The 142,372-nt window shown below is 38.7% G+C and overlaps 12 protein-coding genes across 15 annotated transcripts in view; 5 read left to right on the forward strand and 7 right to left on the reverse strand.

Annotated features, from left to right (window-relative positions):
• LOC146478842 (neuropeptide FF receptor 2-like) overlaps positions 1–20,875 on the forward strand; it is a 32,885-nt gene extending 12,010 nt beyond the window's left edge. Inside the window, exons 1-2 of one of the 2 annotated variants that reach the window (XM_085111590.1) lie at positions 15,452–15,617; positions 19,003–20,875. In XM_085111590.1, the coding sequence (XP_084967716.1) occupies positions 19,058–20,158 (1,101 nt within the window). In that variant the 5' untranslated portion in view covers positions 15,452–15,617; positions 19,003–19,057 and the 3' untranslated portion in view covers positions 20,159–20,875. Of the gene's footprint in view, positions 1–15,451; positions 15,618–19,002 lie in introns of those variants that run through there. The other variant, XM_085111591.1, reaches the window with a different exon arrangement.
• A 15,184-nt stretch (positions 20,876–36,059) lies between these two features.
• Positions 36,060–39,899, forward strand: LOC146478844 (uncharacterized). The gene is made up of 3 exons (XM_085111549.1): positions 36,060–36,485; positions 38,399–38,706; positions 39,447–39,899. The coding sequence occupies exons 1-3, from the start codon at positions 36,281–36,283 to the stop codon at positions 39,897–39,899; spliced, it is 966 nt and encodes a 321-aa protein (XP_084967675.1). The 5' UTR covers positions 36,060–36,280.
• Positions 39,900–41,784: 1,885 nt separating this feature from the next.
• On the forward strand, positions 41,785–62,664 carry LOC146478845 (uncharacterized). Its single transcript, XM_085111570.1, has 26 exons — positions 41,785–41,807; positions 42,738–42,806; positions 44,515–44,600; positions 45,313–45,404; positions 45,960–46,059; positions 46,601–47,029; positions 47,700–47,795; positions 48,935–48,994; positions 50,465–50,545; positions 51,123–51,191; positions 51,299–51,349; positions 51,771–51,812; positions 51,923–52,057; positions 52,721–52,784; positions 53,870–53,921; positions 55,412–55,508; positions 56,191–56,271; positions 57,363–57,404; positions 58,041–58,149; positions 58,246–58,287; positions 58,747–58,840; positions 59,162–59,210; positions 59,323–59,420; positions 60,035–60,219; positions 60,685–60,746; positions 61,644–62,664. The coding sequence occupies exons 2-26, from the start codon at positions 42,749–42,751 to the stop codon at positions 61,788–61,790; spliced, it is 2,421 nt and encodes an 806-aa protein (XP_084967696.1). The 5' UTR covers positions 41,785–41,807; positions 42,738–42,748; the 3' UTR covers positions 61,791–62,664.
• A 1,064-nt stretch (positions 62,665–63,728) lies between these two features.
• Positions 63,729–65,227, forward strand: LOC146478846 (indolethylamine N-methyltransferase-like). The gene has a single exon (XM_085111521.1). It carries the CDS (start codon positions 63,824–63,826, stop codon positions 64,631–64,633), a length of 810 nt encoding a protein of 269 aa, XP_084967647.1. The 5' UTR covers positions 63,729–63,823; the 3' UTR covers positions 64,634–65,227.
• A 958-nt stretch (positions 65,228–66,185) lies between these two features.
• On the forward strand, positions 66,186–79,584 carry LOC146478847 (ATP-binding cassette sub-family C member 4-like). Of its 2 annotated transcripts, none has more exons than XM_085111571.1 (8): positions 66,186–66,252; positions 67,942–68,602; positions 71,140–71,373; positions 72,028–72,170; positions 73,481–74,904; positions 75,803–76,373; positions 77,181–77,317; positions 78,039–79,584. In XM_085111571.1, the coding sequence occupies exons 2-8, from the start codon at positions 68,063–68,065 to the stop codon at positions 78,944–78,946; spliced, it is 3,957 nt and encodes a 1,318-aa protein (XP_084967697.1). In that variant the 5' UTR covers positions 66,186–66,252; positions 67,942–68,062; the 3' UTR covers positions 78,947–79,584. The 2 variants fall into 2 exon arrangements, with proteins under 2 accessions (XP_084967697.1, XP_084967698.1); XM_085111572.1 differs by lacking the exon at positions 66,186–66,252 and adding an exon at positions 66,881–66,993.
• A 248-nt stretch (positions 79,585–79,832) lies between these two features.
• LOC146478848 (uncharacterized) lies at positions 79,833–83,009 on the reverse strand. Its single transcript, XM_085111593.1, has 3 exons — positions 82,671–83,009; positions 81,216–81,529; positions 79,833–80,259 (listed from the first exon to the last, which is right to left on the reverse strand). Exons 1-3 carry the CDS (start codon positions 82,864–82,866, stop codon positions 79,873–79,875), a joined length of 897 nt encoding a protein of 298 aa, XP_084967719.1. The 5' UTR covers positions 82,867–83,009; the 3' UTR covers positions 79,833–79,872.
• A 982-nt stretch (positions 83,010–83,991) lies between these two features.
• Positions 83,992–86,163, reverse strand: LOC146478849 (uncharacterized). Of its 2 annotated transcripts, none has more exons than XM_085111523.1 (3): positions 85,908–86,163; positions 85,024–85,178; positions 83,992–84,422 (listed from the first exon to the last, which is right to left on the reverse strand). In XM_085111523.1, the coding sequence occupies exons 1-3, from the start codon at positions 86,029–86,031 to the stop codon at positions 84,006–84,008; spliced, it is 696 nt and encodes a 231-aa protein (XP_084967649.1). In that variant the 5' UTR covers positions 86,032–86,163; the 3' UTR covers positions 83,992–84,005. The 2 variants fall into 2 exon arrangements, with proteins under 2 accessions (XP_084967649.1, XP_084967648.1); XM_085111522.1 differs by having other exon boundaries at positions 85,905–86,163.
• An 8,510-nt stretch (positions 86,164–94,673) lies between these two features.
• On the reverse strand, positions 94,674–96,162 carry LOC146478850 (QRFP-like peptide receptor). Its single transcript, XM_085111524.1, has one exon. It carries the CDS (start codon positions 95,929–95,931, stop codon positions 94,813–94,815), a length of 1,119 nt encoding a protein of 372 aa, XP_084967650.1. The 5' UTR covers positions 95,932–96,162; the 3' UTR covers positions 94,674–94,812.
• A 6,674-nt stretch (positions 96,163–102,836) lies between these two features.
• Positions 102,837–118,432, reverse strand: LOC146478851 (neuropeptide FF receptor 1-like). Its single transcript, XM_085111651.1, has 2 exons — positions 118,369–118,432; positions 102,837–104,010 (listed from the first exon to the last, which is right to left on the reverse strand). The coding sequence occupies exon 2, from the start codon at positions 103,953–103,955 to the stop codon at positions 102,837–102,839; it is 1,119 nt and encodes a 372-aa protein (XP_084967777.1). The 5' UTR covers positions 103,956–104,010; positions 118,369–118,432.
• Positions 114,638–118,451, reverse strand: LOC146478852 (neuropeptide FF receptor 2-like). Its single transcript, XM_085111588.1, has 2 exons — positions 118,369–118,451; positions 114,638–116,504 (listed from the first exon to the last, which is right to left on the reverse strand). The coding sequence occupies exon 2, from the start codon at positions 116,448–116,450 to the stop codon at positions 115,332–115,334; it is 1,119 nt and encodes a 372-aa protein (XP_084967714.1). The 5' UTR covers positions 116,451–116,504; positions 118,369–118,451; the 3' UTR covers positions 114,638–115,331.
• Positions 118,452–135,144: 16,693 nt separating this feature from the next.
• On the reverse strand, positions 135,145–137,945 carry LOC146478853 (uncharacterized). The gene is made up of 3 exons (XM_085111525.1): positions 137,240–137,945; positions 136,166–136,479; positions 135,145–135,608 (listed from the first exon to the last, which is right to left on the reverse strand). Exons 1-3 carry the CDS (start codon positions 137,433–137,435, stop codon positions 135,216–135,218), a joined length of 903 nt encoding a protein of 300 aa, XP_084967651.1. The 5' UTR covers positions 137,436–137,945; the 3' UTR covers positions 135,145–135,215.
• A 1,622-nt stretch (positions 137,946–139,567) lies between these two features.
• On the reverse strand, positions 139,568–140,688 carry LOC146478854 (neuropeptide FF receptor 1-like). Its single transcript, XM_085111652.1, has one exon. It carries the CDS (start codon positions 140,666–140,668, stop codon positions 139,568–139,570), a length of 1,101 nt encoding a protein of 366 aa, XP_084967778.1. The 5' UTR covers positions 140,669–140,688.
• Between the last annotated feature and the right edge of the window lie 1,684 nt (positions 140,689–142,372).

Below are 142,372 nucleotides of genomic sequence, written 5' to 3' on the forward strand. Positions count from 1 at the left end.
ATTGGTTAAGAGGTATTAAAACCTATAGGTTGTCATGGCATTTAACCCGGGTTAGCGCTAACCATGCTTCGAGCAACTGGGCCCAGATTACGAATCATGGTCAGCCAGCGCTTCCCAAGCTCCCAGCCATTTTACATGACGATTAAAACGACTGAAATGTAATTTTGACTACAAAACTGTTTCGATTTTATCGATTGTCGTTCACATACACCGTATTCACAAATGGCGGACACGCACGGAAAAGACTGGTACTAGGCATCAAAACGAGGCGTTGTAGGATAAGCAAAAAAAGAAATTTTCGAGCGAATGCAAACTTCCAGACAGAGTAATCTGAGTAATCAGCGGATAAGGGTCGATAAGTGCTGAGTTCCTTAATAGTGAGGTTTTCTGATCACTTAGTCCAAACGAGTTCAAGTCCTAGTGTTTATTATTTATTGGATGGCTTCTTGTAGTAATCGCAAATGCAAACTAGACACTCACGAGAACAAACTGTGTTAGATTTTTTTGTTTTAAACTTCCGAGCGCAATGTCTACAGAGAATACAAAAGGTTGTTGGAAAGATCTTCATTCTAGCAGGGACCACAAAGGTTTCTTCGGTGTATTATTTGGAAAGGGAAATAAAACAGGTCTCGAAGGAAAGAAAATTAATTTACAAAAGGACGCAGTTCCAACAGGGTTGCGTGGTGATTACTGAACTCGGAAAAAAGTTACAAAAACCGACTCCTACTATTGTGAACAGCTCTAATGCCCCAAAAACGAAAACAAAAGGAGGTGGAGAGAAGCTACTGGAAGAGTAGTTTAAAGGAAACAATATTTGAGGCAAGACTTAAATGTTTCGGTAAATGTTAGGCGCTTTTCCCCCGAAACAAAAAATATCACGCATCGCAAGATTGACCAAGATTAATACAAGTCATTGAAAATGTGGCAGTTGCCAAAGTCAAGGGGAACTACTAAAAGAAAGGTTTCAAACTTAAGTAAACGATCCTGCGAGGAAATTTAGGAATGACGCTTTTAAGTGAGGTATCTTGTAACTGCATTAGTTTGGGAACCCAGTCTAAAGCGAAAGACAATCATATAATTCGGACAAATTACCTATGCAAATCTTTAATGATTTCAACCGAAATGACGGTTAAACTTAATTAGTATTTCTTAGCCACAATGCGGTGTTCTCTAGTCCATGTTTCACGAAATACACGTACAGTTTCTCATTCAGGCAAAAAATTTTCCTGCTGAGCTTGTGCTGTTATTTATAAACAGTTGGATTTTGATGACTTGATTGATTTAGAAACTTATGAATTTTTGAGGGACTGCACTCTCTGCTTGTTGTTTACAGTACGGCTACAATATACTGGTTCACCTGTTCCTTCTTTTTAAATTATTTTTCCTGCCGTTTCTCTCTTCACCCTTCATGTCTTTTTGCTGTCGTTTTCGCTTTCTTCTTTCTTGGTATTATAGCGGTTTAGCCAAATAGCTGTGGTCTCTCTTGCGCTAAGAAATGCATCCTTTTGTAGCTTCATTTGTTTCCTTCAAGACCTATCTTACCTTCGGATTCCGAAAGACATACCAAGCAAACGTAACCTTTGTGGTATCTGTATCGCTAGTTCGTACTTTCTCTGTCCATTACGCTCGAAGTTAGAATCCTTCGGAAACAAAAACTCTAACCAGTTTGTTTCCGTGATTGTCTACTTTGCATTTGGGATTGCTACAAGAAACAAACCAAGAAAAACTAGACCTCTCTCGTTCGGAATAAAACCAGCGATCTGAAAAACTTGCTGTTAGGAGTTTATCCGCTTTTAAAAAATAGTCAGCACTTTTAAGAAGTGCGTATTCTTCCGAATCTCAAATGAGCCGTTTCCACTTTGATTGATGAGACCTGTCAACCTTTGCGTGTCAAACCTTGTCCAATAAAAAAGGCTTTTTCGTGCAAGAGCCAATCAGAATTATTCCACGTGATTTTTGTCCGCGTATAAGCGTCAACATTGAAAAGCCTTTCTTGCTCTTTTTCTCGCACTATTTGAACAATGAACATAAACAAGTTTCACGCTTACTACAAAATAACAAGCGGGAAAGCCTATATAATAAAAACCATATTGAACTGGCCAGTTCGGTCCATATTGGGAAAATATTGGTCTCGCCCTTTTTTTGCATATATTTATTCTGTCTAGTCAATGACAGACGGCTTCCCTCACTTTCTTAACTGTTTATAGGTTATATTATAACGACTGTAAAGCGAGAAGATTATTTGCATTTCTACTCAAGTTAACAATTAGATTATGAGCTCGAGATGTCTATCGCGTGATAGTTGATGAGGGCGAAGCTCTCACTAGTCGCGGTCAATACCATCCATCTCTACTAGTCGTTCAATACCATCCATAATCGCATCATGAAGTTACTAATTACAGAACAGGAATACTCTGACTGATTGTCTGACCACTAAACAGGAACGTGCCTTAAACTTCCTGAGCGACAGGTTTTGCAATTAGAGAGACTAGTCAAACAAAAATTGAAACCCGCAAGGCGCAGGTGTACACTTTATTTGTCAGTAAGAGAGGCATGACTTTGCACGTTTCTTAGCCATTAGCGAGCTGTTATCTACGGATAAAGAATATACTGTACTTTGGTTGGTTTGAAGCTCACAAGAAAACAACATTCTCCGTTTTAGAAAAGGTACGTTTTGAGACTAATCCACAACAGAGTTTAAAAAACCGAATTGCGGTTTTCTCATAAACAACCGAAATGTTTGAAATATGCTTAGTTAAAATTCAAGACTACTCTACAAAAAAAATCCTCATTTGTTTAAGGCTTTTACTTCTTCTCCAAATATCATATTTTTTTGTTATTCTTGTTATAATTTTGTACTTGTATGAGAATAGGCCTGTAAGCAAGGGAACAAAGGGTTGGGAGAATAATTTGGCGTGCGTTTGCTCTCGTTTACGTATTGAGAATCTCATCTGAAATTTTTTATCCAAATTTGATACTCAGAATTTCTTTATAAGAGAACATCATTGTTAGGTTTAATATATGTGTTTAGCAAAACGATAACAGATAGTCCGTTACTATTATGACGGGCTCTACCAAAAACTAAACCTTAGTTTAGTCTAAACAGCCTGTCTTTAAGCCTGTCTAATCTTTAAACAGCCTGAGGAAATTTATATGAGCCTATTTCTTTCCTTTAGTCGAATCATTTTTCGTGTCATGAAAGGAAATCTTTTTTTCATTATTTTATCCTAGCAGGGGCCCTTTGAGACTTTTAACACAAAAAACGGTGGGTTATTAACTTCTATGGTTAAAATTTTGCATAAAACAAGATGATTCCTGAGAAAAATATCTTACGATGAAAGAAGCAATATTCATGGGAGAATTTTTGAGTATGTTTACCATAAGCGGGTGGTTAGCTAACTGTAAAGATTATACTTTATTTTGACTGGTGGTTTGAAGACGAAATGCCAAGTCTGTTCAGATCGGCCAAGACTGAATCGAAAACGAAAACACATTCAACAACTATTCGCGGAAGGCGAAGTAAATATTGGTTAATCTTCCACGAGACGAATATTCACCAATATTTACTTCGCCTTCGGCGAATAATTGCTAATTAGTATGATTACTCAAGTGATTATTACAGAAAAAAAAGAACCGTCCGAAAAATGTGGATTTTGATTGTTTGTTTCAAAATGACACGCGTCAATGAACAGAGACACGTAGTCTGCCGATCACAAGCTCAATCGAAATCTCATGCTCAATCAATAAACTGCACATGCCTCAAGCAGTATTCTTTAACTGCTGTTTCATTGAGACGAACCATTGACTTCTTTGAATGCATGAATGTTGGGTTTCTTCGACCCGTTTACCAAGATAGATGGAGATGAACCAGGATGTTTGGTGTAAAACTCGAGCCGGGTGTTAGCAATAGCACTTTATCGCACATTTTCTTGTTGGGATCCATGGCTTCGCCGGTTAACGGACGTTTATAAATTGCCCTCGGAGATATGCTGCTTCAGGCAGGAATTAAGTCCATTATTGGCTTCACTAAACAAGTACACGGTTGTCGCAGATGAAATTTTTTTGTTTTGAGTCGGTGACTATTGGTGGTGGTCGAGAGTCGCTCGAACCGAGGTTACTTTACCCTTGGAGAGACTCGATTCATGTTTGTGTGGTTTTCGTTTTAATTTGCGGTTCGATTTTTGTTCAGCGGTTTGGCTGGGAAAAACGAGATACCCCCTCTCTCTAATATTTATTTATTTATTTATATTTATTTTTGAAGTGTCTGGGAAGTTTTCCTCTCTAGTTTGGATTTTTTTTCTCCTCTCCATAACTTAAAGAGTATAAAAGCTATGACAACAAGACTTACTCACTGCACCTTGTATAAAACTCCCCTTAAGTCGCCTAAAATCGCCTTAAGTCGCCTAAAATCGCATTAAGTCGCTAAAAATCGCCCTTAGTCGCTTAAAATTGCTTCCATTTTACAGCGTGTTTTGCTTAAGTCGCCTTAAATAGCCGTAAATCGCTCAAAGTTACGGCGTCTTAAAAGGTCCCCGAGTAGGCCTTGTAATTTTGTTTCCATTAGTAGAGATCACCTTCCGTGTCTGATTCCCATTCGCGTAGTGGGTCCTAATCGGAATATTTTACATACCAAAGGAAAAGGACATTTCTTAAATACAGATAACGATAAGAACAATGTCCCATAGAAGTTTTATAAGAAGACATACACGGTAACACCGGCGAAATCATAATGTGCTTTGGAGCACTGAACAGCTGATGGCCCGCTAAATTTATAGTGATGCAAACATAAAATAAATGTCTTCCTAAGATACTTTGCTGTTTCGAAATGAATCTCAAACTAATTAATAATTCATCAAGAGAAAACAAAGAAAATCACTACTATGACCGTGGTTTGGATATGTGTTCCTAATTACCATAAAACTTTGCCAACTTTAGCCTTGAATTTCTCCGAGAATTATTAAGAGTGCCTGGCTGTAACTTTCGAGAATCGCTGGCCAAGCTTGAAAAATCGAAACTCCTGATAATTTCCCTGAAGTTTACTTTTGGGGAACTATCTTCGAAAATATTATTTGAATGTTCTGGAAATTTATAGTTTTCGAGAATTTTGGAGAAAACGAAATTACTGGTTTTACCTCATTAATTATGCAAAAATCTCATTCAAAATTTGCCAAGTTCAATACGCTTGTGTTGAAACAGTACGCAACGCTAGAAAACGAAGTCGGTTTTGAGTAAGAGCATTACTCACCTACTTTCTACCAATGGGACCTATGTAAACTTTTGTAGAACTTTGGAGGGTCTTATTGCTCTTTGAAAAATTGACATTTTGAGGACTTCGCGATGAGGTGAAAATTGAGTAAGTTTGAAGGTTTAAAATGCATCTTGGTATGTCAGATATCGACTCCAGAGGAACATTGCGATGAAGCTTGGGTCTTCGTTTTTAATAATACGAAATAAAAAATCTGGGCAATCAATGCACGCGCTGACGAAAACCAAAGGTAGTGAGGCTTCGTTAACAAATTTGCATAATTCGCAACTGTTGACAAAATGCTTAATTGTGGCGACTCGGTGAAAACATTGACCCAGGCTATCTTCAAATGGTCATTTTATCTCATATTGTATTTGCTTGTTTCTCTTTCTTGTTTAATACCGTGGTAGAAAAGATCTGGACAAAAAAAAGTGTGTGATCGGAAAAGAAAATATTCGCCAAATGGTGGTGGGAAATTTGCGTAATGCAAATCTCCCAATAAATCTTTCTGCAAAGGAATCTGATTGGGAAGGTTTCGTTAAGAGTCTATTATAAAAGGAGTCAAAGCAACGTTTAAAAATCCGATTTCAACAAATAATTGTCGAATCTTAACCTTTAAATTTATATACGTGCCAAACTGATGCTCGCTATTGCGTTACCTGCGTCACGTCAATAGCTGTCGATATTGCCCACAAACTAACTTGTGCTGCAAAATTGCCATTTACAACAACTAGGAAAAAGACCTTTATTTGCTGGCATAAAAGCGGTTTTGCAAAAAATTAAACGTTCACATGACTCTGGAATCACGTTTAAAAAATACACACAGACATAGAGTCGGTCAAAGTGTAATCAAATCAAGTTTGTTTACTGGAATGCTTTTTCAAACAGCTTGTCCAACCTTTTTCGGTGGCCTTCCAAATAATAATCATCCAGAAGCGGGTCAGTTAAAAAAAAACTATCGTTCGTGCTGTTTGATACTGTACGTTCGCAAGGGACTGAAAAAACAATGTCAGTCGGCACGCCATATTTTAACGTAATTACTGGTATGAAATAACGCACATGTACGGATACACGCTTGAAAACCTGTGTGCCAGTTTCCGTTTAACAAAATAATACTAATTTCTTCCTACAGTCCACATTGGCTGTAGGGCATGCATTTATCTTCGTCGAATGTCAACAACAGAAGCACGGCTATCTCAGTGACACTGTATACACGCAATGTCTACTGCGTACATCACTGGTAGCCCAAGCTCTATGAGCGTTCAAGAGCCTTTGTATTGTCACGTTGTAATTCGAGTGTCACGATGAGTGTTACACAATGGCGTAAATTATAAGGATTTGTATGGGAACTTACGAGTGTTTTGGGTTCGAAAATAAAGGGCATAAATGGAACAAAAATGGCTTACCTTGTCTCTTGATGTCTTGCTAGTGTTTGTGTGCCATGTTATGGCCATTTCAGTACGATTCCAGTGGGTTTTCAAAGGTTTGCTGAACATTTTCCTCAATCTTTATCCTGCTCTATATGTCCCCAAAAGGTTGGTCACTTCAGTAGCAATAGCATTCTTTGAAATGATTGCAACGTTAACAAGGAAGACAGTATAAAAGACTGAAGAGTCGCGGACAAAGGACAGCGGACCGCTGACTGGGTATAGGTGGACTATGGACTACGGACTGGGTTTAAAGGAGAACTGAAGTATGACAATCATATACCATCACATTTCTTTCATATACCACACGTTTGACATTCAAATCCTAGCAGTATGCAGGATGTTTGTCCCATGAACCTAGTTTAATGGCCTTCGCTCCCACGAGTCTCCTGTAGCTCAGTGGTAGAGCATCCGAACTAGTAATCGGAAGGTCTTAGGTTCGACTCCTGATAGGAGCACTCGGATTTCTTTTTTTCCGAGTATGCCTGCGTCACTTTCTAGAATAATCATCATTCTCATTCATTCACCAGGCTGGAAATATACCATCACATTTCTTTCATATACCACACGTTCGACATTCAAATCCTAGCAGTATGCAGGATGTTTGTCCCATGAACCTAGTTTAATGGCCTTAGCTCCCACGAGTCTCCTGTAGCTCAGTGGTAGAGCATCCGAACTAGTAATCGGAAGGTCTTAGGTTCGACTCCTGATAGGAGCACTCGGATTTATTTTTTCCGAGTATGCCTGCGTCACTTTCTAGAATAATCATCATTCTCATATCTTTCTTGTATTCCGGCATTTTCGTTAAGTTTAAGATGTATAAAATCAAGTTTCGGTAGTTATTTTTGTCCCTTTATTGTTGTTTTTGAGAAACAAAACAAGGACTGGGAATAAAATAGTGAGGATCGACAGTGCAAACATAAAATCTTGCTTTATCTCAGCGAAACAGCTGGATTTTTAATACGCGCTGAAGAGAGTCCGGCATTTTAGTTTTTTAGCATTCATCTCAGGGTTCGATATGATGAAAACTTGCTCTTGCAGTGCAGATTAAATGCACAAAAGGATGTTTGATGATCATTGAACGTGATAAACCAATGAGGCCACGTGCACAATCGTGTAGATGTCGTACATAGACATTTATGACTCATTTATGCAGTAGACATTGCTGAGATACCCGTGTTTCTGTTGTTGACATTCGACAAAGATAAATGTATGCCCTACAGCCAATGTGCACTGTAGGGCATGCAGTCAGTCCGTAGTCCGTAGTCCATAGTCCCCCTACGTTAGTACCCCTTTAATACCCAGTCCGTCGTCCACAGTTCTTCGTGTCTATACCGACCACGTTTTTAACGTTGCAATTTATTTCAAAGAATACTATTGCTACCGAGGAGACCAAGATTTTGGGGGAATATATATATAGTAGGATACCGTATAGAGAGAGGAAAATTTTCAGCGAACCTAAAACCCACTGGAATCGTACTGAAATGACCAAAATATGGCACACAATACCTGGCAAGATATCAAGGAGACAAGGTAAGCCATTTTTGTTCAATTCATGCCCTTTACTTTTGGACTCCAAAACACGTTCGTAAATTCCAATACAAACCCTTATAATTTACGCCATTATGTAACACTCATCGTGACATGACAATACAAAGGTCAAACAAAGGCCATAGACCTTGTGATGTATGCAGTAGACATTGCGCATATACAGTGTCACTGAGATACCCGTGTTTCTGTTGTTGACATTCGTCAAAGATAAATACATGCCCTACAGCCAGTGTGAACTATAGCTATAAACTGAGTTATTATTTTGTCAAACGGAAACACACAGGTTTTGAAGGTCTCAGATATTTCATACCAGTAATTACGTTAAAATATGGCGTGCCGGCTGACATTGTTTTTCAGTCGCTTGCGAAAGTACAGTATCAAACAGCATGAACGATAGTTTTTTTTAACTGACCCGCTTCTGGGTGATTATTATTTGGAAGGCCACTGAAAAAGGTTGGACAAGCTGTTTGAAAAAGCATTCCAGTAAACAAACTTGATTTAATTAATAATATTCACTTTGACCGACTCTATGTCTAACTTTCACACTCATTTGACAAGCGTGTATTTTTTAAAGGTGGTTACAGTGTCATGCGAACGTTTATATTTTAGCAAAACCGCTTATATGCCGGTAAATAAAGCCAGGTGAATTTTTTTTTCTAGTTGTTGTAAATGGCAATTTTGCAGCACAAGTTAGTTTGTGGGCAATATCGACAGCTATTGACGTGACGCAGGTAACGCAATAGCGAGCATCAGTTTGGCACTATTATTTAAAAGTTAAGATTCGACAATTATTTGTTGATATCGGATTATTAAACGTCGTTTTGACTTCTTTTATATGGAGGGTTTCGCTCAAATAGACTCTTAACGAAACCTTCCCAATCAGATTCCTTTGCAGAAAGATTTATTGGGAGATTTGCATTATGCAAATTTCCCACCACAATTTGGCGAATATTTTCTTTTCCGATCACACACTTTTTTTTTTGTCCAGACCTTTTCTACCACGTTATTAAACAAGAAAGAGAAACAGGCAAATGCAATATGAGATAAAATGACCATTTGAAGATAGCTTGGGTAAATGTTTTCACCGAGTCGCCGCAACAAAGCATTTTCTCAACAGTTGCGAATTATGCAAATTTGTTAACGAAGCCTCACTACCTTTGGTTTTCGTCAGCGCGTGCATTGATTGCCCAGATTTTTTATTTCGTATTATTAAAAACGAAGACCCAAGCTCCATCGCAATGTTCCTCTCGAGTCGATATCTGACATACCAAGATGCATTTTAAACCTTCAAACTTACTCAATTTTCACCTCATCGCGAAGTCCTCAAAATGTCAATTTTTCAAAGAGCAATAAGACCCTCCAAAGTTCTACAAAAGTTTACATAGGTCCCATTGGTAGAAAGTAGGTGAGTAATGCTCTTACTCAAAACCGACTTCGTTTTCTAGCGTTGCGTACTGTTTCAACACAAGCGTATTGAACTTGGCTAATTTTGAATGAGATTTTTGCATAATTAATGAGGTAAAACCAGTAATTTCGTTCTCTCCAAAATTCTCGAAAACTATAAATTTCCAGAACATTCAAATAATATTTTCGAAGATAGTTCCCCAAAAGTAAACTTCAGGGAAATTATCAGGAGTTTCGATTTTTCAAGCTTGGCCAGCGATTCTCGAAAGTTACAGTCAGGCACTCTTAATCATTTGAGAAGCCATACCAAATACTCGGAAGTGTGTTTCATTAGATATCCAAACACCTCGAAGTCATTAAAAAAAAACTCGGCTGCGCCTCGATCGTTTTTTTAACCTACTTCTCAATGTTTGGATATCTGTGGAAACACACCTTCTCGTGTCTGATATACATGTATGACGTAAACATAAGCTAATAGAATTGGAAGTATTCTTAGATCATACTGATTACATTTTGCAACACTGAGAAAGACAAAAAGACAATGTAACGATCGCGCATAGCACAATGACTGATATTTCACTGCCGGTAAGCCAATTAAAAATCTGGAATTGCATTTTCCACTGTCGAATCCAGGCTTTGTTATTTCACTGATATTATATTACTAACACCCTGTGGTTTAATTACACCTTACTTGAAGACAGTTTTCCAGTGACAGAATGTCTGAATTTTAATTGTAATACTTTAAAATTGTTATTTTTTTTTTAAATAAAGTTGCTTCAATTGTGTAAAATACCTAATAGTTTTACTAAGCATAATTTCACCTCACTTTTGAGGCCTCCATTTGAAGTAATATTAATTGCATTATACTTAGTTGAAAAATCACTTACTTGCTTACTAGGCTTCCTACTTACCGCCTTACTGACTGACTGACTGACTGACTGACTGACTGACTGACTGACTGACTGACTGACTGTGTCTGACTGACTGTCTTGCTGACTGGCCACTATCCGACTGACTGACTGACTATCTGATTGTCGACTGTCTGACTGATTGACTGACTGACTGACTGACTGACGCACTGATTGGCTGACTACTTGACTAACTGAGTGACTTAGTATCTCACTGACTGACTGACCGTCTGTCTGTTTGTCTGACTGACTGACAGACTGACTGATTTACTCACTTGCTTCATCGTCCTCGGTTGGGTGCCATTTTCTTCAGTGCGTTCTAACCATACATTATTGTTACTTTTTCGGTTACTTACAGGTTCTTTAAGAAGAAAGGAAAGAAAAGTCACCTTTATCACAATAAACAATTCCACCAAAATCAATTCCTGTGATGACGCGCGGTGCTCAGAAGCCGTTTCTGTTTTGTTCACAACAGCAATGGCTGTAATCACCTTTGGCGGTTTGATTGGCAACCTTTTGGTGTTTATTACTGTGAAAAGAAATCCAAACCTTAGAACAAGCACCAACTACTACTACGTCAATATGGCGGTTTCTGATTTTGTTGCAAGTCTCACAGCCTGGCCGCTGTACCTCACTGATGAGATAATCACAAGCAAAGGAAGTCTTATTGATAGTCCTTTGGCCACACCTGGATGCAAAGTAGGAGTGTATGTCAGATTAGTGTCCGGTATAGTATCCATTCTAAGCTTGGTGTTGATCGCTGTCGAGAGATTCATCGCTACGGTGTATCCCTTAAGGTATTCCTGGAGGCTAATTTGCTCAATTTTGACACTAATTAAAAGCATTGTTTCTGAGCCAGTATTTAAGATACAGTCATCATTTTAATACCACTAATTCATCAATTCATATAGATTCCAAAAAAATATTTTTTAAAAATAAATATTTAATGGAATGTCTGGAATTTTAAGAATTTAAGGGTGCTGTCATTCACAAGAAATTTTCTGAAATCAATCAAATGCAAACGGGAATTTATTATTTTCATGTAAAATTTGGGACACGATTAAAATGCACAAAAACACATATTTTCACCGCAGTGCGCATTGTAGTTTTGTTTTGAACTGTTTTAAGAGCGAAATTTCACAAAGTTTACCTTCATGGAAAGTAAGGTCCACTCACTCGCGTTGTAAGGCACTCTCTGTTGCGCACTGCGGTGTAAAGTTTCCTTTTCTCATGCAGTTTAAAACTGCCAAGTTTCAAACATCTACGCCATATCGTCTTGAAGAAAACATAATAAATATTCCCTAATCTCACACATCGTAAGCCTTATCGGCCATAAATTGCCCAAAATTGCTCACGTTCGATGGATTTCGGTTCATTTCAATGGCGGCCATGATTTCAGTATCCACAATTGTTATTTCCAGCGGTAAAACGCAAAATAAGGCCCCCAAATATGGCTGAAAGGCCCATACATAGCATCTATTTTTCCCGCGAAACCAATCAGCGTTTAGCTTATCTCCTTCACCTAGCAACGACACCTCGGCCGTCTCCTCTCAGCGTGTGTTGACACGTTCGATTTTTGATGCGATGCTTGGAAAACAATCAAGTTCACGGTTCATCGAGAAATGTATTACAGATTTTTTTTTATTGTAAAGAGAGGTTTATTTATCGCAAAAAGAGATTTATTTATGGCAGTGAGCAATCCGAAAGGCTGGTCGAAAAGCCTTCACGATGCCCAACGCTCTGGAAGTGGTTCGAGAACGCGTTTCTAAGAACAATTTGAATCATTACTTCGTCGTCGGCATTTCTCTCCTGTTCTCTCCTGGCTTCAAGATTCAAGGGACTATCTTCTCCTAATGTTTGTAGAACGAATCTAGCGCGCGATAGATCTAGCGATCGGCGAAACCGCATAATTTTACCGTCGCTTTTCGTGCATGACATGAGGGGAAGAAATATCGAAATACGACAGCTCGCAGTCCAGATAATCGTTCCTTGGATTTCGCGCGACCCTTATCTGTTCGGCGCTCCAGCAAACCTGAAGGGGAAATATTGGAATAGCCTGTGCTGTTAGGTAGTTGACTATAAGAGATGAAAAGAGGAAATAGCGTTTATTCGTAAGATAATCGCGCTAAGAAGGGAATTGCGGTATTACTTCAAACAATATTAATGATGCAACAGACCAAAAAAAAAAATGCTGAGAAGTTCAAATTACAGGTTTTGCGGAAATTTCGCGTCAAGAGCATCCGAGTTGATCGCAAAAGATGATGTCTTTAGTGAAGACAATAACTTTATTTCATCCACATAGAACTGACAGAACTCCAGAACAGTCTCATCTTTCACGTAAAAGAGAGCACTATTGACAGATTTGTCAACATCATGCTCTTTGGGGAATTGTACACGAAGACGACGCAAGGATTTTCGCAGTAGGCAGTCCGTGTTTTCCCCGCGAAAGACCCCGTAGAAACCAAACTTCTCTTGCTTATTACTCGCGAACGCTTCAGTCCTAATCTCTGAAATTTGGTGGATAGGTCTCATTTTAAGTAATCTCACATATGTTAAAAAAAGGTCATGATCCGAAAGATTCGATTTAGCCTCCAGGAATACCTTAAAAGCCACACTGCTGTCAAGCAAGATAAGGATAATTCTGATGTTTGCAGTATGGTTCATAGCCTTTGGGTATTTGGTACCAATGTTTTACTTTCACAAAGTTGAAGACGTTGGGGAAGAAACATTCTGCAGATCTACATGGGACGACACTTTGGCGCTTGCAATCTACCACATAGTTGCGCTCATCATGCTAACTATTGCACCGTTAATTACTATAGTCATCCTGTATTCTCGCATCATGCGCGCTTTAAGACAACGACCCAACCCAGAATGCAGTGCAGGGAGCAGCATTGCTGAACAAAAGCGCGGTAGCAGAGCCAAAACATCATGAGAATTTTCAAATCGATCGTTATCGCTTATTGTATATGCCTGATTCCTTTTATGGTTTACTTGATTTTAAAGATGACTTTCTCTGAACTTTTTACCAAAGATAAGTTTAAATGGATTTTTGGGTTTTCATATTTTGTTTCCGTCCCTTGGCACAGCAATCAACCCAGTTATTCTGTTTTCATTTAGTTCTAATTTCCGTCTCACTTTGCAAGCCTTCTGTTCATCTTCATGCCCTCTTGAAAAATTTCGATCGTGTTGCAAATGGAAATATCGGTCAGTTTTGTCCCTCAACAACAGCGTGGAATTACCAGTACTATCGAGACACAGAGAGAACGCTTGGAAAGAAAAAGACAGTGCAAAGAACAAGGACTTGAGTAAAACTTATCCTTAAAATTGGTACATTCCGTTTAAAGGGGCACTGCCACGGAGATTTGGCTGAACTTTGGTACAAACTACGCAAATATTTGACTAAGAGCCTATTTTCTAGCACGAAATTGCTCTTAGTTAGAGCACATGAGAAAAATACTGAGTGATTTCACTGAGGAAGAATACACCATTATAAGTTTTTTTGTGTGATTTCTTTAAAAAACACAGCAAGAACTTGAAAAATTCCGCCAATTTTTTCAAGTTGCACCCATTTGCATCCAAACCATCCGCAGACAAAGATAATTTATACTAGTTTCTGTGCTCTAATAGGGTTATTGTTAACAAAACTGAACAATTATTTTAACAATCCACCGATACAAATATATTGTCTGGCTATTCAAAGGGACACTGAAAACAGGTCACAATAAAAAGTGTTCAGGGTATTTAACTAGTTTGATGGCTCGCTGTCACGATTAGCATCACGCAAATCACAGAGCTAAAACAATCCACTCATCTAAAGTTAACGTTGTTTTGTTCTCAACGACAAATCTCGAAGGCAAGTATATAATATTTAATTTCAGTTCCTTTATAATACAACGTCATTGTTTCAAATTTTGAAAGTAACAAATTTTAGAAACCGATCCACCGTGGGACTCGGTCTGCATGATAAATTTTGCCGACATATTTTAAGCGCCCGTTATAACAGTTTATGACGCACTATACAAGCTTCCTGTCAAATCTCACCAAATTAACTATTATACTCTTGCTATCTACTTAAAAAAAAATATTTCAAAAGATGAATGGCTCATCTTCAACACACCTAAAAGCTTTCTTCAAAAGTTAAGACTTTTGAATAGTCAGCACTTTTAAGAAATGCGTATTCTTCCAAATCTCAAATGAGCTAACTTTTCATTTTTCCAACTTTTCCACTTCGATTGATGAGACCTATCAATTTTTGCGTGTCAAACCTTGACCAATAAAAAGTGGCCTTTTCGTGCACGAGCCAATCAGAATTATTCCACGTGGTTTTTGTTTGCGCGTAGGCGTCAACATTGAAAAGGCTTTCTTGGACTTTTTCTCGTACACTTGAACAATGAACATAAACAAGTTTCACGCGTAATAGGAAATAACAAGCGGGAAAGCCGATATAATAAAAACCTTACTGAACTGGCCAGTTCCGAGTTCCGTCCATATTGGGAAAATATTGGTCTCGTCCTTTTTTTGCATATATTTATTCTATCTAGTCAATGACAGACGGCTTACCTCACTTTCTTAACTGCTTGACTGTAAGGTTATATTATAAAGCGACAAGATTATTTGCATTTCTACTTAACAATTAGATTATTCGCTCTCGATTTCTATCGCGTGATAGTTGATGAGGGCGAAACCCGAATCAACTATCACGCGATAGAAATCGAGAGCGAATAATCTAATTGGTTTAGTATAAATCTACTAGTCGTTCAATACCATCCATAATCGCATCATGAAGTTACTAATTATAGAACAGGAATACTCTGACTGATTGTCTGACCACTAAACAGGAACGTGTCTTTTATTAAACTTCCTGAGCGACAGGTTTTGCAATTAGAGAGACTAGTCAAACAAAAATTGAAACATGCAAGGCGCAGGTGTACACTTTATTTGTCAGTAAGAGAGGCCTGATTTTTCCCGTTTCTTAGCCAAAAGCGAGCTGTTATCTACGGATAAAGAATATACTGTACTTTGGCTGGTTTGAAACTTACAAGAAAACAACATTCTCCATTTCGATCCATTTTAGAAAAGGTACGTTTTGAGACTAATCCATGCACAACCGAGTTTAAATAACGAATTGTGGTTATCTCATAACAACCGAAATGTTTGAAATATACTTAGTTAAAATTCAAGGCTACTGTACAAAAAAAAATATCCTCCTTTTTTGTTATTATCGTTGTTGTTTTGCACTTGTATGAGAATAGGCCTGTAATTATAAGCAAGGAAACAAACGGTTGGGGGAGAATAATGTGGTGTGCATTTAAAATTTTTTTATCCAAATTTGATACTCAGAATTTCTTTATAAGAGAACATCATTGTTACGTTTAATATATGTGTTTAGCAAAGGGACTTCTGGCCCCAGTTGTTCAGAGAGCGGATAACTCTATCCAGTGGATAAGTCGCTATCCAGCGAATAAAATATATTGGTTGGAGTACATTTTATCCGCTGAATAGCGATTTATCCATTGGATAGAGTTATCCGCTCTTTGAACAACCGGCCCCAGATAGTCAACTATTTTGACGGGCTCTACCAAAAACTAAACCTTTACGTTAATATCGACTGACCGCAAGAAAAAGCTCATTTAAACAGCATGAGGAAATTTATATCACCCAGTGAGCTCATTTTTTTCCTTTAGTCAAATCATTTTTCGTGCCACGAACAGAAAAACCTTTATTGCGATCTTTTTTTTTTTGTTGTTGTTGTTGTTATTATTTTATCCTAGCAGGGGCCCTTTTTTTAATTCATGTAGGTATTGAGACTTTTTATATAAAAACGCTGAGTTATGTAACTTATATGGTTGAAATTTTGCATAAACATCATGATTCCTGAGGAAAATTTCTTACAATGCAAGAAGCAATATTCATGTGTGAATTTTGTGAGTATGTTTACCGTTTAGCGGGTGGTTAGCCAATTGTAAATATTATACTTTACTTTGACTGGTGGTTTGAAGACGAAATGTCAAGTCGGTTCAGATCGGCCAAGACTGAATCGAAAACGAAAAAACATGAATTGATGTTCATTTCCGGTTGAAATCAAAAGGAAACGGGAATCATACCGTTGCCGGAAAAAAAGTGCAGGCGACTTTGTCCTTTATAGGTGTTTACAAAGGTTCCTTCAAAGGAAATAGGTCGGTCAGTATCTAGGAAGTATTTTACGACCAGCCCTTTGAAAGTCACTAACTTCGTTTCCGTTCCTTTTGTTACATTAACCTTGGAGAGGTTCGATTCATGTTTGTGTGTGTTTTCGTTTTAATTTGCGGTTCGATTTTTGTCACCGGTTTGGTACCAGCTCTCGGAAATCGGTTGACAAGCTCTGGAGAAACGAGACATTCCCTCCCCCCTCTCTTTTATTCATTTATTTCTTTTTATTTTTTAAGTGTTAGGAAGTTTTCCTCTCCATTTTGGAATATTTTTCTCCTCTCCATCTGTCTTAGCAAGTATAAAAGCTATGACAACAATACTTAATCACCACACCTTGTATAAAATTCCCCTTAAGTCGCCTAAAATCGCCATAAGGCGCCTTAAATCGCCCTAAGTCGCTCAAAGTTACGGCAGAGTAGGCCTTGTAGTTTTGTTTCCATTAGTAGGGACACCTTCAGTGTCCGATTCCCATTCGCCTAGTGGGTACTATTTGAAACAATTTACATGAGAAAGGGAAAGGACATTACTTAAATACCGGGATGGAGAACGATGAGGAAAATGTGCCATAGACGTTTTATAGGAAGGCATACACGGCAACACTGGCGAAATCATAATGTACTTTGAAGCACTGAACAGCTGACGGCGCACTAAATATATAGTGATGCCAAGATGAAATAAATGTCTTCCTTAAGCCAACGACACACCTGGCAATTTTCGCCGATGGCCGCGATCGGCGTATAAATTCGCCAAGTGTGTCGCCGGCTTAAGATACTTTGTTGTTTCAAAATGAATCTCAAACTCATTAATAATTCATCAAGAGAAAACAAAGAAAGTCACTACTGTAACCGTGGTTTGGATATGTGTTCCTTATTACCATAAAACTTTTCCAACTTTAGCCTTGAACAGTTTCTCCGAGAATTATTAATCAATTGAGAAGCCGTATCAAACACTCGAAAGGGTCTCGAAAGTGTGTTTCATTAGATATCCAAACACCTCAAGGTCGCGCCTCATTTTTTCATACTATGATTTTTTCGTCCGACTTCTCAGTGTTTTGATATCTGATGAAACACACCCTCTCGTGTTGATATGCATGTATTACGTAAACATAAGCTAAAAGAAATAGAAGTATTGCCAGTTCATACTGATTTCATTTTGCATCACTGAGAAAGACAAGAAGACAATGTACGTAACGATCGCTGTTACTAGAGCATCGGGGACAATGACTGAATATTTCATAGCCGGTAAGCCAATTAAAAATCTGGAATTGCTTTATCCACTGCCGAATCCAGGTTTTGATATTTCACTGGTATTATTATATTACATCCTTTTTTAACACCTTACTTGAAAACAGCTTTCCAGTGACAGAGTGGTCCAATTTTAATTGCCGAAAACTTTAAATTTGCCACTCAGGCATTTCCTAAAATATAATACCTAAAAGTACCTAAAAAAATACCTAAACGTTTTACTAAGCACTCTTACCTCACTTTTGGGCCTTCATTTGAAGTATATTAAAACAACACTTTGTTGCTCGCTAAGCTTCGTATTTAGCTCCTTACTGACTGACGGACTGACTAGCCACTATCTAACTGACTGAGTGAGTAAGCATCTACATGACTGACTGACTGACTGACTGACTAACTGTCTGTCTGTCTGTCTAACTATCGGCTGACTGACTGACTAGCTGTCTGTCTGACTGACTGTCTTACTGACTGGCCACTATCTAACTGACTCAGACTCAGTGTCTGTCTCTGGTTATCTGATCTATCGGCTGCCTGACTGACTGGACGTCTGTCTGACCGACTGACTGACTTAATGACTGACCACTATCTGACTGACTGAGTGACTAAGTATCTAACTGACTGACTGACTCACTGACTGTCTGACTGACTGACAATCCGACTGACTGACTGACTGACGGACTGATTGGTTGACTACTTGACTGACTGAGTGACTTAGCATCTCACTGACTGACTGTCTGACTGTCGACTATTTGCATGACTGTGTGTCTGACTGTCTATCTGACTTACTATCCGTCTGACTGACTAACTGAGTGACTAAGTATCTCACTGACTGACTAGCCGGGGGTCTTACTATCTGACTGACTGACTTATTGACTGACTAACTGAGTGACTTAAGTGTCTCACTGACTGACCGTCTGTCTGACTATCTGTTTGACTAACTGATTTACTCACTTGCTTCATCGTCCTCGTTTAGGTGCCATTTTCTTCAGTGTGTTCTAACCATGCATTACTGTTACTTTTTCGGTTTCTTACAGGTTTAAATAGCTAGTTTCTCCAAGAAGAAAAGAAAGAAAAGTCACCTTTATCACAATGAACAATTCCACCCAAATCAATTCCGGTGATGACGCGCGGTGCTCAGAAGCCGTTTCTGTTTTCTTCACAACAGCAATGGCTGTAATCACCTTTGGCGGTTTGATTGGCAACCTTTTGGTGTTTATTACTGTGTACAGAAATCAAAATCTTAGAACCAGCACCAACTTCTACTACGTCAATATGGCGGTTTCTGATTTTCTTGCAAGTCTCACGGCCTGGCCGCTGTACCTCACAAATGAAATAATCACAAGCAAAGGAAGCCTAATTCAAGGTCCTCTGGCCACACCTGGATGCAAAGTAGGACAGTATGTCAGATTAGTGTCCTGTACAGTATCCATTCTAAGCCTGGTGTTAATCGCTGTCGACAGATTCATCGCTACAGTGTATCCCTTAAAAGCAACACTACTGTCAAGCAAGATAAGAATAAGTCTAATGTTTGCAGTATGGTTCATAGCCCTGGGCTATTGTGTACCAATGTTTTACTTTTATAAAGTTGAAGAAGTTGGGGAGGAAACATTCTGCAGATTTGCATGGGACGACACTTTGGCGCTTGCAATCTACCAAACAGCTGGCCTTATCATGCTAACTATTGCACCGTTAATTACTATAGTCATCTTGTATTCTCGTATCATGCGCGCTATAAGACAACGGCCCAACCCAGAATGCAGTGCAGGGAGCAGTACTGCTGAACAAAAGAGACGCCAGCAGAGCCAAAACATCATGAGAATTTTCAAATCGATCGTTGTCGCTTATTGTGTGTGCCTCGCTCCTTTAATGGTTTATATAATTTTAAAGTTGACTTTCCCTGAACTTTTTACCAAAGATAAGTGTAAGTGGATTCTTGGGTTTTCATATTTTGTGTTTCCGTCCCTTGGCACAGCAATCAGCCCAGTTGTTCTGTTTTCATTTAGTTCTAATTTCCGTCTCACTTTGCAAGCCTTCTGTTCATCTTCATGCCCTCTTGAAAAATTTCGATCGTGTTGCAAACTGAAAAATAGTTCAGTTTCGTCCCTCAACAAAAGCGTGAGCTTACCAGTACTATTGAGATACAAAGAGAACGCTTGGAAAGAAGAAGACAGTGGAAAAACAAGGACTTGAGTAAAACTTATCCTTAAAATTGGTACAGTCCGCTTAAGAACTGACTACTCCGGCCGGCTGGTTTTGGCAAATGAAAAGATATCGGATAATTTATTTACTCAACTGAACTTTAAAAAAAGGGAAAAGCATGAGTCGTTTTGAGCTTGGAAAAAATTCCATCCAGGGTCCTTTTAATATTGTAGACTATCAAACTGACAAAGCAAAACAACGTTAGGCTCACAGGCAAATGAGTAACTACAAGCTGGGCCCTTTTGTTTGAAAGCCGATTATTGCGGACCTATGATTAAAAGTTAACCGAGGTTTTCATTTCGTTCGTTAAAAATGTCTTAGATAGCAAATGTTAAGTTTAAGGCAAGAAAAAGGCTAAGTCAAAATTGACGGACAAAAATCTTTTCGAAAAACCTATATTGGTTAGTAATTAAACGCAAATTAAAGTTCAGGTTAATCCAGGATTAGCTTGATCGGACTGTGAACAACTGCTGGGCTCTGAAGTTTAAAGGACGAGGTTGCAAGCCTAACTTAATTTTAACTAGCTGTTTTGTTTAAGAGAATGAATAGAGAAATGCGAGAATTGTAACATAGGCCGGTTTTACATGTATAAATAGATTTAACTGGATTTTCAATTTTATAAAAGAGAAAGTGTTTTGTTTTTCACTGTCGGAAAACATTATTATGAATTTTCGGGCGGCGTATCGCTGTAAATAAAAGCATTTTGTAATTGAGAATGATTGTCTTCATTATTATGCTAGTAAATAATAGTAAAATAATAATAAAAATAATTAGTGCGAACACGAAGCAACCAACATAAAAGATTCAACTAGGCTTCCCTATTTTTGTTGCAAATATTTACGTTCGTTACCACGCAGTTACCTCATATTTCCCTCGATCAATAAAAAACAAGAGAGGATGAAATCTGTTTGGAGAAAATGGAGGGCCTACACTTGAACAAGCTGATTTGTCAGGCAAAAACAAGAATAGAAATCCGAATGTATGAAATGCATCGGCTTTTTGACTTAAAAAGACAAAAGAAAGCAAAACATCTTTGAGCCAAGGCGTTCACTTTCTCGACCCGCGGGATAGAACTATCTTTTTTGTCACTTTTTCTTTTAAGGAAGCGCGTAAACCCGCACACTATGTAGTTTGTTAACACACCTTATGTTTTTCGCGTAAGATCTTCGAACAACGTGACCGTTTGAATGAGTGTGAACGGTAAGGGGTTTGCAGTGAAGGAAACGTTTGTGAGCCGCAAACAGGTGTTCATATTGGAGCTAGTGGAGCAACAATTCAGCTTTTAGTTTCGTTTCCAGTTTTATTTAGTCGTAGTTATTGAAAAGATTTTAAACCTATTTCAGAAGAAAAGACCTAGATTACAAAACCACTAAGCCAACAAGGTCGGCTACAAAATTGACTTTCTTTTAACAAGCGGAAAGGCACAATCAACCTTCGTAAGTCTTTTGTTTGGAATTAACAAATTACAGTCAGTATCTACACCGCGGTCGGCGACGTAAGAGTAAACAGTGTATTAACCGAGGAAAGAGCGAAGTGAGAAAGCTTGATGACTGTGAACTTCTTTGTTATCGGCAACGACAGCTAGCAAACAATTTGTTTGTTGGACCGTCGGCTTTGTTGTTCGGTAGTTTGCCAGCCAGAGTATAAATAAGTTTCGAGTTCAAATGGATTCAGTTTGAGAGGCGCACTCACGGTAACAAGTTCATCAGACGATTACAGTTGAAATGGAGTGTAATCAGTTTAAATCAGTTGTTGTCCTTGTGGACTCTCTTGTACGTTCTGCTAATGTTAGAAGGTCACGTGTGTAACATATCAGCATGCATGTGCTAATTAGCACCTATTATATGTTATATTTTGTATACGCATATTTAAGTAGGCTAACACGTTTATGTAAATGCAGAAAGCACACGCGGCCTGTGTGCAGGAGTCGGATGAAATAAAGTCTTCGACAACATATTACATGGTGGCAGCGTTTTACAAGAATAATCCTTAAAGTCAAGTCGAGAGAGGTCAACACAAGCGAATGATGACAGCAGCAACGTCTTTCGCATCGCCGCAGATGGACTGGGACGCCCCTGACCCAATAACTGCATTCGCAAGATTCAAACAAAAATGCCAGCTTATGTTTTCAAGCGTTCTCAAAGACACCGACGACGAAGAAAAAGTGAGCTACATCCTACTCTGGTCGGGAGAAAAAGGCTTGGATATATACAACAGCTGGGCATTCACAAAGGAAGAAGACAGGAAAAAGCCGGACGTCATTTTCGAACGGTTCGAAAATCAATTGGAGCCAAAAACGAGTCATCGAATTCATAGATACACGCTGCAAGGAATACGACAAGAGCAAGGCGAGCCAGTGGATGATTTTATTTCAAGATTAAAAAATCTAGCAGCGAAGTGCCAATTTCGCGACAACGCCGAAATTGAAGATAGAGTCCTAGATCAGCTTATTTGGGGATCAAGAAATCCTGATGTTCAAAAGTCTTTCATAAGTCGAGACAAATCACTAACCCTTGCGGCCGCTATTGAGATTGCAAGGAGCCACGAAGCAACAAGTAAACACATGAAGACACTAGCAGGAAGCAGCAGAAACTTTCAAGAGGACAGGAGTGTTAATGCCATTCGTAGGGAACAAGAAAGGGAGTTCTGTAACAACTGTGGAAACAACACCCGAGGAACAAATGTCCAGCCTACGGTACATCATGTCGAAAATGTGGCAAAGCTAATCATTGGCAATCTGTTTGCCGATCCGGCAAACGGAAACAACTTAACCATGGAACGAAGTCGGTCTTCAAAAAAGTTATCCACGCGATTGAGGATGAGGACGATGACGACGACGATGAAATTCTGACAATCAGTACCATCGAGGTGAACGCCATAGAAGACACGCAACACTCGATACACGACACACGCGACGAAGCTTTTGCAACACTTGAGATAGCTCAGCCAGAAAAGAAGCGGAAAATTAATCTCCAGTGTAAAGTAGATACGGACGCACAGAGCAATGTTTTACCCGTAAGGCTACTGCGCATAACCGCCCCAGAAAAGTTTGACGACGAAGGAAATCCCAAACCAGAAGCACTGGAAAAGAACGAAGCCGTTCTTTCAGCATACGGGGGGTCTATAATCAAGCAGCTTGGTACTATAAACATCCCTTGCAAGTACAAAGAGAAGAAGATAAACTGCATTTTTTACGTCACAGATACTCCAGGGCCAGCTATTCTCGGTCTAAAAGCGTGCACGGCACTGAAACTAATCTCATTACACTGCTCACTCAAAACAAATCAACTAGACCAGGCTGCTCCGACTAACAGCTTCGAGGCCCCAGGTCAAAACTCAGGTACTCGGAAGAAAAGCCCGAATTACATCGAAAGCCAAGTGCCACTCAAAGAGCGGCCACCAATCAGAAATAAGCAAGAACTGATGGAGATGTACCCAGAATGCTTCAATGGTACTGTTGGATGTTTTGACGACTATACATATCACATTACATTGGATCCCAAAATACCCCCAGTGGTTCATGCACCTCGCAAAGTGCCCATAGAGCTGAAAGACAAATTACAAGCCGAACTATGTGAGATGGAAAGCCAAAATATCATTGCAAGAGTAACACAACCCACAGACTGGGTTAACTCCCTTGTTATCAGAGAAAAAGAAAATGGACGACTCCGTTTATGCCTCGATCCTAAGGACCTGAATAAGGCGATCAAAAGAGAACATCATCCCATACCCACCCTAGAGGAAATCACACCCAAATTAGCAGGAGCAAAGCTTTTTAGTAAGCTCGACGCTCGCAATGGCTATTGGAATGTCAAACTAGACGAAGAATCCTCGTATCTAACAACTTTTAATACACCTTTGGTCGATACCGATTCCTTAGAATGCCGTTTGGTCTACGAATGAGTCAAGATATTTTTCAATTCAAGATTGACGAGACATATCGGGACTGCCAGGGAGCCATTGGTATTGCCGATGACGTTACAGTCTATGGAAAGAATGACAAAGAGCATGATTTACATCTACACGAAACCATGGAACGCACCAGGAAAGCTGGCATCAAGCTCAATGACGAGAAATGTGTTATCAAGACAAAGGAGTGCAATTTCTTTGGAATGCTTTATACACCGGACGGTGTTAAGCCCAGCCCAGACAAAGTCAGAGCCATAGAAAATCTAGAACCACCCAAAGACAAGAAGGAGCTTCACACCTTCCTGGGGATGGCAACCTACATGAGCTCATTCATCCCCAACCTAGCTGACCAAACTGCCCCCTTAAGAAATCTCTTGAAAGAGAACGTTGACTTTGTGTGGAATTCATCACATTCGAAAGCCTTTGAGAAGGTGAAATTATCGATATGTACCACAACGACCTTGGCGTATTATGACAGAAATGAACCAGTTGTCCTCCACGTTGACGCATCAATCAAGGGCTTAGGCGCAGCTCTGCTCCAAAACAACAAGCCAATAGCTTTTGCATCGAAAGCACTTACCCCTGCAGAGACCAGATATGCCAATATTGAACGAGAGCTATTAGCAGTAGTCTATGGCTGCGAAAAGTTTCATTCGTACCTCTACGGAAGATCGTTTGTGGTTAAAACAGATCATCGCCCCTTAGAACAGATCTACAAAAAGAACCTGATGCAAGCACCTCCACGTCTTCAAAGAATGCTGTTGCGTCTGCAATCTTACGACTGCGTTATTAAATATCTTCCAGGAAGAGAAATGGTCACAGCTGACGCCCTGTCACGCCTGTCGCCGCTGGATGAATTTGAAGTACCAGACATGAATGTGAAAGTTCACCACCTAATCAGAATCACTCCAGCCAAAATGGAAGAGTTCAAAATGGAAACTGCAAAAGATGAAACCTTGCAGCTGCTATCCCATCAGGTTACACAAGGTTGGGCCGACAGTGTGAAGAAAATTGATCCGGCACTAAAACCATACTGGCCCCTACGAGATGACATATCGATAGAAGATGGGCTGTTACTTCTTGGAAGCCGTGTCATAGTGCCTGAATCCTTGAGAGGCAACATCTTGCAGCAAATTCACGGAGGGCACCTTGGTATGGAAAAGTGCAAGCTACGAGCCAAATCCTGTGTTTCAGTGGCCGAGCATATACAAGGAAATAGAACATCTCGCAAACTCTTGTCACGTTTGCCAGAAATACCACAATTCCCAACAAAAGGAGCCGATGATACCATCAGAAATTCCTTCAAGACCGTGGCAAACAGTGAGCGCAGATCTGTTCTGTGTACAACAGTCGTGGTTCCTCATAATTGTCGACTACTATTCCAAGTTCCCGTTTGTCAAGAAACTTCACAGCCTTACAACCAGAGCCGTTGTGAATGAGATGAAAGTGATATTTGCAGAAAATGGAATTCCAAAATCTCTCCAATGCGACAATGGTCCGCAGTTTACATCCAACGAGTTCCAACAAATGGCCAGCCAATATGGTTTTGAAATTGTGACGTCATCCCCTTATTACCCACGTGGCCATGGGTTCGTCGAACGCCAAGTCCAGACAGTTAAGAAGATGATTCTAAAATGCAGAGAGACCAAAGAAGACATAGATTTGGCCCTGTTGGCTCTACGAACAACGCCCCTCAGTTCCAGTATACCATCACCGGCTGAACTACTGAATAGCCGAGTATTCAAATCCACACTTCCTGGTAAGATCCAGCCATCAAAGAATCAAGAAGAAGTTAGAGATTGGCTCAAAGTGAGACAAGACAATCAGAGCTACTACTACAACAGGCATACTAGGGATCTCCCTGAACTACACAGGGACCAAGCCATCTTTGCACAAGATCCAGTGAGAAAAACGTGGAGCCCTGCTAGAGTCATAGATCAAGGAAATACACCCCGCTCATATATTGTACAAACTAGAGCTGGTGCCCAACTACGAAGAAATAGGATCCATCTTAGACCAAAAAATGCTTCCAACAACCTGGCAACCAACTTGTCTAGCTACATTCCCCAAGGAAGTATGACTACACAATCTTCAAGCGACAATCCACGAGAGTCCACCTCAGCAGATAATACAGCAAACAACCCGTCGAGAAGCAACGCACGACCCTCAAGCGCCAATCCACAATGTTCCACCTTAGCAGAAACCGAGGGAGGTCCAAGAAAATCTCGCTCGGGACGTGAAGTCCGGGCACCAGAAAGACTTAACCTCTGACTCTTATTTTAGTAGATATTATTAGTATGATGTATGATCTCTAGACAGTGAACCCTTTTCGAATGAATGTTTTTGTTTTGTTTGTTTTCGTTTCAATTAACATAGCTTTTTAAAAGAAGGGGATGTAACATATCAGCATGCATGTGCTAATTAGCACCTGTTATATGTTATATTTTGTATACGCATATTTAAGTAGGCTAACACGTTTATGTAAATGCAGAAAGCACACGCGGCCTGTGTGCAGGAGTCGGATGAAATAAAGTCTTCGACAACATATTACAACGTGTGCTGTTGCGTAACCTCTCTGTCCGTGCACCAGTCTCCAGCAGATCGCTTACTGACTTCTCAATCTGTAGTATCCTGGAGCTAGAAAATGACGTCACGCAGTCTTCACCTAGCTCCAGTAATTTACCCTCTAGTTAGTTTATGAAAATCTTTCTTATAAAACCTTGAAGCTGAAAATATGAACGTTGCAGCTGAGAATGAAAAAAGTTTATAAGAGCATACTAAAAACATTCCCGGGCTGAGATTTACTGAAAACGACTTTATTTTGTCCACTTGCTCTTAAGTAAATGTATTAAAATGTATAGTCTAATTGACCCAAACTACAAGAGTACACATCGCGTAGAGTAACATACATAGTTTAATTATCTTATTATTAGTTTCAATAAATACTTCATCCGCTATTTAGGCCAAGTCCACATTATAATCGTAAATTGTTTACCTTTTTTGCGAACGGCCGTTAAAAAACGATCACGAAATCAAATTGGAAGATTTAATTTTATTACCATTTTGTTCAGTTCTTAATAATCTGGCATCTACATTGTGTATTGTGTATTAAGTAGTGTTTCTTGTACAATTTTTAAACATTGCATGGAGTTTGGTTGCAGGCAATTTTGACGCGATCCTTTGCTTGTACGTTTGCCTATATACGCATTGCGGGCCTATCGGGTGTTAAAGCAGATCTTAGCAAGGGCTATAGTAATCCAAAGAGAAAATTGGGGGTAACCACGCATTTTTTAGAGATAATTTAGCAATAATTATTCTAAAAAGCAGAAAAATAAAAAGCAATTTATGGCGTTTCTTTTCCAAATTGAAGCTTTATTACTCTGAAAAATGCATGGTTACCCTTAATTTTCTTTTTGGATACCAAAACCACTTGCTGAGTTCTGCTTTCTCCGCACAGTTTTAAGCCGCGCAAAAATATCCCTGTATTAATCTAAGAAACCACACCACACTTTTTAAGGTGTTTTAAGGTGAGCGTGATCTAGGACGCTGAAACAGTCAGTAGAGCACGAAGTGCGGCAATGCTCAAAATTTTGTAAGGGTTTAAAAATGTGAGAGGTCCTGTCACTGAAAATGTGCTCACGTATACGTGTGGAAAAATGCCGGGTGGTTTCGCCGACATAGCAGGCATTGCAGCCCCCACACAAAAACTTACAAACCACACCCGCACGAAGCCCACGAGGGACAGGATCCTTCACACTGAACGGGTTACCGATTTTAAAGGATGAGAAAACTAACTTAATATCAAATGAATGTTGTTACAATAACGCCAGTTTAACGAAATGGCGAACCGTTTTCTGCGTGATAATAGAAAAAGGACCAATGAAAGGTAATTTAAAGTAAAGGGTGCGTGTAGTGTCAGAGACGGAAACCGGGAGATTACCGCCATGACGAGTAAATGCGAGGTAACGATTAATAGTGTTTTGAACCAGATGGACTGGAAAAAGATTCTTCTGAAGGATTTTTGTAAGTTTCGTGATGTCCTCATGAAAGCCCAACCAAGTGTTGTTGATCTTATAGGCCTTATATATCTCTATATTAGTAGGTACCACCCATAGAAAACCCGATTATCACGAGATGCGCAGAACGTATGCGCAGTGACAATAGTAGGCACCGACCTTAATTTAGTCTAATGAATTGATTTTTTTTTACGTTTCTCTTGTAGAACGCCACAGTGACACCAGCCCACCATTATCGCCTTACTCCGACTGCGCAAGTCCTTCGTCTAACTACAAAGAAACCAGCCCATTGTTAACTCCTTATTCCGAAATCTCAAGTTCCGGCAGCGATACCGATCAAGTATCGATTCATTCCGAGCAGGCACCGAAGATGAGGCGGCAGCGCACGACCTTCTTGCGGAATGAAGTGTTGGTGTTGGAACAAGCGTTTGGACGGCGACCATATTTCATTGGTGATGACGACGAGAAACTGGGACAGAGACTTGGGACCCCGGCCAAAAGTGTAAAGGTGAGTTGACACTGAATAATGTTGAATAAAGTTTGAAAGTTTACGAGTGGAAAATGTAAAGAGCAATGTGAAAAAATTTGGCGCGTTAATTATAAAACGGAACGGAAAGGTCTGAAGAGTCGCATTTAGTTTCGATTATTTTTGCCGGATTCACTAATAGATATATCTTGCAAACCAACGACCGACCCGTGATCGCTTGATCAATTGAACATAGTTGAAACACTGTTTTAATTCGCAATAGATTCAGTTTACACCAGTGAACGCTTCAAGCGAATTCCCTTTGAGTTAGGAAAATTTTTTTGAAGGAATTTTCAGTTTTTCTTAGGTAAGAGAGGTATTGAATTATAGGCAACATAAACTAGTGTTTTTTTGTTTTTTTTTAAGGAAAAAATGTTTGTGAAAGAATAGAGCGTATGCTTGAAAACAAAGTTATGTAAAGTTAATAACGCTCAATTGGACGGCTTTCGTGATTCTTGTTACTTGTTTCATGATTGTATTTTAGAAAAAACGTAGGTTTTCGTCATAATCGTTGCTTCATATATACGGATCAGAGAAATGATTAATTTTATAACTGCGCTGAGCAAGATTGGTTTAACAACCATTGGGGTTGGTTTTAATTTCTTTCATGCTACATTCTGGTTTGATTGTTGTTCCAACAAGGAATCACTGTGCAGACTATTGAGATAACTGGGTTCAAATATAAATCCTTATAAGTAAAGGTTTAGATAACTCGGTGTCGTCATGACGCCATTGTCAAGTTCTGAGTAGTTGAAATAAAATCAATATTAATTTATTTTTATATTTTATTTCAATTACTCCGAAGTTGATAATGGCGTCATGACGACACCGAAACGTCGTTCGTTTGTAACGTTTATTTTCACTCTCAAATCTAAATAAATAAATTATTACATCGTGCAGTAAAGTTTGTTGATAAATTGGGAACCTAAGGCATTCTGTATTCTTTTACTTTACAAATTGAGTCGCTTTTGTTCGATATATGTTTTATATTTTAACTCAATGATTGTAGACTGTTAAGATTTTTGGCTGAATATTGATACTGCATTGAAGCATTTAATTCATATTATTCAAGCTTTTTAATTACGCAATTAAAGATACTTTTTCTTCTTTTTCTAGTATTGGTTTCAAAACCGACGAGCCAAGTCACGAAAACTAGAACGGAAGATGACGTCCATCCGTCAGACCACACCGTCAAACCAGTTTGAGCTTCCTGAAAACAGAATAACGTATCCGAGAAGACTGTCGGTTTGTGAACCGACCCCCTCAATCAGACCATTGGAAGCAAGCTGAATGCACCACTTATCCACTGGTGAAAGAAAGCATTCAGATTGAAGATCAACGATGCAAGAGACCGATCAAGCCAGCCAGCCATCCCTTGCAGTCCAGTCAAACCAGTTTAGAGGCAATAGGACCTCTGCGTTACCTCTGTTCCACCCGGATTAGTTTAAGATCAGACCTGCTGAGCCCGCAAGATTTCTGCACAACTGTGTTAAACGCAGATTCCAGCCTTACTGAGTCAAAACCGGGGGAGAAAAAGGCTCGATATTTGTTAATGTAATGTTTAGTGTATTATAGTACAGAGAACTATCCGCGTGTAAATAAATGTTCAAACGATTGAACATGAAGTGATGAAACAGTTGGCAGTCACGAAACGTGTGTTAACAGTTGTAAGTACTAGGTTTCTTCAAAATTTAATAGTTCATATGGAACCGAAATAGGAATTCGCGTGTTGCATTTGATTGTTAATTTTTAAATAAAAGTAATTAATCAATCAATCAGTCAATCAATAAACTTTATTTATCCTGAGACGCCCGAGTAACCAAACTTAATACACAAAGCTTTCAAGGCGGCAAGGGAATTGTCCAAAGTTTTGATCACAAATTAAATTTGCTCCTCACTGAAATTAAATTGATGCAAATCGAGAAAGATATAAAAAAAAATTTCATGTTTCATTTCTCTACCCTTAATTAAACTAGTATTTTCTCAGTCTGGTGCGGCAAGAACAATCTAATCATTCTGGTTTTGTGAAATACAAGATACAAAAATACTGTAGTTTCCTAGATCGTTCGTAAAGCCCCGCGGTAGCCATTATCTATTTCAAAGAGACCTCATTTTCATCTCGTTTAATTTTCCTACTTACAAGTGCGGACGGATAGTTTATGGCAAGATAATATCAGAAGACTTCATTATGAGAAACGTCTAGTCTTTCTGATAAAGAACCTAACGGAATGCCGGATTCATAGCTCGATCGTGCGTTACGCGCACTAAAGCCTTTTGCAAGCACTTTTTTTAGATTCAAGGTTAATCGATCTCAGCTGTGAGCTGGTAAGATCTTACAATTATGTCACAGGGTAACCCAACCAGAAAAAAATCCAGATCAGGGGCCAGTCAGTGTTCAAAGCTCGATTAAGCTAATCCTGGGTTAACGTGAACTTTGACTCGAGTTCAACTGCTAATCAATAAAAGATTCTTCCAAAAGATTTAATTAAGTCCCTTAACTTGACCTAGATTCTCGTTACCATTAACTTAGAATTACCTTTTGAAAAACGTTTGTTAAGATCGAAATAAGACCCTCGGTTAACTTTTAATCGAGGATTAGCCGTTAACAGGCTTTCGAACAACCGGGCCCAGTACAATAAGGATAGGCAGATAATGAGTTATGACTAGATATGCGACTGAACTGAGTTGTTCAACGTTTAAAATGGAACTATTATGCCGATAGGAAATCATAACTTGAAGAACTGACGGGAGTCAAATTCCCATTCAGTCGTTCTCCATTTCGTGAATACCAGGACTAAGTTAAAAAAAAAAAACTCAAGCGACACTTCATTTTGACCCATTTTGTAGTTTATTCAGGTTTAATCAAGCAACAGTTATACGCCGTTTGTTCGACCCAGATTCCGCATTTGAACCTACGGATCAACTAATTTTCACGGGATCAGGGATAACGATTTATAAAGATTTTGGAATCAGAGATCAAAATTTAAGGCCAAAATGTGGGATCAGTCGGGAAAAAATATACCTCGTTACGACCCTGTTATAACAACATTGAAAATTTCCTGACCCTCGCTCTACCACTTGATCCATATCTCAGATAAGTACAAAATCTAATCATAAGTATACAAAATCTGTGTCCATATGTTCTATGGTGGAAGGCGACTCGTCTGAAAAGTTCAGTTCTCTAACATCTGACGATATCGATTGCCAAGCCTTCTTCGTGAAGGCCTTGGTTCCTTTGCCATTCACAAGCGGTGAGAAGAGATTCCAGGTGTCGGCACCTCGGTACACGATAGAGTTTTTCATATAGTACCTATTAGAAAAAAAAATGGCGAAATTATTCGCATTTCTTAGATTGTGTGTGGTTCAAGAGCGACTCTTGTTGTGAATTCCGATACATCACGGTAGTGCTAACTGATAATTTAAAATTTGTTTCCTTCGCGATTGCATGTGGGGGATTGCATGCATTCTATGAGGAATTAAAAGTGCTTTTACACGACAAAGTTTCCTTGCAACTCGCAACGGCGTGCATGCGCTGTGAGACAATGCGGATGAAATTGCGATCGCATGCAGCATCCTCTCTTCCTTTTCCTGTTTGTTGCAGTAAACGTTACAAGATACGTTGCGGCTTGTAAAAGTATTTTGCGACTTGTAACGCATTCTTCGCACCAGCATTAATTGCACTGCTGTGGTTGCAAGAAATTCAATTGCCTCCATCGCATAACATCAGGTTTTACCGAGTAACATAGCCTACAAATGAGGCAATTTAAGGAAGCAACTTAAATGTTTCGTTTACGTAGTGAACTGCTTTTTATTTGTCTCCTCGTCATGGGCTCGTGTCTTATTCTACTGACTCATAATTTGCTATCGTTCGTCTTTAATTGAAACTAATGATAATAATAATAATAATAATAATAATAATAATAATAATAATAATAATAATAATAATAATAATAATAATAATAATAATAATCATAATAATAATAATAATTTGTTGGCTTAAAGTGCGTGTGTTGCATTGACTATGCTCACACGCGCATTACCGGAGAAAATTACAGTAAATCTTTCAATATGTAAATAAATAAATAACTACAATTATAAATGTTACACGTTTTTCTCCATTTTACTGATCGCCTGCTTCATTTAAGAAGATAAAGGAACTGTAAAGTTTGATTTGCACTACTTTTTCCTACGACATCGAAATGGTATGCAAATTTGTTGCACATGTTTCGTAGGCTAATTGACCAGAATAACTATATCATTTTAGAGCAAGAATAGGAAAGAAATTTGGGATCGAAAAACATTGAATGGCTGTCTTCAGTCAGTCTGATTAGTTTTAGGGCCCAATATGTGATGTTTAGAAACATTCACGGGCTCCAGATATCAAGTGTTTGTGAATCAGTCTGATCTCATAATTCGTGACGTGAATTGCGAGCCGCAAGTATCGCACGCACATTCGATCTTCGTTTAGTGGCAAAGAGTTTGAATCAGAGCTTGAAACTTGAAACAAATAAAGTTCTTTTCTTTGTCTTTCGAGATATGAGATTCAATTTAGAGAAAATTACATACCAGAAACACTTTTATTTTAATGAAAATAGGCATTAGTTACAAGGCCATTTTGAGTAGCGTATATAAATCTGCATGCTTTAGAAAACAGCCGGCGAGTTTGGAATATTTATTGTATTATTTTCTTTTGAGATGGTGGGTCTAGGTCTGTGTAAAGTTTCAAGTTCATTGGGTTGTTTTATACCGTGAACGGGGCTTCGTCCTTTGACCTAAATTTTCGCGGTTTTCATCGGCCCGTGACCTCACCTAGGCCGCTTTTCAAACTCTTGCAATTTTCTCAAGAAATAAAATACCTTGGAACTTTAAAATATGATTTTAGAAAATAGTTAATCCAAGGATATCTTCTGACGAAATATCAGAAATTCGACCAAGTGGTCGCTGAAATGCAGTTCTCGATTCTTACAGGCAAGTTGCGTAGTAACTGCGAGGATCTTTCTTCTATTTGATCTTTCATCCGTAGCTCAAAATATATGTTTCATATGATTTAAGGATCAATGGTGTTGGTCTCGTTATCTGGTCTGCATCAAAAGTTTAATATTACCACGATGAACTTGAAGGAGACAATGTCGTATCCTGTCTTACTGTTTATTTCAGTTAAACGTTTTTGAGTGGGAGGTTTAAATAAAATCTAAGCAGGAGATTGTTGTAAGTCACCAAAACACAAACAAGCTTAATTGCAATGATACCTTACCACACGTAGACCGTGTTACCTTGGTGATGGTTTGTTCTTGAAAGCGCGGCTCCAAAGATGTTGATTATCATCGTGGCCACTTGTCATTTTCTTGCCCTTCTTTTCCTTTTAAACACCTGACCCGATAAACGACCGGTTCAAACAAAGTTCGAGTCCGCAAGGTCGGATTTAACAAGTTCTTGATGTTGATTCAGAGGTACAGGCGTGCATTTGTGTTGAAGTTACATAAACTGACGTGGAAGAGACAAGACCGAATTTGGGTTTAATTTAGAGGATTAAAAATATTTCCTTTTTTATTGTCGCTTTTCCAATACACACCAGTTGTCTGCCAATCTAATGTTAGTAATGCATGTATGCTGTCGAGTGTTGCAGGAAAACCAATGGTTTTTATTAGATAAACATTATGCTTCTGAATAAGTTCATTCAAAGTTAATACTTTGATCCATACCCTTGTCCAAAAGTTTTTTTTTTTTCTCTTTTCCCCAAACAGAATAGACCCTTATCACACGTCGGTCATGTTGAGTCTCAGGAGAATAAAAAGCTTTTGCATGGTTTTGTCCATGGTGGGCCTTTTAAGCATGGTTTTGTCCATGCGTTTCAATGTTAAGATGGTTTTGTCCATCTACATTCAGTTGACTTTGCGAGACAGGAATTCGATGCTTTGTCTGCTTTCTCCCTGAGGCACGTGATGTGGCAACGCGTGGTTCGGGGAGCGGGCAGGTTCAAAGTACGAAACTTGATAGGACATGGGTTTTGTTGCATTTTATTTGAGCTGGCTCTGTCACTGGTTTCATATAGAACTGCTACACCGTGCTGACGAGTTCCAATAAGAACGAAACAGCTGTCCACGGTTGCAGCCCTGTTTTGTCGGTTTCTGTCGGGTTGTTGTCTCGCAGAGTCAACTCTTTCACGTAGTATCAGCCTTGCAGTTTGTGTTGCAGTTTATTTTTGGCTGATTAGGTCTCTTGTAGATCCTACGTCAACTGACAGCATTATCGTTCGCGGTCCTTTGTAGTTTTCACGTCTACTTTGCACGGTAAGCCTCGCACTGAATTCGCGTCTGGTCGAGGCTTGCCGTGCGAAAATAAAGCTGACTCAACATGGTCGCCGAGTGATAAGGGTCTATTGACCCGCGAAGCTGCCACAACGACCCACGGAACGTCGAGAGAAGGAAAACGTCTGGTGACTGTTGCACTGAATCTCACTTTCATGCATGCAGACATCTGTACCTCGAGCTCTGATTGGAGGAAATTCTAACGACCACATAAACCAATTTGATTGGTTCCTATTATTCCACCCACTGAGGGGGTTAGTTTAGAACTTGGTGTGATGTGAAAATTTTAATAAAAGCCGGTTTAATACACTTTTGAATGCAGGGGACCACACGATGCACAAATGAACTGTTCTGAATACGTTTCGTTGCCGGATCTCTTGTAGTAGAAATGCACGTACCAGACGTCACTTTACGTAAAACTGAATTAACCAAAGGCCTTCCCAATAAAAGTTTTGTTCCCCTCGGTCGGGCGAAAAAAAAGGAATTAACACTTGAAGGGGTCTGATCAGATGGTAAAAGATGTATATTCTGACACGACTATCAATTGTCTAAACAGCCTTTGAAAAACGTAGTATCGATGTTAATTAAAGACAAGGACATCACATCATATACCAATTGTTGTAAATTGAAGTATTTGCTTCTTTGACTCTGAATCCGGAATTTTTTTCTTTTTTTATTTTTCGAAAAAAGCGCTTCGGTTGGGCGATGGGAATGGCCAAACTGATTGCAGGGCTGCCACAACGCCGGGCAAAGGGCAATTTATTTTAAAAAGGCCAATATTTCAACTAGTGCTACTAGTCTTCTTCAGGGCCAGAGTTACAATGAGAAAAAATAACGGCAGTTCAAAGTTTAATATTGAACGTAAACTTAATAAGTGATTAATGGTAATGGTTAATGGTTTTTACTTTCTTGGTAAAATTCATTAGTTTTGTGTTAGCATCAAAGGATTAGAATTATTTTGCACTATTCTCATCTGTGATAATTATCTGCGAATTATTTTGCACTATTCTCTATTCTCACTATTCTCATCTGTTCAAAAAAAAAAAAAAGAAGAAGAAGAAGAAGAAAACGGGAATCTTGCGCTTTCCGTTTGCCGTAAATGCGGTTCTAAATGTATTTAAATTGTCGGCAGTTGATTGCCGTGTAAAGTGAACACGGTCCGACGTTCGTCGGGTTTTTCTGTGCCGAAGAAGATTGATTCCGACCAGTCGTTGCGATGCTTCAAAGACGCGAGTCCAATGTCGGCCGCCTTTGATCCCATTGATTGACAGTCGGTGGCAGATATAAGCGGGAACTTGTTCATGCACTCAATTTGCTTTCCTGCAGTAAGCTTTACTCAGATCAGACATTCGTAATGGCTTCGTGCAGTAAAACCTCAACTCCTGAATCGTCGTACTATGCGCCTGCTTTGTTGCTAAGTCAATCATCACGTGCTCCTCCGTTACTCAGACCATCCTCGGCACCAGTTTCCAGTCAGCCGCTGTCATTCTCAATATCCCGGATTTTGGGCCTGGAAGATAATGCCAGCCAACCTCAGTCGACAGATTCATTGATACCTGGTAAGTCGAATACCATATGCGATTTTATCTATATTGTTTTCTGCCTCAACTGGAGAAAAAGAGGCGCAAACATTGTAAATAGTATCAGTCTTTTAGAATGCGAAAAATGCATTCGTAGTTTATAATAGAAGCAGTACAGTAACTATTTCATGCACACTTTCTTACTAAACTTCGAACCGCTGTCATGAAATACGGTTTTAGGGTGGATTTCTACTGTCGCAGAATATGAAATTTTACAAGCGCACGGATGAGCTACAATGTAGCTTTACGTACGTAAATAAAATTGATGTGTGAGCCGTGTGCGCATGCGTAAACGTAAAAAAATTGACAGCTCAGTGCCTAACCATACGCACGTAAAATTTACACGACAGTGGAATTAAATCCACAAGTTTTGAGGCTGTGGATAAAATCAGTCTGAGGTGTCGCTACTGAAATGAAGGCAATTGAGAGATACTTTCCAGTAGTTTATAGTTTATAGTTTGTGTATAAAACTCTTAAGTTTGACATTCATATAAATTTATCGTAGTAATCTCCTGGGCCCAGTTGTTCGAAGCCCGATTAAGCTAATCCTGGATTAACGTGAACTTTGATTAGAGTTTTTAAAATTACTAATCAATGAAGATTCTTCCAAAAGAGTTTTGTCCATCAGTATTGACATAGACTTTTCTTTACCTATAGCTTGGCATCAGCCTTTAAACCTATTTTAAACGAGCGAGATGAAATCTCGATTAACTTTTAATCTTGGATTAGCGTTCATCGGCTTTCGAACAACCGGGCCTAGCAGTGAATTTCTTTCTGATTAAGGTTAGGCAGAAGAAAGGCTGAGAAGGAAAAGTCTCGAAACTCTTGAACTTCTATTGAAAACTTTGGCACTTTTCTTCCATCTATGAGTGTTTTACTGATTGCTAAATTAAACAGCTAGCGAATTGTTCAGTTCTCCTTAAGTGTATCATCTCAGTTTCTGCCGTTTGAGGTGTACAAGATGAAATCGTAAAATTTAAACATTCAAATAAAAACGTTTGGTAATGTTTTTTCTAGAGTTCTGATGATTTTCAAGGTTTGCGATTTTTCTTCGATCGGAGCATAACAGAAAGGGCCGGAAAATCTGAGGTTTATCTGACACCATGATTCACCGTCGGTTCCGCCTTGTATTGCTTTTCCAATAACGAGTCTGATAACTAGAGTCAGTTTTGGTTCAGAAATTGTTTGCTTTTTGGTTGTGGAGTTTTTCAAGTAACAAGCGCATGCGCTGGCTAACATTTGTTAAAAGTGAAGACTGATGTAAACTAACAAGTCATTTCTTTTATATATACTTTTGCTTCTTGTTTCCTCGTTAAGCCGAAAGAACAATTAACAACAAACTTTACTTTCTGTCTTAAACCTAAATTTACCTTATCCTATGTGTCTAACGCCGATAACACTAAGAGAGCAAAAAGCTTTTCTTTCTTTTCTTTGTCTTCGTCTCCACTAAGTAAAGACTTTTCATGTCAAAGAGATTTTAAGATGCACCGAATTATGACCTAATCTTGTATGAATACCTTTTCTTGGCGACAAGCTTGTGCATCATCAGTGGTTCTCAAAGGAAATAGATTCACCGCACGCGGAAAAGTAAACTTTTAGCAATCTCACCACCCGACACTTTCAAAAAGCTAAAATAGAAGAAGGGCCCAAATGTAAATTCGAAGTTTGTGCTTGTCTAGAAGAGCTTGCACGTTTCGTTTTTTAATCGGCGGCACGAAAGATACCGACACCGTTTATACCTTGCGGCAAGGTACTCCCTCCGTTATCGCTTTCGCGAGCAGTTTGCAACTCTCTCAACGTTACTACCAATTAACTAAGAAAAAGTGTAGAATATGTGCGGGCACACAAGTAAATGAAACGTAACTTATGCCCTTTAATTCATTTTCTTTCAGCACATGACGACTCCATTCCCGACCAACATCAAGGAGGCAGCAGTGACAGAAGCCGACAAATCTCCGAGCACTCGCCGAACATTGACTCCGACAACCCGAGCACAGACGTCGACAGCGGCCGAGAAAGCGACGCTGGCCGGTTAAGCCCGAGTTCTGCCGAGCGGCCACGAAAGAGGAAACAGCGAACAACATTTTCGCCGATCGAAGTGTGGGAGTTGGAAAAAGTGTTTAACGAACGGCCTTACTTGATGCCAGAAGATGAAGATCAGCTTGTACAGAAACTTGGACTCACGGCAAGAAACGTGCGGGTGAGAAATCTTGACTGATAATATGAGCACTCTTTATTTTTTTTTCTGGAAACACTTATGAGTACTTCGAAGTGCCTACATCTTCTTTTCTTAGATGCGGGGCCAGTTTTCGGGCGTCGATTCTTTTCAAAGTATGCGGAACACCTTTAATTTAATAATTACATTTTTAAAAATCAGTTTTGGCACGGAGAGAAGGAAGGATTTTAGGATTAACTGTGAAATAATTTAAGGAACAGGAGATATGTACCGAGAAGTAGATAACAGCGTTGGCAATCTTTAACATAAAAAAAAAAATCAAATTCCTTAAGATCGTGAGAGTAAGAGGTTATTTACTCCACTCTAACAACGATCTTGGAAGAGATTGGAAGAGATTCAGTAATTTCACTTCAAATACTGAAAATTCACTGATAGTTGACCTGATTGAAAAAAAGTTCACAGGCGAGAAGAGAAAATCTGAAGAACCGATTGACACTCCTATGAGTAAAATATCGTCAGCCGGGAATGAGAATCTGAATGTTACATCACGTCATAAATTATTTGCAGAACATATGTCCTTGTTAAACTGATACGCAAAGTGGTCAATAAAAAATTAGTCATCAAAAGGGCTAATAACAGACGAAGCGTCACTGGAGTTCGAAATATTGATGAGACAGTTTATTTACTAGCTAGCAAGGCATATTCAAAATAAAATGGTCTCAAATCAATCTTAATAATTATACTTTTTATTTTAATCTCTTCAGTTCTGGTTTCAAAATCGCCGTGCCAAGTTAAGACGACAGGAGAAAAGCCCAACCAGCTTCCCTCGTACTGGTTTCCAAAACCAGTTTGACCAGTCTACATCTCCGTCCTTCAGAGAACTCCCGTTTGGGAGTCCAGCGTATCTCACGCATGCGCCCTTCCAAAGACCACCGCCGTACCCAAACCACGCCAGATACTCACCATACACGCCACAGCAAGCACCCTTTCCCTGCTGTCCAATTAAGTCAAAGCGGTTTCCATCTGTAGATGCTCGTTCACAATCACACCGAGACTTCCTGCGATACCTGTCAAGCCCGTTTGCAGAACCGTCGGCTTTCATGGGACGTCATCCAAATCAGAGGCTAAACGAAGAAATGGATGGCCGCCAATCCTTACGTAATTATCAGACAAGTTGGTTGATCGGGATCAGAGAGGGTGAAGAAAAAGACGTTTGAAGAAGTCTTTAGTTTTCGTTTTTGGTTAATTTGGGATAAACCTAATAAATGACAAGTCGAATCAAACCAGGTTTTCAATCCATTGCGATTGACATGAGTCATCTTAACTAAGCTTTTACCGAAGAAAATGTTATTGTTTGATGAATGATATTTAATTAAATGTTTCATTCTAAAAAGCTGCATGTAGTTTCTTGTAAATAGAGAAGACTGATTGTATTTTTCCATAGTTTCCAAGCGAAACTGTCTGTTCTACTAAAAATAAAAGTAATATTTTCATTTCAACTGCGTTTATGCTCTGTAAATTGATTTAATTCTTCCGTTCACAAAGAACCTTGAAAATACTCGCGCTAAAAAGGTAGAATATGTCTTATTGACCGGTTTTTCATTTGTACTGCTAGAACTGAATTTGAAATTGAAATTTTACTTGAAATTGCTTTAAAAATCCTCCGTGTGAACGCACCGTGCATTCACACGGAGGATGACCAAATCCTATCACACGGGAGTTTTCCGGATGGGTGGGAGCCCGGTGGTGAAGGGAAAGGGGGTGCGTATGAGGCCAAGTTGTGAGAACCAAAAAAGTCATATTTTACCAGAAGTCCAGCGACTTAGAACGTAACAGACGTAACCTGAGGAAGTAAACAACCGTGTATTCTTCTCTTCATGAAACCCAAGAAACTTCCCATGCCACCCTCCCCCCTCCACCACCAGTCACTAAAATCCTTGAGTACCCTCCTGGGGGTGGGATACTTCCCAGCGGGATAATAGCTGCTACTAAACTTGTAATATTTTGAATTGCACTTAGTCTAACCTTATATAAGCTTTCAGGAGCCCATTTTTGGTAATGGGCTCCTGAAGCTATATAGGTACGGTGAGGTCCTAAAGGGTGTGATTTTTGAGACGGTTTCGTCTGACGTAAAGTATAGATTTGGAGCTCATGAATTTAACCATTTTGCTCTGAATCGAAAGTCTGAAAACAGAAATCGATTCTAGAAATCAGGTCTCTCTGAACGGGAATAAACTGAAAAAGGGTACCGGGAAAATTACGTATTGTGGTCTGTAATAGGGTTAGGGTTTGGAGGGGGTGACATAATGGTTAAACCTTGGGGCTTTTCCGGCTTTGCGGATCGGGGCGCGGGAACCTTTCTAACGAAAAGGGGATGGAGATAGTGTCGGGAAAGAAGCACTGATGTGCGTGACGTAGAATATTAACTTGGAAATTTGATGAACAATGTCACGAAATAGTAACGCGAGCAATACTTTAAAATTAGTGAGCAAAGCAGATTGCACAATTGTACTCCGGGAAAGTCCGAAGTTAATACACTGCATGACAATGATGTAACTGCACGCGTAGACCCGCGTAGTATTAAGCTAAATAAGGAAGAGAAACGCGTGTAATTGTGTAATTGAAATCAAATTTGGTGGCATTACGATAGTGTAGCCTTGGGATTATACTGTGCTCGTGATTGTAGTAAAAATACTTGTTGCGCAAATAGAACCTAGAAAATCTTAGTACAATTGTAATGTAAGATCAGATCGATTAAGAACGAATTGTGAACGGAACTGTGCATCGCGAATATTGTAGATTGGATCAGAGATTGTCAGATTGTGAATGTTAAATAAATCTTCAGAAAAGGAAAGAATTACAGTCCTCTTCAGTTTGTGAACCGGCAAGTGCGGAGTTCATGAAAGATTCCGCGACAGATAGGAAGTAAAATATATATCGATATATTTAGCGCAGTGCACTAGCTGGCGAAAAATTGGAATTTTACATGTAAAACAGGGCCGATTTTTTTCGATCAGTTCTGATCGCTGACGAGGGAGTACACTCCAGGGTCGACCCCAGGATTTCCCCGCATTTGGTTCCCCTAGGCCTGGTCACCTAGCAAGAAAACATGGCGGCAAGTTAAGGTATCAAATCGAGCTTCTACACATAGTTGTTTTATTTCCTCTTTTCAATGATTACTTTGCATTACATATCTGCGCATAAGAATGATTAATCTGTAATCATTATGCAAACGTTAATAGGAATGTTATACATACAGTTTCATTTTTTTAAGGATCAAATTTTAGTGACGTGTGCCCAGCTCACGTACGGTCATTCGATGACTTTCGCTTTTAAAAGCTTAAGTGGAATTCAAATTCCTGTGGGAAAACAGATTATTTACATTTACAAGTGTACAAACCAATCATGTTATGATCTTGGCGTGGACGGGTTTTTTTTTTCTGCCTGGATGAATCCTATAATGTGTGAACTGTTGCGAAGTCGATTGGTGTCAAGTGTCATGTCCATACGTATTTCCGATCTGTAGTCAAGAGCCATTGTTTCGTTTCACTGGTGATATGTGCACGTCGTGCCACGTAAAATGAAACAGCTAATATTTTGCGTAAAGTTCAGTTTACGTTGTTTGGATGGCTGTGTGTTGGAAATCAGTGTCAGATTTATGATTTTAATTTTGACTTTATGGAAAAGCTCCAATGCTGGTAGACATGATTATGTGAGTAACTTCTCTGCGAGACATTTTCTATGGTTCAAAAGATAATACCGGTAATCCTCAACAACACACAGGTATTGTGAGCATACACAGACCAGACCACAGCACTGGCAACTCCATAACTTACACTTATTTTTATAATTAAGGTCTTCTTCTTTCAAATTAATTCACCACCTTCAAATTTGAAGAATCTCGTGAGCAAAACAGTGTAGAATAAAAGGTTAGCATTAGAATAAAGTAGATGATTATAATGGTAAGAATTTGTTTGATAAAAGTTTATTTTTTGGTTTAATACTAGGAGACAGCTCTAAAGTTTCTTTTTTCTAGATAACACATTATTTTCAAGGTTGATTGATAATGTCAAGACTTCAAAGTGAATTGGACAAGCTCAAGGAGGTCTTTCACAGCTCCTCAGGTACTTTTTCTCAATAAAATTCCAAAAATAAAAATCCCAGAAGAAACCATAACAAACTTAGGCTGGGTTGTCAAAAGTTGCCAGCAGCTGGCGAAAATCACTATCGACTTCATGATCTTGGCCAGTGCAGTCAACTCTCGCCTTGCAGACACCTTGCTATTACGGACACCCCGATAATACGGACAGCAGCTAAATCCCTGGCAAAAATAAATTGCAGATGTTTGACTGAAATAAATTCCCGCTATTACGGACTCTCACTATTAATGACACTAACTCGCGGTCCCGAGGGTGTCCGTAATAAAGGGAATTGACTGTACTCTGCTGAGTTATTCACCTGCTTCTTTAACCCTTTAAACCCTAAAGCAAAACGACATTTTCTCCAGATCCAAGACTACAAACTCAATGTCCATGTATGATATACCATTTTAAAGCTACTCATGAGTGTATTTCATAACTGATACAATTATGAATAAGCAAAGTTATGGCTTTGAGACAAATGGCCTTAAAACGCAAAAATTTAAAACTTCAAAAACGCCCCAATCCTTGTGTAATTTGGGTATACCCCTAAACTATAGCTTATTTTGCAGGTCTCAACATCTTCATTTATGTGAGAGATGTCTTAAGACCCACAACTTCTAGGGGAAAAAAGTTGAAAAGTTATAGTGGTGGTCAACCATAGCACATATTGGAGGGGGTGAAGTTTTTATCCTTTTAATGAGTAGATCTTCACAAGATCATCTTGGCGTCAAAAATTCATAGGAATCTGTCAAATACTGACAGAGTTATGGCATTATGTGCCAAATGGCACTCTTAGGGATTAAAGGGTTAAAAAAAATGGCAAACTCAGTTGCCTAGTCTAACAATAAGGCCCCTATGGTACTTCAAAATTTTGTGACAACCCCCAAGGAGGCCTCAGTTATTGAAACTGAAAAGTAATGAGGGCTGTTTTCTGTAAGTTCATACCATAAATCTTAAAGTCATTCCAGGGAAATAATTTTGTTGGAATTCATCTAATTTTTTTTTTCTTTTCATATTTTGTGTCATACATTTTGGATGCCCAATACCAAATTTTTGTACTAACTAAAAACCTTTTAAGTTTAAAGCAGTGCCAATCCTCAAATTTTGCCCCCCCCCCCCCCCTCCCAAACAGTATGACCATCATCTCTGTCATTTCTCTATGGGAGTCCCCCCTTCCTGAGGGAGGGTGGGTGATGCTGTCCTTTTTGAACAAGTTACGAGTCTTCCAGGCCTTGCAATTTCAGAAGTACTGGAGATGCATTATTATCAGTCTCAAAATCCTTTGTTATATTCTGGACACAGCTATACCAGCAAAAAAATTGCTGCTTTTAGTCGAAAAACTCTCGGGAATATAGCTGCTTGGTCCTGTACTGTTTATTTACATGTGTGTATAATAATGTGCATAATTTATACTCATTCATAAATCATTTCAATAGGTTTATATTGTCAATAGCCCAATTTTGATGTATTAAAATTCAGCCTGAAACAAATTATAAACATCACTCCGAAGCTCTGGGGAATAAACCCATATTAACTCTACAATTTATTCCCCAGAGCCTCGCAGTGATGTTGTTTCGGGTTGAATTTTAATACAGGGTATATCAAAATTGGGCTATTAATTTGGAAAAAAGAACTAAAATTAATATTGTTGTTGTAAATAATATTTATTTAATGTGTGCCTTAAAAACAGATTCTCAAACTTGGGTAAAAAGTGAAAAGGTTTGTCGATGTACTGATCAAGAATTTGACCATCTGCTGGAGACACTTTCAGCTAATGTAAGTTTAAAACTTGTTTATTTCAAATGGAGTTTTACTGGGAAGCTCAGAAATTGCAATCTTAATTTTTAATTTTTATTATCTTTCATTTTTACTGTTCGATATACATGGTACAGAGTTGGGAAATATGTCATTAGTGAGGGGATGGTGTTTATATGAAAGGGGCATTTTTTCTCCTTAAACTGAACTTTACATAAATAAGATACAATCGTGTTGTTGTTGTTTAGACAGTCTTTTGTTGTTGTTGTTGTTGACTGATGCTGGACTGACAATAGAGTACTGGTTGCACTGTATAAGTGATAACATGACAAAAACTAACATGAAATTATGGGATCTGCTGAGATGTTCTTAAAGAGCATGATGCAAAATGCCTAGCTACCAATACTTGTAAAACATCAGTGTCTTTTTGCAATTTGGGGGTGAGTTATTGGTATTTCATGCTCCAATGACATAACCAAATCCTTCTGATTTTGTCTTTTAAAATTCTAAACACTTAGAACTGAGACAAAATTAGAAGGATTTGTATAGAAACTTCATCAGAGCATAAATGCCAATTGATATCTCACTCCCAAATATTGTTTGCAATAAGAGGCTGTTTTTCTGGCAACTAAGCATTTTTCATCATGCTCTTTTCACGTCTTTAGTTAACAAATGTTGGATGTTACACTCCTTGACACTGCTGTTTTTGTTTGCCTTTTTTACTGAACATCAGGAACTAGAGGCTGCAACTCTAATACTTCAAAGGCATATTGATTTGGAACAACAAATTTGGAAATGTTTAGAGAACTTGAAAGCAGCACAAAGGTAACAGAACTTTATTGTATAAGAGAGGGGCCCCAGATTAACCCTTTGACCCCTAATATCAAAGAACAAATTCTCTTATCTTGTTCCTGTGCTTTTCTTATAAAAGTACTTGGGAGATTAGTTATTAAATATTAAGAATATTAACCTTGGATGATCATATCCTTAATTCTTGTGACCTCAGAGGTTGAATAAGCATTAATACATGTATTACAAGGATAAATTTGATGCTGATCACTACTGGGGCTCAAAAGGTTTAAAAGCTGACCAAGGCTTTCTAACCTGCAAAGAAAGATTTAGAGAGACCAACACTTATGTAGTCCTTAAAATTCTTCACCGATTCCTTGCCTTTGGAAGTTGTTTTTCAAGTGAGCATACACTGTGTGGAAGATCAAAAATGTGGCATTGCTTCCTGTTCTCTATGTATCTGGGGCCATCAATTAGGAGAGTTGACAGTAATTGGTGAAGGTTTGGGTACAGGAATATTATTTTGCTACTCACAAGTTACCATCTACTGCTGTTTTGTTCATTTGTTCATTCTTTCATTCATTTTTGCAGTGGATGGGATGGCAAGAATATTGATGTTACTCAAAAACTCATTGCAAGTCAGTGCAAGGTTGCAAGACTAAGGAGCAGGCTATTGCGCTGTATTACTCAGGTAAAGATAACTTGAGTAAGCATTTAATGTAACAGTTACAGAGTTATTAATTTGTGCAGTTCCAGAAAAAATCCATACCCATCCCACAGAAGGTCATTGGAAATTCTTAGGGGGAGAGGGAGGGGGGGGGGGGGGTCTTAAAAGTCAAGCTTTTAGAAGCAAAGTAGGAAGCTAAACTGGAATTTCCTAGGAGGATGGGGGGAGGGTGGGGGGGGGGGGTGCAAAACAAAAACCTTCTGTGGGGGGAGTATGGATATTTTCTGGAACTGCACTATGTAACTGTATTGGGTATTATTTTCTTCTAGCTTCCTCCCCACCCTCCTCCCCCACCCTCAATTTTTCTGTCCTTACTCTATTCTGTCGTATTTGTTGCCTCCCTCTCTTTGGGGGAGAGGGGTGGGGGGCTAATCAGCAGTCCCGACACCAAAAACTTGAAATCAAATTTTTCTGCACGAACCAACATGCAATTAGGATTAGTTATAAAATATAGCACAGTTAACATTATAACTTTTAATAATGCCTTTATGATTGTTATCAACAGCAACTTCACAAGAAAGGATCCATGGCGGCTGTTCTTCCACCTTGGTCAGGAATTGACGTCAGTTGTGATGAAAAAATCAAAGAAAACCATATTGAACCAGAAAAACAACAGCATATCAGCACAAAAGAAGAGACTGGGGCTGTTAATGAGAACACAGGCAACGAAATCAAACAAGTGGAGATCACTTCTGAGGACCTAACTTATTCGAACATAGCAGATGTTCAAGGTGCATTAACTACTCAGCAAAATCCTGAAAGCCAAGGATATGCAGTGCCACCTGGGGGTGAACAGTCAAATGATGTGTATGAAGTTGTATCTCCGGCACGGTCAGCTCCACCACCAAAACCACTGCCTTATTCAGAGTCAAAAAAAACCAAGAGTGGTTCTGGTGCTACAGATCATGATGGAAAAATAGGAGAGGCAGAAAAGGTAATGTTGCTTTAAAGATGGTATTGCAGCAACAGGGCTGCTATTATTTAGGCTGGCAGATAGCCAGCAATTACAGTTCTAACAGACAGACAGCTACTTGGAGTTTGAAATTTAGGAATGACTTATAACAGAGTGACAGGAATAGCCAAGGATTTTTTCTTTTGCTTAATATATAATGGGCACTTACATTTTCATCTCAAAAAATGGTCTTATAGGTATTAAGTACAATAGTGTCACATAAAATCTTCCCTCACATAAAATCTTCCCTCATGATCAGTTGCTGGGTGGCTGGACGGGCTACTTTAATTGCCATCTCTAGCAATAGAGTGGAGAATTTTTCCACTGCCACTTCACTCATCTATGGTGACTTCAGTTGATGTGTCTTTTACATTTTCATAACAATAATGACTTGTAAATCTGACATTATTTAGGGCTAAAAGGGCTAAAATATTGCTCCTTTGCCAGCTATTAGTTTTATTATCATGTCCTGGACTGATCAATTGAAGGGGTTCCTGGAAAAAGCCCTAAGTGACTGCTAGCTTCTCCTTCCAAATTGCCTTGTATTCCCTTGTGAAACAAAAGGAGAATTTGACCCTACATCAAAAGTCACTTAGGGCCTTATTCCATGCACCCCTTCAATTTGTGATCATTTATCTTTTTTGATACAAAGGCAACAGATGCAAAGCTTCCTGATGACGCTGATCTGCAAGTAGATGAAGAGGACGCTTGGATTGTGGAAAATCATCAGTTACAAAACTGGGATCCTGTAAGTATAGAAATAGCACTTATTCTCCTTTAAATGATTACAGGGATAAATAAATAAATAAGTAAATTAATTAATTAATTAATTAGTTACACAACTATATTAGTACACTTACAAATTCCACAGCACTGCATTGAAAACTTACACATCAACAGTTTTGTTCACGGATACTACAACATACCGTAAGCATAAAAAAATCATATAATTATTACATTGCTAAGTTAACTTAATGGCACTTCTGATCAAAATTCGCACAAGCAACCGCCCTGTGAATCAGACGTTCATCAAATGCAAGAGAAACTAAGACTCTGAGATGACTAACTGTTATTTTGTGCAGTTTATGACTATGCAAATAAAGTAGATCTTAGCAAGAGCTAGTAGAAACCAAAAAGAAAATTGGGGGTAACCATGCATTTTTCAGAGGTAATTAATAAGCAACAATAATTCTAAAAAGCACCAAAATACGAAACAATGTACATATGGTATTTTTTCGCAAAATGAAGCTTAATCATCTCTGAAAATGCGTGGTTACTCCAATTTTCTTTTCGGATTCCAATAACTCTTGCCAAGATCTGCTTTTTCCACGTAATTGTAAACTGCATAAATTAAAATTATCTCTGTTTTAGCAGGCATCACCAATAGAACCTGACTTCCTCAGACCATCATGAGATGCGCAGAATGTATGCGCAGTAGCATTAAGGAGGCACCGACCTTAACTATTAATGTTCAAAGTCTCTTTATTAATATTTAGGCTGTCTCTCTTCAAAGCCCCTTCTGTTTGAAAAAAATTAATTTGTTAACACTTTTTTACAAACCAAGTATTAAAATTAAATTGATTTAGTGAGATGCAAATTGAGTTTTTTTGTTTCTTTGTTTCTTGTTTTTTTTACATGTATAATGATCTTTTGCATCTGACTAAATTCAATTTTCTTACAAATTTACCCTGTTTGTAGGTCTTAAAAAAAAATTAGTTGCGAAAATTGATTTTACATATAGGGATCACCCCACGATTTCCCCATGGGTTCAGGAAAGTTAATGACATATTTCATTTTCTGAATAACTAACTAATTAAAAGTAATCATGAACTATGTTAGCTAAGTAAAAATGTTGACCACACTGTTTTCTTTGCTGTTTTATCTTAGACACCAGTTCTGCAAGAGTTGTTTGGTAATGTCCATCCCCAGCCGGGATCTCCATCCCTTGTGAGTGGATTGCTAGATCTTTAATAATTTTTCTTAAAACAATTTTTTAAAGACTGCTACTATGATGAAATTCTTGTCTTTTTCTGATCTGAGCCATTTTAAAACATAAACAAGAAGTCTGTACGTGAAGAAGAATGCTGTTTACTATTTTCAAATATCTCTTTTTGTTTTGGAGATATTCAAGTTTTTAAAATATGCAAATTAGCCATTAAGTGGTGACGTCATAAACTCAACTGAATTTGATCAAATATTATGAAAAAAGATATCTCGGCCAATTTGTATCAGAAATGCTTGATTCTTTGCAGTTACATTGTTCCAGGTGTGCTTCATAATATGAGCTTATCAGTTTTGTTACCATGGCAACATACTGGGTTCCAGTCCTCCCTGATACTTAAGGCTTTGCTGGCCACCTTTGGTGTTCTATTTTGATATTTGCCAATGGTGCCTCATCTGCATGATCTAGCAAGCGTATAAATATGTTATGTCGAGTTTGTGGCGTTGTTAATTGTTTTTCAAGCTGAAAATCACTAAAATATTGAAATCAAGGTGGAGAGAACTGGAAAAGAGTGAGTTGCCATGGGAACCGAACTTTTTTATAGCCGTAGGTGTATTGCTTTTAGAACTATTAGCCTGCCAGGTTTCAATGGTCTCTGCTGTAAATTGACTGACATAGCTCTATTTATATACTTGATGCTATATTGAGTTGAGAATATGACATCATCAGTCATCTCATTTACATATTATACACATTTTTCAAACTTAAATATCTCCAGAACCAATGCAGATATTTAGAAACGGTAAACGGCGTTTTCAATCTTTTCTAGAATTCTATGTGATAAACCTTAAGATTCAAGAGGTAAAAATTTGATCATAGTAGCACTTTAAGACTAGTAAATGATAGATGAATGTTTCAGTCAGTGACAGAGACATACAGTCTTAGAAAAAAGAAAATTTGAGTTCTGCCAACAGGAGTCAAACCTAATTAATTTACTAGTTTGGATAGTCTACCACTGTTAAGCCTGGTGAACAAATGAGAATGATTGTATTATTCAGTATTGACACAGGCAAACTCGGAAAAAGAAATTCTGAGTGCTGCTATCAGGAGTCAAACCTACATGTAAGACCTTAGTTCGGATGCTCTACCACTGAGCCACAGGACACTCGTGGGAGCTAAGACTCGTGGGAGCTAAGGCCGATTTTAGCTTAAATTTTTTATATTTTAATTGCATCATATAATATACATCTAGTAATAGGACCTCTATGTAAACCACTCTTGTGATGGAGCATGCTATTAAAAGATTGTTATTATTATTAAGGCCATTGAACTACCTTCATGTGACAAACATCCTGCATACTGCTAGGATTTGAATTTGAATTTGTGGTATTGGTAAAAGATCTAGGTTAAGTTCCATTATTTTAAGATTAATTATTAATTATTTTTATTTTAAAATGATTTTTTCCTCTTTGAAGCAAACTGCAGAAGTCACAGTTGATAACATTTGCATGGCTGGGTATATGGAAAAACAACCTGTGAAAAGCAGTCAGAAAAAGGTACAAATATTAATACTGTATAAGACATTCCAAACGTTATTCCCAATTCCAGAAACTGTGAGAAGACTGGTACAAGTAAGGTATTGTGGGATCACTTGAGTAGACAGATACAGTAGCCATCAATTGTCAACGAATGACAGTGTAATTTTCAGCATTTTTGCATGGTATAGGAGTATAGGAGTTGACGAAGTTTATCGCAAAGGGAATTCCAAAGCTTAGCACCGAACCTAGCAAAGGAACCTTGGTTTTGATTCAGTCTCGATTGGTTAATATAAAAATTGGTCTCATGATTATGCTTTTCTTTAGCTTTAATGAAGCCAACATTTGTATGCCTCTCTGGCTACATTAGCACTTTAATTCTTGAATTAACTGCAATGCAAGCTACAGTATGCTATCCCCACAAGTGCATGACTATCTCAAACAAAGTTTTATTTCCCTTATTGGGAGGAGCCTAAAAGTCTTGAGATTATTTTGTGAAGCTTTCTTTCTAATAGTTATACCTCTAAAATAATTCATTTGTGCACATGCTGGAATTAATTTTAACTGAAATTATGAAACTCTGTCATTGTATCACCAGGGTTCTGTATTTAAAAGCTGGAAGAAACGTCACTTTAAAGCTGTTGGAGGAAAACTCTACTACTATGAGGTATCTGAGAAAGTATAAAATAAAATAAAAACAATTGTTTATAGTACATACTGTTGCAAGACGAAGTGCTTTATCTTTAAAAGATAAATTAAATAATTTAATTTCAGGACCACCGGGCTCTAGAACCCTTGGGATTTGTGAACCTGACCAATTGCGCAGTGAGTTGAGTTAATAAATTCTTTTCAGCATTGATTACATTAGATGTAGATGCCCGGTCACCTACTGACTGGTTACTGACTGGCTTGCTGGCAGACAGACAGATAAACAGATACAGTTGTAGATGTAGACTGGTCCGCTGGCTGGCAAACTGACTAACTGACTGACTGATGGAGGGACGGACAAACAGACAGACAAATGAACGGACGGACGGACGGACGAAGGGACGGACGGAGAGGCAGACGGACCGACCGACTGACTGACTGACTGACTGTCTGCTAATTGGTTGGCTGGGTATTAGACTGACCAACCAGTGGCCAACCAAACAACCAACTGACTTCAAGTTATGATCGGAAATAGTTAAAGAGTGATTTTTTATATATCATAAATAAGATTGATTTATTCATTTGATCTTTGCTTCAGGTCAACAAAGTTGAAGATAAGTTGCTAGAAGTTATTGAAAATGTAAGTATTCCAGTTCAGAGAAACTGTTTGCACTATATATTTGCAATAACACCATTTTTTTAGCAACGTATGGGTAACCCTCTGCATGCATTGCTTGTCTATATTTTCAGGGTGAGAGAGGGAAATCAGTGAAGCTGAGGTGTTCCTCTATCAAAGAAGCAGAAGACTGGAAAGAGGCATTGGAAGCTGAGTCTGCAGTTCCTGTGGACAGCAGTCCTGTGACAGTGGAGTCATCAGCCACAGAGGTTTCTTAATATTTTGCCTATATACTTTGATGTTTATAAGTTCATCATCATCATCATCATCATCATCATCATCATCATCATCATCATCATCATTTATTTATTTGCCTTGATAAAAATAGAAGAAATGACCGAATTTACAATAATGGCGAGGAGACCTCAAGAAACCACCGGGCTTATAAGAGAGGCCACCTTGGCTGTCATTAATAAGTAGAAAATATGGTGCTGCATTAGTGCAGCTCGGTCAAAATATGATTTTATAGATAAAAACTGCAATTTTTTTTTCTTAAAGTTATCCATGGTTTTGAAGCAATCTTACATCATAGGCTTAGATTTTAGTCTTAACTGCTGTGGTATTTGACCACCAGGTTCTTTCTTTCCCAGGGTGCTTAAATAATTAATGACTGGCCAAATTAAACCAGTCAGAATGTAACATGGAAGGTGCCATTTTAGGGGGTTTGGCTCTACAGATTCTTTAAAATGTTACCTAAGTTTGTGAACATAATTGTACTATTTTGAAGGAATTTATATTGGGAACTGCCATCTCTTGAAGCAGTCCTTCAAATTGATGCATTCCATTGTCAGGCCTATCTGGCCAGGAATGACAAACAGAAACTCATTTTGTTTAGTCAGTAAATTTTTCTCAATTTGTTCATCTATTTGCAGGACTTGACGATCATTATTGACTTAGGCTCCAGTGCAGCCCGGGCTGGCTTTGCTCAGGAAGATGGTAAGGGTGAAATATTCATTAAATTAAAATGGGCCCTTGGCAGCTAATGGTCTCATAATACAGAATTTGCCATGCTGGAGAGCAAGTTGTGCACTGGGACATCCAAAACAAAGTGACTTCATCCAGTCAAACTTGGATGTCCCAGTGCGCGGCTTGCTCTCCAGCCTGCTCGATTTTGTACCATGAGACCGCTAGCTGCCAAGTCGAACCTGTATTAAGCGGTCATTTGTCAAAGTCCCGAAAATTACGTCCCTTAATTTCTGTAATTTTGACCACTTTTAAACGGTCACCTCTATTGAACGGTCGCCGTCACCCTTTATTAAGTCTCAACGAGCTGTTGTGACTTGTCTTAGACGGTCACTTTGTAAAAGAAAAACAATCAAATTTGGTGACAAAAACATGTTAGGCAATCGAATTTCACACGACCTTCCTACAATAAAGACTGTAGGATCTTTTCGTTAATGGTTTGTTAGTCCGTTTCCATACCATGTTCTCCTTTGTCATACCATTTTATCGCTGCAGTTTCTTAACCAAGTAAATGATTTTGTGAGCGCTTTTGTGCATAAACTGTACACTAAGTTATCAAATGTTATATAAAATGTCGTTTTCATTGTGATTAAAGTGTATCCTGTGCAACCTGTATCAAGCGAGCACTTATCCATTCCCCGAGGGTGACCGCTTAGTACAGGTTCGACTGTAGTTATAATGGTAACAACTGTTATTATTGTGACTCTTTCTTTCTGTGAAAAAAACACTTGATTGTGTCCCACTGTGGTCTAGAAAGTGAAACGATTCATGTATGAACAAGATATTTTAACATAAATTTTTTTAAGTAAATTGTTGACCAAAAAAGAGGATAGTCACCATACCTCTGCCTCTTTAGTTTAAGAACTTGTAACCGCTTATTTTTGCCATCAATGCGCAGTGTGATGCACATCCTACCAGCTGCGTGTGCTAAAACGCGTCCTAAATTCTCTTAATAAAATTGCTATAAATCCATTAAATTTGTTACCAGTTATTTCAACCATTTATGCCATTATGTAAAATCGTAACTCTTATTCTATGTCTTGGTTATACTTCATTAGCTTGGCCTCAAGTGATATTTCCATGTGTTATTGCGGTCGATAAAGAAAACTCGTAAGTGATAGTAGAGACATTCAGAATTACGTTACTTAACGGCAAACGAAAAACGGTAGAAATGACCACGTGACCATGTTTATCCTATATTTGCCGCTCGCTGTTTTCAGTTTCTCAGTAAAATTGAGTAGTTTTGCGTAAGCATCGAAGGTCAGAATTACATTGTATTTTGCGCTTTTCGCATATGTTAACTAACTTTTTTCAAGAAAACATAATCGCCAATCTCACGTTTGTCGTTTGCCGTAAACGCGATTCTAAATCTCTCTAATGTTTTCTTCTTTTAAAAAAAGTGTTTGTGTGCACCTGTGCTGCATTTACACTGTAGCTATCGATTCCTATTCTACTTCGTTACCACTTGAACTGTGTGTATGACAGATTTTTTTATTTGCTGGATCAAATCTTCATGTTGTTCTTGTATGAAAATCAAAAAAAAAATTGCCTATTGATTTTTGTTTTTCGGTTTGAGACGTATAAAAACTTGAAATTTCCCTTCGGGTTGGGTACAATACCAAGCAAGACGGGAGACTGGGAATGGTAGGGCTATGGCGTCAATACAGGATCGCTAGTTTTACGGTTCCTCTGTTTGTAAGTTTTTCGTGTGCAGAGGAAGAAAACTGTGTGGATGAAATTATGACTGGGAATGTTGATTACTCAGAATGAAACAACTGAGGGAAAAAGAAACCGCGAAAAAAGCGCCCCTGTATTGACATCACAGCTATACTATCCCCAGTCTCCTATCTTGCGCGGTATTGCATCCTACCGGATATGAAATTCCACATTTTTATACGGCTCACCTGTGGGGAAAAAAACGATTGATAGCGATTTTTTCGATTTTCATACGAGAACAACATAAGATTTGATCAAGCAAGTAACAAGAATTTTGTCATGTGCACTTAAAGGCAAAAAATATTTCAGGATAAAGTAAATTGTTGTGAAAAAAGAACATTTCTAAATAAAAGGAAATATATTTTGGAGTTAACTGTATTTCTTATGTCGAGAAAGAGTTACACATGTAATTTGATGATGATTCCCATCAAATCCCGGCGCAGCACTCCTTATGATTTTTGAAATGAACGTCACATTTCGTGCAGCATTGATTTCCAATAACAAGGTAAAAATTTAAATGCAATTTTAAAATAAACCAACTTAGTTTACATGCACTTCGCTGAAATAACTACAAACAAGATTCAACATTTTCTTCTAGGTAGTAGCAGCGTGTTAACTGGTAGTTTGACGGGTAATTGAAATCACGTTTCTCTCTAATTAACTTCCGTTGTGGTTCACAGACATTTTTTTTTTGAACGCACTTGAAAAACCAAACTCAGAAAAAAAAACATTTCAATTTCAGCTGAAATAATCGAACTTGCCATTGAAATGGGAAACTTAAACTGCTTTTTAGAAAGGGAAGATAATTACAACAGCAAAGCCTTTTCTGTATTAATCGTGATCCATAGCATTTTTCCAACGTTTTTGCGTTTTCTTGCCGACAGGGAAAGCTGCACATATGGTTACACTGCTCTTCTCCCAGAAACAAGAAAGAATTCAAGATTACATTTCCCACTACGAAAGTCACTGAAAATCGATAAGGTGAAAAAAACTATAATTTAGTTAAGCTAGAGATTTCTTTTTGCTTCAAGTATTGTTTATGTCTTTGTTCCTTTCCCTCCACCCCCTACCTCTTCTTTCTTTCTTTTTTTGTCAGCTTTGTCCTTTGTCTTCTTTTTTTATATACCTTTTTCTTTAGTATTATTGTTACTCTGCCTTTGCCATTCAATTAAATTAATAGTAAGTTTATTCTTACTAATTTAGCATGGAAAGCCCACGTTGTATAAGCCTCATGGTTTCTTTGGGCTTTCCTGCCATACTTTAACAGATTTCTGTAAATTAATATTGTATCATAAAAAGGTGGCGAATAATAATAATAATAATGATAATAATAATAATAATAATAATAATAATAATAATAATAATAATAATAATAATAATAACAATAATAATAATAATAATAATAATAATAATAATAATAATAATAACAACAACAAAGGTTTAGCCAATGAAGAACAATTGAAGTACTCCCTGTAATACTGAATATCAAAAATATTGAAATATGTCTTAAATAAATAACATGAGAACTCTGCCCCTAATCTGATTTGAATGGCCGCCCTCCCTTGAGGTTCTAAAAGTAAAATTTGCACCCTGGGTGCTAGATATGATCATTGTGGTATAATTACTACAATAAAATGCTGTTTAATCTCTAACTCCATTTCAGCTCAAGTTTGATACTCTTGGATTAATTGGGATCCTGGAACATGTTTTTGACAAACTCAAGGTTGATCCTACGAAACACAAGGTAGGAAGTTCATTTCTTTAGTTAACTGAAAAGTCATCATGCAACTCATCTATTTTTCTTCAGGTTAATTAACAGTACAATTAGGTAGTTTAAGAAGAATTCGAGGGGTTTTTTTTATTATTTATGCCAGCAATGTTGTCACTTACACGGCGTTTTCATCAGTGCAAAGTCGGTAGTTTTTTTTGTCGACGTACTCCTTATTCAAGAAGCAATTTTTACTGCAAAGAATCTGTTAGTGAATGAGCAAGTAGACAGGCAAGTTACGTAGTCCCTAGTCAGGGTCTTTGTGTGATATACTTGTCAACGACTCCGAAAAACATCTTTCTTGCAAACTTAAAATATAAGTATAAGCAGGAAACCAACACAGCTAAAGTAATGTGATATTTCATGCGATCGTTTGAAGTTCTTAAGTCAGTCACTAATGTCTTAAGTCATCCAATCTGGTTGTCAGTCAGTCAGTCAGTCAGTCAGTCAGTCAGTCAGTCAGTCAGTCAGTCAGTCAGTCAGTCAGTCAGTCAGTCAGTTAGTCAGCAAGTCAGTCAGTCACACAGTCAGTCAGTCAGTTCACTCAGTCATTCAGTCACTTAGTCGTTGGTCAATAACAAACATGGTCCAGTAACCATTCAATTCAGTAATCTGCCAGTCTACTAGTCAGTTACAGCTGTAGTTAGTTAACCAGTTTGTGCGTACGGAAGTCAGTTCGGCGTCTGGTCAGTTAGCCTGACCAGTCAGAAAATTGTCAAGTAGTCATTCAGTCAAGTTGTAAGACAATTTAGCGGGTGAATCACAAGACAATTTGGCTTGCAGATGTACAGCTATCAAGGCACATGTTGTTATTCAGCCAACCAACTTTCCGTCTGTCAATTGGTCCATCTTCCCTGTCAGATCAGCCGTCACTTTTCAGTCTTTTCAGTCAGTGATTAGGTTCGCAATGATGATATCCCCTGCTCATTCTCTCAGTCACTCCTGGGAATTCAACTTCTGTCCACAGAGCGAACGTTAATGTAGGACTTTGGGTTTTTATCAGTATTATCCCAGTCATCAAGTCGCTTGCTAGCCAAGCATTGGTAATAGTTTTTATTTCACTGTAGGTGATAATGACCTTACCCCATGGTGCTGGACCGCAAGAAAAGGTAAGCAAACTTAATATAATCAAGCTTACATGACGCATTTATTGAGTGAATAGGGAGCTTTAGCAACGACGACGGCAACGAAAACGTCGCTATTACAGCGCGACGTGCCTTACCGTGGCCACTCAACAAACTTTTTTTTACAAGTTAGCCATAAAATACAAAACGACATGTTTTCAATAATTCGTTGTTGCGTCACTTGCCTGTTGGGCTTTGCAAGGAGCCGAGGCCGTTAATGAAATTCGCGTATCCTTATTGGCTAACTTATAAAATAGAGTTTGTTGGGTGACCACGGTAAGGCGCGTCGCACTGTAAAATAAATTCGCGTTTTTTCAACGTCGTCCCGAGCTTTAAATGTCAAATGTAGGTGAAATTTCCTGGAGTTGAATTCTTGGAGACCGCATCCAAGTTTAGAAAGAAAAATTCGTCGACGTGTGTTTACGCCCCCCACAAGACGTCCCATAAAGACGTGCTAGTCGTAGGCTAACCACGGTAAATATCCGCCATCTTGAAGAGGGCGTAAAACAAAAAAATTTGCCCGGGCCGGGCCTTCAAAAGATAGACGCTCGCGACCTCTTACAAGTAGTTTAGTACTTCCATATCAATTCTGTTATTGTGTTGACGTTTCTTTGATCCTAGGAAGAACTTGTCGAACTGTTGCTGGATCATTTCCAGGTTGAGGCGTGTTACCTTCAGGAGCAAGCTGTTTTAGCCATGTATTCATACAGCGCTATTTCAGGAATTGTTGGTGAGTTAAACTGCAAATTAATAGGTTTTACAATTCTTGCGTAACGATACAAAATTGACTAAAATTACGCTTGAACTTTTTTTTTCTATTTTTCAGTGGATATTGGGAATCATATCGACATTTTTCCGGTAGTGGAAGGTAAAAACCTCTTCCCATTTACGTTCTTTCTACGTTTCTGTCCAACAGAGACGATCGTTAATGTTTGAAAAAATAGAAAGTAATGATAATTATGTATTAAATCAGTAAAGGAGACATTCATACTCGGAAAAAAAATCCGAGTGCTCCTATCAGGAGTCGAACCTAAGACCTTCCGATTTCTAGTTCGGATGCTCTACCACTGAGCTAGAGGAGACTCGTGGGAGCTAAGGCCATTAGACAAGGTTCCCACGAGTCTCCTGTAGCTCAGTGGTAAAGCATCCGAACTAGTAATCGGAAGGTCTTAGGTTCGACGCCTGATAGGAGCACTTAGATTTCTTTTCCGAGTATGCCTGTGTCATTTACTGATTAATACATCATTCTCATTTATTCACCAGGCTTAACATATTCCATCACATTACTTTCATTGCATAATAATAATTTGTTTAACTTCAAATACAGGATGTATGATTGAAGCAGGGACTACAAGGCTTCCGTATGGAGGAAGGCAAATCACTGACAGTTTTACAAGAATGCTAACAGAGAAGGGCGTACGGTATGTGGGTATTAGATAACTCAAAGAAAACAGCATCGCTTTGATTTGCAGTCATCGTAAATTTATCCTTCCAAGCTTGTTTATCTCACTTCATAAAGCTATTTCAAAAGTACATTTTACCGAAATTAATGGCGTTTTTGTTTGTTGTTTTTGTTCAGTTTGTAGTTTTCCCGCGCTTTTCATTATTATATATTTCCAGACTTTGACACCGGACGTACGTTTTTGGTTCCTTAGCACCGTTTGCGTGTTACATGTTTTTATGTTCAAGTTTTGACTGAATCGTTGTAAGAAGGTTTAACATCTTTTTTCTTCGAATGCAAGGTTCTTCTCAGAAGTGGAGTCTTATGTCTCGAGGGCTATCAAAGAAAAGGTATTCAACTATCTGAAAACATAATGCGCCTCTTTGTAGGTTAACAGATTATAAAATGCGATGGATAGAAACTGAAGGAAGGACTAACTGTCTTTTTTCTGTCGATATTTAGGTGTCGTTTGTGAAAAAGCGAGCGACTCAAGAGGACGAGGAGCCAGACTGTTCAATGGTCGTGGATTTGGAAAAGTACTCCATTCCGGACGGAACGAGGTATTAAAGAAGCTTTAAGTAAATAACTCTTGAGATTAAAGTCCTTTACTGGTAGTGAGGAAGTGATTCTCGTGGAAGAACACAGTTTCATAACGAGGGTGCAGCTTTACTAAACGCTATATTTCCGTGATATGTTGTCGTATTTGATTTGCGTACTTGTAGTCGATTTGTGAAGGAAGGTCTGAGCAGGCCTGGGGCCCATTTCTCGAAAGTCCCGGTAACTTACCGGGCCCGATAAGTGTCTTTGGTAAAAACTGTTACTTAACAGAAGTCAATTTTTTGTCAGCTTTGAATACCAAATTTCAAAATCTTGTAATTCTTTAAACACATTGGCCAAGTACCATGTCTGTAATCACAGTGTAATCGGCGAAAAAACATTTAAAAATATACTTATTGGGCCTGGTAAGTTACCGGGACTTTCGGGAAACGGGCCCCTGGAGGTATATAGTACGTTCCATTGTCAGCAACAAAACAAGGAATCTTCCAGTCTCCCAGACAGTCACGCTAGACGCATTACTGAATAGACATTCCAGCTTCCAAACCCTTAAATAGAAAAAAATGTACAGAGTATGTAGCTATTTAATGTGTAACATTGTTTTCGTTTGTTATCCCAGAGAAGTTACTGTTGACTCCGCCAGATACCGCTGTACCGAAGGACTGTTTAAACCCTCAGTCTGGGGAAAAGATAATCCGGGAATTCACGAACTGACGGTCAAAGCCATTATGGCCTGTAGCATAGACATGCGCAAACAGATGTGTCGAAATATCTACCTGAGTGGGGGAGGGTCCATGTCTCCAGGTTTGTTTGAAAAAAAAAAAAGTCTTTGCTTCAAGACTTGTATGACGATTTTGAATCTCTAGTAACAAAAGTCAAATCACAACTGACACAATTGTATGTTACCGTTTTGTCATTCCTTCCCTTCCTACCCTATTTCATGTTTTCCTTGTCTTTTCTCTTCTGTTGCCTTTAAAGAAGCTAAAAAAAGTTCTTCATTATTTTAGTCCTCCCAAAAACCTTTCCTCATTCTTGTATCTTTGATATTATAGCTTAGTCTGCCTTCTTGCTTAGCAGTTAAGTCATTCTTTCTTTTTGCCATCTTGGCCCTCCTAGATTAGCTTTGCTACCTGCGGCGCCAAGAAATGGTACATGTTAATTTATACAAACACTTAATAAAGTTGAAGTTGAAGCCACGTTGAAGTTGAAGTTGAAGTCGAGAGGCATTCTCGGTGATAGTAACGTAAGTGGTATTTTTTGCGTCCCCAGGCCTCGCTGAACGACTGCAGGCAGAAGTAAGAGAGCACATGCCTTTCAACTCACATGTGCAGGTGAGCTCTTCACTTTCGGTTCTTAAGATTGTTTGGGTTGATCGGAAGCGTGTAATGTAGGTTATGTGCTTGTTGTTTAATTTAATTGTTTGTTTGTTTGTTTGTTTGTTTGTTTGTTTGTTTGTTTGTTTGTTACGGGTCTGCCTCAAAGCCTGCTTTGTATTAGTAGTTTGTTTGCTTGCATGTTAGTAATAGTAATAATAATAAATCATTTAAACCAGGATCCGAAACTCTCTCACCAAAGTGATTTTAAAAAAGGTCTTGGAAAGAAAGCTGATAGACGATTAGAGAATTAAGAGTAGAAAACAGTGAGAGATAAAAGTTAACAAGAAACAGTTAAAATGCTGTAACATTGATTTTAAAATTTGCGTTGGAAAGTCATTAACCTTTTTGCATTTCTTGTATAAATCTAAATTGTTCCAGTGACTAATAGCTTGGTAATTTGTTCGCTGCTTTCCCCAGTTCCTTGTTTCTTGTCTCAGGTCGTTTCTCTTTCGAGTGTTGTCTGTTGGCTTTTTTCATTTTGTTTGTTGCTGGTCTGCACTAAAGCCTTCTTTGTTTTGATGGTTTGTTTGATTACCTGTTTGCCTTCTTTGTTTCTGTGCTTGCTGGCCTATCAGTGGCTGAGCGCTTGATTTGTCTCTTTTGTTTGTCTTTCTGCCTTCGAGTTACTGTACATCTTATTTTTAACATGGATTTTTTTATAGTTTCCTTGAGTGATTTAGGATCACTTTGTATGTACATGTGTAAAAGCAGTGTTAACAAACTACTACCGATGATCCGTTATCATCAACATCATCATCATCATCATCATCATCATCATCATCATCATTACTGTTATTTTTATTATTATTATTATTATTATTATTAATTTTTTTCTTTTCCCTTGGAAACCAGGTTCACGCAGGAGTCGAGCGTCATCATGCTGCGTACATTGGAGCCTCAGTCGTCGCCAAGCTTCCTCTGTTTGACGAACTATGCGTGTTTAAAGAGGACTGGGACGAAGTTGGGCCAGACGCTTTGCAAAAATGGCTAAACTTGTAGTTTTCCTTTTAAAATAATTCTTACAGAAAAGATTCAAATGGTTTGCGGAAACAAAACGTCATTGTGTTCGAGCTTGAAGTAATCTTTTTGTAGGCAGTAACTTAAACGCAAATGTTATTCGTAGAACTAAATACAGTCGCACCTGTATTAAGCGGTCACCCTCTATTATTAAAAAGTCCCGAAAATTATACCCCTTAATTACTATAATTTTGACTCCTTTTTAACGGTCACCTCTATTAAGCGGTCGCCGTCACCCTTTACTAAGTCCTAACGAGCTGTTTCTATTGCCTTGACCTGTTTTAAACGGTCTTTAACAAATAGCGTGCCAGGCAATTGAATTTGTAATAACCTGCAATACTGACTGCACGATGTTGGCGTTGATATTTTATTATTCCGTTTCTACACCATGTTCTCCTTTGTCATACCATTTTATCGCTGCAGTTTCTTAACCAAACAACTGATTTTGTGAGCGCTTCTCTGCATAAACTACACCCCTATGCAGTTATTAAATATTATATAAAATGTCACTTTTACTGTTTGACGTGTATTCTGTGCGACCTGTATTATGAGGTCACTAAGCTATTCCTCGAGGTTGACCGCTTAATACAGGTTCGACTGTAATTTTGTGCTTAAAACGTGGCACGGTACCAGCCGCTCTCTTGCGCTCAGTCATGGTCGATTTAACCAAACACAAGTCTGATACGATGCTTGCATCCATGGCCTTGTTTGGATTTCGGGGTCGCCTTGGAAGAAGTAGAACGGGAATGCCAAAAAACTCTTCGGGATAAAAAAGATTCTTCACAATCAAGCTCATATCCGAATTTCTAACAACGATTGTCAGAAACCGCACAATAAATAAAACAAAATTACAGCACATGCGCAATTGTTGTCTGTAAGAAAATATTATAAAAATATACCGATAAATTCCATATATTACGCTTGAAATATTTAACGACTGTGAGGAAGGGTGTCGGTTTGTTACCTGAAGAAAATATCTCCCTTTAAGGTTAATGCTTTTGGTCAATTTAAAGTGATTCCATTGCGCATTCTCACTCCGAATAATTTCTTTATCCCGTCCCCAGAGTCCGCGTTCCCGTTTCACGAGACAATGATAACAAGGATTCTGGAAACCAGATTGACTATTTCTTGGACTAACAGTATTTTATATTCGAGCAATTTCGCCGTAAATCCTCCAATAAGCGCCTCCTTCGGGTCTTAAAAATAGAAGTTGAGTACTGTGACATGCCATCAAAGATGTTCAGAGCCACCTTAAATTTTCGAAAATTTGTGACTTGTTCGCCAATGATTAGGGGTTTGTTTGTACTATTATTGTGGTTTGAACTTATAAAGAGTGGTAATATTGATCCATCAAAGTAAAAGAGCTGGAAACCGGTGTCAACCACCTAATTACTAGAAACTCCGTTTAGAAAACCACCGCGACAAAAGGAAAAGTACCGGATCCTGTAGTAAAGGTTCTAATCAGCAACAAACTGTAGAACAAATAATCTTAAAAAGAGAGCAAGGCTAAAATACCCTGAAAAAGAAAGACCGTGCCTTCAGGGTATTAGGCTGATTTAGCAACATTTTCGTGAAGAAGAAAGGCCGTGCCTTTCGAAATATTGGAAAAATATATTTCCCTGACCATGAAATCAGCAGAGCTCTTTTTTTTTTTTTAGATTATTTGCATGGTTACCTAATTACTGACGTTAAAACGCGGCGTTGTTCTAATTATGGAGGAGAGAACTATTACCATTCCGCAGTGAAGCAGCCACCATTATGCTCAGAAAAATATTCGAGGATCATTGACTACTCGGAGTCGAGTATGCGTAGAAAAAATAGGGAGCACATCGGGTTATTTTCGTGGTCGGGACGATTTCGGGGTCGGTCGGGGTCAATTCGGAACTCGATACGAATCAACAAGCATAGTTGCGTGCTTTGGAGTCAACGGATGACGACGTCTTGTTTTCCTTTGAGTTTTTTCATTTTTTCAGTGACTTCTCGGTAAACGCTATAAGCAAACGCTTGCCTGGGTTATGCTCATGGACCTCGTTCGATTTGGCGAAGACCACCATGATCACTTCGACTCCAAAGCTTACTTAAATTCGTATTGCAAGGCAGAAGGCGGTAATGTTGAAACATTCTACGAATTCTCTTTAAGATGCTTCCATGAATTTTGGTCCAAAATGGCCAAGAAAAACCTGCGGGTTCTGGTTTTTGGCGGTGGGCCTGTAGTTTACGACCTCATCTCTGCCGCGCCTTACACCGATGAAATCGTCTTTGCCGAATACACTGCGAAAAATCGACAAGAGGTGGAAGAATGGTTGCAAAATTCAGCTGATGCGCATGACTGGTCGCCGTTTTTCCAGTTCGTTGTGAAGAATTTAGAGGGGAAGAAGGATGAAGGAGTTGCTATTCGAGAATCTGAATTGAGAAAGAAGATAAGCCATATTTTACCGTGTGATATCGGATGGGAAAACCCAGTGCAATGGCCTTCTACTTTGAGTTCCCAGTCGGCCATGTTTGATGTCGTGACAACAAGTCTGTGTCTTGAAGCTTGCGTGACGTCTAACGAAGGCTATCGTCATGCAATCGCTAAATTGAAGAGATACCTAAAGCCTGGCGGGTATATCGTCTTGTATGGTGTCCTTGGGGAGTCATTTTACATGGTTGGCCAAGAAAAGTTTTATTGCTTCCCACTAAGCAAGCAGTTTATTGAAGAAACCTTAACCACCGAGGGGTTTCAAATTCTTGATGATATGAAAACATTTACACTTACTACTGAGAATACAGAGCCTTTTTGTGATGCAAAAGGGACCTTCTTCGTGAGTGCAGTTCTAAACTGAAGAGGACAGTAAATAAATGTCACTCACTCACTCACTAAATGCAAGGAGATGAAAGGTGTATTCTGATTTGTTGAAAGAGGTGTAAAGAAGGTTAGGGGGTAGGGTTGAAGGGTAGGGGGTGGGGTTGTGGGGTATGGTGTGTTCTATTTTTTGTGGATCAATGATGTACAAATTGTTGGTTTCACGAGCTCAAGCTTGTCAGGTACCACTAGACGCATGCACCTTAACACTTCAAAACATCTGTTTATGGGCAGTGCTGTGGGGATCTTTGCACAATCCATGCAAAAAAAATATATATATATATTCACCCCTCACCCCTTACCCCTCATCCCTGCAATAGACCTGCCTTTTACTTACCATGGGGCAAAACTGTGGAACCCTCTATGTGATGATCTCAAGTGTACTGAGTCTTTGTCTTTGCCTAGGCCCCTTTCTAGTGAACACATCACTAACTGCATGAACTGTAATCATTGGAAATGTTATATTTCATACAATTGTATTATTTGTTAAAAATTTCTGCATGTATGATTTTAAATATTTTGTATTTAAGTGTTCAGGTATTTTAAGGATTAAACTACAACAGGAGTCAAACCTTTGACCATCTGATTACTTAAAGTTTGGATGTTCTACCACTGAGCTACAGCAGACTCATGGGAGCTAAGGCCATTAAACTTAGTTCATGTGACAAACATCCTGCATACTGCTGAGATTTCAATATGAATGAGTGTTCTAAGCCTGGTGAATAAATGAACCTAGTTTATGGGCTTTAACAGTTATGAGAATAAACTGAAGATTTCTCACAAAAAGATAAAAATTCTAGAAAAAAAGTCAAAATCTCATTTCCATGGAAACGTTAAGTCAAGATGAAAATTTGCAATTAATAATAATAATAATAATAATAATAATAATTTCATAATTTAAAAACTTATACAGCGCTTTCGCCAAGACAACGGCCGAGAACGCTTTACACTGTTTAAAAATATGTAAACTAAGAGCGTCAAAATACCTCAAATCTTGAACCCCATAATGAGATAATTCAATAAAATACCCGCTTTAAAAGAAATTTTTTGAGTTGTTTCTTGAATGTTTCAACAGGGGGAGGGGGGGGGGGGGGGGGGGGGCTAGTTTTCAGCTCCACTGATGAGGCATTCCACCGCCGTGGCGCACATACGAAAAAGGCCCGATGTCCATATATACAGTTGGAATTCAGACCGAGGCATCAGTACCGTCTCTCAAAGTGTCGAAAAGGTCATTATGCAACGCTAAAATGTGTTAAGATTTTAATTTTATTAGAAAAATCGAAAGTGAATATCCCCAAGCTGAGGTCATGAGGAATGTCATATCAAAGCCAGGGATCTTCATTATGTTATCAAGAGCAAAGAATTTTTAGACTACGACGTAGTCTCTTATTTTTTCTTGGCGATGATATGGCGAGCGAAACACGCTCGGCGGCGCACGCGAAAATTGCCTGCCGCGTGTCGCGTCACCGCGCGCTCGCTCGCGTGTTCCGCTGTCCTTACTAGTCATAAGAAAGTTAAGGGACTATCGTCGTAGTGCGTACGTTTTCCGCCAGACTAGACTTCACGACAATGGGCTTAAAATTAAGAAAGGATCATGGGGTAAGTCTAATGGAGCTTAATGATAATACTCGCCGCAGCAAACAAAATCATTACAAATAGTTTACACACTCCAAGAAAAATCTGGTTTACAGAAGATACCACATCGTATTCATGATCTTGCGCCGGCCGGTGCATTCAGTCCAACAACTGAACAAACGTGCCAACAAACTATTGGGCACTGAATTTCGAGTTTGCATTATACGCGCGAAACGGGTATATACTGTTTGACTGACTCTGCCGCGACTTAATCTCCAAAACTTTCTCTCCCTTTCATGCCACTTAGTTGCAGTAGACTGCTTGATATATACGAGCTCTTTCTACAAAGAGATGAAGTCGTGCACAGGATGGCTTCTGGGACACGAGATGAAGTTGCAACCCATTATATATTAGTTTATAATTTTATTAATATTTTAGCAATTCCTCGATCGGATTTTAATGGAAGGTTTAAACGAGCACTAAGGTTTCAAATTTTCTTTTTTTTATTTTACTTTTGGCGCCTCAAATAATTAAATCATATTCAGTAAGCGCCAACATGTAAATGTAACCAGCCAAGTGTATAAAAAGATGTAATATTCCTTTATGACATAAATTATATTAAGTAAATAATATTTAAAAAGGAAATTTAACGATAAAAACGTTACACGACGACGTTTCGACTACTCCATGTCATCCATGATTGGTAAGTGTGGAGAAATTAAGATAGGTGGCATATATATGTATACAGAAATGGAGTATGAAAAGGTACGTGTAAATTAAATTCAAGCTCGAGAAGGGAAGAAAATTGACAATTAAACATAGAGTTTGGGCGTGTAGAGTCCGCTTGAGATTTAAGTGTCGGTCTGAGAAATGAAAGACTCAAGCCTCCCTTGGCATTTTAGTCTTTAGGATTTTAAAGACACTAAACATTTAAGCGGACTCTATCCGCGCGAAACTCATTGTCTAACTGTCAATTTTCTTCTCAGGTCATTGCTGGCCTGAGGTGATTCTACTGACTCTAAATTCAAATAAAACTGCTCAATTCAGAGCAACGAAGTTAAAAACCATGATTTATTTGGTTTGTCGCCTGAATTCTGGCATTTTATAGAATCTCAGTTCCAATTAGACATGTCTTGTGCTATAGACGTGTCTTGTCAAACTATGTAGTCTCTTCGACAATACTGCATACATTAGCAAGTATATTGGTTACGGGTCGTGGGGCATATAATTCATGGTAAGGTTAGAGTTACTATATATATCCTGTTCAGTAGAATCGTTAAACTGAATCCTCATTGTGTGCAAGCTAAGTTTCGCAAAAGTTCTAAAATAGGTGTCTTTCAATTGAGTGGCATGGCCACATACACGTATACTTTTCGAATTCATCGAGCTTTATACGAAAAAGCTCCGCCCCCTCTTCCCCCCCTTCCGAGGTCCAAAAGAAAAGACAACCCTTTCATATACCTTCATCGTGCTTTGGAACAGACGTCCTCCGAAATAAACCTTTGGGTGTCCCTGTTCATTCATAAACTAAAGTTATTGAAAATATAATCATACAATACTAATTTTCCATGGTAACAATTTATTTCTTCGAATAATTTTCCCTCGGGCAAGCTTGACAATTTCAAAAACACGTGTAGGATGCTAAATTGAAAAAGTCACGTGTAGGTTCGAGCAAGTACCTTATGTTAAATCAGTTTTCTTTCCCTTTTATAGGGAAGAATCCGCCAGAATGAAGACCAGATGTATAGCCATAGCAGCATGTCTGAGGGTTTGGTTAATTCAAGGACGTAAAGATATAAAACACACCAGGAGCCGATAAAAAAAGAAGCCAATCATGGGTTGCTGCATTTCCAATAATTACACTTACACGAAGCTGGGCGAACAACAAGCAGAGAAAACATTTTTAAGTGGATTAGTATTTGGCTTTTTAACGGAAATAATTCAAACGGGGAACGAACGGCCATTGGAAGAGAACGACTTAAGGTCATTGGAATGTGAAGGAACAAGATATTTGACGGAGAAATTAGAAGGTGAATGGCAAAATGAAATGAAAATACAAAGAGAACGTGGATCGAGGCCGCGTTTGTGGCGCTCTTTGCTGAGAGCTACGGACAGAAAATTGATGGCTGTAAGTGTTCTTCTGGCTGTAACAGCATCGTTTTGTAGACTTATTCAGCCCGTTGTGCTTAGCTTTCTTCTGGAAGAAATGACTGCTAAATCGTCCGACTCGGACCTGGGCATTCTTTGTCTATATTCAGCGATTCTTTGCATCAGTTCTTTTGTACAAGTATTTGCGGTTCATCACTGTGATTATGCGCATTTTGTCATTTCGATCCAAGTCAAGGCCTCCTTGATCGGGCTGCTTTATAAAAAGGTAGGTGAATACTGATTGGTGTAATGTTAGATGATAAAAATTGTCAATGATGAAAAATATTTACAACGCAATTATTTTGGGTTAAAATAGTTAAAGGAATTTTAATTGGTGTTGGGACTTATTACAAATTATATTTCGGTTTGGAAAATATCAAAGAAAAACACCAGTTGACTCATTTCCTTCGTTTCGCAGCTCTCTAGAGATAATACTAATCAATTTCTAGTCTCGTCTTGTAGTTCGACCTAGTTGTTCTTAATATGTGATTAATGCGTATAAATTCTCTTGTCATGGATTCGGTATGAGCAGGCGTTCGTTTCCGCAGAAACATTTTCAATCACAAAGATATGTTTAATTAAGTTTCCCACAAATAACACGTTGTTTACCTTACTTTGGTGAGTTTTTATTCAACTTGACCTTTCGTCGGTCCTTTCAGGAAATAACTATTGCTCTTGTTTTTAATCATTTTTAGTAAATTTTCTTGGGTTTTTTTTTACCGAATTTATGGTAGTTGATGTTCATTTAAAAGATGAATATATCTAAATAACAATATCTGTAATTTTAAGGTGTTTTAAAAGTAAATACTGTGATTATGAAGATAAATATTCATTGTTGTAATTCTGCTATCAACAACGTACTGAATATACAATTTGAGCTCCAGATTTTGTTGACCACGTACTCATTTAATTTATGGAAACGTTTAACCAATCGTTTTCGATAAAGAAGGGTAACACCTTCAACGGATCGACTACTTCTATAAATTTTAAACAACAACTTTTAGTGCTTTTCAGATTATTTTTGTGAAACCTTACTGTACAAGTCTGAACTTTGTAATTTTTATATTGGTTTCCCTGTTTTGTATTGACTGGACAACCCAAGCTTCATGATGAACTTTTACTAGGAAAACGTTTTGGGCTCAGCTAATACATCGAAGGCAAGGATGCAAATAAGCTCCTTGTACCCAATCATAGAAGGCTTCCGTAAGATTTAATTTGCGTTGAGCAGGTGGTTGTCTAGTCAGTATAAAAATGGGTGCTTTTTAGTTTAGCGCAGAATTGAGTGTAAAGCAGTAGTGAGCTGACTTCGTACAAGTCCTATAAAGTATAAGAAGAGTCACTGAAGAAGACGTTTCTCCATTTGTTGGAGTGAACCAGTTTATTCCCCGTAATAGGTTCTTTCAACAGTAAGGAACAATAAAATGTAACATGTTAGTAGATGATTGGCTTAAGTCGAGTATAGAAGTACCTCCTATTTCATGTATCGAGTACTTTTTCCCTGCTTCCAGCGCATTGAAACTTTTAAAGTTGTAACCATAGAAACGTTTATCCGGATAAATATCAGCCTCTAGTGCTGGGAAACACGGCTTACGATTTTGATATAAAATGCGAAGAAAAGCTCATACCTGTTTCCAGTGAGATACAGCTACTAGGCGTAACATTAGATAATAAGTTAAAATTCGATTCTCATATCGCATCTATCTGCCCAAGGGTCAGAGGACAAGTTAATGCCTTAAATAGGCTTAAGAATGTTCTACCTTGCAAAACCAAGGAAGCACTATATCGTGCCTTCATTTTACCGCATTTCGATTATTGTAGCCAGATATGGCACCATTGTGGAGCCAGGAACACCAAGAAATTGGAGAGAGTAAACGAACGCGCCCTTAGACTTGTATATAAGGATAAGAATAACTCTTACGATAGATTGCTAAGTTGGATTAATTTGCTTAGCACACTAGAGGGACGTCGTATCCAGGACATGTTGATCACAATAAATAGTTAGTTGCTTCCAGGAGAGGGCACCGACCCCCATTGCAAACCTACTCAAAGTAAAGGACACAAAATATAACTTAAGGGGCACAAACATGCTCTCATTGCTCAAAGTAAGAAGCACCAAGCATGGTCTTAGGTCTTTTCGGACATGGAATGCGCTGCCCGACTCGATTCGCGCCAGTGGCCGGCACAAGGGAATTTTTAAGAAGTATTCGTCATGAAGCATTTTAAAATTGTTATTATCGTAATTAGCTTTTAAAATTGTAAATTTTAATTTGTAATTACACATGTATTGATACATGAATGATAAGGTTTCCTAGCCGTTTTAGATTTTTAAATTTTTAGATTTTAGATTGTTAGCTAATTTTTATCTTTCTTTTTGTTTTTGTAATTTTATTCTGTTTATTGGTGGGCTTCCAGTAAAGTAGCTTTTAGCTAAGTCGGAGTGCCACGTAAAATAAAGTTCCAAGTTCCAAAGTTTGTATGTTACAATGCAACAGGTACCGTAATAGAGCGTATTTTATGTCGAAAATTACAAAACTTGTTGCTAACAGTACTTATGTTTGAAGGAAATCACACATAAAAAGCTTAAGTGTTCGGAAATTCCCTCAAGTTTTGGGTTTAAAGTGGAGCTGATTCCACGTTTGTCTATGTTTCACTTTGTAAAATTATGGACGAGAACCAAATGGTCGCACACCGCGAACTTTTTGCCGCAGCAAATCTGTTGGCGAATAAAGTTTCTAATTACGCGATATATCCTTCAATTTGTAGATCATGGCAACAAAGCATCATGTCCTTGCAGAGAAATCATCAGGTTACGTGGTAAACTTGATATCAAAAGATTTGATTCCGGTGCATAAAGCCATCGTCTGTCACGATTCGCTGCTCGCCCCAGTGGAGATATTTGTGGTCTTGTTCCTTTTTTGCAAACTTGTCGGATGGCAGACGCTTGGTGGAGTAATCTTTTGCATTGTTCTTATCGCTTACCAGACGTTGCTGGGAAAGGTTTTGAAATCTTATGTGTTGTTTATTTACCTTAAAAGTTTTATTGAGGCTCAGGTCGCAAGAGGGGTACTAACATAGTGCAGAGTGGTTTTGGGATTAATGGACGGGACGAGCATATTTCTAATCACAAATCTGGGAGACACTTTATACCACCAACTAAACAAAACTTTTATCTCCCTTTTAAAAACTGCAATGCCATTTCTTGTTTCAATACAATGATACGTCATGACATTTAGCCTTAATATTCATAACTGAACTATCTATTCTTCCCTACTGGTTTACTTTATTTATTTGTTTATTTGTTTACTTATTTATTTATTTATTTATTTATTTATTTATTTATTTATTTATTTATTTATTTATTTATTTATTTATTTATTTCAAGGGGGTCTAAACACAGATTTTATGATTTCTAAAATAACAGCTCACGTACCTTGTGTGCCGGCTAAAAATTATTGTGTTCAATGCTGCATAGCTATAGGTTATCTTCATCTTTCTTTGATGAAATTGGTTTTGTGTCACGGATCTCTACTTGTTTTCAAGTTCTTTAGAACAAGAGAAACAAAACCGTGCTATAAGCGTTACAAACTTAATTATTCTTTCTAACATTATCAACCTTTTCTCTTTCAAAAACTATGGTATTTCTGCCAAAAGGTTTTCAAAATGCTCCAGGAAAAAGTCACGACTTTGACTGACAAGAGGCTGCGGCTAATCTATGACGTCATATCCGGTATACGTGTCCTGAAAATGAACGCTTGGGAATGGTGCTTTCGGGATCTGGTTTCCGGTATAAGGAGGTACGTATTCCGGGAATAAAATCACACGAAGTCTCGATGTTCTTACAACAATAAACTGAGACTTTTTTCTTTTCTATTATTGCTTGTAAATTAATTTCAGTCACGCCCACATAACGACAGTAGGCGACACATCCTCGGAGACCCAGGGGCAGTTAGTCGGGTAGCAGGGATTTTCGTGGGCGAAAGCTCATTGTAAGAACAGGAGAGCCCCTGGGCAATTACTCTTACCGAAACAGTTCCAGAAGCATTTGAATTCCCCGCTTTTGATTTGCCAGAAAATTTTTCTGGCAAATCAATAGCGTTGAATTAAAATGCTTTTGGAACTGTTTCGGTAAGAGTAATTGCCAAGGGGCTCTCCTGTTCTTACAATGAACTTTCGCCCACGAAAATCTCTTCCTCCAGACTAACTGCCTATGGGTCTCCGAGGATGTACCCGACAGTACCTTGAAAATATTCCTTCTCTCATTTAATCGTGGCACGATTCCATTATTTAGGACAAATTACTTGTTTCAGACGATAGTAATAAAATCGTTTTTGCATCGATTATTAAAAATATATTCTGCAATGACAAAGAGGAGCCAATGAGAGAAACAACAGTGCATGACTGCGCAATGCGAAATCCGTCAATCTCGTACCCAGAGTCGTGAAGCTTTTTGTCGGCGGTTCCTCGCCTAGAGACAATCTCGTACCCAGAGTCCTCAGGCTCTTTAGGAGAGACTCTGGGGAACTGGAATTTAATTACCGCAGGTTATCTGTGGTGAAACAATGCAAGACGTTACGAGTCAGTCAATCAAAAAATTGAAATTCTGTTCGAGTTTTTAGGCTGTTTGGTCAGCGGCTGGTCTCTCCACGTCCAGTTGACCAACTGCTGACCAATGATCTAAGGAGCCTGAGTACGAGCTCGGGTACAAGCTACAATCTTGGAGAGATCAAATGAAAAATTAAGACTACCCCTCCCCCCACCCCTTCCCCCCATTTCAATGATGGAAAAATGGCGCGTTTTGCTTTGCGCGCGAAATCATCATCGATTTTGGGGCAGGGGATGGAGGGGGGGGGGGGGGGGGGTAATTTTTTATTTTAATCTGTCCAAGATTGTAGGTACGAATGCTTGGTTTATCAACAAAGTTGACAAATAAAGGCAATTTAGCCACGGTAAATATATTTAAGTGCTGACGTTTCAGGCGTTACACCTTCGTCAGCTTCTTGCGAGCCCCCATCCGCCTTTACAAATGGTTTCCTCATTTCTCGACCTGTCATCAAGACGGACTTGTGGTGTAAATTTTGTGACATTTTGTCTATATCTGTTTCAGGTCCGAGCTCAACCTTGTATTCAAGAATGGAGCAATATTGGCAGGCTACGCCTCTGGATATTCCTTCTACCCAATTTTATCAAGCTTCATTTCTTTATTTCCGTTGTTATTAAGTGGGAATCTCCTTACAGCCCAGAATGTCTTCACTACTCTGGCACTTCTTGGCGTTCTGCATAAGCCTGTTACGGTCATGTTTGCCTTTGAGATGCGCTCTTTGTTTCAAGCCATGACCACACTTGAAAGAATGGAGTCGTTTCTACTTGTAGAGAACGGCAGCGAAAGCTTTTGGGGATCTTTTACAGAAGGAAATGGTTCATTGTACTCAAAATTGGACTTCGCTGATATCCCCACAAAATGCACCACCGGGAAACTAGAAAAGGAACCACAATGTGGAGGAATGCCGAATGCCAACGAGGAACAATATGGTTCATTGCACTCAAATTCAGATTCGAGTGAAGAGTGCCCAAATAGCTGCACGTTGAAGAACGAGTCTCAGTTGATACTAAGCCGTGAGGAACTTTCCCCGACAAGTCATGGCAGCCATCAAGGCAAACCTTTTCTCTGTTTCAGCGAAGGGAAATACTATTCATGGGAACGGTCACACGAATTATTCATCTCTAACAGCCAACTCATCGCAATCACTGGTCCAGTGGGTGGCGGCAAAACGTCCCTACTTCACACAATCATTGGTGAAATACTTCCCACCTCGGGACAAATTGCTTATCAAGGTCGCATCGCATACGTAAGCCAGACACCCTGGGTATTTTCAGGAACAATCCGCCAGAATATTCTCTTTGGGAAGGAGTACAACCACAGCGCTTTTGAAAGGGTCATCGAAGTTTGTTCATTGAAAGAAGACCTTGTTGCATTTCCAAGCGGTGACAATACTCATGTTGGAGAACGCGGTGTCAGTTTGAGTGGTGGTCAGCGGGCTCGGGTTAATTTGGCACGCGCTGTTTACTCCGATGCTGATATCTACCTGTTGGATGATCCTCTAAGCGCTTTAGATATTAAAGTTTCAAAGGAAATATTTCATAGATGCATTTGTGATGTTTTGTCGGATACAATTCGTGTGATGATTACTCATGATCCCTTTTGCCTTCAAAAGGCAGATTTGGTTCTCTTCATGAGCAAGGAAGGCAAAATGTCTGAAGGAACGTTCAAAGAGCTATGTGAATCAGGGAAATTTCGTGATATTACTGGCTCAAAATTTACTGTTACAGAAGACCAAGGAAGCTTTTCAAATACTCCAACAGCTTGGCTGGACCAAGGTATTGAATCTGGTGATTCTGGCGGCGTGGAGACTGTGGACGAAGATCGCATGACAGGCTCTGTCTCTTACTTGACTTACTGGAGGTACTTCAAGTACGGTATCTCGAAGTTTCTCATGATTTTAATGATGTTTTTGCTTCTTTTGCCTGAAGGTGAGTAAATTTGCGCGATTGTCTGGGACGGGTGGGTAGCTGATGATATCACTGATCAAGACCTTGAGTGTCTTTTCCGGGGCTTCGTATCCTTACCAATAATACCTAATAACTCTTAAACCTCTACACTTACTCCGTTTAAGGACGGTGCTTACTAATAAAACAGTATTTCTGTGTGGTTGAAAGCAGGGCAAGGGCAATTGAAATCCAAACAGAAAATTGGGGGTAACCACGCATTTTTTTAGAGATAATTAAGCAACAATTATTCTAAAAAAACAGTAAAATATAAAGCAATGTAGGGCGTTTTATTTTTCCAAATTGAAGCTTTATTGTCTCTGAAAAATGCATGGTTACCCCCAATTTTCTTTTTGGATACCAAGAGCACTTAATGAGTTCTGCTTTCTCCGCATAGTTTAAAACCGCGCAAAAATGTCCCTGTATTAGCAGGCACCACCCATAGGAAACCCGAGTACCTCGAGATGCATAGAACGCATAAGCAGTAGCAAACTTAGGCACCGTCCTTAAGTTTTTTAAGGACTTAAAAATTTTTCAACTTAAAATGTTTCAAGTAAGCAGTTAAGTGATCCTCAGAAATGTGTACAACTGAACATGAATTCTCGGAGGTCGTCGGATGATCTTCGGAAGTATGCAGATGATCTTCATCAATCCTTGGGAGTGCAAAGCTATAACTATGTGCTTTCTAAACCGTCAAATGAGAGACACTATCATTTTCGAGAAACGACCGAAATTTACCGAAGATCACCCGATGACTTCCAAAGATTGCTAGAGATCATTTGCATGCATAAGAAGATAGGATTTTCCTCCTTTTGTGATAACCCATCGATCAAGGTTGTCCTTTCTACATTCGCTAAAATTGAGTTCTTTTTAATATATACAGGAGCGTTGTTAGCCTCCAGTTTTTGGCTTGCGCGTTGGACAAACCTGTCCTGGAGAGATCAACAGGATCCATTGAACGCTTATGTCTACGTTGGCCTGGCTGTCACCTGCTTTGTGTCTGCCCTCTGTCGCTCGTTTCTCTCAATCCACGGATTCATCCACTGCTCTTCAGAGCTACACGAGGCAATGACTACAGCACTGTTGAAAGCTCCTGTTCGTTTCTTTGATGTAAATCCCGCGGGTCGCATCTTGAACAGATTTGCCAAAGATGTTGGTTGCATGGATGAAGTGCTACCGTATGCCCTCCTGGAAGCTGTTCAATATGTCATGTTCACTATGAGCATCTTAGTCCTGATCTCCATTGCAAATTTCTGGGTCATTGGAGCAAGTGTACCTTTCACGATTCTGTCGCTGTACTTTTGTAGGCGTCAAATAAGGGCGGCACGTGAGATTAAGAGAATCGAGGCGATCACTTGCAGCCCTGTTTGTGCGCACGTGGCTGATACCATTCAAGGTGTTACTGCTGTGCGCGTGTTTAAGAGACAGGAGCAATTCATCGAACGGTTGTACAGGTTTGAAATAATATTGTTAATTCATTAGTCACTTAATTCCGCGCATTTGTGTAGATGTTAGAAGAAGTGGTACTACTCGTTTCGTTTAACTCTTTTAGGGTAGTTCAATACTAGTAATAATTGGAGATTAAAGGGTGCGTTCGATTATCTCGATCCCAGGCTTTCTCTCCTTTGCCAAGTTGGTGATGATATCATCCGCCCCTGAAAACTCTGAGGGGAATGCTAGATACGCGCCCCAAAATCCATCCATTCGTTGATTGTCCTATACAATCTCGACTCCAAACGCAATTAAGGGTGCGTTCTTTCTACGTCGAACACAATTACGTATTTTATGTTCACGAATTTGACACTCTTGCTCTTATATCTTCAAACTTTTAACTTAAAAAAGGAATTGTAAAGTATGACCATTAAGTTATCAGTCTACTTTTCTGTGGTATTTTGATAAAATCTATCGACCGCGAGAGCACATTAGCACAATATACTAGCCCCGCAGTACGCCAAGTTCCTCACGCATGCGTAAAGTTGGCCATATCAGCCATATATGCGTGGAAGCTATCTCGTCCTTGTTATAACAAAACAGGCCATTTTAGTGTGATGTACAAGGTGGTCATTACCTTTGATCCACTGCATGAACGAAATCCTGGACTGTGCACGACCATTCAAATGGAAGCTATTGAGCCGGCAATCTTTTACGGATTTCACGAAGGAAATTTGAAAAAATTGTTTTCGAAATTTAAGCTCAGTTGTAACGAATGAAAACGTTAACTTGAACAGCACAAACTTGAGCCCCTTTTTTCTTTGTTTTAGTTATCAAGATCGGAACAACAAAGCTTTGCTCTCTTACAGAGCTTCTCTTAAGTGGGTTGGTGTTCGCCTTGACATCCTCAGCTCAGCTCTTGTTACCATAGTTACCGTTGTCGCGATTTTTCTCTCAAGCGATGCAGGTTTGTATGGCTTCTTTGTGGAACAAAATTGATTTTCCTGAAGGAGCCTAAGTGGTGGGTATTAACGGGATGATAGAATGAATTCTTTAAATGGAGTTAATACTTCTTCTTAGGGAAAGATTAATTAAAGGCCGCGAAATGGTGAAAAATGCTAAAGGCGTTAGTGGAAAATGAATTTCCATGGGTTACAACCAGAAAACTGAGGTCTTTTGCGAGAAAATTCTGGAAATCTCGGTGAAACATGAACAAAAAGTCACATATTTTTCGGAAATTCCGTTTGGACTTCGGGGGTATCTCTACAAGTACTTCTTTTTCTCCCCTTCATAAATAAGCGTAGGAAAATTGCTCACCGTTTAAAATTTCTCCCGCTTCCTGTCTCCTATCAAGGAGAATTGTACGACGTCATAAAGTGGTAGCTGAAATCTGCCATCTTTTTTCCGTTAAAACGCTGTTTTACCATTTTTCAAAGGTGCTCCCCATATTATTCCCTGAAAACTGTAAAAGCCTGTGACTATGTTCATTAAGGGAAGAACGAAAACAATGTGGTCAATGATATGCTCCTCGCAAACGACATTTTCTTTTCATGTTTTGGAAAATGTTCCACAGCCGGTATCATTCTTATTCATTGAGTTAATTTTTCATTTTTGTAAGAGAAATATGTGAAATTCATTTGAATTTCATTATTTATTCATTTTTCCTCTTTACCATTTTTTTCTTTCAGCTCTATCTGGTTTATCAATTAGTTATTGCCTCCAGCTCATTTCCACAGTACAGTGGATGCTGCAAGCGGTTGGCGAGGCAGAAAATCACATGACCTCTGTTGAACGAGTCTTGACATACGCTCAACTTGACCCTGAACCTGGCTACGAAATAACAAAACAAACCCTTGATGGGTGGCCTGGGGAGGGCTCTGTAACGTTCAAAGATGTGTCTTTGTGCTACTACCAAGGCGGACCAACTGTCTTAAGGGACGTAAGCTTTAATATCCTTCCTGGAGAGAAAATAGCAATTGTTGGACGCACTGGAGCTGGAAAATCATCGCTTCTCTCTTGCCTACTACGAATGCCTCCCATTACTGAAGGCGAAATCACCATAGATGGAATTTCTGTGGGACAACTCAACATACAGGATGCTAGATCCGCAGTCGCAGTTATTCCACAACATCCTTTTCTTTTCAACGACACCCTTCGTCGGAGTCTGGATCCATCGGACAAGTTTACAGATGACGAATTGTGGAACATTCTAGAAAGAGTTCAATTGAAATTTAACTTGGAGAACAGACCAGGCCAGCTCTTTTGTCACGTGACAGAGCACGGTGCCAATTTCAGCGTAGGTGAGCGACAGTTGCTTTGCTTTGCGCGCGCTTTGTTGTTTGGGCGAAAGATCATTGTAATGGACGAGGCTACGTCAAGCGTGGACGGTAAAACAGATGAGCTGATTCAAACGATAATTGAAGGAGAGATGAGACATTGTACAGTTCTGACCATCGCCCATCGCTTGGCTGCTGTAATGAACTATGATCGAGTCATGGTTCTTGATTCAGGAAAGATTGTTGAAATGGATTCCCCGAGAGTTTTACTGCATAATGAATTCAGTCATTTCTATAAACTTTATCATGCTATATCGTAAGCATGCACTATGAGAATTTGGGTTATCTCAAAAAGTGTTGTGAGTCGAGCTATCATTGGTGAAATTCTGAAATTTTGAGATGATCTTCGCTAACTTTTGGTTTAACTCCGTTAACAGTCGGTAGGCACTAGGGTTCATAACTATAATTCGTGGGGTCAAACTTCAAAACCCTTTTTTTAGTCCGAGCAAAAGCTTATGTTGAAGGGCGAAGTTAACATCTAATTTGAATGCGAAAGGCGCGATAAATTGAGATGGTATCATAAAAGTTCAACAGTCACCGACTGATGAAGTTGTTTTGCTCATCTTTAGAAGCACGTGGGATCATAGGTGTACGATGACTGGGCATATGGTGAGAATATGAGTGGGTTACGTATCCTGCTAGCTACGTCTCAGTTGGGTCAAACGCCCGTTTAAACGTCTACATGGAGCGCTATAAAAATTACAATTAGTGGACAGAACTAATAGGCATCTTGAAGTGGGCGTAAAAAAATGCTCGTGTTGGGGGAAGGGGGTCCTAAAATTTGATTACGATTTGGATTATTTGGTTCATACAAAGAAACACAAGAGCCAACTTCATTTGACAACAAAACTTTTTTATTTACATAATCAATTAAATCTGTCGTCGCTTTTGCACAATAAACACTTAAAATTTCTGTTTTTGCCGTGCGGTAACTTACATTTCTTTCTGAATATAATAGCAATTATTTTAGTAAGCTATAAGGTACATTTAAATATCAGACGAGCTAAAAATGAAAGCTATTTTCTATTTTCCTCTTTTCTCTTTTAGCCTGCGTTTGTCTAAAACTGCCATTAATATACAAGCGAGCAATCTTTGTTACACTATCTTACATGTGAGTTATCTCTTCATTGAAAAGTTCTACCTAAACTAGAACAATTACAAGCACCTTGCATACATTTTCATACATTTAATATGGCTGAAATCTAAATGAAGCGCGCCTGTGTGTTAGTCTTGCGGGCTCAGTAGGTCTGATCTTAAACTGGTCCGGGTGGAACATAAGAGAGAAATGATCGCCTCTAAACTGGTTTGACTGGACTGATGAGTGATGTCTGGCTGGTCTGATCGGTCTGCTGTATTGCTGATCCTTTGAGCTCTCTTCCACCAGTGGATAGGAGATGCATTCAGCTTGCTTCGAGTGGTCTGAGTGAGGGGATCTGCTCAGAAACTGCAGTCTTCTTGTATGTGGCTCTGTGCTAACAGGAGGCCCAAACTGGTTTGGCGGGTTTGTCTGACAGACGGAAGCCATCTTTCTTTCTAATTTTCTTGACTTGGCTCGTCGGTTCTGAAACCAATACTGAAAAAGGAAAACAAAACGTATTAATTAATTTGCTTATCGAATCAACAAGAACATAATTGAACCTGACATAAAATCACAGTATTCAACCAGCAAATCCCAATAAGATATCTCAATCAATTTAATTAGACCCAGAGCTCCGTAGTTTGTACAAAATCAGTTCAAAATGAATCAAACATGAAACAGTCCATTTGGAATGTAACAAAAAACAAAATGTGTTTTTGCAAGATATCTTTAGTACGTCAAGTTTCAAGTTTATTTTTGCGGCTATAAATGAAATTTATTAGAAGCGGCGTAAAAATGATAAAATAAAGGTGGCAAGGAAGCCCATGAGAAACCACAAGGCTTTTAAATAATGGGCTCACTCTATCATGTATTATTTACAGTTTAACAGTGGAATAATGACAAAAATCAATGGTAGAGTAGAATAGAACAGGGCTAAGACATTACATTCTCAGTCAGTACATTGGTATGAAAGCCATGCATCTTATACGCATGAAGGAAAATTATGAGAAACAACATTTAGTTTCTCCTTTTCGCCACAGCATTTGCGAAACAGGCAAGGAAATTATGTTAGAGAATTTTGCAATGCACGTCAGTGTCATGTTAGTTTCGCATAAGTTGGTTGATTTCTATTATTCTCAATCGGTCAGGAGCCCATAGCCCGGAGAGTGCAACTTCAACACTAAGCCTGTTTTACGGCTTTTTCACAGGCCGGTGTATTTTTAGACAGGTTTCAGATTACTTAAGTTCCGTCTGCATCAGAAATATGATATATATAAGAAAAGAAAAAATGGCCGCCAGTTGTTAGTTGTACGCTCCAGGAAATGGGCCACTGAAAAAACTATATGTCGCGGGCTGATTGTTTTGTTGTGTTTTGAACTGCAGCCAAATCAATATTTTACGTTGACCGTTTTTAATTCTAAATGACGAGAAAACGTTACGCAGAAACTCACCTTTACACTTTTGATCGGGATCCCAAGTCTCTGTCCCAGTTCCTCGTAATCGTAAGCTGTCAAATATGGCCGCCGTATGAACGCTTCTTCCAGCTCCAACACTTCGTTCCGCGAGAAGATCGTGCGTTGTCGCCTCTTCCTCGGTGCCTGCTCGGGATGAGTCGATACTTGATCGGGCTCGCTGTCACAATCGCTGCTGGAACTTGTTATGCCAGAATAAGGAGTCAACAATGGGCTGGTTTCTCTGTGGCTGGGACGAGGACTTGCGCAGTCGGAGTAAGGTGATAATGACGGGCTGGTATCACTGTGACATTCTGCAAGGGAAAACAAAAACGTCATTATAATTCATTTGAATTGGACTAATTTTCTCAATCCTCGTTGTCTGAAAGAATTCTGCTCTTTATATTGAAATTAGCGGGCAGGAAATAATCATGGCAATCATGGCAATGACCTAATTAGGTTTTGAATCACGCTGCTGCAAGCCTCTGGGCTGTCTATAAACTAAGATACAAACGTAACAGCACCACGGGCTTACACAATCAAAAACAACGCATATATATGCCAATAATCGTTCGAAATAGCTCTGACCATTAGGTAAATGTTTTCGAATTTTTTCCGTTGAAACTCATTAAGGCAAATATGATTTAATAAAAGTATGATTAATTTATTTTTTGTAAAACAAACAAACAAACAAACGAAGATTGATTCCGTAAAATTCATACACTGGATTACAGTATCATAACAACATCGTCTGTTAACTGAACAGGAAAGGCCAAAACGGGTTTACTTTAACCCTTTAAACTTTCTTTTTATTTTCATGTTTTTGAGTTCGCCTTGTTCTGGGTTGATTTTGTAACATTATAGTGACAGGAACTGTCAACAACAACACATTGTTTTTAAGAACAGCGAGAGACCTTTGTATTTCTTTCTGTGTTTGCATTGATAGTTGGCCCCCTGTGGGGTTACAAGGTCAAATATTCCACACTTTTTGGTCCTTAAACTAGGAAAAATGCATTATGTTGCCAAGCTGTGGCTTGAGAATTTAAGCTGGGAACCTTTTATTGCCCTCCACATCTATGGCACGATATTTCACTGCAATTGGCAGAATGTGGGTTGCATGCAATGAATGATTTGTTTTACAGGCAGATATGAACATGTCGCATTTTTAACCTATTTTTTCTTGCATTTAAGTAACTTGAGAGTACAAAGTTTACTAGAACGTTAAAGGTACTCCTTTAGACCTGCCAATGCCAGAAACCTCTTCAATCAAACGTTGTATCTGGCGTTGTTTGTTTTCCAACATAGGCTATTCTCCTCTTGTACCGAGCGAGTAAAATTATCGTTCGCCGGCGAACGATAAATCGAATAAAAAGTGTGAAAAGGTTAGGTTTTAACCTTTGAGTAACATGCTTGAAAACGCTAATTTTGAAAGGCTAATGTGAGAGTTCAACTTACCGGGACCCGATGAAGACTGCATGATGTCATTTGCTAGACCCAGGATACTGCAGATGGAGAAGTCGGTGAGTGGCTTACTGGAGACTGGTGCACGGATAGGGGGCTCGGGAAACGACATACGTGATCCTCTGGCATGCGCAGAACGCACAAGAACGTCCATAAGTGCAGCGACTGAATTAAACTGGTTACACTCCATTTCAACTACTTTGATGCACTTGCTACACTGTGCTACACAAACTGATAAAGAACCCACTTGAATGCAACCCTTATTTATACCCTGACACCGGTCAGTCACCGAACAACAAAGCCGGTGCGCGGGCCGACAAACAAATTGTTTTGTTAGCTGCCGATAACAAGTTTACAGTTATCAAACTGGCACGCGCCGCTCTTATCAAAGGTCATAATATCAAAGGCGGTCATAATAAACAAACAACTCTTCGTTGTTATTGTTGACAAATTATGGCAGTTATTTTTTAGAAACGATTGTGTTCTTAGTTATTCATTGCCCGCTTTCCCGCTTCTTCAGAAGATCATCTAAAGTTCTCAAGGCTTATTGAACTGTCATAATTTTTTGTTTCGGGAGGTTTTTACTAAACAAACTGAAAACAATTTATTTATTGTTGTGGTATTATAGGTAATAATGTTGCCCAAGAGATCTCTTTTGTTCCGCACGTTAGTCATTACTATATATCGAGAAGCTAAAATATCTAAAAACGAATATTTGGTCTTATCGACTGAGTCGACAAGCTAACTTGGCCGCCGTAAAGCCCTCCAATCTCTTTACCGTACGCAATAGCCTTATCAACTCAGTTGATAAAACGAAATATTTGGTGTTATCAAAATAGTTGATTTGGCGAGTGCTTGCTCTGACGAAGGGCTAATTTATAACGCTCGAAACGTTAGCACTCGAATCTCTTTACGGTGGCCAATTTACCTTTAATTATCAACTCTGTTGTTAAACCAAACGTATATGTTAACTTTCGTTTTTTCTCCCCATCGGTGCAGCAACACGATTTCTTTAGAAACTTTTTACCTTAGCCATTTAATGAAACCGAATAGTCGTTTCCACTTTCCCTTACCGAAGCAGCACCAGCATCTTTAGAAAGTAGCCCCCCTTGAAAACTTTTGTTGTAATTGTTATTTTTGAACTCATCCTACAAGAAACGACCCTTGTAAACATAATCAGAGAAGAAACGATATGGTCACGGTAAATGAAACAATGCAATTTATTACGGATGAATAAAACGACTAAATACAATGCTTACACTTCACAGTTCAACCTTAATAAACAATTTTAAAAGACAACTTTGCACATCTTATGTAAGTCTAGCATTATTAATCGTCCCTTGAAAATCCAGTTGCTAAAGTAACGGCTGCCACATATTCCTCCAAGGAATGGTGGCTACTTCTGCATGAAGAGGGGAGACTTGTCACTCGCGGCAAACGACTGCACAACATCGACAGTGGACTCGGGAAACCTGTTGCCATGACAGAGCCGTACGGCGCGCCTGAATGACCAATCACAGAGCAGCTTTGATGTTCACTAGTTTTGCATCTTAGCGCCAAGGATGTCGCAGCGCTGGGGCTGAAAGGAGCGGGAAAACTCCATGAAGTTACTGTACTGTCCGGTCGGCGCGGAAATGGCGGGAAAACAGGAGCGGGTGGAATGGCGGGTGTAGCATCTTGAGTTCGTTGACGTTTGTTTTTCAGCTCGCGTCTTCGCCATCTTGAGCGGCGGTTTTGGAACCAAACCTGGCAAAAATAAAACAATCGCTCAGCTTATGAATTGGAAATTTATGTAAAGTGCATGAGATAACACAAAGAGTTGAGAAGGCATTCGTAACCTTCATTTTATTGGCTAGAGTAAGATGGCTTTCTTAGTGCTGATGAGAATTTTCAAGGAGCTCTTACTCAACATGACGATACAGGTTTTAATCGAGAAAAAATGATATCCTGGTTCATTCCGCGGGGCACTAGGCTTATGTTTTAGACTTTAATCTTGTGGTATAGGACCAAAGGCAAATGACCAAATTGGTTCAGTTTTACAAATGAAAATGTATTTCTATTCCATTTTGGATCCTACATGAAGGCAAAAACTAATTTCAGACTCATCACGAGGTTCTAACCTTTTAACCTTGCGACAGTGCAACTTACATCGTGAAGTTTCTTTGATATATAAAAAATGTGTCAAAATCTTATCTTGTATTTACTGCTATCGGTTTAAAAATTTTTGTCGAATAGAAGTACAATTTCCAATGCTGCGCCATAAATATAAATTTTCCAGTCGGATTTACACACCCAGTTTCTTGCCCCGGATTTTTTTGTCTACTGTGTAATTACCAAACTCTTTTACCTGTATCCTATCCTCTTTAATGTTCAGTTCCTGTGCAAGTGCTTCTCTGATGGTGATTCCTGGAAACTTTTCCTCAATGAAGCATTCTTCCAAGCGATCAAGCTGTTCTTCAGTGAAAGCCGTTCGGCGGCGCCTCTGACGCATTGTGATGTTACCTTGGAAACAAATAAATAAACTGCGTTAGCCTCTACGTAAATGCACGTGTTAGTTCCAATCGATTTAGTGTTTCTCTTTTTTAATACTTTAGACCATTTGTTATGACATTCGAACTCTCCCATTTTTGAGCATTTAAAGCCAGATTATTTTTGTAGTTTCAAAAGCTTACCTTAATTACTCACGGAGCAGCATTTGATACAAAGACGGCAAATTTTTTAGTCTTGCTACAGAAAGTTTTCAGAACCACGTAAATTCAATTTGGCGCTTTTCGAACGGCGGAATAAAGCTAAAACGAGAAAATTTACGGGTATTTTTCTCTTATCTCCTCTTTCCTCCTATCCTTTTTCTGTGAATTAAAGTTTTCATAACTCTAAAACAAAAATTCTAAATTCGAAGAGGAGCCCCAAATTTTCGGGTCGGGAAAATTTCCAGTAACTATCCCTTGATCTAATAAGCGAAATGTAATTAAAACATTTAAAATATATCAAGGCTATTCAGAGATCTAAGAACATTTCCGAGGCATAAATCCAACATACAATCCTAGTTCTGATGGCTTTACATCTTTTGGTGTTTCGGTTTTCATTCCAGGGAAGGACTCAGTTCCAACGCACCCTTCGAAACCGGTGACTCGTTCAGTAAGTTAAACGTGCCCTTGGCGAAATTTAAAGAAAAACGAATCTCACTTATAAACCTGAGTGTATAACTTTTAACGCTAATTCACTCACCACTTTCCAGTTCGTTAAATTTCCTTTTGTGTCCTCCAGAAGCCATATTTACGTTTGAATCGTTGTCTTCAACACTGCTAGCACACGAGTCGTTAGTCTTTTGAGCACTGACTGCAAGATTTGTCATCACACGCGCGTCCGTTCAACTTTTATTTCTATTCACGCGAGGGTGGGTGAACATTGTGAACAATACAGCTGTCAATTAACACATCAGAAAACAGTCACACATCATGGAGTAAAGTAACATCTACTTGACAAATTTAATTGTTATAACAATCTTTTGTTCTTAATTGAATGCTGTTGCTGTATTCACTTTTGCCTCTTTTGTTTGTTTGTTTGTGAATTGAAGAGGTTGGCAATATTGTTGACCAGAAAATTAATCATCTCACGCTTTGTTCAATTTCAATTCAGATCCAAATAGTCAACTTATCAAGATCAATAAACGATAAAATCCTGGCAAAAAACTTGTGTTAATGTTATGAGTCCGTTGCCACTTTATTTTCATTAATAAGCAAATAAATAAAAATGGCTTTATTCAATCGACACTAGCACTAGAAATTTAAGTTTCCAACTATCTCATTATACTCGTAATAATAATTATTACGTTTTTGAAACCGGATATGTGAAGACCTTTGGGCGAGTTGGTGTTTTTTCCTCAGGCCAGTACGTTGTCTCCAGCAATTTCTATTTGCTTTTTGAATGAATGAAGGAAGGAAGGAAGGAAGGAGGGAAGGAAGGAAGGAAGGAAGGAAGGAAGGAAGGAAGGAAGGAAGGAAAAAATGAATGAATGAAAGAAAGAAAGAAAAAAAGAAAGGATGAATGAATGAATGAATGAATGAATGAATGAATGAATGAATGAATGAATGAATGAATGAATGAATGAATGAATGAATGAATGAATGAATTTTGCAATCTAGCCAAGACGCACGTAATAGCACGCATATACTTGTAACATTGCGCACACCAAAATTGCAGTATTAACCGCTCCTGACAATTTAACTCTATCACTGTGCTTGGAAAATGATTCACCCAATATTTTAGGTGTGAAGGAAGAATCATTCGCGCGTGAAAGGTGAGCGGTGTTTCCGACTCTTAAAAACCTGATTACCAGTCAGACACAAACTGATACTACGCAGTAAAAAAAATTTTCAAACAAAAGAAAAAATGTCATGTATGTTTGTTAATCCTCATTGTTGTCTTTACAGAAGCCTCCTGTCAAGAAAGGTTTACAGCTTTACGTGTCTCTTCGTCATGCCAAATCGCTAACAAATTCTAGGATCACTATCTCGCAATTTTACTTGTAAAATGAAATAAAAACGTGAAAAATGTGGCATTTTCTCACCTTATAGGTAAACAATACCTCATTAATACTGCCTACATATTATGTGTGGTGCTTTTGTTCGCCTTACGTGTTATATCAAAGGTGTGATGTTATAATGTGTAATTCACTAAAAGAAAACCTCCTACAAAACTTTTAAAAACCTTAGTTTGTTTGTAGCCTTTTGAAAAGATCGTTAAAGGAGCGTCGATGCGACTGAAAAAATGTAAGAGGTGGTCTGCGTAAAAAGTGTGCAGTAAGTGCTAGTCTCCCTACAGAAGTTGTTAATGGTAAAGAGGCTGCATGCGCAAGCTCGGAGTGCTATTGATAACTCTGGCCGTTCACACGCACTCATTCAAACTCTTGTGATGTCTTAAGCCGGGATAATTTATACGTAACGATTTGCCGGTTCGATCACTAAGTTTTATCGCATGGGCATTTTACACGTTACATTTTGTCAGCCGATTTCCTTGTCTGTTGGTGTAACGCGGATTGAAAATGGGCCTGAGTAAAAAAAATCTGAAGCACTGACACAGATTTTACAAACTGGGTCGATTTTTGTCCGTTCGTTCATTTTCGTTGCGTACACATGACCGATGACACTCGGCAGCCACTCTAGGCACTGAGTTTCAATGCAACGTTCGGTCAGCGTTACTGCAGATCCCGAGCGGGTCTGACCGCCCACACGAGAGCCTGTTTGAGATAGGCCTGAATTAAAACACAAGATAGTCATCTTCGGCAACGAAGGACAGCCATTATTATTATTATAATTATTATCGTGAAATTAGGCCAGATCCGCCCTATTAATCGTTATGCGACTTAAAAAGTTTATTTCTCCCGCGCGCTCGAAGATCCTTACGCGAAACTAGAGGGTATGTGAACAAATAAGGCTATCCGGGTTTTCCGTTTCCTTAAAAAAAAATAAAAAGAAGAAAAAAGAAAGTTCTAACTTGCGGGTCGAGGAAATAAAGAGTAGGACACGAACTGGATGCATGAGAGAATTGGCTCTGTCAGTGTATGTTAAAGTGCTAGATTAAGCCCATTTTACTAAGCGTTTACTGGGCCATAGTAAGGAAATGAGAGACTGCATGAGGTAAAGAAAAAATATTTGACGTCAGCAGGAATCGAACCCATGGAAACCAGATTTGATCAACCCTAGCTGAACAAATACAATACATCATTCTCAAGTGATTTGGTTCAAACCGAATTACTCAGTTCAAAAATCTTTTGTTTTCTTTTGTCCACTTAGGCCAAAAGCCGATCATTATTTCATTCAATGCACTGGGATTTCTAATTTTTGTTGTATGCGTCATATCAGCTTGTTCAACTGTAGCCCTTCTATTTTCTCTTTAAGTCATCGAGCGAGGGAAATATAAACTCACTAGTTACTGTGCGTAAACGTGGATCAATCAAAGTTGCATCTTTTTTTGAATGTTTGGTTTTATCAACAGAGTGGTAACTAAAGGTGATTTGGCCATTGTAAATAAAATCCCTTTACGATGGCCAAGTAACCTTTAGTTATCAACTCTGTTGATAAACCAAACATTCGTTTCACTCTTCCCACCGACGAAGCACCAAGGACAGTTTCTTTAGAAACTAACCCCCTTACGCAAACAGTCGGTGAAAAATGGCGATCGATAGATTTGTCTATAATAAATGGCTCGAAGATATGAATTTTATCTTCTCGTGTTAAAAACAATATTTTACTCACTCGTAGCGCTCCTTCGGAAAATATTGTTTTTACAACTCGAAAATAAAATTCATATCTTCGCGCCGCCGTGTAATCATCCTCTATGTATCTTTTTTCTCGCCCTCCCTCAGTTTGGTAGCTCTACGCACACTCGAAATGGAGACGAACACAACACTTGACCACAACAATTCGCAATAACAAGATGCTTTTATTTACAACACCTCTAACTCATCTTTATAGTTTTATAGTGCAAAACAAAATAACTTCTTTTTACAGTCATCAGTAGCCAGAGTAAATCAATTTTATACATGTACAAAAGACCTATATGATGACTCTTCGTTTTCTAGCATTCGTTCTTGGCGAAAACACATTAATTTTACACAATAGTTTCAATTATCGCCTTTGACATCCAACTTCAGTATGGCTGGAATCTGCGTGAAATGCGGCTGTGCTCTTGCTGGCTCAGCAGGTGTGATCTTAAACTGGTCAGGGTGGAACAGAGGTAACGAGAAGGACAGATTGCCTCTAAACTGGTTTGACTGGACTGACGAGCGACGCCTGGTTGGTCTGATCGGTCTGCTGTATTGTTGATCTTCTAAGCTCTCTTCCATCAGTGGATAGGTGATGCATTCAGCTTGCCTCCAATGGTCTGACTGAGGGGATCGATTCACAAACTGCAGTCTTCTCGGATGGGTTACTCTGTTTTCAGGAAGGTCAAACTGGTTTGGCGGGTTTGTCTGACAGACAGACGTCATCTTTCTTTCTAATTTTCTTGACTTGGCTCGTCGGTTCTGAAACCAATACTGGAAAAAGAAGAAAACAACGTTATTAGATTAAGTAATAAAAAGTGTGTCGGTCGGTAAAGCCTCTCCTTTCACAAGTCCCCTTTTGACACCGGGTGGGTGACAGGACGCGAAATGTGTACATTGAAATGTCTCAGTCGGCTTGAAGTGGGTTCGCACATCAAGTACTTCCCTTTATCTGCCTTTTTGAGGTTGATCTCTTTGTCGTACTTTAAGGCCTTGAGCGCCTTTTGTTCGGCTGCTGGAAGATTATGTTTTGGCTTTATGGGTTTGATTTCTGCAAGTTGTATTTTAACCTCTTCTAAATAACTCTCTAGGGCAACTGACCGTTGTATTGGTGGTTTCCACGTAGATTTGACGTGGAACGGATGTGGTTCTTTATCCTGCCCGTGAAAAATATATCCTAGTCTCATTCTTCTTGCGAAATTCTCAAAGTCACGCAAGAGTTGCAGTTGTATTTGTTTTTCGTTAGTCTCGGGTGTAAGGATAAAAAAAATTTAAATGAAAGATTGCAAAAGTGTAAAAACGACAGAGGAAAATTTTCATTGTCGAGCATAATGTACCCTTCTGCTGAGAAATAGTCTCCCATGATTTTCCATGATAGAAACATAAAAACTACTGAAATGAACAAACACAAAATTGTTATCAAAATGACACAGTCTGCAAATTAATTGTAGATATTATTTCATATCGAATGTCCACGTTTGTCGTGTTTGGTATCTTTCGCTTTTTTAAGCCATTTCCGCTCACATTTGTATCAAAATTAGTGTTACAGTGAATTTTTTAGTGTTAGATGTTAAACAGCCTAAAATTTAACTGTTTGATGTTATAGAAGGAAAAATTTTAGTGTTTAATGTTTTCGAGGCACCCCCATCCAGACCCTCTATTTATACTCAGCCTGCAAAACTACCGAACAACAAAGCCGGCGGTCCGACAAACAAATTGTTTGTTAGCTGTCGTTGCCGATAACATGACAAGTTTACAGTCATCAAGGTTTCTCGCGCCGCTCTTTCCGCGGTTAATAAACCCCTTTCTTTACGTCGCCGACCGCAGTATACATACTGAATGTAATTTTTTAATTCTAAACAAAAGACTCACGAAAGTCGTTTTTTCGCCTGTTGAAAGAAAATCAATATTTGTAGCTGAACTTGTAACCTAGGTCTTTTCTTCCGAAATAGGTTTAAAATCGGGTGTCAGTAAAACGCGGGGTCGGGGCCGGGGTCGGGGTCGGGGTCGGGGTCGGGGTCACAGGTCACTTGTGGGTCAAATAAGGATTAAAGCCAACATAAAAAAGTAAAGTCCCTAAAGCTTACTAGCTTAGGATAGGTCGTCGGTGACAACACCTGATACAGTTCCATATTCTGGCGGACTTTGGTTCCGTGTATTGACTACCTTTTATACGTTCAAGAAATGAAATGAGGCAAAAAATACAAGGTACGAGTCAATATATTTCCTTAAACTAACAAATTCTTGAACTAGAATGTGCATGAACCTACTATGAACACCCCCGCCGCCTTCCATGATCGTGCTCATTTGTTACAATCAATCCATGTCACGCGTGACTATTATCTCCAAGAATGAAATAAACATGAGTTCGATTTCTTTTGTAAAGCTCGGCATTTGAATGGAATGTAGAACATTTCTCAGGAAATCTTTCCGAAAAAGACGCATTACCTGACAAAAAAAAGATTCAAAATACTTGAGAGACAATTGTGATTCTTGAACTTTCCATGAATTTTCCTGTATTTTTTTCCCGCGAACTATTTTTAGTAGCAGTTCACGGCTGGTTCGCTTTACAGACAAATGTATGGAAAGTTCAAAACACGACTGGACACTTTCTGACACAGTTACATCTCTCCAATTTTTTTTTCCTAAAATCCTTTTCCTAGTGCTAAAAGTTTCTAATTCATGAATTTTTCAGCAGCGATGTTTTATGAAAATTATTTGACATCGGATTTCCATGCAAACACTGTTATTTCAAGCCTGTTTGCCTACTCGTCAAAATGTCGTCGAAAACCGTGATAAGGCCTGTTTACATGTCAGTTTTGATGTCGGCAATGAGATTTCAGAGTTCTCGTAGAAATTTCCGTATTTTATTGACGGTATAAAACTATGACTTTTTCTTTACATTACAGCTCAAGTATTTCAAGAATAACAATTGTCTCTCAAGTATTTTGAATCTTTTTGTCAGTTAATGCGTCTTTTTCGGAAAGATTTCTATCTATATTTTTATATTGGCTTTAATCCTTATTTGACCCACAAATGACCTGTGATGTTAAAAAAAAAAGAAAAAAAAAAGAGAAAAAACAAAGAAAAAAAAAGAAAAAAAATGACCCCGACCCCGACCTCTTTAGAATAACTACGACAAACTCACTTAAGGAAGTGCTATTATTTTGACGTGCTTAATACCGTAAAGCACTGCAAAGAGATATAGGACTCGAACTCGTTTGCAATTGAAATAAAAGGTCTTTTACAATGCAATTAAATAAGATTTTAAAATTCGTCTCCACTCTCCGATCAAGTTATAAATTAAATAACTTATAGATTCGCTGTGCGTCACTGTACGGTACAAACCTTCATTTTACGAAAATATTGCTATTGGCCGGCTTTCCACGGCAAAGTTGAGTGTCACTGATGAAATAAAACTGGGAAAGGAACTAAAAGCTGAATTATTGCTTCACTAACTCTGATATGAACACCTGTTTGCGGCTCACAAACTTTTCCTTCACCAGAAACCCTTACCGTTAACAATCGTTCAAACGGTCAAGTTGTTCAAAGATCTTACGCGTGTGCGAAGAAACTACACAGTGTAAGGATTTACGCGCTTCCCTAAAAAAAAAAAATGAGAAAAACGAGATAGTTCTATCTCGCGGATCAAGAAAGTGAGCGCTTTGGCTCAAACTCGGATACTTCAGAGATGTTTTGTTTTCTTTTGTCCATTTCAGTCAAAAAGCCGATTATCATTTCATTTCATCAGCATTTCGTGCATTCGGATTCCTATTCTTGTTTATGCGCAACAAATCAGCTTGTTCAAGTGTAGGCCTTTTTGTTTTCCAAGAGAGTTCATACTCTCTTGTTTTTCATTGATTGAGGGAAATATGAAGTAACTCGGTGAGGGTAAAAGACGGAAAGAGTTTGCGGAATGGTATGTGGAATAACGTGCGGAATGGCATAATTATGCGAAATACGATTTACTTGGGCAATAAATTAACTGAAGAGCGCATCCTGTTTTCGCGCCAATTTTATAAGAGCAGCAGTTTGTTCGATGTTGCGGACTATTAAACAACCAACCAACAGATCGAGGATTAGAAAATATACGCCTGGGATAGAACATGTCTGATCGCTGGTTAGGAAGTGACAGTGAAGAAATCGATGAAGTTTCGCATTCAAGGAACTAAGAATAAATTAAATTTCCAGTTGACAAAAAGAACGTGGCAGCGAGTAGCCTAGACAAAAAGCAACACCAGACTGGAGAAATAACATCAGTCCAAGGCCAAAACTATTATGTGAGAAATTTAAAATTTAAGAGCGACGCGTACGCAAGTCACTGTTGAGCTGCTGAGCTAGCTGCTTAGCTATTTAATACGGCGATTCAGGTAGCTATAGTTCAGTTACGCGTTATCGATCTAAACATATCCGTCTTTAATTAAGGTCTTTCAGTGCCAGACGTCCCAACCTAAAATGACGGATTTAAAAGCGAAAAAGCCCTAGAGCAAAAAAGCAGATGACAAGTATGATGTCTAATTATCGACACTGGTTGTGTGAAAGGTTGTGAAACTATTCTTATCACAAATTGTTGTTCATTTTCCCACTCATGATAAATGAATCATCGAGCATACTGGATATGAGAATTGATCTTTTACCGAGGGTTAAAAAAAAAGAAAAAATGTTTATTATTTGCCCTCGGTAAAGGATCAATCTTTGTCCTGAGAAGACTTCACGCTGCTACGTTATTTTTGTCAACCGAAAAGTGAACATGAAATTTAATTAACTACGGATTTACTCATATCTCCTTGAATGCGAAAACTATAAACAGTTTTCATCGCTTTCTTTACCCTTACTTCTTCCAAATCAACAATCAGACGATCAAATCCTCGTATTGTTGCTAATATTTAGAAAGAGTCCGCAGCAACAAAAAAGCTGCTGCTCTTATAAAATTGGCGCGAAAACATGACGCGCTCTTCAGTTAATTTATTTCCCACGTGAATCGTATTTCGCATAATTATGCTATTCCGCACGCCATTCCACATACCATTCCGCAAACTCTTTCCTCCTTTTACCCTCACCGGAAGTAACTGCGTGAAAACGAGCTTGAATATCTAAAACAAAAGGAGGCAAGCTTAGTTCAATCTTTAAGATTGGTGTTCGCACTAATTATTTTTATTATTATTTTACTTACGAGCATAATAATATGAACACAATCATTCTCAATAACATTTTTTTTTTTTTCATTTACAGTGGACCGCCTCCCGAAAAAATCATAATTATGTTTTCCGCCAGTGAAAAACAAAACACTTTCTCTTTTGTAAACTTAAAAATCCAGTTAAATCTATTTTATACACGTAAAACCGACCTATGTTACAATTCTCTGTCCTATGAACCGGCTTCAGGCTAGGGCGGCAGTTGTTCAAAGTCCGGTGCGATAAAGCTAATCCTGGACTGATTAACCCTGAACTTTCATTCGAGTTTAATTACTGACCAATGATTTTTCGAAAAGATTTTTGTCCTTCAGTTTTCACTTAGCCTTTTTAGGGTTTTCCCTTAAGCTTAAACTTTGCTATCAAAGACATTTTTAACGAGCGAAATAAAAACCTCGGTTAACTTTTAAACGGGGATTAGCGTTAATCGGATTTCGAACAATCAGGTCCAGCTTGTATAGTTACACATTTATCTGTGAACCTAATGTTGTTTTGCTTTATAACTTTGATAGTATACCATATGACTGAAGGACCCCTGGGTGGAATTTTTTCAAGCTCAAAGCTGTTCATGCTATACCCTTTGTAAAGTTGAGTTGAGTAAGTAAATTATTCGATATCTTTCCATTTGTCAGAACCAACCGGCCAGAGTAGTCAGCTCTTAAACGGAATGTAACCAATTTTAAGGATAAATTTTACTCAAGTCCTTGCTTTTTGCACTGTCTTCTTCTTCCCAAGCGTTCTCTCTGTATCTCGATAGTACTGGTAAGCTTACGCTTTTGTTGGAGGGCGAAACTGAGCCATTTTTCCATTTGCAACAAGATCGTATTTTTTCAAGAGGGCATGAAGATAAACAGAAGCCTTGCAAAGTGAGACGGAAATTAGAACTAAACAAAAACAGAATAACTGGGTTGATTGCTGTGCTGAGGGACGGAAATACAAAATATGAAAACCCAAGAATCCACTTACACTTATCTTTGGTAAAAAGTGCGGGGAAAGTCATTTTTAAAATCATATAAACAATAAAAGGAATGAGACATACACGATAAGCGATAACGATCGATTTGAAAATTCTCATGATGTTTTGGCTCTGCCTGCGTCTCTTTTGTTCAGCAGTACTTCTCCCTGCACTGCATTCTGGGTTAAGCCGTTGTCTTAAAGCGCGCATGATACGAGAATACAAGATGACTATAGTAATTAACGGTGCAATAGTTAGCATGATAAGGCCAGCCGTGTGGTAGATAACAAGCGCCAAAGTGTCGTCCCATGCAAATCTGCAGAATGTTTCCTCCCCAACGTCTTCAACTTTGTAAAAGTAAAACATTGGTGCATAATAGCCCAAAGCTATGAACCATGTTGCAAACAACAGACTTATCCTTATCTTGCTTGACAGCAGTGTGGCTTTTAAGGGATACACCGTAGCGATGAATCTGTCGACAGCGATCAACACCAGGCTTAGAATGGATACTGTACTGGACACTACCCTGACATATTGTCCTACTTTGCATCCAGGCGTGGCCAGAGGACCTTGAATTAGACTTCCTTTGCTTGTGATTATCTCATCAGTAAGGTACAGCGGCCAGGCCGTGAGACTCGCAAGAAAATCAGATACCGCCATATTGACATAGTAGTAGTTGGTGCTTGTTCTAAGGTTTGGATTTCTGTACACAGTAACAAACACCAAAAGGTTGCCAATCAAACCGCCAAAGGTGATTACAGCCATTGCTGTTGTGAAGAAAACAGAAACGGCTTCTGAGCACCGCGCGTCATCACTAGAATTGATTTGGGTGGAATTGTTCATTGTATAGAGGTCGCTTTACTTCCTTTTCTTCTTGAAGAACGTAGCTATTTTAACCTGTACGTAACCGAAAAAGTAACAATAATGCAAGGTTAGAACACACTAAAGAAAATAGCCCCTACCGAGGACGATGAAGCAAGTAAGTAAATCGGTTAGTCAGACAGATAGTCAGACAGACGGTCAGTCAGTGAGATACTAAGTCACTCAGTTAGTCAGTCAGTCAGTCGGTCAACCAGTCAGACAGTCAGACCGTCGGTTAGTCAGTCAGAGAGATAGTAAGTCATTCAGAGAGATACTAAGTCATTCAGTCAGGCAAGCAGTCCATCAGACAGTCAGAGACTCAGTCAGTCAGATAGCGTTCAGTCCTTAAGTTTTCAGTCAGACAGACAGCCATTCAGTCAGTCCACCGATAGTCAGATAGCTAGACAGACTGAAACTGAGTCAGTCAGTTAGATAGTGGCTAGTCAGTCAGCTGATGCTCAGATAGCCAGACAGACAGACAGTCAGTCAGTCAGATACTTAGTCAGTCAGTCATTTAGATAGTGGCTAGTCAGTCCATCAGTTAGTCGGTCAGACAGTAAGGAGGTAAGTACGAAGCTTAGCGAGCAAGTAAGTGTTGTTTCAAACTGAAAAATGTAAAATGTAAAATTTAATTAATATACTTAAAATGGAGACCTCAAAAGTGAGGTGAGAGTGCTTAGTAAAACTTTTAGGTATTTCTAGGCAGTTTTAGGTGTTATATTTTACAAAATACCTGACAAATTTAAAGTGTTCGGAAATGAAAATTCGACCACTGGAAAGCTGTCTTCAAGTAAGGTGTTAAAAATAGGATTCCAAAATTAAAAATAAAAAATAGGCAACTGCAATGCAATTCCAGATTTTTAATTGGCTTATCGGTTATGAAATATTCAGTCATTGTCCCCGAAGCTCTAGTAACAGCGATCGTTACATTGTCTTCTTGTCTTTCTCAGTGTTGCAAAATGAAATCAGTTTATGAATTAGCAATACTTCTATTTCTATTAGCTTGTAATTACGTAATACATGTATATCAAACACGAGAAGGTGTGTTTCGTCAGATATCAAAACACTGAGAAGTCGGTTAAAAAAAATCATAGTATGAAAAAATGAGGCGCAGCCGAGTTTTTTTGTTGTTGTTGTTGTTGTTGTTGTTGTTTTTTTCCTTTAACGACCTCTAGGTGTTTGAATATCTGATGGAACACACTTTCGAGACTCTTTCGAGTGTTTGATTATGGCTTCTCAAATGATCAATAATTCTCGGACAAACTGTTCAATACTAGAGTTGGCAAACTGTTATGGGAATTAGCAGCAGATATCCAAGCCACGGTCTCAGAAGTGATTTTCTTTGTTTTCTCTTGATGAATTATTAATGAGTTTGAGAATCATTTTGAAACAAGAAAGAAATCCTAGGAGTTCATTTATTTTATCTTTGCATCACTATAAATTTTAGCGTGCCGTCACAAACGGCTGTTCAGTGCTCCAAAGCACATTATGATTTCGCCGGTGTCACCGTGTATGTCTTCATATAAAACTTCAATGGGACATTTTCCTCATCGTTATCCATCTTGGTATTTAAGAAATGTCCTTTCCCTTTGGTATGTAAAATGTTCCGAATAAGACCCACTAGGCGAATGGGAATCGGACACGGAGGGTGTCCCTACTAATGGAACAAAATTACAAGGCCTACTCTGGGACCTTAAGTCGCCGTAACTTTGAGCGACTTAAGGCGATTTAAGGCGACTTAAACAAAACACATTGTAACATTGAAGAAATTTTAAGCGACTTAAATCGATTTTAGGCAACCTAAAGCCAATTTTATACAAGGTGCAGAGAGTAAGGTTTATTGTCATAGCTTTTATACTTGCTAAGTTAAGGAGAGGAGAAAAAATTCCAAACTGGAGAGGAAAACTTCCCAAACATATCAAAAATAAAAATAAATAAATAAATAAATAAATAAAAGAGAGGGGGAGTCACTCACTGTCGTTTTTCACACCAAGCTCTCAAAAATCGTTCGACAAGGTCTACCAAACCGATGAACAAAAGTCGAACGGCAAATTAAAACGAAAACACACACAAACATGAATCGAACTTCTCCAAGGTTAAGGTTACCCGGGACCTTTAGAGGTGGCTTCAGAGGTGTCTCGCGTCCAAGCGATGTAGCGCGTCCGGTTTAAACTGTAGATACCTGAACCCTTATAGCAAATTAAAGCTTATAGAGCTGGCTATCTAACTAAACCAAGAATTTTGAAATAAAATGAGTTGCCGAATTTTTAGCGCTGTTTTCTCGAATAAATTTTTTTCACTTGGAGGAGCCACTTCAAAGAGCTAAAACTCAAAAGGAATTTGTTCGTTTGCCTTCAAATTTGGACAGTAGCTAGTTTAACATATAAACAACAAAAACGTGTCTGCGAATTTTTTCTTTCGAAATATTTTTTCTCCGAGAGTGATTTTTGTACGATTACTCCACATTTTTTTCATCCTATCTCGAAAATGCTCTATAACTTTACACTGCAATTGAATATGACAAAACGCAGACACGTTTTTTTAGCGCTTTTGGTCAGGAAACTGAGGAGCCAATTAAATTAGCAAAAAACAAAATTCACTTAGACTTGTAGCTTTAAAAAGGTGATTCAGACGCTCGCAATTAGAGGTCGTGAAAAATTTGAAAATTTATTTTATTTCAAAATTCTTGGTATGGTTTGATAGTCAGCTCTATAAGCTTTAATTTGATATAGGGGTTTAGGTATCTACAGTTTAAACTGGACGCGCTACATCGCTTAAACGCGAGACACCTCTGAAGGTCCCGAGTAACCTTAAAGTAACAGAATGAACGGAAACAAGTTAGTGACCTTCAAAGGGCTAGTGGTGAAATACGTAGATACTGACCGACATATTTCCTTTGAAGGAACCTTTGTAAACACTTATAAAGGACAAAGTCATCTTTCGCTAACGTTATGATTTCCATTTCCTTTTGATTTCAACCGGAAATGAACATCAATTCATGTTCCTATTCAGTCTGAAGCGACTTGACATTTCGTCTCCAAACCACCAGCCAAAGTAAAGTATAATCTTCACAGTTAGCAAACCACCCGCTTATGGTAAACATATACTCAAAAATTCTCCCATGAATATTGCTTCTTTCCATAGGAATCATCTTGTTTTATGCAAAAGTTAAATAACCCATCGTTTTTATATTAAAATTCTAAATACGTACATAATTAAAAGAACAGCCCCTGCTAGGATAAAATTTTTAAAAAAGATCGTAATAAAGGTTTCCGTTCATGACACGAATACTGATCTGACTTAAGAAAAAAATAGGCTTATATAAATTTCCTCAGGCTGTTTAAATGAGCTTTTTCCTGCGGTCAGTCGATATTAACATAAAAGTTTAGTTTTTGTTGGAGCTCGTCAAAAAAGTTGAGTATCTGTTATCGTTTAGCTAAACACATATATTAAACGAGACAATAATGCTCTCTTATCAAGAAATTCTGAGAATCAAATTTGGATAAAAAATGTCAGATGATATTCTCGATAATGTAAACGAGAGCAAATGCACACCAAGTTATTTTCCCCCAACTCTTTTTTCCCTTGCTTACAGGCCTATTCTCATACAAGTGCAAAACAGTAACAAGAGTAACAAAAAAGACAATAATATCATATTTGGAGTAGAAAAAAAAAGCCTTAAACAAATGAGGATTTTTTTGGTGGAGTAGCCTTAAAGTTTAACTTAGTACATTTCACACATTTCGGTTGTTATGAGAACACAGCAATTCGTTATTTATTCTCGGTTGTGGATGAGTCTCAAAACGTACCTTTTCTAAAACAGAGAATGTTGTTTTCTTGTAACTTTCAAACCAGCCAAAGTACAGTATATTCTTTATCCGTCATAGATAACAGCTCGCTTATGGCTAAGAAACGAGCAAACTCAGGCCTCTCTTAATGACAGACAAATTGTACAACTGAGCCTTGCATGTTTCAATTTTATTTTAGTTTAACTAGTCTGTCGGCAATATTTCTTCTTTTTTTTTTAAATCTTTTATAATCTCTTGTTTATGACTGACAAATCACCTTGTTAAAGTGCAGGCCTTTTATTTTCTCCAAAAAGAGTTCATCCTTTCTTGTTTTTGACCGACAAATCATCAACTTGTTCAAGTGCAGGCCTTTTATTTTCTCCAAGAGAGCTCATCTTACCTTGAATATTCGCGACAAATCATCAACTTGTTCAAGTGCAGGCCTTTTATTTTCTCCAAACAGAGTTCATCCTCTCTTGTTTATGACCGACAAATCACCTTGATAAAGTGCAGGCCTTTTATTTTCTCCAAACAGAGTTCATCCTCTCTTGTTTATGACCGACAAATCACCTTGATAAAGTGCAGGCCTTTTATTTTCTCCAAACAGAGTTCATTCCTTTCTTGTTTATGACCGACAAATCACTTTGATAAAGTGCAGACCTTTCATTTCCTCCAAACAGAGTTCATCCTCTCTTTTTATGACCGACAAATCACCTTGTTCAAGTGCAGACCTTTTATTTTCTCCAAACAGAGTTCATCCTCTTTTGTTTATGACCGACAAATCACCTTGTTAAAGTGCAGGCCTTTTATTTTCTCCGAACAGAGTTCATCCTTTCTCGTTTACGCGCGACAAATCACCTTGATAAAGTGCAGGACTTTTATTTTCTCCAAACAGAGTTCATCCTTTCTTGTTTATGACCGACAAATCACTTTGAGAAAGTGCAGGTCTTTTATTTTCTCCAAATAGAGTTCATCCTCTCTTTTTTATGACCGACAAATCACCTTGTTAAAGTGCAGGCCTTTTATTTTCCCCAAACAGAGTTCATCCTTTCTTGTTTATGACCGACAAATCACTTTGAGAAAGTGCAGGTCTTTTATTTTCTCCAAATAGAGTTCATCCTCTCTTTTTTATGACCGACAAATCACCTTGTTAAAGTGCAGTCCTTTTATTTTCCCCAAACAGAGTTCATCCTTTCTCGTTTATGCGCGACAAATCACCATGTTCAACTGCAGGCCTGTTTTTTTCTTCAAACGGAGTTTAGTCCCTTTTGTTTATGACCGACAAATCACCTTGTTCAACTGGAGGTCTTTTATTTTCTCCAAACAGAGTTCATGCTCCATTTTTTATGACCGACAAATCATCTTGTTGAAGTGCAGGTCTTTTATTTTCTCCAAAGAGAGTCCATGCTCCATTGGTTATGACCAACAAATCACCTTGTTAAAATGCAGACCTTTTATTTATCCTCTCTTGTTTTTCATTGAAATATGAAGTAACTTCGTGGAAACGAACCTGAATATTTGCAACAAAATGAGAGAAACCAAGTTCAGTCTTTTATATTGGTTGCTTTGTATTCGCGCTAATGATTCATTTAATACACATCCGAAAAGGAGACGAGCATAATAATGAACAATAAATACAAAATGTTTTTATTTACAGTGACCGCCTCCCGAAAAATCATAATTATAATAATTTCATCGGGCATTGCGGCGTAATTTGCGGGCTAAAATGTATTTTAGCCCGCTGCTCTGAGCCAATAAGAAAGAAGGAAATAACGCAGCCAACCAATCAGAACTGGAAGCCATTTAACTGTTCGCGCCGTTTTCTTAATTGTTTCACTGGAAGCGCTGCTATCTGCAAAGAAATTGTTTTGAACTACAAAATCGATGGAAAACCTAACGAAGAAGCAAATTTTCAGTCGTCTGAGCTAGATAAAGAGGACTTAAATACAGAAACTCGTGGGCGATGGTGGAAATTATGCCTGTAGTAGCTCCACGGCCGGAGGCGACGTGAATGTAATTTGTCTTCTTTGAGCGAAACCCGCTCAGTTAAGCAATTGCACAATTAGTTTTAACAGACGTAGGTGACTATTTCTAGGTTATTTCCCTTCTAAAAACTTAGAAGCAAAGATTCTTTTGACAAATTTTGCGGTGTTCTGCCAAAGTTTTAAGTTTTTGTGACAACGAAAGCTTTTGTACAACAAAATAAACGCCGACGCGATTCCGGCAGCGTTCACAGAAGATATCGCGATCGCTTACTGTACTGTCTTTGATTCCTTTTGTGAATGACCTCTGAAATTATGATAATAGTGATAGAGTTGATGTTCGCGGGCGTAAATATGTTTTTGGTCCTTCTCAGAACTCATTAAAAAAAAATAAATAAATAAATGAGCCTGAGTCAGGCCAAAAACATATTTACGCCCGCGAACATCAACTCTATTGTTATATTATGTTTTCCGACAGTGAAAAACAAAACACTTTCTCTTTTATAAACTTGAAAATCCAGTTAAATCTATTTTATATAAATACAACTGACCTACGTTACAATTTTCGCATTTCACTATTCATTTTCTTAAAAAAAAAAAAAAAAAAAAAAAAAAAAAAAGGCCCAGCAGTTGTTCAAAAACCGATTAAGCTAATCCTGGATTAACCTAAACATTGATTCGAGTTTAATTACTAACCAATAAAGATTTTTCGAAAAGATTTTTGTCCTTTAGTTTTGACTTAGCCTTTTCTTTGCCTTAAGCTTAAAATTTCCTGTCTAAGACATTTTTAACGAGCAAAATGAAAACCTCGGTTAACTTTTAATCGTGGATTAGCGTTAATCGGCTGTCAAACCTGACTGGGCCCAGCTTGTAGTTACTCGTTTATCCGTGAACCAATTGTTGTTTTGCTTTATAAGTTTGATAGTCTACAATATTAAAAGGACCCCTGGGTGGAATTTCTTTCAAGCTCAACCCTGCTCATGCTATACCCTTTGGAAAGTTGAGTTGAGTAAGTAATTTATCCGATATCTTTCCATTTGTCAGAACAAGTAGGCCAGAGTAGTCTGAATAAAGAGTAAACTGAATTCGAAAAAAGAGTAAACTGAATGTACCAATTTTAAGGATAAATTTTACTCAAGTCCTTGTTTTCTGCACTGTCTTCTTCTTCCCAAGCGTTCTCTTTGTATCTCGATAGTACTGGTAAGCTCACGCTTTTGTTGAGGGGCGAAACTGAACCATTTCTCCATTTGCAACAGGATCGAAATGTTTTAAGTGGGCATGAAGATGAACAGAAGGCTTGCAAAGTGAGACGGAAATTAGAACTAAAAGAAAACAGAATAACTGGGTTGATTGCTGTGCTGAGGGACGGAAACACAAAAAGTGAAAACCCAATAATCCACTTGCATTTATCTTTGATAAAAAGATCGGGGAAAGTCATCTTTAAAATCATATAAACCATAAAAGGAATGAGGCATACACAATAAGCGATAACGATCGATTTGAAAATTCTCATGATGTTTTGCCTCTGCTTGCGTCTCTTTTGTTTAGCAGTACTGCTCCCTGCACTGCATTCTGGGTTGGGCCGTTGTCTTATAGCGCGCATGACACGAGAATACAAAATAACTATAGTAATTAACGGTGCAATGGTTAGCATGATAAGGCCAACTGTGTGGTAGATTCCAAGCGCCAAAGTGTCATCCCATGCAAATCTGCAGAATGTTTCCTCCCCAACGTCTTCAACTTTATAAAAGTAAAACATTGGTGCACAAGAGCCCATGGCTATGAACCATGCTGCAAACATCAGACTTATCCTTATCTTGCTTGACAGCAGTGTGGCTTTTAAGGGATACACTGTAGCGATGAATCTGTCGACAGCGATCAACACCAGGCTTAGAATGGATACTACACTGGACACTGCTCTGACATACTGTCCTACTTTGCATCCAGGCGTGGCCAGAGGACCTTGAATTAGGCTTCCTTTGCTTGTGATTATCTCATCAGTGAGGTACTGCGGCCAGGCCGTGAAACTCGCAAGAAAGTCAGAAACAGCCATATTGACGAAGTAGTAGTTGGTGCTTGTTCTAAGGTTTGGATTTCTGTACACAGTAATAAACACCAAAAGGTTTCCAATCAAACCGCCAAAGGTGATTACAGCCATCGCTGTTGTGAAGAAAACAGAAACGGCTTCTGAGCACCGCGCGTCATCACTGGAATTGATTTGGGTGGAATTGTTCATTGTAATAAAGGTCGCTTTACCCTCTTTTCTTCTTGAGGAATGTAGCTATTTTAACCTGTAAGTAACCGAATAAGTAACAATAATGCATGGTTAGAACACACTGAAGAAAATGGCACCCAACCGATGACGATGAAGCAAGTGAGTAAATCAGTTAGTCATACAGACAGTCAGTCAGTGAGATACAAGTCACTCAGTTAGTCAGTCAATATATCAGTCAGTCAGTCAGCCAACCAGTTAGACAATTAGGCGAATAGAAAGTCAGTCAGTCAGTCAGACAGTCGTACGGTCGGTTAGTCAGTCAGTGAAATACTAACTTACTCAGTTAGTCAGTCAGTCAATCAGTCAGACAGACAGTCAGTCAATCAACCAGTCAGACAACCAGTTGAATCGTAAGTCAGACAGTCAGTCAGATAGTCGACATTCAGACAGTCAGTTAGTCAGATACTTAGTCACTCAGTCAGTCAGATAGTAGTCAGTCATTAAGTCAGTCAGTCGGTCAGCCGATAGTCAGATAGCCAGACAGACAGACACTGAGTCGGTCAGTTAGATTGTGGCCAGTCAGTAAGACAGTAAGTCAGTCAGACAGCCAGTCAGTCAGTCAGCCGATAGTCAGATAGCCAGTCAGACAGACAGACAGTCAGTCAGATACTTAGTCACTCAGTCAGTTAGAGAATGGCCAGTCAGTCGGTCAGTCAGTCGGTCAGTGAGTCAGTCAGTCAGTCAGTCAGTAAGGAGGTAAGTACGAAGCTTAGTGAGCAAGTAAGTGATTTTTTAAACTGAGTAAAATGTAATTAATATACTTCAAATGGAGGCCTCAAAAGTGAGGTGAGAGTGCTGAGTAAAACTTTTAGGCATTTTTTAGGTACTTTTAGGTATTATATTTTAGGAAATGCCTGGCAAATTTAAAGTATTTGGCAATTAAAATTCGATCACTCTGTCACCGGAAAGCTGTCTTCAAGTAAGGTGTTAAAAAAGGATGTAATATAATATCAGTGAAATATCAAAACCTGGATTCGGCAATGGATAGTGCAATTCCAGATTTTTAGTTGGCTTACCGGCTTTGAAATATCAGTCATTGTACCATGCCCTAGTAACAGCGATCGTTACATTGTCTTCTTGTCTTTCTCAGTGTTGCAAATTAAAACGAAAACACACACAAACATGAATCGAACCTCTCCAAGGTTAAAGTAACAAAAGGAACGGAAACAAGTTAGTGACCTTCAAAGGGCTGCTAGTAAAATACCTAGATAGTTACCGACACATCTCCTTTGAAGAAATCTTTGTAAACACTTATAAAGGACAAAGTCGTCTGCACTTTTTTTGCCGGTAACTGTATGATTTCCGTTTACTTTTGATTTCAACCGGAAATGAACATCAAATTATGTTTTTTTGTTTTCGAATCAGTCTTGACATCTCTGAACCGACTTGACATTTTGCGTCTTCAAACCACCAGTCAAAGTAAAGTACAATCTTTACAGTTAGCTAACCACCCGCTAACGGTAAACATACTCAAAAATTCACCAATGAATATTGCTTCTTTCATTGTAAGAAATTTTTCTCAGGAATCATCTTGTTTTATGCAAAATTTCAACCATGTAAGTTAAATAACCCGGAGTTATTATATTAAAATTCTCAATACGTACATAATTTAAAAAAGGGCCCCTGCTAGGATAAAATAATAATAATAATAACAATAATAATAATAATAAAAGATTGTAATAAAGGTTTCCGTTGATGGCACGAAAAATGATTCGACAAAAGGGAAAAATAGGCTAATATAAATTTCCTCAGGCTGTTTAAACGAGCTTTTTTCTACGGTCAGTCGATATTAACATAAAGGTTTAGTTTTTGGTAGAGCTCGTCAAAATAGTTGACTATCTGTTATCGTTTTGCTTAACACATATATTAAACGTAACAATGATGCTCTCTTATAAAGAAATTCTGAGTATCAAATTTGGATAAAAAAAATTCAGATGATATTCTCAATAAAACGCACGGCAAATTATTCTCCCCCAACCCTTTCTTCCCTTGCTCACAGGCCTATTCTCATACAAAAACAAAAAAAAATGATATTAGGAGTAGAAGTAAAAACATTAAACAAATGAGCTCAGTTGGTAGAGTAGCCTTGAATTTTAACTAAGTATATTTCAAATATTTCGGTTGTTTGAGAAAACCGCAATTCGTTATTTTAAACTCGGTTGTGGATTAGTTTCAAAACGTACCTTTTCTAAAACGCAGAATATTGTTTTCTTGTAAGTTTCAAACCAGCCAAAGTACGTATATTCTCGGGCAAACTCAGGCCTTTCTTAGTGACAAAAAAGGTTTACACCTGCGCCTTGCATGTTTCAATTTTTGTTAGTTTAACTAGTCTCTCGGTAATATTTCTTTTTTTTTTTTTTTTTGTATCTTTTATAATTGCAAAACCTGTCGCTCAGGAACCGAGAGTTTAAGACATCTCCATCACAAATGTAAATACCGTGTACCATGAAAATTTTGCGGGTTCTAATTTTTGCGGATTTTGCGGATTGACCAATTAGTTCCCACAGAAAAAAACAACCGCAAAATAAAACGCCGCACAAATTAACTCCCTTCAGCCAAATTAAAAACTCCACTTTTAATAGATCTAAGCCACTGGGGCGATATACATTGGACTTAAACAGACCAACCATGCTCTATTGGCGCTTCTGCGGCGGCCTGCACAGAAGTTATTTCAACTCTTGAAACTTCAACTGAACAAGAGTGTTATTATCATCTGCTGAGTCTGCCTTGTAGTGTGCGTTACAGTAGGGCAAAGTTTTTGCATTTTAGCACGCCGCTCCCAGCTAGGTTTCAAAGTTGTATACTTGCTACATCTTTCACTCGAAAGCCCCTCTGTATCCATAGAAAGGTTTCAGCTACGGGTAATTCAAACATTCATACTGCTTTCTTATAAAATAATATAGTGTTTGGTTGTGTATAGTAAGTCCCTTTACGCAGTAAGATATTGTTGTGTTTAAGGGCCGCAGGGTGACACTAAGTCAGACACAAAGTCACTAAGACACACTAAGGTCCGCCATTATGGTTTCTATTTCAACAACGCTCTGCTTAATTACATTCCCGGATGTAAACATGTCTTTACTCTTACCCAGTACACCACAATCTCTCCTTTTCTCGAGTAACAACTTCTAACATGCCATTAAAACTGATCAATGCAAAGGACTTAGCTCAACTTGTAAACAACTAAGCATACTAGAAACAATGTTCATCAAAAGAGTTCAAGCTCTGTCTTAAACAGTTCAATATCAACAATATCAACAAAATCACTACTGCAAAACAAGTCAAGGTCTCTGTTTTTCTAAACAGTTCATCAAAAGCTCAATCCAGAACATAGTAATCAAGGCGCCTGGGAGGCCGACTAACTCTTCCCGAATTACCTGGCGTGACTGCTGCTTCCTGAGGCACCTGCCCTTCAGGTGGACGGTCCACTGGTTCTGGTATTAGGGTTTCCTCAGTTGGTTCTGGTTCCTGTTCTGTACTGGATTCAACATCTGGAGTCACAAGTGGTTTTACGTGTGGTAGATTCCTTCTGTATTCGATTCCATGGGATGACTTCAGAACAACCTGATCACCGCGACATTCCGTAATTTGTAAGGTTCGGTTTTATACGCTGGTGACAATTTGTTCTCCTTCCTTCTTCCCATCAGTACAGCATCTCCTACATTGACAGTTCTGTCTTTTGCATGATTTCTTCTGTCAGCAGAGTCTTTGGCTAGCTGTTTTCTTTCTGCGTCACGATCTCTAACTTGTTGGTAGACCACATCACTCTGTTTTTCAGCAACTTCTGTTAGCTCTGGTAGCTTGGTTGTCTACTTTCTCTTGAAAAACAACTCAGCTGGGCTTACTCCTGTGGTGGTGTGGTTGGTCGATCGGTAAGCCAGCAAGAACTTGTTGAGTTCGGCTCGCCAATTTTATTCTTCAGCGTGGAAAACTTTCATGGCTTTGAGAAGAGACCGGTTTTCTCGTTCCACCTCGCCGTTGGCTCTTGGAAACAAAGGCGTTGTGTGATGATGAATGATGCCCATTTCCTCTAGGTATTTCTCCATCTCTTCAGACACAAGATTTGAACCATTATCAGTTCTCAAGCCAACTGGTACAACGTACCGAGCAAAATGGCTGTCTAGGCATTTGATAATTGTGGCACTTGTCGTTGAGTAGATAGCATCTACCTCAATCCATCTAGAGAAATAGTCAACCGTTACTAATAGATACTCTCCTCCATGCAACGGTCCTAACAAATCCAAAGCTACTTCCTGCCAGGCTCCATCAGGTAGTCTTGTGGGCTTAATTGGTGGGGGTGGAACATGCTTGGTTACTAGCTGACACCCGAAGCATTCTCTATATTTCTTCTCTGCTTGCTTGTCAATTCCCGGCCACCACACCTTTGATCTTAGACGCTCTTTGGTCTTAACAATCCCCTGATGCCCCTCATGAGCCAGGTCAAGCACTCTCTTCTGTAATTCTCTTGGGACAACGATCCTCGTTCCCCGCAATACAATCTGGCCGACGTTGGTCAACTCATTGCGCACCATCACAAAGGCTTTCGGTGCTTTCTTCCAATCCCCACTCTGCAAGCACTCACGCACGACTTTCAACTCTTCATCTTCAAATGAAACTGCTTCTATCACCTGAGGGCTGCAGGTACTGCTTGGAGGGTAATTGCACGTACATATTCTTCATCATGAACATAGCTACGGGATGCTGGTACTTTTGTTAGCCGAGAAAGGGCATCTGCTATGTTTTCCCTGGATGGCACATAGATCACTTTGTAGTTAAAGGGCCGCAAACGCAATACCCATCACTCAATGCTTTCAGATGGCTTTAATCTCGGACCATAAATGGTTTTCAGCGCTTGATGGTCTGTCACTAAGTCAAACTCAGGTAGGCCACATAAATATAAATTAAACCTTTCACAGGCCCAAACAAGTGCCAAAGCTTCTTTTTCGGTTCGGCGGTACCGTCGTTCAGTGTCACTAAGGCTTCTACTAGCATAACATACAGCGCGGCTCTGCCCCTTTTACTTCCTGCACCAGAACAGCACCAAGACCGACAGGGTTGGCATCCGCTATCACTCTTGTGTGCGCATCTCTATCAAAGTAGGCTAGCATCGACGCTCCTGCGAGTTTCTGTTTAAGTGTTTGAAACGCTTGCTCCTCTTCCTCATTCCACTCAAACTTTTCTCCCTTCCTAGTGAGTGCTTTAAGAGGTTCAGCTACAGTCGCAAAATCTGGGATAAATCTTGCACTGAACTCAACCAACCCCAGGAAGCTTCTCACCTCCGAGGGCGAGGTAGGACGGCTCGCCTCCACAACCGCTCGCACTTTCTCCTCGGTGGGCCCAATGCCATGCTGAGAAAGAATAATTCCCATGAAACCCACTTTACTCATTCTGAAAGTACACTTCTCTCCATTTAAGGTAAGGTTCTTCTCTTCCAGCTTTGCTAGTAGCTTGTGCAGGTTCTGGTCATGCTCTGAGATGGTCTTACCATGGACATTCAAGTCGTCGGCAATGATGACAACTCCCTCAACATCTGCGAAAATCTGACGGATAACATGCTGAAACCTCTCGGGTGCGGCATTCACACCAAAGCTTAGCCTTTTGTACCGGAACAAACCCTCGTGTGTAATGAAAGTGGTTATGTCCCTCGAGTCTTCATGCAGCTCTATTTGGGTGGAAACCACAGCGTAGGTCTAGCTTGGAGAAGACAGTGCTACCATTTAACTCCTCAAGCACTTCATCAATGGTAGGAATAGGCAACCTTTCTCGAATGATAGCCTCGTTAGCACAGCGCATATCCACATAAAGTCTTATTTCACCTGACTGCTTGGGTGCTACAACAACCGGGCTCGCCCAAGTGGTAGGGCCTTCTACTTTCTCTATGATATCCTCCTTCAACAGTTCTCCTATCTTAGCAGTCACCTTTTCACAAAGTGCAAATGGAACCCGCCTCAACTTTTGTGCCACAGGAGGTACGTTAGGGTTAGCATGCAGCTTCAATTGGAAATCTCTCAGTTTTCCGATCCCCTCAAACACTTTAGGATACTTTGCCTTAAGCTGGTCAGCAATGTCACCTTGGACCTCATTACAGCTGGTACCTCTAGGTGCAACAGGTGGTTCAATGTGAAGAACACCCAGTTCCCTTGCTGTCACATTTCCCAGAATGCACCTCCCCTGCCTGACAAGGATAAACTGGGTGGTTACTTTAGTATCCCCAGTGGAAATTTCAGCCCCAAATTGGCCAATCACATCAACTTTCTTCCCCCCATAAGCAAACAATTTTTTTGAGCAATGTTCAATGTCCCCTTTAAAGCCTAAACCCTTCAACTTTTGAAAATCGTCTTCCCCCATCAAATTGCTCACTGACCCTGAATCAATCAACACTTCCATCACAATTCCACTGATACTCACATCCATTGTAGGCTCACTTGCAACTGACACCATATAAACTTCTTCTGCTTCCTCAGCTACATAAAATGCAAACGCTGGGTTTTCGTCCACTTGAATCTCTTCCTCTGAACAGCCTCCAACATGATTTGTCTGGCGGGCAGACCTTCTATTATTGTGGCTGGCTTCCTTTGGACGACTCTCTCTATCGAAGGTCGAACGTTACCGCTGCACAACGCCGCAAAATGGCCGTACCTTAAGCACTTAGCACATTTTTTCCTTTTTGCCGGACAGCACGAATCGCGTGAAAAATGTCCACTTTTCCCACGTACAGCTGTAACAAATTTTCTCACCGTGATCTACTGTCTTCTCTCCTTTTTTCCGTATGGCGTTGACGTCGCTTCCCCCCGCCATGTACTTCATTTGTTGTCCAGCCGCTTCCGAAGCTCTCGCTTTCTCCAACACGTCTTCTAAAGTGATATTTCTCGTTTCCAACAACTTCTTCTTTAGCTCTCGATCGGTCAACTTTTCAATCAACTGGTCCCTCAAATTATCATCCAGCGAAGTACCGAAATTGCAATGCCTAGCTTGTTGGCGAAGACGCACAACGAACTTATCCACAGGTTCTCCTTCAGTCGGCGCCAATTGACGGAACACGTGGCGTTCGAATGGCACATTCTCTTCGGTACGAAAATGGTTATCCAGTTTCCTGATGCAAACGGCGTACGGATCATTATTGCCAGTAGGATCGGGGTCTACAAGATCTTCAAAGATATCCTGGACTTCCATTCCAGCGAAGTGCAGAAGCTGCGAAGTTTTCTTTCGCGTGTTTTCCAAACCTTTTCCTTCGGCATAATACTCGACTGCCCGTTTCCACTTTCGCCATTTGTTTGCAACTTGTGATGATGATCCCGATAGATCCAGCGGCTGTAAAGTTTTTTTGTTCGCCATCCTCGTCGCCAATGTTGTGCTTAAGGGCCGCAGGGTGACACTAAGTCAGACACAAAGTCACTAAGACACACTAAGGTCCGCCATTATGGTTCTATTTCAACAACGCTCTGCTTAATTACATTCCGGGATGTAAACGTGTCTTTACTCGTACCCAGTACACCACAGGTATTACAGTGATATGTCTTTAATGTGTAAGTAGAGTGAACTGTGACTCAACATACCGTACAATAAAAGTTAAAAGTATTAAGGTTTCTTCTACTTAAATGTTCTCCTGCTGGAACAGAGCATTGCAAAAATTAGTTCCCAGAAAAAATTTAAGTCATCTCGAACCGCAAAAATTTGTTCCCGCAAACCACAAAAACTCGCCAATCCGCAAAATAAAACTCCCGCAAAATTTTCGTGCTACACAGTATATGAAACACATATTTGAACTGCGGATGAAAGATTAAATAGAAGAATGATCCTCGCAGCTACTACCCACTATTAAGCAGTTGGGAAAAGAAAGGAGGAGAGGATCATTCTTCTATTTGACATCTCAATCATTTAACAATTGATTGACATGGGTCAGCGTGCTTCATCGAGATATGAAGCACGCGCGAAGTTTGGAGAGCACCAAAGATGCGTAAGAGTTGCTCGAGGCGTAGCCGAGAGCAACTCTACCTTCTTGAGTGCTCTCCACACTTCCCAAGTGAATCAATTGTTTTATAACATTTTTTTCATTATGAATCAATTGTCTTATAACATTTTCAACGCGGTAGTTTAACCCGTTGATTCTAAGTTGACCAGAGGTTTTCCAAGCATTCACACTATGTGCAAAGTGGAAATAAACAACTTAACCCATGTTCACTAAAAAAATCCACAACTTACAGGGTAAAAAAAGTAACACACCTTTGGTTCTAATTATCAAATAAAATATTCTGGTTGCCAATTAAAAATTTTCCAAAAAACAAGCTTGAAAATTTGACTCTCGAGTTACATAGGAGAATTCTTTCCGCTCGCGAGGACATGTGTTTGTTTACGCAAGATTTCAAGTTGTCACGTTTCATCAATAATAATAATAATAATAATAATAATAAAGACTTTATTAACAGCATTTCCAAAAAGTGGCTCTTCATCCGTTAATATCTAACTAAAATTAATTACAACTAAGACAAACTGAAGAAAAACGGTAAAAACAGAGAAAGAAAACAGACAACTAAAGCTTTCCTAACTGAAAAATTTATTCGGTTAAGTCTTTGTTCTAAGAAGCAAAGGCGTACAATTTTTAATCCGAGGCGATAAACGCGCAACCGATTTGAAGGAACTGTAAGTCCATTTTGAAGTGAATTTATGGAACCGTGCAGAGCACGGTTTTCAAAAATTTCGCAAAAAATGTGTAAGGAAGTCGAAGAATCGATCAATTAGAAAATTATTTAAGAACAAATTCACAATCAAACCTGTAATTTCTTGTAAACTGGATTCCAACAAGTACTAGAACATTACCAAGAAAGTCCGCGGCTTAAATCATGATCTGAGATGTCCTCTAGCTGGTCGGATGGATAAAACGACAATTTAGTGTCCTTGAAGCACAATTTCTCCTTCGTTGGTTAACGTATTTCCGCTCTTGAAACTGTAGAGTATTCCTTAGCAGTTTTTCTTTCAGTTTATCATTTCGAAAAGGTGTGTTTTCCCTCTGAGAAAGTGAAATTGGCGTCGGAAAATTAATAGTTTTGCGGTTTGCGAGACATGATGACACAGGCCTTGTACTTGTTCTCTTTTTCCCTTTACTTAAGGGCTCCCCCCTCCCCCCCCCCCCCCCCCCCCAAAATAAACAGACCTTCTTCATCACCTGGTTCGCTTGTTGCCATCTGTAGTTTAACTTTTTGCTGAAGTTTTTCCCCGTTTTCGATAGCAAAATACAACCGAAATCACTCATGGAGAAATTTTTCTTCTCGAGGAATTTATTTGCTGACGTTATCAGCGTGCACTATGGGAATATGAAGGACGCGTGCGCAATTGTATTTGATTACAGGAATTTACTAATTCTGTTATAATTTTAAATGATTGAGATGACTGGAAAGTTGAGACGTCTGGATAGATGAAAAGTAGCGAACGTTTTGAGACTTAACGAACTGCGGTTATCTCATTACAACCGAAATTTTTAAAATATACTAAGTTAAAATTCAAGGCTACTCACAAACCCCGGGAAAAAACGGGTCGATAAAGTGAGCGCTTTGGCTCAAACTCGGATTCTTCAAAGATGTTTTGTTTTCTTTTGCTCAATTTAGTCTAAAAGCCAATTATCATCTCATTTCATGTATTCGGATTTCTATTCCTGTTTATACGCGACAAATCAACTTGTTGAAGTGCCTTCTTTTTTTTCTCGAAGAGACTTCATCCTTTCTTGTTTAAAGGCGAAAAATCAGCTTGTTCAAGTGCAAGCCTCTTACTTTCTCCAAAAAGGGTTCATCATCTCTTGAATATGCGCGACAAATCAGTTTGTTTAAGTGCAGGTCTTTTCTTTTTTTTTTTTCAAGAGAGTTCATCCTCTCTTGATTCTGGGCGAGAAAATCAACTTGTTCAAATGCAGGCTTTTATTTTCTCCAAGCAGAGTTCATCCTCTCTTGTTTATGCGCGACAAATCAGCTTGTTCAAGTGCAGGCGCTTTATTTTCTTTAAACAGACCCTTCATTTTCTCTTGAATATGGGCGACAAATCAGCTTGTTCGAGTCCAGGCCTTTTATTTTCTCCAAACATAGTTTATCCTCTCTTGAATATGCGCGACAAATCAAGTTTTTCAAGTGCAGGCTTTTTATTTTCTCCAAGAGATTTTATTCTCTCTTGTTTTTCATTGATTGAGGGAAATATGAAACAACTGCGTGGAAACGAGCGTAAATATTTGCAACAAAAGGACGGGAGCGTAGTTCAATCTTTTATGTCTGTTGCTTCGTGTTCGCCAATGATTCATCTAGGCTATCCCAATAAAATGTTTCGTTTTCCATTGCCTGACCGACCCACATTTTTCAAAAAGTAAAAAAAAAATTAAGATTCGCTACGAATAACGAAAAAAAAGACCACGTTTTAGAGTTGATTTTCTAACCATGCAGGCTTTCTTACACTTAGCAGCCCGGCCTTCTCTGGGACCCAGACCCCTTTAAGGGTTCATTCTTTTTTTTTTTTTTTTTTTTTTTTGCCCGAGCGACCCACTCACCATCACAAGAGTCGGGGCGATGGGAAACGAAACATTTTATTGGGATGGCCTTAATACTACATATCCGAAAATAAGACGAGCATAATAATGAACACAATCATTCTCAATTACAAATTAAATGTTTTTATTTACAATGAACCTTCTTCCAAAAAATCATAATTATGTTTTCCGACAGTGAAAACAAAACACTTTCTCTTTTATAAACATGAAAATCCAATTAAATCTATTTTATACAAATGCAACCGATCAATGTTACAATTCTCGCATTTCTCTATTCATTCTCTTAAAAAAAAACCAGCTAGTTGTAATTAAGCTAAGCTTACAACCTTGTCCTTTGAACTTCAGGACCCAGCAGTTGTTCAAAGCCCGCTTAAGCTAATCCCGGATTAACCTAAACTTTGATTCGAGTTTAATGACTAACCAATGAAGGTTTTTCGAAAGTTTAGGGTTTCAATTTTGACTTAGCCTTTTTCTTGCCTCAAACTTAAAATTTGCTATCTAGACATTTTTAACGAGCGAAATGAAAACCTCGGTTAACTTTTAATCGGGGATTAGCGTTAATCGGCTTTCAAACCTAACCGAGCCCAGCTTGTAGTTACTCATTTATCCGTGAACCTAACGTTGTTTTGCTTTATAGATTTCATAGTCTACAATATCAAAAGGACCCCTAGGTGGAATTTGTTTCAAGCTCAACTGACCTTGCTCATGTTATACCCTTTGTGAAGTTGAGTTGAGAAAATAAATTATCCGATATCTTTCCATTCGTTAGAACCAGCCGGCCAAAGTAGTCAGTTCTTAAACGGAATGTACCAATTTTAAGGATAAGTTTTACTCATGTTCTTGTTTTCTGCGCTACCTTCTTCTTTCCAAGCGTTCTCTCTGTATCTTAATAGTACTGGTAAGCTCACGCTTTTGTTGAGGGACGAAATTGAACTATTTTTCCGTTTGCAACACGATCGAACTTTTTCAAGAGGGCATGAAGATGAACAGAAGGCTTGCGAAGTGAGATGGAAATTAGAACTAAATGAAAACAGAATAACTGGGTTGATTGCTGAGCTAAGGGACGGAAACACAAAACATGAAAACCCAAGAATCCACTTACACTTATCTTTGATAAAAAGCTCGGGGAAAGTCATCATTAAAATCATATAAACCATAAAAGGAACGAGGCATACACAATAAGCAACAACGATCGATTTGAAAATTCTCATAATGTTTTGTCTCTGCTTCCGTCTCTTTTGTTCAGCAGTACTGCTCCCTGCACTGCATTCTGGGTTGGGTCGTTGTCTTAAAGCGCGCATGATACGAGAATACAAGATGACTATAGTAATTAACGGTGCAATAGTTAACGTGATAAGACCAGCTGTGTGGTAGATTGCAACCGTCAAAGTGTCGTCCCATCCAAATCCGCAGAATGTTTCCTCCCCATCGGTTTTAACTTTGTAAAAGTAAAACAATGGTACAAAATAGCCCATGGCTATAAACCATACTGCAAACATCAGACGTATTCTTATCTTGCTTGACAGCAGTGTGGCTTTCAAGGGATACACCGCGGCGATGAATCTGTCGACAGCGATCAACACCAGGCTTAGAATGGACACTTCACTGGACACTATTCTAAAATACATTCCTACTTTGCATACAGGTGTGGCCAGAGGACCTTGAATTAGACTTCCTTTGCTTGTGATTATCTCATCAGTGAGGTACTGCGGCCAGGCCGTGAGACTTGCAAGAAAATCAGATACCGCCATATTGACGTAGTAGAAGTTGGTGCTTGTTCTAAGGTTTGGATTCTTGTACACAGTGATAAACACCAAAAGGTTGCCAATCAAACCGCCAAAGGTGATTACAGCCATTGATGTTGTGAAGAAAATAGAAACGACTTCTGAGCACCGCGCGTCATCACTGGAATTGATTTGGGTGGAATTGTTCATTGTATAGAGGTCGCTTTCACTTTCTTTCCTTCTTGAGGAATGTAGCTATTTAACCTGTAAGTAACCGAATAAGTAACAATAATGCATGGTTAGAACAATCTGAAGAAAATGGCACCCAACCGAGGACGATGAAGCAAGTGAGTAAATAATTTAGCCAGTCAGACAGCCAGACAGACGGTTGGCAAAGTTTTAAGGAACACATATCCAAACCACGGTCACAGTAGTGATTTTCTTTGTTTTCTCTTGATGAATTATTAATGAGTTTGCAATCATTTCGAAACATCAAAGTATCTTAGAAGGACATTTATGTTATGTTTGCATCACTTTAAATTTAGCGCGCCGTCAGCTGTTCAGTGCTCCAAAGTACATTATGATTTCGCCTGTGTTGCCGCGTATGTCTTCCTACAAAACTTCTATGGGACATTCTTCTCATCGTTATCTGTATTTAAGACATGTCCTTTCCCTTTGGTATGTAAAATGTTCCGATTAGGACCCACTAGGCGAATGGGAATCGGACACGGAAGGTGTCCCTACTAATGGAAAAAAAATTACTTAGCCTACTCTGGGACCTTAAGACGCCGTAATTTTGAGCGACTTAGGGCGATTTAAGGCGACTTAAGGGGAATTTTATACAAGGTGCAGTGAGTAAGCCTTATTGTCATAGCTTTTATACTTGCTAAGTCATGGAGAGGAAAAAATATTTCAAACTGGAGAGGAAAACTTCCCAAACACTTTAAAAATAAAAATAAACAAATAAACAAATAAAAGAGAGGGGCGGGGTCTCGTTTTTCTCGCCCAGCACATGATCGGTTGACCAGCTCTACCAAACCGGTGAACAAAACTCGAACCGCAAATTAAAACGAAAACACACACAAACATGAATCGAACCTCTCCAAGGTTAAAGTAACAAAAGGAACGGAAACAAGTTAGTGACCTTCAAAGGGCTGCTAGTAAAATACCTAGATAGTTACCGACACATTTCCTTTGAACGAACCTTTGTAAACACTTACAAAGGACAAAGTCGTCTGCACTTTTTTTTCCGGTGACTGTATGATTTCCGTTCACTTTTGATTTCAACGGGAAATGAACATCAATTCATGTTTTTTCGTTTTCGAATCAGTCTTGACATTTCTGAACCGACTTGACATTTCGTCTTCAAACCACCAGTCAAAGTAAATTATAATCTTGACAGTTAGCTAACCACCCGCTCTGACGGTAAACATACTCAAAAATTCACCCATGAATATTGCTTCTTCCATTGTAAGAAATTTTCCTCAGGAATCATCTTGTTTTATGCAAAATTTCAACCACATAAGTTAAATATTTAAACCCAGAGCTATTATATTAAAATTCTCAATACGTACATAATGTAAAAAAGGGCCCCTGCTAGGGTAAAATAATAATAATAAAAAAAGATTCTAATAAAGGTTTCCGTTGATGGCACGAAAAATGATTCGACTAAAGGGGAAAATAGGCTAATATAAATTTCCTCAGACTGTTTAAATGAGCTTTTTCCTGCGGTCAGTCGATATTAACATAAAGGTTTACTTTTTGGTAGAGCCCGTCAAAATAGTTGACTATCTGTTATCGTTTTGCTTAACACATATATTAAACGTAACAATGATGCTCTCTTATAAAGAAATTCTGAGTATCAAATTTGGATAAAAAATTCAGATGATATTCTCGATAAAACGCACGCCAAATTATTCTCTCCCTTGCCTACAGGCCTATTCTCGTACAATAACAAAAAAGACAATGATATTCGGAGTAGAAGTAAAAGCCTTAAACAAATGAGCTCAGGATTTTTTTGGTAGAGTAGCCTTGAATTTTAACTAAGTATATTTCAAATATTTCGGTTGTTTGAGAAAACCGCAATTCGTTGTTTTAAACTCGGTTGTGGATTAGTCTCAAAACGTACCTTTTCTAAAACGGAGAATGTTGTTTTCTTGTAAGTTTCAAACCAGCCAAAGTACGTATATTCTCGGGCAAACTCAGGCCTCTCTTACTGACAAATAAAGTTTACACCTGCGCCTTGTAAGTTTCAATTTTTGTTAGTTTAACTAGTCTCTCTAATTGCAAAACCTGTCGCTCAGGAATCGAGAGTTTAAGACATCTCAATCACAAATGTAAATACCGTGTAGCATGAAAATTTTGTGGGTTCTAATTTTTGCGGATTTTGCGGATTGACCTCGATCCGCAAAAATTAGTTCCCGCAGAAAAAACAACCACAAAATAAAACGCCGCAAAAATTAAATCCCTTCAGTCAAATTAAAAACTCCACTTTTAATAGATCTGAGCCACTGGGGCGATATACATTGGACTTAAACAGACCAACCATGCTCTAGTGGCGCTTCTGCGGTGGCCTGCACAGAAGTTATTTGAACTCTTGAAACTTCAACTGAACAAGAGTGTTATTATCATCTACTGAGTCTGCCTCGTTGCGTTACAGTAGGGCAAAGTTTTTGCATTTTAGCACGCCGCTCCCAGTTAGGTTTCAAAGTTGTATACTTGCTACATTTTTCACTCGAAAGCCCCTCTGTATCCCTAGAAAGGTTTCAGCCACGGGTAATTCAAACATTCATACTGCTTTCTTATAAAATAATATAGTGTTTGGTTGTGCATAGTGTGCCAGGTAGGGTTTTTGTTTTGTTTCGTTGTTTTTCAGTCCCTTTACACAGTAAGGTATTACAGTGATATGTCTCTAATGTGTAAGTAAAGTGAACTGTGACTCAACATACCGTACAATAAAATTTAAAAATATTAAGGTTTCTTCCACTTAAATGCTCTGCTGCTTGAACAGAGCATCGCAAAAATTAGTTTCCAGAAAAAATTTCAGTCATCTCGAACCGCAAAAATTTGTTCCCGTAAACCACAAAAACTCGTCAATCCGCAAAAATATAACTCCCGCAAAATTTTCGTGCTACACGGTATATGAAACACATATTTGAACTGCAGATGAAAGATCAAATAGACGAATGATCCTCGCAGTTACTACGCACTATTAAGCAGTTGGGAAAAGAAAGGAGGAGGAGGATCATTCTTCTATTTGACATCTCAATCATTTAACAATTGATTGACATGGGTCAGCGTGCTTCATCGAGATATGAAGCACGCACGAAGTTTGGAGAGCACGAAAGATGCGTGCCGAGAGCAACTCTACCTTCTTGAGTGCTCTCCACACTTCCCAAATGAATCAATTATTTTATAACATTTTTTCATCATGAATCAATTGTTTTATAACATTTTCAACGCGATAGTTTAACCCGTTGATTCTAGGTTGACGAGAGGTTTTCCAAGCATTCATCCAATGTGCAAAGTGGTAATAAACAACCCAACCCATGTTCACTAAAAAATCCACAACTTACAGAATAACAAAAGTAACATCCCTTTGGTTCTAATTATCAAATAAAATATTCTGGTTGCCAATTAAAAATTTTCCAAAAAACAAGCTTGAAAATTTAACTCTCGAGTTACATGGGAGAATTCATTCCGCTCGCGAGGACATGTGTTTGTTTACGCAAGATTTCAAGTTGTCACGTTTCATCAATAATAATAATAATAATAATAATAATAATAATAATAATAATATTAAAGACTTTATTAACAGCATTTCCACAAAGTGGCTCTTTATTAGTTAATATCTAACTAAAATTAATTACAACTAAGACAAACTTGAGAAAAACGGTGAAAACAGAAAAAGAAAACAGACAACTGAAGCTTTCCAAAATAAAAAATTTATTCGGATAAGGGACCGATCGTTTATTACGTCCTAGGGGGGGGGGGGGGGGGGTGGTTGGCCATGGTTGGCCTGGTGGTTGAATTGTTGAGAAGTTCCTGGGCTACATGCGGAAATCGCTAGCTCTCTGAATCTGAACTGGCAAGAGAAACAAATATCAGAAGTTAGGCGAAATTCAAGTAAGGAAACGTACCTTAGAATATCTCTTGAATGCCTTGATAATAACGATGTTTTGTTATTGCTGGAGTCTATTCTTCACTCGTCAAAAGAAGGTACACAGAAAGTCAAAGCAGCTCTGGGTTTGAGAGCAGTACAGGAGCATTTGATGTATGGATGTGGATATATAGATTTTGAAGAAGCCTACCATCTCTATTCGTCTTTTAGTCAATTTTTTTGCCCAGATAGACAAGCCTTCAGAGATAAACTGCTTTATAAAATACACGGTTTGCATGTCTATGTCATTACTCAACCTATTACGTGCAAGATATTTGTCGCTCTGAAAAATAGTAGCGATATGGAGAAGTTTCTAGTCGATTCTAATCATTTCTATGATTGATGAGAATGATTGCTAAATACATTTAGTTGGTACCTTTTGTATGTCTTAAAATTTTACCCCCTCACTATTCGTACAGGGTAAAAAATTATCCCCCGAAAAAGAGCTCGTTTAAAAAAATTACCTCCCCCTCAAAAACCACCGCACCCCCCCCCCCCCCCCCCCAGGACGTAATAAACGATCGGTCCCTAGGTCTTTGTTCTAAGGAGCAAAGGCGTACAATTTTTAACCCCAGGCGATAAACGCGCAAGCGATTTGAAGGAACTGCAAGTCCGGTTTTCAAAAATTTCGCAAAAAATCTGTTGGGAATTCGAAGAATCGGTCAATTAGAAAATTATTTAAGTACAAATTCACAATCAAACCTGTAAATTCTTGTCAACTGGATTCCCACAAGTACTCGAACATTACCAAGAAAGTCCGCGGCTTAAATCATGATCTGAGATGAATTTAGTGTCCTTGAAGCACAATTTCTCCTTCGTTAGTTAACGTATTTCTGCTCTTAAAGCTGTAGAGTATCCCTTAGCAGTTTTTCTTTCAGTTTATCATTTTGAAAAGGTGTGTTTTCCCTCTGAGAAAGTGAAATTAATAGTTTTGCGGTTTTGCGAGACATGATGACACGGGCCTTGTACTTGTTCTCTTTTTCCCTTTACTTTAAGGTCTTTTTTTTTCAGGCGTTAAAAACTCTAACCCCCCCCCCCCCCCCCCCCCCAATTAAACAGATCTTCTTCATCACCTGGTTCGCTTGTTGCCATCTGTAGTTAAACTTTTTGCTGAAGTTTCTCCCCGTTTTCGATAGCAAAATACAACCGAAATCACTCATGGAGAAATTTTTCTTTTCGAGGCATTTGTTTGCTGACGTTATCAGCGTGCACTATGGGAATATGAAGGAGGCGTGCCAATTATATTTGATTACAGGAATTTACTAGCTATGTTATAATTTTAAATGATTGAGATATCTGGAAAGTTGAGACGTCTGGATAGATGAAAAGTACCGAAATGTTTGAAATATACTTAGTTAAAATTCAAGGCTACTCACAAACCCCGGGAAAAACGGGTCGATAAAGTGAGCGCTTTGGCTCAAACTCGGATTCTTCAAAGATGTTTTGTTTTCTTTTTTTCAATTTAGTCAAAAAGCCAATTATTATTTCATTTCATGCATTCGGATTTCTATTCCTCTTTATACGCGACAAATCAACTTGTTTAAGTGCCTTCTTTTTTTCTCCAAGAGACTTCATTCTCTCTTGTTTATGCCCGACAAATCAACTTATTCAAGTGCCTTTTTTTTTTTCTCGAACAGACTTCATCCTCTCTTGAATATGCGCAACAAATCAACTTGTTCAAGTGCAGGCCTTTTATTTTCTCCAAACAGAGTTCATCCTCTCTTGAATATGGGCGACAAATCAACTTGTTCAAGTGTAGACCTTTTATTTTCTCCAATCAGAGTTCATCTTCTCTTGAATATGGGCGACAAATCAACTTGTTCAAGTGCAGACCTTTTATTTTCTCCAAACAGAGTTCAACTTCTCTTGAATATGCGCGACAAATCAACTTGTTCAAGTGCAGGCCTTTTATATTCTCCAAACAGAGTTCAACTTCTCTTGAATATGCGCGACAAATCAACTTGTTCAAGTGCAGGCCTTTTATTTTCTCCAAACAGAGTTCAACTTCTCTTGAACATGCGCGACAAATCAACTTGTTTAAGTGCAGACCTTTTATTTTCTCCAAACAGAGTTCATCCTCTCTTGAATATGGGCGACAAATCAACTTGTTCAAGTGCAGACCTTTTATTTTCTCCAAACAGAGTTCATCTTCTCTTGAATATGGGCGACAAATCAACTTGTTAGGGTGCAGACCTTTCATTTTCTCCAAACAGAGTTCATCCTCTCTTGAATATGGGCGACAAATCAACTTGTTCAAGTGCAGGCCTTTTATTTTCTCCAAACAGAGTTCATCTTCTCTTGAATATGGGCGACAAATCAACTTGTTCAAGTGCAGACCTTTTATTTTCTCCAAACAGAGTTCAACTTCTCTTGAATATGCGCGACAAATCAACTTGTTCAAGTGCAGGCCTTTTATTTCCTCCAAACAGAGTTCAACTTCTCTTGAATATGCGCAACAAATCAACTTGTTCAAGTGCAGGCCTTTTATTTTCTCCAAACAGAGTTCAACTTCTCTTGAATATGCGCGACAAATCAACTTGTTCAAGTGCAGACCTTTTATTTTGTCCAAAGAGAGTTCATCCTCTCTTGAATATGGGCGACAAATCAACTTGTTCAAGTGCACAACTTTTATTTTCACCAAACAGAGTTCATCTTCTCTTGAATATGGGCGACAAATCAGCTTGTTCAAGTGCAGACCTTTTATTTTCTCCAAACAGAGTTCAACTTCTCTTGAATATGCGCCACAAAACAACTTGTTCAAGTGCAGGCCTTTTATTTTCTCCAAACAGAGTTCATCCTCTCTTCAATATGGGCGACAAATCAACTTGTTCAAGTGCAGACCTTTTATTTTCTCCAAACAGAGTTTATCTTCTCTTGAATATGGGCGAAAAATCAGCTTGTTCAAGTGCAGGTCTTTTATTTTCTCCAAACAGAGTTCATCTTCTCTTGAATATGGGCGACAAATCAACTTGTTCAAGTGCAGACCTTTTATTTTCTCCAAACAGAGTTCAACTTCTCTTGAATATGCGCCACAAATCAACTTGTTCAAGTACAGGCCTTTTATTTTCTCCAAACAGAGTTCATCCTCTCTTGAATATGGGCGACAAATCAACTTGTTCAAGTGCAGACCTTTTATTTTCTCCAAACAGAGTTCATCCTCTCTTGAATATGGGCAACAAATCAACTTGTTCAAGTGCAGACCTTTTATTTTCTCCAAACAGAGTTCATCTTCTCTTGAATATGGGCGACAAATCAACTTGTTCAAGTGCAGGCCTTTTATTTTCTCCAAACAGAGTTTATCTTCTCTTCAATATGGGCGACAAATCAGCTTGTTCAAGTGCAGGTCTTTTATTTTCTCTAAACAGAGTTTATCTTCTCTGAATATGGGCGACAAATCAACTTGTTCAAGTGCAGACCTTTTATTTTCTTCAAACAGAATTCATCTTCTCTTGAATATGGGCGACAAATCAACTTGTTCAAGTGCAGACCTTTTATTTTCTCCAAACAGAGTTCAACTTCTCTTGAATATGCGCGACAAATCAACTTGTTCAAGTGCAGACCTTTTATTTTCTCTAAACAGAGTTCATCTTCTCTTAAATATGGGCGACAAATCAACTTGTTCAAGTGGAGCCCTTTTATTTTCTCCAAACAGAGTTCATCTTCTCTTCAATATGGGCGAAAAATCAACTTGTTTAAGTGCAGACCTTTCATTTTCTCCAAACAGAGTTCAACTTCTCTTGAATATGCGCGACAAATCAACTTGTTCAAGTGCAGGCCTTTTATTTTCTCCAAACAGAGTTCATCCTCTCTTGAATATGGGCGACAAATCAACTTGTTCAAGTGCAGACCTTTTATTTTCTCCAAACAGAGTTCATCCTCTCTTGAATATGGGCGACACATCAACTTGTTCAAGTGCAGACCTTTTATTTTCTTCAAACAGAGTTCATCTTCTCTTGAATATGGGCAACAAATCAACTTGTTCAAGTGCAGGCCTTTTATTTTCTCCAAACAGAGTTTATCTTCTCTTGAATATGGGCGACACATCAACTTGTTCAAGTGCAGACCTTTTATTTTCTTCAAACAGAGTTCATCTTCTCTTCAATATGGGCGACAAATCAGCTTGTTCAAGTGCAGGTCTTTTATTTTCTCTAAACAGAGTTCATCTTCTCTTGAATATGGGCGACAAATCAACTTGTTCAAGTGCAGAACTTTTATTTTCCTCAGACAGAATTCATCTTCTCTTGAATATGGGCGACAAAATCAACTTGTTCAAGTGCAGACCTTTTATTTTCTCCAAACAGAGTTCAACTTCTCTTGAATATGCGCGACAAATCAACTTGTTCAAGTGCAGGCCTTTTATTTTCTCCAAACAGAGCTCAACTTCTCTTGAATATGGGCGACAAATCAACTTATTCAAGTGCACGCCTTTTATTTTCTCCAAACAGAGTTCAACTTCTCTTGAATATGCGCGACAAATCAACTTGTTTAAGTGCAGACCTTTTATTTTCTCCAAACAGAGTTCATCCTCTCTTGAATATGGGCGAAAAATCAACTTGTTCAAGAGCAGACCTTTTATTTTCTTCAAACAGAGTTCATCTTCTCTTGAATATGGGCGACAAATCAACTTGTTCAAGTGCAGGCCTTTTATTTTCTCCAAACAGAGTTTATCTTCTCTTCAATATGGGCGACAAATCAGCTTGTTCAAGTGCAGGTCTTTTATTTTCTCTAAAGGAGTTCATCTTCTCTAGAATATGGGCGACAAATCAACTTGTTCAAGTGCGGACCTTTTATTTTCTCCAAACAGAGTTCAACTTCTCTTGAATATGCGCGACAAATCAACTTGTTCAAGTGCAGACCTTTTATTTTCTCCAAACAGAGTTCATCTTCTCTTGAATATGGGCGAAAAATCAACTTGTTTAACTGCAGACCTTTTATTTTCTCCAAACAGACTTCATCCTCTCTTGAATATGGGCGACAAATCAACTTGTTCAAGTGCAGACCTTTTATTTTCTCCAAACAGAGTTCAACTTCTCTTGAATATGCGCGACAAATCAACTTGTTCAAGTGCAGGCCTTTTATTTTCTCCAAACAGAGTTCATCCTCTCTTGAATATGGGCGACAAATCAACTTGTTCAAGTGCAGGCCTTTTATTTTCTACAAACAGAGTTCATCTTCTCTTGAATATGCGCAACAAATCAACTTGTTCAAGTGCAGACCTTTTATTTTCTCCAAACAGAGTTCAACTTCTCTTGAATATGCGCCACAAATCAACTTGTTCAAGTACAGGCCTTTTATTTTCTCCAAACAGAGTTCATCCTCTCTTGAATATGGGCGACAAATCAACTTGTTCAAGTGCAGACCTTTTATTTTCTCCAAACAGAGTTCATCCTCTCTTGAATATGGGCAACAAATCAACTTGTTCAAGTGCAGACCTTTTATTTTCTCCAAACAGAGTTCATCTTCTCTTGAATATGGGCGACAAATCAACTTGTTCAAGTGCAGGCCTTTTATTTTCTCCAAACAGAGTTTATCTTCTCTTCAATATGGGCGACAAATCAGCTTGTTCAAGTGCAGGTCTTTTATTTTCTCTAAACAGAGTTTATCTTCTCTGAATATGGGCGACAAATCAACTTGTTCAAGTGCAGACCTTTTATTTTCTTCAAACAGAATTCATCTTCTCTTGAATATGGGCGACAAATCAACTTGTTCAAGTGCAGACCTTTTATTTTCTCCAAACAGAGTTCAACTTCTCTTGAATATGCGCGACAAATCAACTTGTTCAAGTGCAGACCTTTTATTTTCTCTAAACAGAGTTCATCTTCTCTTAAATATGGGCGACAAATCAACTTGTTCAAGTGGAGCCCTTTTATTTTCTCCAAACAGAGTTCATCTTCTCTTCAATATGGGCGAAAAATCAACTTGTTTAAGTGCAGACCTTTCATTTTCTCCAAACAGAGTTCAACTTCTCTTGAATATGCGCGACAAATCAACTTGTTCAAGTGCAGGCCTTTTATTTTCTCCAAACAGAGTTCATCCTCTCTTGAATATGGGCGACAAATCAACTTGTTCAAGTGCAGACCTTTTATTTTCTCCAAACAGAGTTCATCCTCTCTTGAATATGGGCGACACATCAACTTGTTCAAGTGCAGACCTTTTATTTTCTTCAAACAGAGTTCATCTTCTCTTGAATATGGGCAACAAATCAACTTGTTCAAGTGCAGGCCTTTTATTTTCTCCAAACAGAGTTTATCTTCTCTTGAATATGGGCGACACATCAACTTGTTCAAGTGCAGACCTTTTATTTTCTTCAAACAGAGTTCATCTTCTCTTCAATATGGGCGACAAATCAGCTTGTTCAAGTGCAGGTCTTTTATTTTCTCTAAACAGAGTTCATCTTCTCTTGAATATGGGCGACAAATCAACTTGTTCAAGTGCAGAACTTTTATTTTCCTCAGACAGAATTCATCTTCTCTTGAATATGGGCGACAAAATCAACTTGTTCAAGTGCAGACCTTTTATTTTCTCCAAACAGAGTTCAACTTCTCTTGAATATGCGCGACAAATCAACTTGTTCAAGTGCAGGCCTTTTATTTTCTCCAAACAGAGCTCAACTTCTCTTGAATATGAGCGACAAATCAACTTATTCAAGTGCAGGCCTTTTATTTTCTCCAGACAGAGTTCAACTTCTCTTGAATATGCGCGACAAATCAACTTGTTTAAGTGCAGACCTTTTATTTTCTCCAAACAGAGTTCATCCTCTCTTGAATATGGGCGAAAAATCAACTTGTTCAAGTGCAGACCTTTTATTTTCTTCAAACAGAGTTCATCTTCTCTTGAATATGGGCGACAAATCAACTTGTTCAAGTGCAGGCCTTTTATTTTCTCCAAACAGAGTTTATCTTCTCTTCAATATGGGCGACAAATCAGCTTGTTCAAGTGCAGGTCTTTTATTTTCTCTAAAGGAGTTCATCTTCTCTTGAATATGGGCGACAAATCAACTTGTTCAAGTGCGGACCTTTTATTTTCTCCAAACAGAGTTCAACTTCTCTTGAATATGCGCGACAAATCAACTTGTTCAAGTGCAGACCTTTTATTTTCTCCAAACAGAGTTCATCTTCTCTTGAATATGGGCGAAAAATCAACTTGTTTAACTGCAGACCTTTTATTTTCTCCAAACAGACTTCATCCTCTCTTGAATATGGGCGACAAATCAACTTGTTCAAGTGCAGACCTTTTATTTTCTCCAAACAGAGTTCATCTTCTCTTGAATATGGGCGACAAATCAACTTGTTCAAGTGCAGACCTTTTATTTCATCCAAACAGAGTTCAACTTCTCTTGAATATGCGCGAAAAATCAACTTGTTCAAGTGCAGGCCTTTTATTTTCTCCAAACAGAGTTCAACTTCTCTTGAATATGCGCGACAAATCAACTTGTTCAAGTGCAGACCTTTTATTTTCTCCAAAGAGAGTTCATCCTCTCTTGAATATGGGCGACAAATCAACTTGTTCAAGTGCAGAACTTTTATTTTCACCAAACAGAGTTCATCTTCTCTTGAATATGGGCGACAAATCAACTTGTTCAAGTGCAGACCTTTTATTTTCTCCAAACAGAGTTTATCTTCTCTTGAATATGGGCGACTAATCAGCTTATTCAAGTGCAGGTCTTTTATTTTCTCCAAACAGAGTTAATCTTTTCTTGAATATGGGCGACAAATCAACTTGTTCAAGTGCAGACCTTTTATTTTCTCCAAACAGAGTTCAACTTCTCTTGAATATGCGCCACAAATCAACTTGTTCAAGTGCAGGCCTTTTATTTTCTCCAAACAGAGTTTATCCTCTCTTGAATATGTGCGACAAATCAACTTGTTCAAGTGCAGACCTTTTATTTTCTCCAAACAGAGTTCAACTTCTCTTGAATATGCGCGACAAATCAACTTGTTCAAGTGCAGGCCTTTTATTTTCTCCAAACAGAGTTTATCTTCTCTTGAATATGGGCGACAAATCAACTTGTTCAAGTGCAGACCTTTTATTTTCTCCAAACAGAGTTCAACTTCTCTTGAATATGCGCCACAAATCAACTTGTTCAAGTGCAGGCCTTTTATTTTCTCCAAACAGAGTTTATCCTCTCTTGAATATGTGCGACAAATCAACTTGTTCAAGTGCAGACCTTTTATTTTCTCCAAACAGAGTTCAACTTCTCTTGAATATGCGCGACAAATCAACTTGTTCAAGTGCAGGCCTTTTATTTTCTCCAAACAGAGTTTATCTTCTCTTGAATATGGGCGACAAATCAACTTGTTCAAGTGCAGACCTTTTATTTCCTCCAAACAGAGTTCAACTTCTCTTGAATATGCGCGACAAATCAACTTGTTCAAGTGCAGGCCTTTTATTTTCTCCAAACAGAGTTTATCTTCTCTTGAATATGGGCGACAAATCAACTTGTTCAAGTGCAGACCTTTTATTTCCTCCAAACAGAGTTCAACTTCTCTTGAATATGCGCGACAAATCAACTTGTTCAAGTGCAGGCCTTTTATTTTCTCCAAACAGAGTTCAACTTCTCTTTAATATGCGCGACAAATCAACTTGTTCAAGTGGAGACCTTTTATTTTCTCCAAAGACAGTTCATCCTCTCTTGAATATGGGCGACAAATCAACTTGTTCAAGTGCAGACCTTTTATTTTCACCAAACAGAGTTCATCTTCTCTAGAATATGGGCGTTAAATCAACTTGTTCAAGTGCAGGCCTTTTATTTTTTCCAAACAGAGTTTATCTTCTCTTGAATATGGGCGACAAATCAGCTTGTTCAAGTGCAGGTCTTTTATTTTCTCCAAACAGAGTTAATCTTCTCTTGAATATGGGCGACAAATCAACTTGTTCAAGTGCAGACCTTTTATTTTCTCCAAACAGAGTTCAACTTCTCTTGAATATGCGCCACAAATCAACTTGTTCAAGTGCAGGCCTTTTATTTTCTCCAAACAGAGTTCATCCTCTCTTGAATATGGGCGACAAATCAACTTGTTCAAGTGCAGACCTTTTATTTTCTCCAAACAGAGTTCATCCTCTCTTGAATATGCGCGACAAATCAACTTGTTCAAGTGCAGGCCTTTTATTTTCTCCAAACAGAGTTCATCTTCTCTTGAATATGCGCGACAAATCAACTTGTTCAAGTGCAGGCCTTTTATTTTCTCCAAACAGAGTTCATCTTCTCTTGAATATGCGCGACAAATCAACTTGTTCAAGTGCAGGCCTTTTATTTTCTCCAAACAGAGTTCATCCTCTCTTGAATATGCGCGACAAATCAACTTGTTCAAGTGCAGGCCTTTTATTTTCTCCAAACAGAGTTCATCTTCTCTTGAATATGCGCGACAAATCAACTTGTTCAAGTGCAGGCCTTTTATTTTCTCCAAACAGAGTTCATCTTCTCTTGAATATGCGCGACAAATCAACTTGTTCAAGTGCAGGCCTTTTATTTTCTCCAAACAGAGTTCATCTTCTCTTGAATATGCGCGACAAATCAACTTGTTCAAGTGCAGGCCTTTTATTTTCTCCAAACAGAGTTCATCTTCTCTTGAATATGGGCGAAAAATCAACTTGTTCAAGTGCAGACCTTTTATTTCCTCCAAACAGAGTTCAACTTCTCTTGAATATGCGCGACAAATCAACTTGTTCAAGTGCAGGCCTTTTATTTTCTCCAAACAGAGTTCAACTCCTCTTGAATATGGGCGACAAATCAACTTGTTCACGTGCAGACCTTTTATTTTCACCAAACAGAGTTCATCTTCTCTTGAGTATGGGCGACAAATCAACTTGTTCAAGTGCACAACTTTTATTTTCTCCAAACAGAGTTCATCTTCTCTTGAATATGCGCGACAAATCAACTTGTTTAACTGCAGACCTTTTATTTTCTCCAAACAGAGTTCATCTTCTCTTGAATATGGGCGAAAAATCAACTTGTTTAACTGCAGACCTTTTATTTTCTCCAAACAGACTTCATCCTCTCTTGAATATGGGCGACAAATCAACTTGTTAAAGTGCAGACCTTTTATTTTCTCCAAACAGAGTTCATCTTCTCTTGAATATGGGCGACAAATCAACTTGTTCAAGTGCAAACCTTTTATTTCATCCAAACAGAGTTCAACTTCTCTTGAATATGCGCGACAAATCAACTTGTTCAAGTGCAGGCCTTTTATTTTCTCCAAACAGAGTTCAACTTCTCTTGAATATGCGCGACAAATCAACTTGTTCAAGTGCAGACCTTTTATTTTCTCCAAAGACAGTTCATCCTCTCTTGAATATGGGCGACAAATCAACTTGTTCAAGTGCAGACCTTTTATTTGCACCAAACAGAGTTCATCTTCTCTTGAATATGGGCGACAAATCAACTTGTTCAAGTGCAGGCCTTTTATTTTCTCCAAACAGAGTTTATCTTCTCTTGAATATGGGCGACAAATCAGCTTGTTCAAGTGCAGGTCTTTTATTTTCTCCAAACAGAGTTCATCTTCTCTTGAATATGGGCGACAAATCAACTTGTTCAAGTGCAGACCTTTTATTTTCTCCAAACAGAGTTCAACTTCTCTTGAATATGCGCCACAAATCAACTTGTTCATGTGCAGGCCTTTTATTTTCTCCAAACAGAGTTCATCTTCTCTTGAATATGGGCGACAAATCAACTTGTTCAAGTGCAGACCTTTTATTTTCTCCAAACAGAGTTCAACTTCTCTTGAATATGCGCGACAAATCAACTTGTTTAAGTGCAGACCTTTTAATTTCTCAAAACAGAGTTCATCCTCTCTTGAATATGGGCGACAAATCAACTTGTTCAAGTGCAGACCTTTTATTTTCTCCAAACAGAGTTCATCTTCTCTTGAATATGGGCGACAAATCAACTTGTTCAAGTGCAGACCTTTTATTTCCTCCAAACAGAGTTCAACTTCTCTTTAATATGCGCGACAAATCAACTTGTTCAAGTGCAGGCCTTTTATTTTCTCCAAACAGAGTTCAACTTCTCTTTAATATGCGTGACAAATCAACTCGTTCAAGTGCAGACCTTTTATTTTCTCCAAAGACAATTCATCCTCTCTTGAATATGGGCGACAAATCAACTTGTTCAAGTGCAGAACTTTTATTTTCACCAAACAGAGTTCATCTTCTCTTGAATATGGGCGTTAAATCAACTTGTTCAAGTGCAGGCCTTTTATTTTCTCCAAACAGAGTTTATCTTCTCTTGAATATGGGCGACAAATCAGCCCTTTCAAGTGCAGGTCTTTTATTTTCTCCAAACAGAGTTAATCTTCTCTTGAATATGGGCGACAAATCAACTTGTTTAAGTGCAGACCTTTTATTTTCTCCAAACAGAGTTCAACTTCTCTTGAATATGCGCCACAAATCAACTTGTTCAAGTGCAGGCCTTTTATTTTCTCCAAACAGAGTTTATCCTCTCTTGAATATGGGCGACAAATCAACTTGTTCAAGTGCAGACCTTTTATTTTCTCCAAACAGAGTTCATCCTCTCTTGAATATGGGCGACAAATCAACTTGTTCAAGTGCAGACCTTTTATTTTCTCCAAACAGAGTTCATCTTCTCTTGAATGTGGGCGACAAATCAACTTGTTCAAGTGCAGACCTTTTATTTCCTCCAAACAGAGTTCAACTTCTCTTGAATATGCGCGACAAATCAACTTCTTCAAGTGCAGGCCTTTTATTTTCTCTAAACAGAGTTCAACTTCTCTTGAATATGCGCGACAAATCAACTTGTTCAAGTGCAGACCTTTTATTTTCTCCAAAGAGAGTTCGTCCTCTCTTGAATATGGGCGACAAATCAACTTGTTCAAGTGCAGACCTTTTATTTTCTCCAAACAGAGTTCATCTTCTCTTGAATATGGGCGACAAATCAGCTTGTTCAAGTGCAGGTCTTTTATTTTCTCCAAACAGAGTTCATCTTCTCTTGAATATGGGCGACAAATCAACTTGTTCAAGTGCAGGCCTTTTATTTTCTCCAAACAGAGTTTATCTTCTCTTCAATATGGGCGACAAATCAACTTGTTCAAGTGCAGGTCTTTTATTTTCTCTAAACAGAGTTCATCTTCTCTTGAATATGGGCGACAAATCAACTTGTTCAAGTGCAGACCTTTTATTTTCTTCAAACAGAATTTATCTTCTCTTGAATATGGGCGACAAATCAACTTGTTCAAGTGCAGACCTTTTATTTTCTCCAAACAGAGTTCAACTTCTCTTGAATATGGGCGACAAATCAACTTGTTCAAGTGCAGGTCTTTTATTTTCTCTAAACAGAGTTCATCTTCTCTTGAATATGGGCGACAAATCAACTTGTTCAAGTGCAGACCTTTTATTTTCTCCAAACAGAGTTCATCTTCTCTTGAATATGGGCGACAAATCAACTTTTTCAAGTGCAGACCTTTTATTTTCTCCAAACAGAGTTCAACTTCTCTTGAATATGCGCGACAAATCAACTTGTTCAAGTGCAGGCCTTTTATTTTCTCCAAACAGAGTTCATCCTCTCTTGAATATGGGCGACAAATCAACTTGTTCAAGTGCAGACCTTTTATTTTCTCCAAACAGAGTTCATCCTCTCTTGAATATGGGCGACAAATCAACTTGTTCAAGTGCAGACCTTTTATTTTCTTCAAACAGAATTCATCTTCTCTTGAATATGGGCGACAAATCAACTTGTTCAAGTGCAGACCTTTTACTTTCTCCAAACAGAGTTCAACTTCTCTTGAATATGCGCGACAAATCAACTTGTTCAAGTGCAGGTCTTTTGTTTTCTCTAAGCAGAGTTCATCTTCTCTTGAATATGGGCGACAAATCAACTTGTTCAAGTGCAGACCTTTTATTTTCTCCAAACAGAATTCATCTTCTCTTGAATATGGGCGACAAATCAACTTGTTCAAGTGCAGACCTTTTATTTTCTCCAAACAGAGTTCAACTTTTCTTGAATTTGCGCGACAAATCAACTTGTTCAAGTGCAGGCCTTTTATTTTCTCCAAACAGAGTTCATCCTCTCTTGAATATGGGCGACAAATCAACTTGTTCAAGTGCAGACCTTTTATTTTCTCCAAACAGAGTTCAACTTCTCTTGAATATGCGCGACAAATCAACTTGTTCAAGTGCAGGCCTTTTATTTTCTCCAAACAGAGTTCATCCTCTCTTGAATATGGGCGACAAATCAACTTGTTCAAGTGCAGGCCTTTTATTTTCTACAAACAGAGTTCATCTTCTCTTGAATATGCGCAACAAATCAACTTGTTCAAGTGCAGACCTTTTATTTTCTCCAAACAGAGTTTATCTTCTCTTGAATATGCGTGACAAATCAACTTGTTCAAGTGCAGGCCTTTTATTTTCTACAAACAGAGTTCATCTTCTCTTGAATATGCGCGACAAATCAACTTGTTCAAGTGCAGGCCTTTTCTTTCACCAAACAGAAGTCATCTTCTCTTGAATATAGAGTGTGTGCACGACGACCATGTTGGAGGACCGAAACAATACAATGATTTTCCTTTGGGAAACATATTCTATTTTTTTGCAAATATCTTCTATTGTTTTAGTCCTCCAACATTGCCACCGTGCACACACTCTATAGAAGACAAACCAACTTGTTCAAGTGCAGACCTTTTATTTTCTCCAAACAGAATTCATATTCTCTTGAATATGGGCGACAAATCAACTTGTTCAAATGCAGACCTTTAATTTTCTCCAAACAGAGTTCATCATCTCTTGATTATGGGCGACAAATCAAGTTGTTCAAGTGCAGACCTTTAATTTTCTCCAAACAGAGTTCATCTTCTCTTGAATTTGGGCGACAAATCAACTTGTTCAAGTGCAGACCTTTTATTTTCTTCAAACAGAATTCATCTTCTCTTGAATATGCGCGACAAATCAGCTTGTTCAAGTGCAGGCCTTTTATTTTCTCCAAACAGAATTCATCTTCTCTTGAATATGGGCGACAAATCAACTTGTTCAAGTGCAGGCCTTTTATTTTCTCCAAACAGAATTCATCTTCTCTTGAATATGCGCGACAAATCAGCTTGTTCAAGTGCAGGCCTTTTATTTTCTCCAAACAGAATTCATCTTCTCTTGAATATGGGCGACAAATCAACTTGTTCAAGTGCAGACCTTTTATTTTCTCCAAACAGAATTCATCTTCTCTTGAATATGGGCGACAAATCAATTTGTTCAGGTGCAGACATTTTATTTTCTCCAAACAGAATTCATCTTCTCTTGAATATGGGCGACAAATCAGCTTGTTCAAGTGCAGGCCTTTTATTTTCTCCAAACAGAATTCATCTTCTCTTGAATATGGGCGACAAATCAGCTTGTTCAAGTGCAGACCTTTTATTTCTCCAAACAGAATTCATCTTCTCTTGAATATGCGCGACAAATCAGCTTGTTCAAGTGCAGGCCTTTTATTTTCTCCAAACAGAATTCATCTTCTCTTGAATATGCGCGACAAATCAATTTGTTCAAGTGCATGCCTTTTATTTTCTCCTATCAGAGTTTATCTTCTCTTGAATATGGGCGACAAATCAGCTTGTTCGAGTCCAGGCCTTTTATTTTCTCCAAACATAGTTTATCCTCTCTTGAATATCCGCGACAGATCAAGTTTTTTATAGCGCAAAATAAAATAACTTCTTTTTACAGTAATCAGCCAGGTAGCTTATAAACTTAAAATCTAGCCGTAATCAATTTTATACATGTACATGCGACCTATATAATGGCTCTGTCATTTTCTGGTATTCATTCTTGTCAAAAACATATTGATTTTACACCTTTTTTAAAATCTCCCTTCACATGCGCCTTCAGTATGGCTGGAATCTGCGTGAAATACGGCCGTGCGGTAATCTTGTGGGCTCAGCAGGTCTGATCTTGAACTGGTCAGGGTGGAACAGAAGTAACGGGAAGGACTGATTGCCTCTAAACTGGTTTAACTGGACTGACGAGTGATGGCTGCCTGGTCTGATCGGTCTGCTGTATTGCTGTTCCGCTACGTTCTCTCCCACCAGTGGATAGGTGATGTATTCAGCTTGCTTCCAATGGTCTGACGGAGGATATCGGCTCACAAACTGCAGTCGTCGTGCGTGCGTTGCTCTGTTTTCAAGTAGCTCAAACTGATTTGGCGGGTTTGTCTGACAGACGGACGTCATCTTTCTTTCTAATTTTCCTGACTTGGCTCGTCGGTTCTGAAACCAATACTGGAAAAAGAAGGAAAAAACGTTAATAATATTTAGTAATAAAAAGTTTGTCGGTCGGAACAAAATAAAAGCTTTATTGTCCAAGTAAGATGTAACAATTTGGTAAATACTTTAAGCCCAGAAACCACTCAATCGTTTACATATTTATGCAGTTTAATTAAGAACAAATATGTAAAAAATATTAAAAGAATTGGAGTGTGACACTAAGCAAAATGCGATAGTTTCCGGTATGAAAAACAATTTAATTTGCTTTGAGCAGTTACAACAACTTCGCGAGTCAGTGTGATCAACATTTAATTTATCTTGGAAATTAGAACCTAGCCATCATCAAAAAGATAATAAAAATCAGTCGAGAGGTGGAAATAAACAATAAAAATCACGAAAGCTATCCAACTAACTTCAGATTAATTTGTGGCTACTAAATCTTGTAATCATTCACTCGCATTGAACTGAATGCCAAATGTCAGACTCTTTGGTTCTGTTTCTGTAATAATAAACGCCGTAAATATATCATGCGACCCTTTTACGTTACACAACATGATTAAGTGTCAACTCACCTTTACACTTTTGATCGGGATCCCAAGTCTCTGCCCCAGTTCCTCGTAATCATAAGCTGTCAAATATGGCCGCCGTCTGAACGCTTCTTCCAGCTCCAACACTTCGTTTCTCGAGAAGATCGTGCGTTGTCGCTTCTTCTTCGGTGACTGCTCGGAATAAATCGGTACTTGATCGGACTCGCTGTTCCAATCGCTGCTGGAATTTGTTATGTCAGAATAAGGAGTCAACAGTGGGCTGGTCTCTCTGTGGCTGGGCCGAGGACTTGTACAGTCGGAGTAAGGCGACAATGGTGGGCTGGTGTCACGGTGGCATTCTAAAAAAGAAATATAAAAATATAAATTCATTAGACTGACTAGCTCAACTCAAATCACTCTTTTGATTGGCTCAGCAGGCTAGCTGTTCTGCCTGAACTCAAATCACCGCCTTTATTCGATTGTCATCCTCACTGTTTTAATTTTTGGTCTGCGCAGATCCACGATTAAAACGTTCTTAACTTTTTTGGTGATTTGAGGCTCAAAACGTTCATGAAGATATTTAATTGTGTTAATAATGCGGATGTGGCCCAGCGTGATAGCAAATGCAGTATTTGCTGCAAATGATATGTTACTATGCAAGGTGCGTATTCTAACATTTTTCGGTTCAATAGGCCATTTTACAGTTGTGTACTTAGTGACCTGGCCTTGGATTGAAAGCGAGGCTGAGGGTGACCTTGTTTTGATACAAACATCAGTGGTTTTCATATGTAAATGCACTACAGCTAGCATAAGAACAGCATGATCTACATATAAAAGGAGTGAGGTTTGTATCAAAACAAGGTCCGCCGCCAGCCTCGCTTACAATCCAAGGCCAGGTCACTAAGCACACAACTGTTAAATGGCCTATTGTACTATACATGTGTATTCAAAAAGACTAAATATAAAAACTGTCATCTTCCAAAAAGAGTGGACAAAATAAAGAGGTTGTCACTAAATCTTAGCCCAGCGTGTTCTTAACGTGCTCTTAAATTTCCGTCATATTAAGCTTCAACGTTCAAAAATAGAGTTTTTAATTAAAAGGGAAAGAGTGTTGTTTACCGGAGCCTGGTGAAGACTGCGTGTGGTCATTTTCTAGCCCCAGGATACTGCAGATGGAAAAGTCGGTCAGCGACTTGATGGAGACTGGTGCAGGGATGAGAAGACTGGGTAACAGCACACGTGACCTTTTAACATGCGCAGAACACACAAGATAATCGACAAGTGCAACAACTGATTTAAACTGATTACACTCCATTTCAACAAATCTGATGAACTAGTTACTATGACTGCGTTACTCAAACTGAATCCACTTGGACTCGAACCTTATTTATACTCTGTACCCTGCCAAACACCGAATACAAAGCCGGCGGCTCGTTTGTTAGCTGTCGCCGCCGATAACATGAGAAGTTTATAGTCATCAAACTTTCGCGCGCCGCTCTTACCGCGGCTAATCAATAAACCGTTAACTTTTACGCCGCCGACCGCGCAGTGCTGACTGTAAAATTCCAGACAAAAGACTCAAGAGAGTTGTGTTTTTCCGACTGAAAAATGAAAGTCATTTTTTTAGCCGCTCTTGTCGGCATAGTGGTCTTTCCTTCCGAAATACGTTTACAATAACTACGTCAAGGGGCGTGCTAAATACCGTAAAGCCGGCTGCAAACAAAGAGAATATATAGGACGGCAAACGAACTCTAACTGTTTCGCAATTGAAATAAAAGATCTTTTACAATACAACTGAATAAGATTTTAAAATTTCTCGCCACTCTGCGTTCAAGCTATGGTTCGAAAGAATTTATAGTTTTATTACCTGAGCGATTCCAACCGTCATTGTGCGAAAACACTGCTATTGGTGCTTACCACGTGATAGTCGAGCGACATTGATGAGATAAAACCAAAACCGAAACTGAACTGCTGCTTCATTAACTGCATGCGAACACGAGGGACGAGTTGCATAAAACTTAACTGCGGGCGTAAATGCTATCGTCAGATGTTAAAATACTTAATATGACTGGGCTGATGGTCTGGCGTTAGCAGTTACGCCCGACATAAATTCTATGTAACTCACCCCAAGGCCGGTTTTTTCAAAAGCCGATAAACGCTACAATCCACAATTAATATGTCTTAAAAGTTAACCGAGATTTTCACCTGGCCCATTAAAATGATTTTAAAAGCTAATTTTAACCTAATGGTATAGAGAAGTCAACGTCTAAGCTGAGGGCCAAAAATCTTTTTGAAGAATCTTTATTGGTTTGTTAGTATTAAATTCGAATCAAAGTTCACGCTAACTCAGGATTAGCTTAATCGGGCTTTGAACAACTGGACCCTGTTTACGGCTCGCAAACGTTCCTGCACCGCCAACCCTTACCGTTCACACTCATTCAACAGTCGCGTTGTTTTTTTTTTTTTTTTCTAACGCGTTTAAAAATCTTACGCGAAAAAAGAAAATGTGGGGATTTTACGCTTCCTTAAAAACAAAAGGAAGAAATAGCGTTCTAACTCACGGATCGACAAAGTGTAAATAAGCGCTTTCTTCAAAGATCTTTGTATTTTTTTTGTTTGTTTTTTTGTTTTTTTTGTTTGTTTGATTGTTTTTTGCTTGTTTGGTTTTGGTTTTGTCCATTTTAACCAAAGGGCCGATGTTTATTTTATTTTCTGCATTCGGATTTCTAAATTTTGTCTTTGCGACATATCAGCTCATTCAAGTGCAGGCCTCCTATTTTCTCTCGAGGTCATCAAGCGAGGGAAATATGAAGAAACTCCGTGGAAACGAACGCGAATATTTGCAACAAAATGAGAGGAACCATGTTCAATCTTTTATAATGGTTGCTTTGTATTCGCGCTAATGATTCATTTAATACACATCCGAAGAGAAGACGAGCATAATAATGAACACAATCATTCTCAATTATAAAATGCTTTTATTCACAATGAAACGCCTCCCGAAAAATCATAATTATGTTTTCCGACAGTGAAAAAAAAAAAACACTTTCTCTTTTATAAACCCTGAACTTTCATTCGAGTTTAATTACTAACCAATAAAGATTTTTCGAAAATATTTTTGTCCTTCAGTTTTGACTTAGCCTTTTCTTTGCCTTAAGCTTAAAATTTGCTATCTAAGACATTTCAGTAACGAGCCAAATGAAAACCTCGGTTAACTTTTAATCGGTTTCAAACAACCGGGCCCAGCTTATAGTTACTCATTTTTCTGTGAATCTATTGTTGTTTTGCTCTATTCAAATTTTACAAGCTGAAAGCTGCTTATACTATACCCTTTGTAAAGTTGAGTTGAGTAAATAAATTATGCGATATCTTTCCATTTGTCAGAACCAACCGGCCAGAGTAGTCAGTTTTTAAACGGAATGTACCAATTTTAAAGATAAGTTTTACTCAAGTCCTCGTTTTCTGCACTGTCTCTTCTTCCCAAGCGTTCTCTCTGTATCTCGATAGTACTGGTAATTCTAAGCTGTTGTCGAGGGACGAAACTGAGCCATTTTTCCATTTACAACACAATCGAAATTTTTCAAGAGGGCATAAAGATGAACAGAAGGCTTTCAAAGTAAGACGAAAATTAGAGCTAAATGAAAACAGAATAACTGCGTTGATTGCTGTACTAAGGGACGGAAATACAAAATATGAAAAACCAAGAATCCACTTACACTTATCCTTGGTAAAAAGCTCGGGGAAAGTCATCTTTAAAATCATATAAACCATAAAAGGAATCAGGCATACACAATAAGCGATAACGATCGATTTGAAAATTCTCATGATGTTTTGGCTCTGCTTGCGTCTCTTTTGTACAGCAATACTGCTCCCTGCACTGCATTCTGGGTTGGGCCGTTGTCTTATAGCGCGCATGATACGAGAATACAAGATGACTATAGTAATTAACGGTGCAATAGTTAGCATGATAAGGCCAGCTGTGTGATAGATTACAAGCGCCAAAGTGTCGTCCCATGCAAATCTGCAGAATGTTTCCTCCCCAACGTCTTCAACTTTGTAAAAGTGAAACATTGGTACACAATAGCCCATGGCTATCAACCATACTGCAAACAACAGACTTATCCTTATCTTGCTTGACAGCAGTGTGGCTTTTAAGGGATACACCGTAGCGATGAATCTGTCGACAGCGATCAACACCAGGCTTAGAATGGATACTACACTGGACACTACTCTGACATATTGTCCTACTTTGCATCCAGGTGTGGCCAGAGGACCTTGAATTAGACTTCCTTTGCTTGTGATTATCTCATCTGTGAGGTACAGCGGCCAGGCCGTGAGACTCGCAAGAAAATCAGAAACCGCCATATTGACGTAGTAGTAGTTGGTGCTTGTTCTAAGGTTTGGATTTCTGTACACAGTAATAAAAACCAAAAGGTTGCCAATCAAACCGCCAAAGGTAATTACAGCCATTGCTGTTGTGAAGAAAACAGAAACGGCTTCTGAGCACTGCGCGTCATCACTGGAATTGATTTGGGTGGAATTGTTCATTGTGATAAAGGTGACTTTTCTTTGTTTTCTTTTTGAAGAGCGTTACGGTAGCTATTTTAACCTGTACGTAACCGAAAAAGTAACAATAGTGCAAGGTTAGAACACACTGAAGAAAATGGCACCAACCGAGGACGATAAAGCAAGTAAGTAAATCAGTTAGACAGTCAGTCAATCAGTCAGACAGACAGTCAGAGACTCAGTCAGTCAGATAGTGTTCAGTCATTAAGTCAGTCAGTCAGACAGACAGCCATTCAGTCAGTCCGCCGGTAGTTAGATAGCCAGACAAACAGACACTGAGTCAGTCAGTTAGATAGCGGCCAGTCAGTAAGATGGTCAGTCAGTCAGGCGATGGTTAGATAGCCAGACAGACAGACAGTCAGTCAGTCAGATACTTTAAGTCACTCAGTCATTTAGAGAGTGGCCAGTCAGTCCGTTAGTCAGTCGGTCAGTCAGTAAGGAGGTAAGTACGAAGCTTAGTGAGCAAGTAAGTGATTTTTCAAACTGAGTAAAATGTAATTAATATACTTCAAATGGAGGCCTCAAAAGTGAGGTGGGAGTGCTTAGTAAAACTTTTAGGTATTTGTAGGCACTTGAAGGTGTTATATTTTACGAAATGCCTGGCAAATTTAAAGTATTCGGCAATTAAAATTCGACCACTCTGTCACTCACTGAAAGCTGTCTTCAAGTAAGGTGTCAAAAAAGGATGTAATATAATATCAGTAAAAAACCAAAACCTGAATTCGGCAATTCCAATGCAGTTCCAGATTTTTAATTGGCTTACCGGCTATCAAATATCAGTCATTGTCCCCGAAGCTCTAGTAACAGCGATCGTTACATTGTCTTCTTGTCTTTCTCAGTGTTGCAAAATGAAATCAGTATATGACCTAGCAATCTTTCTATTTCTATTAGCTTGTATTTACGTATTACATGTATATCAAACAGGAGAAGGTGTGTTTCATCAGATATCAAAACACTATAAATTTTAGCGCGCCGTCACAAACGGCTGTTCAGTGCTCGGTATTTAAGAAATGTCCTTTTCCTTTGGTATGTAATAGGACCCACTAGGCGAATGGGAATCGGACACGAAAATTACAAGGCCTACCGGCTGGGACCTTAAGTCGCCGTAACTTTGAGCGACTAAGGGCGATTTGAGGCGACTTAAGCAAAACACATGGTAACATTGAAGAAATTTTAAGCGACTTAAGGCGATTTTAGGCAACCTAAAGCGAATTATATACAAGGTGCAGAGGGTAAGGTTTATTGTCATAACTTTTATACTTGCTAAGTTAAGGAGAGGAGAAAAAATTCCAAACTGGAGAGGAAAACTTCCCAAACATATCAAAAATAAAAATAAATAAATAAATAAATAAATAAATAAATACCAGAGAGGGGGGTCGCTCACTGTCGTTTTTCACGACCAGCTCACCAAACCGATGAATAAAAGTCGAACCACAAATTAAAACGAAAACACATACAAACATGAATCGAACTTGTCCAAGGTTAAAGTAACAAAATGAACAGAAACAAGTTAGTGACCTTCAAAGGGCTAGTAGTAAAATACCTAGATACTGACCGACCTATTTACTTTGAAGGAACCTTTGTAAACACTTCTAAAGGACAACGTCATCTTTCGGTAACGTTATGTTTTTCGTTTCCTTTTGATTTCAACCGGAAATGAACATCAATTCATGTTTCGATTCAGTC

Source organism: Pavona decussata, unplaced genomic scaffold (assembly GCF_977016875.1).
Source record: "Pavona decussata unplaced genomic scaffold, jaPavDecu1.1 SCAFFOLD_62, whole genome shotgun sequence".
In the NCBI taxonomy this organism is placed as follows: domain Eukaryota; kingdom Metazoa; phylum Cnidaria; class Anthozoa; order Scleractinia; family Agariciidae; genus Pavona; species Pavona decussata.

Coding starts and splice junctions, on each gene's coding strand:
- LOC146478844 (XM_085111549.1), top strand. CDS start 36,281: ATGGCTTCGTGCAGTAAAACCTCAACTCCTGAATCGTCGTACTATGCG. Junction 36,486..38,398: donor GACAGATTCATTGATACCTG/GTAAGTCGAATA, acceptor ATTTTCTTTCAG/CACATGACGACTCCATTCCC. Junction 38,707..39,446: donor TCACGGCAAGAAACGTGCGG/GTGAGAAATCTT, acceptor TAATCTCTTCAG/TTCTGGTTTCAAAATCGCCG.
- LOC146478845 (XM_085111570.1), top strand. CDS start 42,749: ATGTCAAGACTTCAAAGTGAATTGGACAAGCTCAAGGAGGTCTTTCAC. Junction 42,807..44,514: donor GGTCTTTCACAGCTCCTCAG/GTACTTTTTCTC, acceptor CCTTAAAAACAG/ATTCTCAAACTTGGGTAAAA. Junction 48,995..50,464: donor AGCCGGGATCTCCATCCCTT/GTGAGTGGATTG, acceptor TCCTCTTTGAAG/CAAACTGCAGAAGTCACAGT.
- LOC146478846 (XM_085111521.1), top strand. CDS start 63,824: ATGCTCATGGACCTCGTTCGATTTGGCGAAGACCACCATGATCACTTC.
- LOC146478847 (XM_085111571.1), top strand. CDS start 68,063: ATGGGTTGCTGCATTTCCAATAATTACACTTACACGAAGCTGGGCGAA. Junction 68,603..71,139: donor TCGGGCTGCTTTATAAAAAG/GTAGGTGAATAC, acceptor TTCAATTTGTAG/ATCATGGCAACAAAGCATCA. Junction 71,374..72,027: donor ACCAGACGTTGCTGGGAAAG/GTTTTGAAATCT, acceptor TTCTGCCAAAAG/GTTTTCAAAATGCTCCAGGA.
- LOC146478848 (XM_085111593.1), bottom strand. CDS start 82,866: ATGGAGTGTAACCAGTTTAATTCAGTCGCTGCACTTATGGACGTTCTT. Junction 81,530..82,670: donor GCAGTCTTCATCGGGTCCCG/GTAAGTTGAACT, acceptor TTTCCCTTGCAG/AATGTCACAGTGATACCAGC. Junction 80,260..81,215: donor TCCCGATCAAAAGTGTAAAG/GTGAGTTTCTGC, acceptor TTCCTTTTTCAG/TATTGGTTTCAGAACCGACG.
- LOC146478849 (XM_085111522.1), bottom strand. CDS start 86,031: ATGACAAATCTTGCAGTCAGTGCTCAAAAGACTAACGACTCGTGTGCT. Junction 85,179..85,904: donor ATTTAACGAACTGGAAAGTG/GTGAGTGAATTA, acceptor TTTGTTTCCAAG/GTAACATCACAATGCGTCAG. Junction 84,423..85,023: donor TTAAAGAGGATAGGATACAG/GTAAAAGAGTTT, acceptor TATTTTTGCCAG/GTTTGGTTCCAAAACCGCCG.
- LOC146478850 (XM_085111524.1), bottom strand. CDS start 95,931: ATGAACAATTCCACCCAAATCAATTCTAGTGATGACGCGCGGTGCTCA.
- LOC146478851 (XM_085111651.1), bottom strand. CDS start 103,955: ATGAACAATTCCACCCAAATCAATTCCAGTGATGACGCGCGGTGCTCA.
- LOC146478852 (XM_085111588.1), bottom strand. CDS start 116,450: ATGAACAATTCCACCCAAATCAATTCCAGTGATGACGCGCGGTGCTCA.
- LOC146478853 (XM_085111525.1), bottom strand. CDS start 137,435: ATGGAGTGTAATCAGTTTAAATCAGTTGTTGCACTTGTCGATTATCTT. Junction 136,480..137,239: donor GCAGTCTTCACCAGGCTCCG/GTAAACAACACT, acceptor TTTCTTTTTTAG/AATGCCACCGTGACACCAGC. Junction 135,609..136,165: donor TCCCGATCAAAAGTGTAAAG/GTGAGTTGACAC, acceptor TTCTTTTTCCAG/TATTGGTTTCAGAACCGACG.
- LOC146478854 (XM_085111652.1), bottom strand. CDS start 140,668: ATGAACAATTCCACCCAAATCAATTCCAGTGATGACGCGCAGTGCTCA.